Raw genomic sequence first — 102,175 nt, 5'->3', positions numbered from 1 at the left:
AAATAATTAGGTTTTGTTTTATCTTTCCCAGAGTTAAAGATTTTTTATATATCAAGCATTTTACAGGCAACTTATACAACGTATTTACAAATATTACTGAAAAACCCCTTGGTTTTTTAGTGTACAAAACGCTATTTTTACAGAAATTAAACGAATACAGAAACATAAAATATATAATTTTTATATATGGAGATATTAAAAGTTGGTAAGGTTAGCAGCATTGGTGTCATTCAAATTTATTTATTTTTTACAACCAATCGCCATCACCACTACCACCTACTTTAGGAACTGTGCTGTTGTCTTTTGTGCCTGTAGGTATGAAAATGAAATTAATTAACCTTAGTTATTATTAAACGGTATTAAAACGAATTAAACGAAAATTAAATGTTATTGTTATATGACGCGCTTTTCACTATCTGTATAACACTAGGTTGCAAGATATAATAATATGATATTTTTTGAAAATGGCAAGGACCCATTTTTTTTTAAAACTAAGCTGTAATTTTTTGACAAGTAACCTATTGAATCTATTAAAGACTGATTTTTTTTTATATTATAGCCAAGAAAATAAATAATTAATTAAGTGATAACGGGCTCGAAGTCAACTGCTACACATTAAATTTTTCACAGTTATCGTAAGTACATACTTTTTTATCTTCATGACTATAAAAGGCAATATATTTTATATTGACATCACCGCATAAGATTAATTTATTGTGATACATCAGATTGCAGTAGTCCTTTTACGAATTTGTTATTTTCCTTGCGAATTATCAAATAAATATAGTTTGCCGAGGGTAAAAGTGAGTTGGGTTTAATATCTAGGTTAAATTAATTAAAGCCAAATATTTCTGTTACAGTACCTCAGTAATTTAATAATAACAAATACAGTAACTGGTTTATTCGAACCAATATTAAGATACGGCAACTAACGGTAGTTAATGGTTAAGGAGTATCAAAACATTTTGTTTTGATAAAAATAAAGATAAATACGATTGTAATTCATTGTATTCTTTTTGTTGTATACTTACAGTAATAGAAGCTTTTTTGTTTTGTTCATTTGATGTTATTACGAAAAGAACATGTATTGTCTCAAATGTGTAATGAAATTGACCCTACCTACCTTTTAAAGAAAGCTATATTGATTATTTAATAAGAGCTAAAAATTTGTTAAAACTTCTAATATACATAGTTTATACATTCAAAAATATAATATTATGGAAACTTTAGCAGATATGCTTAGTAAATACCAAAATATTTTAAAATAGAAAAGCATGTGATTACTTAATTGTATGCACAAACAGGCTTAGTATGAGTTGTTGTTGAGTTCACACACAAACACATGAAATGTGGAAACAAGATACTGTGTGGTACATACAGGTGTGTATGATTGGAAAAATTAGCAACATGTATATTTGCAAAACATCATTCTTAAATATATAGTTTAACATTTCTTCTCAAATATTCAGTTACAACATACTGTATTACACATAATGTAAGGACACCTCTAGGGCAAGATTGGTAATTTTTTCTGTAAAGCTAAGCAAAATTGAAAGATTCATTGTGACTGGAAGCATTATTAATTAATTTAACTTTTTATGTATATCATAGTGGAAAAAACATTTTTTCACTTCGCTCACTTATTTCTTTTTTAACAATAATATGGGAAATTCTGATTAATTAATAGTCTATTTTTATTCATTTCCAATTAGTTATTATTATTTTTTTAATTGACGCTTCACTCTTTCTGTATGGCTACCATATTCTTATTTTTTTCATTTTTAGTAGCCCATTCTACTAAACCATATTTGCCGGCAAGAACATATTATTTACAATTACCAAGTATCCATATTAATAGTAACTAATTATGTATTTACAAAAAATACTTAATTATAAAAATTATAAAAAACCAAATATAATCTTTGACACAAAAATACTTATGTTTTTGTTTCACATTTAGTGCATTCTTGGAATTAATAGACATGAGGTGTTTGTCTCAATTTCAGAATAGTTAATTTGTTACCAAAAATTGAAATGATTCTTTATACAACCATACATATGTAGAGATTCCGAATGTAGAAAACCAGCCCTTTAGGTTATATGATTTAGTCCGATGAGTGAGGTGAGTAATTTCACTAGAATATTTTTAATAGTAGCAACAGTGTTTGTACTATTTACAGACAAGTATAAAGAATTGTGGAAATAAAACACATGTCAACTACATCAGAAATGTAATACATATTTCAGGAATGACAATAATTGAAGTATATATTTGTATTTGTAGCCTCGTACTTGTAGCCCTCAAATAATAATATTTTATATTAAAATATGCGATAAATGACGATGCTCTAATTTTATTCTATTTCTAATAATTCGCAATTAAAGTCTTATTACAGAGGTTTGTTTTGCGGCGGTAATGTGTACGTAATATTTTTCCCGTTAGATACGCAGGCGCGTTACTCTTGCATCCAGAGCCGTGTAATTATTTGCAGGCAGCCACAGTCGTTACGATATATTTGTGTATATCACCTAGCTTGTCACAAATTTGTTGACCAATCCACAGCTCTACGAAATATATTCTATAGTCTTTTGTTTTGGATATTGGTACAATTTGTATTCTTAGCAGTTTTGCACACCATATAATTTTAATTTCTATATGCACAAACATAATCTTAAATTAAGCGGTACGAGATATCAATTAGAATACAAAACTAAATATTACAAATAAGTAAAACGTCTGTTTCGGTACTAGATAAACAAATATCAGTGATTCAGACGACAGCGCTCATCCTAAAAATCTTACATTTTAAAATTTTACATTTTTTTAACTGACTATAAATGTAATATGAAATTAATTCAAGAACACTTGATTTACAAATGGTCTATATCAAGTAATTGCGAAATGCGGAATATAATATAACCTAGATACGAGTATATGCATGTTTAACAAATAATTTTACTTCACTTCTAATATATTTTAACAAACTACAAATGTACTGTTATCAATCTGACCTGACAACAATGAGTGTTTTTATTAATATGAAACTTTATTAAATTCTTCAAAAGCTAGTAATTAGTATAATGATTTCCCATTAACAAGACTATTTAGTTATTCTCGAAAAGCTTAAAACAATTATTTGGTAACCTTTATACGTATAGATTTAATGTATAACGTTTAATTGTGAATGTACGTGATAACAGAATAATTAAGTAGTAGGATTAGGATCTATCGTTCTCTTAAATTTATTTTTAACGAGCATTGACCTTGCTTATAGACATAATGAGATAGAAAATACAGCTTTTTACTCTTTGATGAGCAACAATTGTAGTCGTTACGTACACCTCTATTACACACTTATTTTCATTATAACATAATCAATGACTCCTTTAAGAATTACTTATTGTAAGCAACTTTTGAGAGTTCCAACCTATCATAAGCGTAGTGAGTGAATTAGTTTACACTTAGATGAATTATCCTATAACTAATGTTTAAATTTTATTACATTTCGAGATGACTTTCAATAAACAAATAGTTTCGGGTAATATTTGTTATTTGAATAGAGAAGCTTGTGTAAGCTTTGCGGGCTCTACACGAGCTGTACGAAATGGGCGCGGGTGGCAGGATGCGCCAGGCGGGCGGCGCATCCGCCCTGCGCCAGTGCCGCCAGTCGCCCGCCGCCGTGCGCTCGGCCGGCCGCCGACCTTACGAACTCTTACATCGAACAATACTTTGTTATGCTATACACGTTATTATCACACGGAAATAAAATATTAATGATACCGTTTTTATTTTTAAGAGTTATTATCAAATAAGGGGATGATTCTATCAGTTGTTTATTATTCATAGAGGTTTCTTATTTAATGTTATAGTGTATAAAAATTTTAACGTATGTTATATCGAGAAAATAAAAGATTATAAACTATCGTTGATTAAAAATTATGTTTAAAAGTTGTTGTGCGCGCCCAAGTAAAAAAGTTAATAAAAACAAACTTAAGTCCGAACATATGGATCCTCTCACTAACTCCTCACAAGGTAAAGAAGTTGTAGAAGTAAGTAACAGCAACAGTAACATAAATACTGATAAACAAGAAACTCCGACGATGACATCCCAAGATTGTGTAAACACTGAAGTTGACAAAGTTGAAGTTGATCCCGTTGTTTCGAATACTGTTTCGTCAGAGCAAAACTTAAAGAGCCCAAATAATGATTGTCTTAATGAAGAATCTGAAGAAGATACAGATGACGTGTTTGCGAAACCAGAATTTGTAAAAAAGAGATTTTCTGTTGACTTTAAAAAAAGTCGCATAGATTTCAAACGATATTCTATTGATTGTGGTAGAAATGCAGTTACATTGCAAGATCTAGCGCATCTTGAACAAGAATTAGCCCGCACAAACGTAGACGCACGTATTGGTAGGCGTAAATCCACTGGTATACTAAAATCGACATCGGACAGTGGCGAAATTGGTGAAAAATATCGTACGAAACCACCCAAAACAAGTCAAGAATCTTGTTCAGACGATGATGATGTTTTCGAGAAAGCCTCTGTACCGAGCGATGGCGATGGTACGAGGGAACCTCCAGCTACTCCTGTTGGCCGGGATGAGTTAGCTTTGCGAAGACACCGTTTCTTTTCAGACCTAGTATGCGCTGCTAGAGGTGCAGTCGAACATCGTGTACGATTTGACCCTCTAGGGCCACTGGTTGCGGAATCAGGTATGAATATGATCGTAGAATAAAAAAAATAAAAATTTAGATTTATTATCATATAACATTTTTAAATTGAGAATAGGAGCGATTATTTGGTCATAGTTGGTTAACTTTTTTCTTTTCTGTTGTGCAAAAATGTTTTCTAGATTTTATCTCGTTATAAAATTTATTCAAATTTGATCTTCTTCGAAATGAGAACTGTATCTTTTTAAAAAATCTTGTAATAGTATTTTAATTCTTAATGATTGATAGTCATGAAATAAGTATTTGAATTAGACTTTTAGGCTATGTTAAAGTACCATCCCATAGTTTTGCGGTCGGCAAAAATCAATGCGGTTGGCTGATGCCCAAGTAAGCCGCTTTGCTTTTATATCTCAGACATTCCAGCATCAGTAGCGTCTAAAATTCGGTACTTTTGCTGACTTTTGAAATTATTAAGTTATAATTTTTTAATAATAAATATACTTATACTCGTTTCGGTTACGTACAGGTAGAATAAATAGACATAAAACGTTTGTATTCAAAAAGTATCTTTTATACAAACATTATTATTGTTTTATTAATAAGAAGTATTAATACCATACCAAATAATTATTAACATGAAATGTAATAAACAAGTAATCATCTTAAAATTAATTAGTATATAATATATGTAGCATATTAATTATATTATCTAAAATATTAATAGCATTTTTAGCCTCAAAAATCTAAAGTAACAGTGTTGAGTTGATATTCTCATTTGCACGGTAATTTTTATGCGTTTTAAAATTCTCCCAGACGTCCAAACATCGACGAACTTGAATATATTTTTTGATAACTGCAATGATAAAGATAAAAGAGCATAAACCTAGATAAATCAAATAATCTCAACTGTTTAATGCAGCAAATAACATGAAGTCATCGACTAAAACAGGTCGGATCAATTCTGTTGTTTCTAAATATAATTTATCTGAATATATTTCAGTAAACGTATTATATTTTTTAAGAGCGCGGGTTCTGTTATTTCAAGATTAATATTGTTGAAAGCCATAGCGAAACATTCTTGTTTTAAAAGTTGGAAACTAACTGTATAGTGCATTCATTAACGAAAAAGCAACGTTACTTGGATAACGTTTCGTTCTACACCTGGTACTTGATTAGGCGGAACCGCTGTAGCGGGTTATCCTGTGTAATTAGTACAAGGTATTAGTGTTGATTCAGTATCCGGGCTTCGGATATTACCTGTTCCAGATCCACATGGAAATTGCAAACAAATTTATCCTTATTATCTCTTGAATAATAGCAACATATTAATATTTATGTCAGAAGAATATAAATCGATAAATACGTGGTTGTGTATATTCTTATTTTTTTTACTTGTACGTGTGATCCAACGTCACAGTAATATAATTATGACTCATTACTGTACTAAAGCGGGCGTGTTTAGATCATAATGTTGGCCTTTGCCAGTATAGTTTCTAGAGAACGAGTGGCCGGCAAAACAGCCGGTTGGTCTGAATCACAGTAACATCCGTTCGCGGGCTGGCTGGAGTCAGTGTTGGACGGCGTACGCGCACGCCTACACGTATATGTATAATTTTATCAGTGCGTGAAAAAAAACTGTTATGTGTTTACTGATTTTGTAGTTGTATATTATTGAAGCTCTACAAAACACCTTTTACCTCGGTAAGTGGCCATATATTTTCTCACATGATATCCTCGACAGTCTATATATAAAACCGTGTGTGAATGTGTCAAAAATATTTTTTTAAACACATTTATATAAATAGGTACTTATCTCAGGCACAAGAACTTTGGTTTGGCGCCGGTTTTGTATAATGTCACAACATTTCGATTTTTCTTTTTAACGAAACTGCTCCGTAGCATCTGTTTTATTTACAGCTATGGATCTTTATCTCGTTATAAAATTATTAGTCTCGAGAGTGCGAGATACGAATATCTAGTGAAATGATAAAATATATTAACATCTTTAGGAATGGGGTGCTCTGAATAATCTCGATGTTCAATGCTATTTTTGTTCTAACTGAACTCTTATCTTGGTCGGTTTGTTATCTATAGACATCATTTTTACTACATGCTTTTGTTTTTAAAATAAAAATGCTCGATCGAGTGATATGTTGTAAAATTTGTACCACACTTGACATTTAATTCAATTTGTGACTATATGTTTGAATAGTTCATTTCAGACTTTAGCTAGCAACGTGATACTACTTGGTAACTAAACTCGGTCTGTTTGGTGTGGGTATCAAATTAAATGGGTTTTCAAGCATCCTATTGAGGATCTTAACGAAGCTCCGAGGGTAGAGCTGTTGAAGACTTTAATTTTATTACTATTCGAGGGTTTAATAATATTATTATTATTAAAATTACATCGCATTGAAATATATCAAGTAGGTACCTACTCAGTATTTTTTGCTCACACTAAATATATAATACAATACAAAAAACATTTGTTTTGTCACACTGATAGTATTACAAAGAGTTAGGTATCTTCAACTTTGAATGGCTTGTAAAGTTTTTTTGTTTGTTGATTTTTTTAATTAAATAGGCCATTTTCTTACATGGATTGAAATGAAATAAGTATTTAGTTTTTGTTTTATGGTTAGGTGTTTAGTTTATGGTTTTTAGCTTAGGATATTGTGCTAATTATTTGATATCAACGGGAAAACTACAGCAGTTCCCAGATTTAAAATTATTGACTACCAATTAAGTAACTTTACACTTGAGATATTACATGAGCTCCAAATTGAATAAAATTTTAAATTGCGGTTGTAAAGCAATCATATTCTAAATGTCATTTGGGTCATACTAAGGCCAAGTCAGGTTCAAAAGATTTAGCAAATTAAAGTATACACCTTAAACTACCTGCATAATTTGAGTGCGGCTGCACTGTCGTTGTATAACGCCGTTGCACATAAAGTCGTCGTTAAAAATGTACGGGCCCGGGCGCTCAGTTGAAGGTTGGAAAGCAAGTGGAACAAATTGAATAGGTGCTTATATGTAAGGTATACATAAAATATTTTTATGAAAGTTATTTTACAACCGTGAAAAGGTAAATGTAAGGGAAAATAGGCTTTGCTCTGTTTAGTGTGTCTTTGTCGAGATGGCCTAGTGGTTAGTACGCGTGCATCTTAACCGATGATTGCGGGTTCAAACCCAGGCAAGTACTGCTGATTCATGTGCTTAATTTGTCTTTATAATTCATCTCGTGCTCAGCGGTGAAGGAAAACATCGTAAGGAAACCAATGTGACAAATTTCATAAAAAATCTGCCACATGTGTATTCCACCAACCCGCATTGGAACAGCGTTGTGAAATATATTCCAAACCTTCTCCCCAAAGGGAGAGGAGGCTTTTAGCCCAGCTGTGGGAATTTACGGGCTGTTGTTGTTTGTTGTTGTTGTTGTTTATTGTTGTAGTCTGTCTTTACGTACGTTATTATCTTCGTCTTAATGTATTTTTAAATCGTGTATCAATTCAATATCAATCATATCATAGTGTATAATGCTCATAAACATTATAAACAACATTAACAAAGTCTATTGGATACTTTCACGAAACATAAGATCACAAGACGCGCTAGTTCAATCTATCTTACCACTGCATAATCAATTTATATTTTCATTATACTAATCTTTACTAGTATTAAATTATAATATTCGAAAGAAATTCCTGTCTGTCTTATTGTTTCCTAATTATTACTAAACTTTCAAAACGAGCTGAGATGGCCCAGTGGTTAGAACGCGTGCATCTTCACCGATGATTGCGGGTCCAAACCCAGGCAAGCACCACTATATATATGTGCTTAATTTGTGTTTATAATTCATCTCGTGCTCGGAGGTGAAGGTAAACATTGTGAGGAAACCTGCATGTGTCACATGCAGGTTCAAAAGCGGAATATGTTCCAAACCCTCTCATTAATGGAAGAGGAGGCCTTATCTCAGCAGTGGGAAATGTACAGTTACTTTACTTTTTTCAAAACGATTGCATTGAATTTTACACTGAAGTAACCTGGGTTCTCTATAAGTAGGTGCATATGCGCATTTATGCATTAAAAAACTTACGCGAAGAATGATTTTAGCGCGGAAAGATTCTCAGGGAACATTTTACTTCTTATTAAATCTGTTACGATCGATTTGTGAACACGCAAAAAGTATGTAATCTCGATCGAATCGTGTAATTACTAGATTTAGTAATTTCCATGGGTGTGTGCGTAGGTCAAGCGTATCGTACTTGGCTTTACAGACTACAGTGGACCCAATAGCATTGTTGCGATACCTATTATGGTATGGATGGTATATAACACGTCACGCGAGCATGAGCAACAGATGTTACTTGGATTAAGTTAATAGTTAAATACGGTAATAAAAAATGTGCTAGCGCGGTCTAGATGCCGAGTTTTATAACACACGGAATGATACGCGTTATATTTTAATAATATTAGGATTATTTAATACACGTCATACACGCCCTTATTTTGGAGAGCTAACCAATTCGATTCCCCTTAGAATTATGTTACTTATGAAAGGAAAATGCGGTCTATTTTTTTCCTCTGAATAATTTTATTCTGATATGATTATGTTTTGGATTCTTATAATATGACTAATATTTTTTGCTTGTATGAATATTGTATTTGAAATATTTGTTAACATTTATGCTATTGGTGTAAAGATAAAATAAAGGAAAAATCCCTCTGTTGGTTGATCCCATTATGTTAAGGATATGTTTCAAATAATATTTCTACAATATTACAAGCTTTATTAATAATTGCTTGAGGTTATATACAATAGACACAATGAGGTATATATCAGGTAAAAAAACTGCTCTGCAGTTTGTTTATTATTTTACGTTTTGTATCGATACTTTTCCTGAATATATAAAAAAATTATTTATATTACATAGTCAACAATAACAACAGTCTGTAAATTTTCCACTCCTGGGCTAAGACCTCCTCTCCATTTGAGGAGAAGCCTTGGAACATATTCCAGCACGCAGTTCCAATATGGTCTGGACACATGAAAGTTTTCTCACGATATTTTTATTCACCGCATAGAAATATTTAATAATATCTGCAATAAAATATAATCTTAACTCAATACTCTGTTATTTTCGAATAATCTGATCAATTACTTACCTTTAAGGGAAAGATAAAAACATATGTTAATATACTATAAAATCACGATAGTTCGAGCATCATTAATTATAGTAAGTACTTATAGTTAGTACGAGTATGAATTTGATATCAAAAGTAATTTGAAATTTTATTATGTGCATCAAGTTTTTAACAAAGAATAAAGTTATCTAGTAGGTACAGTGGCAGTTAATTAGGTAACTCTCATTTAGTGTTTGTAAAAAATAGAGAATTTAAACAGCGCTATGTTCTATGCAGATTTCCACCTGAATTAACCCAATTAGCTTGATCTCATTTATTCACTCAGTTATGAATTGATTTTTCTATTTAATTATCACGTCGAGGTATTTGAATAGTTTTATCTCTTGTAAGAATATTTAAATAGGTTTACATATGTAATTACGATTAGCGAATAATATTTGTTAATAGTTAATTTTGACTTAATAATAAATGAACAGTATACGGTTCTCATATCATAACGGGTGGCTGGTTGAAACTGGAATATAATTACGCTTTCATAATACATTAGTGCTCACATCTACTATGATATTATTTGAGGACGGTAGGTAAATATGCACTGGCACTAGGACTAATTGTGACACTAATTAAACTTTGAGAGTCACTTTAATTGCTCGGTAGCATCTAAACGTAAAAATAGATGTAAAACTGTTGCGGCGGAAGATGTCATTAACTGACTGTTACTCTTCTTGGAATGTTTTCCTTTTAAAATTGTCCTCTGTTAACTTTTCATGAAATATAATTAGGTACTGAATAAATATTGTAAATGTTTCCATTTTCCGGTAGAGTAGAATGGAGCAATCCTATTTCAACAAGCGCGTGTCGTTAATCCCATCAGCACTTAACGGCAGTTTCTGCAATGTTGATCTAAGCTACATCAACTAATTTGTCTTTCATTTGAAAGCTTATTGGTCACTGACTATCACTGACCGGAATGTCAGTCCTTTTTGTAACTTATCTAACCTCAAATAAGTAGCATGAGGACAAGCTAACGATGATACCCACTACAATACAATAATTGAAGTAACAATTGTTTACAAATTAATGACATGTTTTCATTTTTGAAGTAGTATTTGGTATAATGAGATACTTGCATCATATTTTTTATTGATATTTTGTGTTCATATATTATATATATTATTCGATGCCCATTTAAATTATATTACTTACAATTTAGATAAATATTATTATAATATAACCTCATTATTAAGTCTATTTGTGTATATTCTATTACAGTTTCATTCGATCTATGTTTGATGTGTGGTTTGTAATTGTTTCACTGTGGTCAATATAAGATATTGTGCAAGCTTGACATGACTGCTTTATATTATTAATTAACGAAATTTACAAAAAATGTATACCTAAAAATTTAACACTATCTATTTTTTATTAGAAATATGTCCAAATGTTTTTAAAAGTATATACTGAGCTAGTTCTTATCTCGTTTATCTGGTTATAAATAATAGTTTTTTTATTTTATTCGTTGTTTATAACATTAAGTTAAAATTAATGAAGTGAAAAAATAAATTAAGTATTGATGACCCAACACCAACTTTTTCTGCCATAGGTTTTATAGATCAATATTTGATGAACTAATTACAGTAATCTATTAATTTCTGTAATATTATTTACTTACTAAGCAAACTTCAAACAGAATTGTAGTATGAATTTCGGATAGTCAAAGTATTTAATTATTTATAACCTAATATGTCTAATCAATGTTTAATTAAAATTTATTTAAGTTTCCTCAGAGCTATTCACACACCACCAAATGATGTATCGATGGTGGATCTCGTATACACAATTACGTAACGACGTTAGTCATTTTAAACTGGCCTTGGCCGTGCAATGGCACGAAAATAAACGTGAGTGAGTGAGTGTGTGACTGTGTTCAAACCTCATTCTCCCTTGTAGACGTCAAGAGTTCTCATTAAATTAAATACTTCACTATAATTAATAAGTACAATAATTCCATCGAGACACAAAATAGGTCAATTTTATTTTTATAAATATTTTATTCAAGTCTCTATAGATTTGTGTATAATATATAATTTAAAAGTCAACAATAAATCAATAAATGATTTTGCAACATAGTACAATACATACAAATTCAATAATTAATTGTTGCATTTTAAAGAATTTAATTAATTGTAATTAAATTACAGACAATACTTATTTATATTTCAGTAGCGTTTTCACTCGGATGAACTTATAAGGAAATCAAGGAAGTAATTATATTTAAAGCTTAATTCACACTAGCGGGAACTCAATTGCCGTCCGACATTTGTCGATGTATTTGTTTTTTAATGATACTTGTATATATATTTTATAAGATAAATAATGTGTAACTGGACAGTGAAAAGAATAACAATTTATACAAATTAATTGATTACCCATTGTTAATAAACACAATTTACTTCTCAAAATAATACCTGTCATACGAATATACAAAATACTATAGGTACTCGATAACTTAAAATATTCGAAGAAGTCTTTATACGGACAATATTATATTTTTATCGAGATCGATAAGGTTGCTGCAACGTAAGTAAAACGCAAATCAGACAGAAATATTAGAATTGTAAAACAGTCAACAGTTTGTTTTAAAAAAATCGATAAAAGATGAAATAATGGCGTTCGCTTACTTCTTTACTATTTTGATTATTTTTTATTTGACAATCTATATCAATAATTACTTCTAATTAAATATTTACAACCTAATCAGTTATTCTCGAGATCGGTGAAACGAGTGAAGGCAATGCTTATTATATATGTATACATCACGTATTTTATTTGTTATATATTATTTACTTTCTGGTAGATTTATCTCTATAAGCCCCTTTGCGTATGTCTCATCCACTCATTACATATTCCACCGCTTAAGAGCTTAACTTAGTATTGTTGGGTTCTAATTTGAAAGCTGAGTATGTTCTTGTAATGACGTGTTTATTAAAATTAATTAACATACGCAAGGGACATTAGTATTTAAGGTCGGTAGCTCATTGGCGATGTCAATGTCTAATATTACTATCATTCCAACGCCTATAGGGTAGTGATGACCACTTACCGTCATGTGCTCTATTGGCCTATTAACCTAAAAAATTAAAACATAAATTATAAAATGCGATCATAACTAATTAGCACAGCCATCATAAATTATGTTTTACAAGCTGAAAGGTCACATAACCCAATATATATTCGCCTTTACTGTACCTGCTGGATAGAAATTGTCCGGTGTAAATCCATAGATAGCTATAAGTAAAAGTTTATCTATGTCAGTCTCTTCAACCTCCAACAACCTTGAACTAAGTCCTCTGAGGTTTGTTTCATTAATTTAGGTAATAAACTTTGTTACGATCAAATAAAAAGTATATAACATAATTTGTATTTAATATTACCCAACTAATTAAGTTTTAAGATTGTTTTACTGTTATTTCAGTTGTAGGTAGTATTTTGGTAGGAAAAAGTCTAAACTTTTTTCTCATAAAAACAGGAAGGATTTGCCCAGCATTGAAAAGAAAGGAACTCAGAAATATAAGGTGTTTCTCTTTAGGGATAGTATTACTGGTATCTTTGACCGATAAATCGTAGTATATAAGAGCAAAATAACTTCCAAAGATTTGTAAGAAAACAAAAGGTGAAAAGAAACCTTACTTTGTCGCTGGTAAAGTAAAATTAAACCCTACGGGCAGTCTACCTTCGGAATACTAATTACTAACACAGACAAATAGTTTGCGTCCGTAGAATTTATACCTTTATTATTCGTAAATTGTACTATTGGACACATGAGCGCATACTAAGTGAGTGTAGCAGAATTATCTTTATCGACGTATCGCCGAATATACACAACATACTCATAGCGTACTTTTAACAAATATCATGATTAATTATTATTTTACGTGAAAATTTTCCACCATATTTTTATTATATTTTCGCAGTTTAGGGAATTATGTTTTAAATATGAAAATACACAGAACTGTTAAATTGTTAAATGAATTTGTATCCGATTGCTGAGTGCCTAGAATGATTTAGACTTAAAATGGAGAATCCATCAGGATGTTAAAAATTCAAATGTGATTAATTTGTGCGTTGATGTTTTTCTTTACTCTGTGGTAAAAGTAAATATCGTGAAGATTCAAGTGTGGGATGAAATTCTGCCACATGTGTATCTAGTATCTATGAACAAGTGTTGGAAAAAGCTCGAGCCTGGCCGTAATTGACTTTCCTTTACGGATTAATATGATAATGACTTTCTTGATGAAATTTTATAGCAGTTCTAAGTCATTTCTCCGTAAATGCTTCTGTTTAACGAAGTAAATAATAATTGTCGCGAGTAAATGTCTTTCGTCTTACTCGTTGACACGCCATGATAATATCTCATGACTCTTAAATACCGGTAACGAATAATTGCATACGAATTTTAGTTATTATTTTGTTTATTTGATTTTAGCAGTTATAATTCCATCAACAATATTTAGTATTTTTTAAAGTTCATTATAAAATCTGTATCGCAACGATATAATCGATTTTGATGACAATTATCATCAAACTAAAAGTAATTTTATATAAATATACACTAATCAATAATCTATGTATGTATATATGTTTGTATATTTGTGTAAGAAAAAAATTCGCCGTTTATTTTTATAGCTAGACAAATGTAGAATAATTTGCCCTAGGCTCGAGGATAAGAAATCAAGGATGAATCAGAAAAACACTTTTGGCAAATTGCCAATTTTAGTTCGAAGGTATTGTGTGGAAACTCAAAGAATTATAGATAATAAATATTATTTAACCATTATGACTTTCGCTATATTCTTGTAATTTAATCAGTGATATTAATCATATGACCAAGTAATTGTCATTTGTCTCTTTCGTTTCAAAGGAATTAGACTCGTCAACGTATCGGTTAGCATTGCTTTATCATCTTTTTGTGGAATACTCGGTATTATCGCACCGTATCTGCAACTTAGTCATTAGATAATGACAATTCGTTGACGATACATTCGTTTCGGAGTGACCGATATAGTAACTAATATTAATAAATATTCCTGTTTAAAGTTTGATTATACATATTTCTTTGTTCGTAATGGATGATGAAAGTGGCAATAAGAACATGAAACATCTCATACAAATGTTTGAGGCGCGTAAAAGATTGTCTGATGATGAGGAGGGCGCGGTCAATAGCGTTCTCGTTGAATCTAATCAAGAGGAAAATGAAGGTGAAGATATATCAAATGGTACGAATATTTGTGTATATGTTTTCGTTTCGAGTTTCACGTTGTCAACTTTCGTCGGGCGATCGAAAGTTGTTAAATGTTGGAAATATTAACATATGAATTATACACAAAGTAAAATTGTGCGTCGTTAATAATATTTTGATACTCCTTCTTAATTACGTTAAACAAACTTAGCAGTAATTGGTCTTTCCAAGTTTGTATTACCTAATTCGAAATGTAATTAATTTTCTCGTATGAAATACAATCTTCTCATAATTTAATTTTGTTTATATAAATACCCATCGTTTGAAATTGTTATCAACACTTCTGTTTAACAGAGATATCTAAAGTTTATTTTAAGACTACTTTACAGATTTATAATTAGACATACCGTTGATATTAATACCACTTTTAAAACCTAATGACTTATTGTGTATAAGGATGTTAGTATTGACATTAAAGACTAATTTGATAAGTAATTAGTTAATCATATTTAATGGATAGTATTACCATTTGTATTTCATAAAAGTTGTTAAAATGCATTTAAGACCACCATTTCTTATTAATGTAACGGTCAATTTGTATTGAGCATAGCTTCGTTTAATAAGTAATGAACCATCGCTGTTATTCCCATAATTAGCAATAAAGGTCACCCTGTAGAAACAGGTAATATTTTATTATGGAATATGTTCCTAAACTAGTAATGAAATGCAGCATTTAAATTGCAAGCAATTATTTAAATAAATAATGACGCTACAGGTGAACAGCATACATTTAAGAACAATGTTTTACCCACCAACAGGCATGCAAATCATTGAATAAAATTATGCAATAAATTGTATTCACAGTGTGTGTCGTATACCTCACATATCGTGTTGATTCACGTCGTTTGGCGTGAGTTCAAGACATTCAATTAATACTCAGCCTAGTTATCTTTACTAGATATTTCATCAACAACCCGTAATTGTCGCACTGCTCTACAAAAAAATCGTTTATGTTAAGAGAAGCTAATATTTATTACATTGCTTCGCCGCGAGTTTGAGGATTTTTATGTAACGGAATTACATCTCACAGATTTAGTCAAATTAAGATTTTGTCGCTAAATATAAATCATTAGAAAAGATAATCAGTGATCGTTAGTGAAGATCCATAGACGTATCTATCCATTGACCCCCCTCCCCCCCTCGTTTGTAAGACTATTGTTTACTAACTTGTTGACTAATAGATGTTTACGTTTGTTTAATAGGTAGTGAAGTCGATCATACAGCGGCAGTGCACAGTCCGGCTGCTGACCTCGAATCTCTGATAGAGCGCTTGGAGCGTGTGACTTCGCGCTTGGAGCGATTGCCTGTGCTACGCGCTCACACGCCAACACCGCCCTGCTCGCCAGCGCCATCTCCCGCAGGAGACGCGCCACCGATCTTTCAGACGACAGAAATTATCGAAACCGACAACATGAGCATCAACGGCTATCAGGACTTGATGCAGGTGAGATACGTAGATTTTTGTAAGATGAAACATGGAGAAGTATTTTATGTCGTAAAGTCCAATTATGACAAATCTTGGAAATATTTTGTTGTATATGTACACAAGTTATAAGAGCTTCTTATTATAATAGGACCAAGAATGACAATAAATCACTATAATAGTAAAACTTCAAACAATCTCAAGATTTTCAAGCTAGAACTTTTAATTTTTAACAACAAACAAAATCTTGAACTATGTATATTTTTACGACGATAGAATATGCACCTATTCTGAATCTCTGGCATATAGTAAATGTTTATGTATTTATAGCTGATAAATTAAATGCTAATTAATACAGAAAAAGCAACCAAGATCACACGGTAAATGTAGCTGCGGTTGTATCAATTTCTTTAAATTATAAGTCTGTATAATTAGATTAGAACGATTATGATTATAGTTAAATTAGTTAGTTTTTTTGTTATTTAGTTAAAAGTTTAAAATAGTGACGTAATACTCTACACTACTGTATTAGAATATTATATTTGATGCAAATTCTATGTAAGAAGATTGTGGAGATCTAACAGATGATTTATGCATGTAATACAGACGAAGACGTAAGTGATTTTAAGATGTTATGTCCCTTGCGCCTGTTAATCTAGCTTACTCGTTAATAAATCCGGAATACTGCTGCTACTAAGTATTGCTGTCTTGAGATGAATAAGTGAGAGCGTTTATTCCTTTCTAACCTTATATGAGAGAGAGAGAAACAGATTAAAAAAGAAAAAGAAATTTTTAAAATTTAGAACGAAATAAGTATACTTGCAAATTTTAACCAATGTGTACAGCAAAATTGTACAAAACATGTGTTGAATTGCCACCAATGACGTTGAACTTGTCAGGCCGTGAGACATATGTTTCTGCACGCGACGCTATCTGATTAATCAATTTCCATTAACAACGACCGCCCTTGTTCGAACCATTTGTTTCTTTTACGATGTAACCATAACACGATACGATGACCTGGGGCTTGAAACGTTTTTATTAAGTATCCTCGTTTTCATGTAGCATATTATTTATTCAGCTACTTTCGACGCATTAAATAAATACTGCTCTTTTTATGTGCCATACACAACACGTAAAATGTGTTTTATAACGTGATCATTAATGTCGGTGTTGCTAAAGGCGAGTAATGTTTTTGCTCCTTAATACAATATAAGTTCTTGTAACCTTCCCATTGAAATGTGTGCTAAATGTTTTTCTTTTATATTATACAGGAAGTTACTTTATGTTTAGAAATGTAATTGTTTTAATTTTTTTTTTGTGAAATAGTAACCCGAAAATGACCAGTAAAGGAAAATAACTAAAGCTGCGAATTTTGTATTGCTTGTGTTTCGGACTCGGTGGTAGAGAAGGCAGTAGAAATAAGAAATGCAAAGGCGTAGTGCCTTATTTTTAGTTTTTTTTTTTAACTTTGTGACACATCTTCGTCATCATCTGATTTTTAAATAATTGGACATCAGTAACTAATCGATTTTGAGTAATCATTTATGTTGTTTCTCTAAGTTCTACATTATATAATGCGACTTAGAAACTTATATGAAAGGTTAAGTTTTGTTTCGTAGTCATTACTTTTGAAAGTAATTCTCAAGGAAAAAGATTCGTAAGTTGAATATAGTTAACGGATATGTATATCGTTGTATATTTTATCGAAACTCAGTAAATGGGAAAAGCTATTTATAATGTTAGAAGAACGATGAAAATGTTGAGAGGAAAATTATACGCGCTGAAAGTAATTTTGACTCGCAAGGAGCTGCTTGAGAGAATTTATTCAAAATTCTCCGATAAACAATTGAAGATAAATTGTATTCATCATTATAATAATCATTCAATGCTATAAAATAAAGTCGTTTATTGCAGTCTGTCCTTACGTATGCTAAGGTCTTTATTAAAATTACGCAACGGATTTTGATGCGGTTGTTTTTAATAGAAAGAGTGATTCAAGAGGAAGGTCTTTGTATATAATACATGGACGAAATAGAAAAGAAACACTAATAATTTAGAAATTCTCTACTATATTTAGTATCAGCATTGTATCCATGCGAAGCCAGGTCGTATCGCTAGCAAATAATTAATGAAATTCTCAGAAGTAACAAGGTTCAGCGTTATGCATAATATTGTTATCATATAAACACGGACGTAGAATCGAGTTAAACAATAATTTAATAAGCTTAATTGAAATAGCCGAGGCATCTAGTAATACCTGAACTTGCCAACTCTTAATTCATAATTCATTTATTTATTTGCAAGAATATGGTACACAATACAGGTGTTCATTAATATAAATTCTCATATTCTACCGATTTATCGGTGTGCAAAATATTAAACATGCAATAAATAATAATTAATATAACATTAACAAAAGCAAGACTACCATAAATTCAATCACATTAAAATAAAATAATAGAATAAAATTAAGGAATAAATAATTTAGATTACAAAAAATAAGGATTACATAATAATACAAATAGTTTCAATATTTTCATCAATTTTTGCCACATAAATATTCATTAACGTTATAGTACAATTTATTTAAAAGCAAATTAAAACCTTATTAATAAAATCAACATTTTGTGGTTGAATAAGTGTAGATGACAATTCTATCGCTATGCTATCAAGATTTCTGTTTTAGTAATTTTATTCTGCGATATCGTTCAAAGAAAATTACTATGAATATATTCATTCATCTCATAGTTTGAAATAATATTAGTACGGTTTGAAAATGTTATTCCATTTGAAAACCATTTGTGATTGAATAGAGTAAGTCAGCTGTACTTTCTTCTTGGTTGGTTGTTTGTTTTATTGCGAACGGAATACTCGTTTTCTTAATAAATCCGTCTTATAATATTTGTGTAAAGGAAAGTGAACAACTGTTTATAAAATATGAACCTATTCATTGCCGTCCAGAGACATTGGTTCGCAAGAGATTAAAATTTTCTTTACATCATTAAGGCGCCTTTAAATAAGATGGTAATGTTTCTTTTTTTTATATTACCATCAAATGTAAACTGTATTAAAAGGTATTGCTTTGCAGCTCTTTTATTGGTAATAGCGCTGATTTGCATTGGCGATGTAAGTGGAGCGGTGGTGATGACCTACCATCAGATGGTCACTTGCCAGTCTTACTACCAAATATAATAAACCACCCGTTTCTTAAATATGATATGATAATAATGTTTCATTTGTTTTCTTAAGTTTATTGTTAATTTATGAGTTTATAATGTCTTTATTGTCTTAGGGTCCCCTGCTCACTTACTTAGAGTTATCGAAGCAGCTCGGCGGCGACATCGCTACGCACGCTAACCTCGTTAACGATGCCTTTCAGTGAGTATTTTACACTACTTTATTATTTTGTTTTTATAAAATCTCGCTAAGAAACGTCGGCGTATTAACAAAGACGCATGCATAAAATGTTATGTATGAATATATGAAGTTAAAGTAATTAGCTTGCTCATGTGAAAAATGATTAAACTTTTTTATTTCTACAGACAACAGTTTCGTTACATCCAGCTGGCGGCGGTTCGATCGAAGCCATTACAGGCCGAAGAGGTGCAACTTCTCGCTCCGACCAGCGAAAAGATCTCATCGATCCAACAATACCGCGAGAAGAATCGTGCGTCTCCGTTCTTCAACCACCTGTCCGCCATATCCGAGAGCATCCCGGCCCTCGGATGGGTGGCCGTGTCTCCTACTCCGGCACCGTACGTGAAAGAAATGAACGACGCCGGACAGTTTTACACGAACCGCGTCCTGAAGGAGTGGAAAGAGAAAGATAAGACCCATGTTGACTGGTGCCGCGCTTGGGTGCAGCTGCTTTCGGATTTGCAAGCGTACGTGAAGCAGTATCACACTACGGGACTCGTGTGGGCCGGTGAGTAATACAAAGTTCATTGACGTCGATAACGACGAGCCACACTATATGCATGATGTTGTCGAAAGAATAATACTTATGATATCATTTGTTTGTCGCATGCTTAGATATTAATTAATGTTGCATTTAACTTATCGTATTATATACGTCACTTTTATTTAAGTACGTTTGTTATAATTAACTATAACTCTTCGTATTATTATTGAATGATAAAATATTTAAGAAAATTGAGATCTTACGTTTCTTTCTGTTATATTTCATTAATGAACCAAATACAATTCGTCTATATAAATAGGTCGAGTAGAATAAAATAAATTACGAGCTCTCGTTATATGATTGCGAAAATGTCGACATATAAAAAATAGAGGAATAAGTTTTTTTTTATGGTATCCTTAAATTTATTATTGAACAACATTTGCCTTTAAAAGAGGAAAAATATATTTTTGGATATCCAATTTGGTAACGAGCCAAAACCTATGAAGACAATTAATAAAAAATAAAATTTCATCGTAAATAACGGAGATAACGATTATAGAGTTATTCCTCTGTGCCTCTAGGCTGACAAAAAATGTTAGCGGTAATTGTAATTCAGATTTATTATATATATCGAATATTGAATAATTCATTAACTCAAATTGTAGATATTTTTGGCTGTTAAGTTTAAAAGAAAATCTATTGATAATATGACTTCTTGGAATGGTGAAATTATATGCCGATTATTTTAAAATCATTTTAATTCTGTATTTAAAGGTGAACCAAGAGCAATATCAAATCCCTCGCGTCCAGCAAATTCTTTGACAAACTTAAATAGTCTTAGCTTTAGTAAAAGAGTTTTTTATTCGTTTATAATTAAATTTTCTATTGACATAAATGATGGATCTAATGAAATTCCTCTATATTCTATCTGTCAATTATAAAACTAGGTAAGTGGTGATAGGCACGATATAAGTAATTAACGTCCTACCTGTAAGCTTAGTTCGATTTCAAAGTTATTTAAAATATCTAACTCCACTTTCTCCCTCATAAAAAATGAACGTACAGCCTGCATATGACACGTTAATCCTCGTATATTAAAACTAAAGTAATATCTGCTAATACCTAGACCATATTTATAACGCTATGTATAGTGGAATCGAGGTTCATGTGGTATAAATGACTTCTCGAAAGCCTTTAGCCAAAAGCTGAAAAATTAATAAACACAGCGATCTACTGCGATGTTTTGGAATCATATTTACGATATTGAACAGAAGCTCTTCCCGCTAAAGGACATTCTAATTTCTTGCCCGTTTCCTCAGGCGTTTCCCAAGGGTCACATCTCGGGCCACTCCTGTTTAATATTCATATAAATGACGTTTCCTTATATTTCCGTTATTCGAATTTTCTAGCCGATGTCAAAAAAATCTTTAATTTTATTACAATTGAATATGATTGAGATTTACGCTAGGGAGATTTACATGAATTAACGAAGTAATGAAAGGTAATATTATTATAATTAATGTAAAATAATAATAATAACATCAATAAGAAAAAACAATAGATAACATTTAACATTAATTTAACAACACAATATTCAACAAGGTTTTCGAGTTGAGTGAGTTGGAAATTCAACTTGATAGTAAAATATATAGTAAAGATGAAATGTGAGCTGACCGGAAAAACTTACAAAAGTATTTGGTTTTATATTGCGTTGCATTGGTATAATATTAGTTGTATATACTTTTGTCCGGTATTTTTATGGTAACTGCTGAACCGTCTACAATCTACAATACAAAGTTGTAAGCGAAATTGATACAATACAATATAAATTCATAGAATACTTTAAAATACGACATCAATTTGCAACCCTAAACTTGCTTTTCAACCGACTCGTGTAAAGATATTTTCTTCACGCTATAGATTAAGTCAACCTTTACAAACTTGTATTAATAAAATCACCATTGCTTCTTAGTACTTCTAAATTTCAAACGGTATGTCCAAGAAGACTAACTACCCTATTAATCTAATCAATACAGAAATAAAAGTGCAAATATTTTTATTACACGTTCTTGTTATAACTATAATAGATTTTATTCCGACGAATATTTGTTTAAACTTAAAATATTCAAAATGAAAAATTGTTTTCAAATTTATTTTATATTAAATTGGTGTAGCTCGCTCTCTCTCTACTCTCTCTATTTTAAGTATTCAGTAAGTTTATGTTTATATAGTTTTTTAATATTTAATTACGTGTTGAGCTTTTTTAAGTTAAGTAAATAAATTGGTCAATGTTTCGATTGCGTAGTTAGTATGTATGATTAATAAACTGTTTGTTTCACTTTTAAATTAAGTAAATAAGTATAATTATGACGCTTGCTAGTACCAAAATTATTTTGTTAGTTAATTAAATAATTCAAGTGTTATCGGTGTATGAACTTACCTATTACTTATTTGGTGTATTGAATAAATAAAGCTTTTAATAATTAATTTATTGTTATTATCATCAATTCACTTCGTTTACGTAATAAAAAGTCAATTGAGCTAAGAAAGTCCCTTATAATTTATATGTCGGATAAAACTATTTGTTTTTAGCTCATTTTAAGTACTTACAATGTTACTTTTACGTTCGCTAAGTAATAGAGAATATAAGAGAAGCGTATTGTAATGGAGTTAGCTATTTGTTGAATTGACCTTGAAAAGTAATGGGCTCATTTTCATCAACGATCCATAGTCTTATAATACACTTAGAACCGACCGTATATAATTTTTGCATATTTTTTACAACGGTGGACAATGTGACCCCGAATAATTTATCGACTACGAGCTCGCTGTTTGTAGAAAATTACCATACATAAGCGCCGCGGTAAAAGCAATTGAATAATAAATGAGTTAGGCTCTTATGACAAGTTGCGGAATATAGCAAGGAAATTTTATTGCAGAAAACTTTTATTTTATAACCACAAATATTGTATGCGAGTTAAGCAGTAGTATCAGCTTCGTTTTAAATATGACAAGAGCTCGGGTGAAAGCAGGGACTTTGGAATCTCCTCTCCGTCCAAAAAGAATTTTAAAGAAACCTAGGCCACCTCACCGATGGTCCAAGATTTGACCATAAAGCCAAAGAAAATCCAACCGTGCGCGGTTTCTGCCATCTACAGGTTGTAATAAGAAGGATCATAACATCTCGTAGTCTATCCCAATGGCAGGAACAGTAGAAATTATTCACTAACAAAAACTATATGCGACTCAACAAAAAAATGTATTCGAAAAAGTCTTCAATTACTGCGAAAATAATTAATTAGTTAATTATAATTACCGTTACATTTCTCTTAGCAGTTGAACTGTATGTTACGCGTCTAATCACAGAAAGTTTCGACATACCTATTCTTGTACAACTTTGGAACAATTGGCAAATAATTATTATTAATTACTTACAGCTTATTTATGCAAGTCCTTATTAATTCTATTTGTGCATGGTGCTTTTTTGCCTTCGAGATTCGAGGTTAATCTTCGAACACAGTCAAGAGAACGAATGAGCGAATGAATTCTATAGATCTGATTTGAAATCAAAGATCAGAATTATTTAATAATTTTGGACTTGGTTTTGTGGGTTACCCCTGACTGTAAATCGTATAAGTACTAGTGACGTCGTTCTCAGGTAAGAGCGCTGGTGCCCCGCCCCCTCCCCCCGGCGGTCTGCCCCCACCGCCGCCCGCGCTGCCCGACGTGGACTTCGCGAACATGGCCGCCGACGACAGGAGTGCGCTCTTCGCTGAGATCAACAAGGGGGAGGCCATCACCAGTAGTATGTTACAGAGAATAATTATATCAATCTATTATTTTTTATATGCATTTAAAAAAATTAAGACTCCACAGATAAATAACACGAAGACTTTCGTTGGAAGACTAGGTTCAGTAAGGCTAATACTACTACTTATATACAAGGTTTAGTACCATAAAACCATGTAGGTTAACGTGATGGTACGAAGGACAATTATAAATAGATTTTCTAACAATTTAAAGACAGAAAAAATAATCTCATATTCATTAAATTATTATTAACATGTTCCTAAGCGATTTAAAATTATTGAGTTTCCAAGTATCATAGAAATAAAGATATAATATTCTTAATTTATCAGATGGTATAATTTCATTTTCTAATAATCACTATATAGTCCTTATGATAAATGATCGCGGTGTTTAGTATTAAAAAAAATAAAAAAAACATTTGACCTGATATAATTTCGATTAAATTAATCTAAAATCCTCTTTTGAAAAACGTCATTTTAGCTTTTGATCAATGTGAAAGGCTTTTTAATTATGCTTCCATATATGTTTTTAAAAAATATCGAATGCGGAAATAATGGAATCATTATTGATGGTTTCCTGGCTGAGTGCATTCAGAATCCATGTGTGTCATGCTGTGATTTTATTGTTCAGTCATGAATAAAGAAATAGTTTTCAATCAAATATCATAAAAATCTATATTAATGGTATAAATGCGAAAGTATATCGGTCTGTATGTCTATCGCTCTTTCACGACCAAACCGCAAAACCGTATTTGATGAAATTTGGTATGAAGCAAACTTGAACTCCAAGATAAGACACAGGCTACTTTTTTTGGCTAACACATGAAAACCGACACACTAATACTCAAGCGAAGCTGCGGGCGACTTCTTGTATTTTTATATATTGTTAGCGCTCTGTAATTATTTCCCAGCGTTCAATGATAACATTAACATTAATCGATATTTTAAACGACCTCTTACCTCAAGTGACTCACTTCGAGTCAGCGCCATACATTTTTTATACTTTTATTAGTCATTCATCCAAAAAATATATTAACTGTAATACATCAAAAATGGAGATGAGCTGACTCAGTGGTTAGAACGCGTGCATCTTAATCGATGATTGCGGGTTTAAACCCAGGCAAGCACCACTATACATATGTGCTTCATTTGTGTTTATAATTCATCTCGTGCTCAGCGGTGAAGGAAAACGTCGTGAGGAAAGCTGCATGTGTGTAATTTCAATGAAATTACACACATGCAGCTTTCCACCAACCCGCATTGGAACAGCGTGGTGGAATATGTTCCAAATCCTCTCCTTAATGGAAGAGGAGGCTTTAGCCCAGCGGTGGGAAATTTACAGGCTGTTTACTTTTACATCAAAAATGTGAATATATTAAAAAAATATATGAAGTGTATGAATTTACCTAATGATTGTAGAGTATTTATTTACTCCACCCTATAATGTAACAAGGTAAGACGGTAAAATATAATGCATACTTACCCTAATAGAATTATTTCGGAGAAGAGGTTACAACGCAAATATGTGGTTTACATACGCTCCCTCGAATATCGTTACGAAAATAACACCTGTGTTTTCTTTGTAACGGGGTAGCTGAGACGGTTTTTTTCCGATAGGCCTTCGTAAGGTGACATCTGACATGCAGACTCATAAGAACCCTCAGCTGCGGCAAGGGCCAGCTCCCTTCAAGGCGGCCGCCCCGAAGGTCCCCACCAAGGCGCTGCCGACGCCCGGCGCCGGAGTCTTACCGGACAAGCCTCCTGTCTTCTCGAGGGACGGCAAGAAGTGGATCATTGTAAGTCTTATATTACTATGAATCATTATTGATAAGAGAGATTTCGATATAAGAGACTTTTCGTTATGAAAGCGGTTATTGTTGCTTGGTTACAATAACGGTACCGATTTTCAATTTATAATTGTCAATATATTAAATCATACCCCTTTGTTTGTTACGTTGTTTGACAATCTCCGTGGTCGAGTGGTGTGTACACCGGTTTTCATGGGTACGCCACTCCGAGGTCCCGGGTTCGATTCCCGGCTGAGTCGATGTAGATTATCATTAGTTTTCTATGTTGTCTTGGGTCTGGGTGTTTGTGGTACCGTCGTTACTTCTAATGTTCCATAACGCAAGTGCTTTGGCTACTTATATATATATTGGGATCAGAGTAATGTATGTGATGTTGTCTCATATTTATTTATTTGTATATGATCATAGACAATATTTTTATCTGAAAAAAGCGTACGTGCAGTAATAAAGAATAATGCAAACGCAGACGTAATTGTTAACTATTTCAGTGGTAACGCACTATTATAAAGGCTATCTGAGATCAACGTGCGCATAACGGTGTATACGACACCGTATGTCTGTAAAAATATTTTTAAAAGATATATTTTTGTTGATATATAATAATATAAATTACGTCAATTGATGTCCTCTCAACTACGAATTAAGTAAATTTTATGTTAAGACAATTCTATCGTATTATATCATAAAGTGTCAAAATAAATATAGTACGACACAACTTAGATGTAGCATCGGCAAATTTTATAAAACCGATTACTGCTGATTTATACGGCCACTAGAAAAAGCTCCCTATCGCGCCTTTCGACGCTATTCTTCGCTATAGATTCTCGTGAAATTGACGAATATATTAATTCATATGATATAACAAGTTATTACGTTTGTGTAAAGATCATATTCACATATGAAATAAATATAGATAATTTGGAATAGCGTACCTAAGTCGGATGTGATCGATTTTACGAATTTTGCCGATGCTACTACATGTAAGTTGTGTCGTACTGTACTTTATTTAAGTTAGTTCCTGCGAGTTCTTTGAGTAGTAAAATTGAATAGAACTTCTAACGGTTCAGAGTCTAGATATAACGAGTAAAATAGCAAGTGCCTCATTATTTAATAATTTATTAAGATTATACAGGATTTCATTATAACAGTTAAATTTTATGTACGAAAGTTAACGATAGCTATTTTTGCGCCTTTTTATGAAGTACACATCTTTATAGTGTAATTTGCTTCGTATAATCCTTATTTAAGAATACAATTTAAAACTTATTGAATTTAAAAAATTGCCTAATTTGCTTAGTGGTAATATGTAAGGCGTCAGTACCAGAGGTTCTGGGTTCAAATTCCAAGCAGGACCAATAAAAAGTTATTAAAAATTTCTGTGGAAAATTATTATTATAATATAGTATTAGTATGAAGTCTGGAAGTCGGTAGTGTGAACTCCCGTGCCTCGGAAAGCACGGAAGGTCGTTGGTTCTGAGCGTGTCGAATTTTTTCCATCGGATTATGGAAATGTGTTTGCACACGCGCAATTTGTCTCTGTTAAAATTAAATCATCAGAAAAGGACGTAGGATAACTAATACCTCTCATACATGGGCGAAGAAGAAATATATTTTTATTAAACACCTGTTTAGCCGTCTCGGGTCCAGAACATGAAATATCTACAAAGAGCGGTTTCATGCATGAATGCTTTTATCTTTTTTACCTCGTCTCACAACAGCTTAGTGCTTAGGGGCATTGTAGGAAAACTATCTTCTTGTGCAAAGTCTACGTGAGTGAAGTGGCGAGCCATGCTCGTATACACATCGCACATCGATTTAGTGGCCGCACTTAGCCGCGTCTGCTGACGATATAAAATACGTTACATCGACGCAGCCATATTCTTTACAAGTTCTGGAAAAATCATTACAGATAAGAAAATATAATACAATTATAGCTTAATTTTTGCTTTTGTGGAATTTAATTTATCTTGAATGTAATTACATTTTTGACATTGCCTTTAATCTTTTTATGAGTGTTTGAACGAGACGTTATTGATATCCAAGCCCTCTCACAGGCGCCGCATTTCAACGATCCTATCAGCTTCTCTGAAATTTATTGTACTAGCATAAATAATGGTCTCTTGTTTATTCCGAACATTTTATAAATGGTACAAATGACATTAATGTATAACACTTTATTTACAATATCACTACTAGTAGTCACCTGCGACTTCGCTCGCCATTTAGGTTGTTGGTTGTTGTATGTCAGCCAAAAAAGTAGCATGTCCTTTCTTTGAGTTCAAGTCTTCTTCATACCAAATTTCATCAAATTGACAACAATTGATAGACAGACTATGAGAATAGAGAATATGTTCCAAGCCCTCTCCTTAATGGAAGAGGAGGCCTCATATCAGCAGTGGGAAATTTACAGGCTGTTACTTTACTTTACTTTGATAGACAGACAGACAGAGCTCAAACTCAAACTCAAACTCAAATATCTTTATTCAATATAGAAGCATTACACTTTCTTATTGATGGTCAATTGAAACACTACCACCGGTTCGGAAAGAAAATACCCTGACCTGAGAAGAACCGGCGAAAGAAACTCAGCGGGTTTTTTTTTTTTTTTGTTTGTCTTATGTATTATATAAATAAACAATTTAATATGAGATGAAATAGCCAGGAGGCGATCGTATCATTCCCAAGGTGTGCTATCGATCATAAACTCATTAATTGTATAATAACCTTTTGCACACAAGCGTTCCTTAATAATTTTTTTAAATTTGGCAACAGAGGCATTTTGAACGCTTTCTGGGATCCTGTTGTAAAACCGTATACATTGCCCCACAAAGGAGTTTATGACTCTATGTAGTCGAGTAACAGGAGTAACAAGTTTGTGTTTGTTCCTTGTACCAATGTTATGAGTATCACATTTTCTCATGAAATCATTAATATTTTTTCGTACATACATAACATTAGAGAATATATATTGAGAAGCAACAGTCAATATCTTGATTTCTTTAAATTTATTCCTTAACGATTCTTTAGCTCCTAGGTTGTAGATTGCGCGAATAGCCCTCTTCTGTAGCACAAATATGGTATGGATAGCGGCTGCATTGCCCCACAGCACAATACCGTATGACATTATACTATGAAAGTAGCTGAAATATACTAAGCGAGCCGTATCAACATCGGTACATAATCTAATTTTTTTGACCGCGAATGCCGCAGAACTCAGTCTACTCGCCAATCCGTCAATATGGGGGCCCCATTGCAACTTGGCATCAACAGTAAGGCCAAGAAACTCAGCAGAATCAATTGGATCCATCGATTCCCCATTGATGAGTACATCGGCTTTTACATTTTGTACATTTGGCGTACTAAATTTCACAATTTTAGTTTTATTATTATTTAGTTTAAGATTATTTACGCTAAACCAATGTACTATATCAGCTATAGCATTGTTTACGTCGTCGTACTGTACCTGTTTTCTATTAATTTTAAAAACTAAGGAGGTGTCATCAGCAAACAATACTATATCATGTTTGTTCCCAACAAGAAAGGGCAAGTCATTTATATATGTGAGAAACAGAAAAGGTCCAAGAATTGATCCCTGAGGGACCCCCATACCAACTGAGACCCCAGGAGACCTTTTTCCTTTAACGTCAACCCTCTGAATTCTATTGTTAAGATAGGAAGTCAGAAGGTCGAGCGCACATTCTCTAATTCCATAGTGATAAAGTTTCCTGACCAGAGTCTCATGTTGAACACAATCAAAGGCTTTGGATAAGTCACAGAAAATCCCTAAGGCATCCCGTGACTCTTCCCAGGCTTCATAGATATTCTTAATAAGCTCGATACCAGCGTCTGTAGTCGAGCGACCCCTCGTGAAGCCAAATTGTTTACTATGAAGCAGATTATGTTTGTTAAAGTGTTCTAATAATTGGTTTAGAATTATTTTCTCAAATATTTTGCTCAGGGTAGGTAGAATTGAAATTGGCCTATAGTTGTTGGGGTCTGAAGAACTACCAGATTTAAAGCTACTTTTACATTTATTATATCAATATATATTTGTGATCACGTTGAAGTAAATGATAATTTAATTTAATTTTATAGAATATTTTTTCTTATCTATATTATAGATCGCCAAGGAATATTGTGTAAACTTTTACGACGCTACAAGATACCTTTTACGCGTGACACTGACACAACCAAAAATGGACGAATTTTGTGAAACAGCAAAATACAACGGCCATATTGACTTTATTACTTTGAAGGTCACGACATAAATACTCATTATTGGAGCTCCGAGATTTGTTCGTATAAGTTTAATGTAACGAATTAACCGTGTCTAGAAAGTTTTATTATTTCTTTACTTACATTTGTAAGTTCCACGATTGATCTTTCATTCTTTTGAAATTCGATAAATAACCAACCCTCAGTTGTTTTTATATTGTTTACTCATACACTCAAACATAAATATTCGAATATAATCTTCAATAAAATAGAAGTCAAGTTTGTTTTGTAGACATACAACAACAACAACAGCCTGTAAATTCCCACTGCTGGGCTAAAGGCCTCCTCTCCCTTTGAGGAGAAGGTTTGGAACATATTCCACCGCGCTGTTCCAATGCGGGTTGTAGACATAACTTTTTTTTTAAATACCAGAATCGCTATGACGTATCTCGTACAGCCACAGTCATTTTAAATCTACATATTATAAAATTATTTAGGATCGCTAGTCCATATGTAATTAATTATAAAATGTTTCACGTAAATCTGAAATCAGGTGATAATATTGTCTACAATAAGTTTCTATATTTATTATTATATAAGGAAATACCATAAATCTTTTTGGAAATAGGTTCTCATATAATTTATTTCTTTAGAGTTTCAAATATAATCTATAATATTCAACATATGTTCAAAACATTTTTCCGTATTGAAATAAAGATACGGCGAAGTACCGAGCATCTTTTGGTCCTCTTAGCGTAGAAGAATCCCTGGAGCGGAAATTATATGAACACGTCACTCGCTTCACTGCTTGCCTACAATAGTCGCTGTTCGCGTAACTGAAGTCGTATAAGATTTTCCTAAACAAATTAATTATATTTATTTAGCGAGCCGAAAATAAATACAATAGCTATATTCTAGAACTAGCTGTGCCCGCGACTTTACGTATGCGTTTGAGTTTGACAAAAAATGTTATTGTAGTCTAAGTTACTCCTTAATATATCAGTTATCCGCCAGTGAAAGTTCCGACAAACAAAAATTGTAAAAAATGTTACATTGGTATATGTACCGTGTATACATATATATGCGTTGAGTAAAAAGAGGCTGTTATAATATTACAAACAGTCACTCCAATTTTATTATATGTATAGATAAGTATCCATTTTAATTGTACATTCACTAATTGTGTGAATATTATATCCTGTGTCATTTTTTACGGATAGGATTATACAAAAATGTCTGTGTTATAAAGAAACCTAGGAAGTCATTGCTCTATAATGTTTAAGATACATAAGTAGCTGTATATTGAAAAAAATATCTTTAGATATTTTTTTGACGAAAACAGGCTTGTGATTTATCTATCAACGCAATATATCATACATTCTATTTAAAGATAAATCACAGCTACCCTATCGAACACTTATCTGTATATTATATCATCTACAAAAATGTTGTTGACATCTATAAATCACGCAACTGTTAGTTTAATCTTTTCCAGTTTTATTATAAGAGAAGACTTAGATAGTACAGTTGCTGTAAATACACATTTTATAAATTCTATCTATAAAATGATTTTAACAAAACATTAGTTTATTATTATCATAAAATGAATGTTAAATTGCAATAATTCTCAGCGATTTATTCCATTTCTAAACTTATTATGCCTATCCTGGCTTTGAACGGGTAGAATAAATATCTACATAAAACATTTTTATTGAAACATGTTAGGAATTCATTTTTGTTCTTCGAAAGTTTTCTCAGACGGAAGCAGAATAACTCACCAAAGTTACGTTACAATCGGGTGAATCATTTAAAACTCGTAGAGGACGAAAATGCGAATATTCAATTTATTCACATAGATAGATAGATAGATAGATTAAGCGGTTGCCAAGTCATTTTTCATAAATCGTTCAGTCCACGGAATGCTTGATATAAATTCAACTTATAATACGGTGTCTGGCAATAGGTGGGCAACCCACCGCCTCCTGCCTCCATTAACCTGCTTTATGGTGCGTTTCGGGAAGCTTAGAGCAACATTTCCATACTAAAGTATCATAATTTAATATCATCAATACCGCCTGCGAAACTCTTTGAGTGTATTATATTTTTTTAATTGAATTCATAATTTTTAATACGAATGTAATTAATATTCAAAAGAGAAAACGTGATTGTTTCATAGTTGTTTAATCAAAAATACGTAGTTTTGTGTCTTACTATATTATAATTTATTGTACATGCAAAAGTTTTGTTCATATAGTTCACTAGATTTACATGAAAATTTTAATATGCTACTGGTAAAAGTTATGTTGCACACTATCGACTTATTGTCACTTAATATTAAATGAATCTAGCTTTGAACACGTTCTACTGTTTGTATAGAGCGTCTCAAACATGACATCTACAGAACCAGTATAATTAAATGCACAAAGGAGACAGCATCTTGGATTCTCAGTCAGCGCTTAGCGCTTAAACAAGAAATGCAATCGTGAACTTTCAGTTAGTTTGACACGGTTTGATAGTTGAATTTCTGTGTTAAATTAGATCATGGATGCACCTTGCACATACGAATCAACACTTATATTATAAATGTAGTATAAAGTGACTCTGTCTGTTACCTCTTTCCGCTTAAACCGCTGATTTGAGATAGTTTGAGTCTCAGAGAAGGATATAAGCTACTGTAATTTTAGTAGTTCAGGATGGCAAAATAAAAGCATGTTTTACAAGAATGTTCCAATCTCTTTATATTTTGTTACCTCAGCGATCATTCAATTGTTTTCTAATGACAGCTCAATGATTGTTAATATAAGTAATAGTGTTACATGCCTGTATTAAATATTATTGATCAATTATTTACAATGATAATTGTATATATAACAAAGTAAATTTAATAGTCTGTGTTATATTCATAATATGTAATAATAATGTGATATGATTAATGATGTAGAATCAAATGACATAACACCGGATTGGTGGCTAGGGTTACTCGCTGACACTACTTTTGTTAATTAACTCCTCAAGTGGATGAACTAGGGTGACGGTTTGTGTGCCCTAGAGTTTTATAGCACATAAACGCACAAAGCTGTAAATTCAGTTAGTCTGATATATATTCACAAATATTCATAAACATGTTTACAATGAAACTAATCTACTCTAATACATTTTGCGTTTGCTTTAGTTATAGTAAGTAAAATCAAATATTTGTTATTGTAGTCTCCTTTTAATACTGTTAACGTTGTTCCATCGCGAAAATAAACAGTACACAGGCATGCCAAGTGCGTGGGTTCCCTTTAGTTTATGATTTATAAAGGAAGTCTACATTGTGCTTCACTCCCGAGGCGATCTCCTACAATGTTCTTTATAAATAACAAAACTTGCATGGACAAATTATTTGTTGTAAATCTAAAATTGCAATTTAAATGCACATGATTCATGTGAATGTTTATAGTTAATTTATCTTTTAATTTTTGTTGATACATAAGTTGTCTAGATGACTGTTGATAGTTTTAAGTAACGTTCATAAAATTATTTAAAGAGTTTCCTTATTATTATTTTAATAATTAAGTAATTTCTAAATTATATTATTCAAATTTGAGATAATCTTCTACATATACTAAGGAGATTGTAATTTATTAAGAGAATTTTGGTACGCCAACTGAATTACGACTCTTAATTTTTTGATCGCAAAAACGCTCCTTTTATGTGCTATGGTTGGAATTTTTTAATAAATGAAAGATCGGGTGGTTTGTTCAATTTAATCATAAATACGAGTCTGTAAAGGATCATTTCCGAGCACGTTTTGGACGTGAGATTAGTGAGAATGGAAGCTTATCCCAAAGTGATCAGATTTGAAAGCAGTAATTTGTTTTCAGGAATACCAGAAGGGCAACTCTAATCTAGTCGTCGAGAACGCCGAAATGAACAACGTGGTGTACATGTTCCGATGCCGCGACTCGGCGCTCACCGTCCGCGGGAAGATCAACGGCGTCGTGCTCGACTCGTGCACCAAGTGCGCCGTCGTCTTCGACAACCTCGTGTCCAGCGTCGAGTTCGTCAACTGCCAGTCCGTGCAGATGCAGGTCAGTCTTCTTGCTTTGACGATAGCCTACACAACAACAACAACAACAACAACAACAGCCTGTAAATTCCCACTGCTGGGCGAAAGGCCTCCTCTCCCTTTGAGGAGAAGGTTTTGGAACATATTCCACCACGCTGTTCCAATGCAGGTTGGTGGTATACACATGTGGCAGAATTTCTATGAAATTTGTCACATCCAGGTTTCCTCACGATGTTGACAAATTAAGCACATGAATCAGCGGTGCTTGCCTGAGTTTGAACCCGCAATCATCGGTTAAGATGCACGCGTTCTAACCACTGGGCCATCTCGACTAATGAGTCGAGATGGTCCAGTGGTTAGAACGCAGGCAATGGCCTACACTACACTACGGTAGAAATTCGATCCGCGCAGAGACGGTCCTTCAAATGTGTTTTTTAGGTAACAATTATCACTACATTTCATCACTACATAGTATAAATCAAAGTCGCTTACGCTGACCCTATATCCCTATGAATGTAGCTATGTATGGCAGCTTCACTTAATTGTAAAATGACGTTTCAAAAGTTCTTGTAAAAGCCTACTGGAATAAAGTTTATTTTTATTTATTGATTGGTATGTTTAAATCTTTTAGAACTAAGCAACGGATTTTCATGCGTTTTTTCTTAATGGTTACAGTGATTCGAGAGGAAGGTTTTTGTATATAATAGATAGAAAATATAGTAAAGAAACACTGATAATTTTAGAAGTTTCTAATACGATGTCGTAAATAAGCAAATTCTGTAGTATATTTAGTATCAGCATTGCACCCGTGCGAAGCCGGGGCGGGTCGCTAGTATTAGATATATCAATCTTTAACTGTACTTTGAATAATAATATGAGAAAATAAGCTAGGGCTTGCTTGGTAATATATTTGCTCGCTGCAGGCAGGTAGTGAAGATACAACCTTAATTTATCAGTGCGAACTTGAAACGTACCCAGTTTAGTCGTAACTCCCTAAAGTTAGATTGTGTCATTTCGTCCCCTACCTACTCTGCCGTGACGTCAGTGCGACGAGATAACGGGGTCTAGTGATGACTAATTAAAAATATAAAGGTTTGTTTTATAATGATTCACCTCGGAGTATAATTACATCTGTCTATTTTTATTGCTCAATTTCACTATTTATTTGTTCTTGCTCTCGTAACAGATCATTAGATTTACTTACAATCAACGACTCTTAATTGTTTTGAGTATACCAACTTATAAATAATTTATGATTACGTTATTGAATGTACACTAATACAAGAACATTAATTTCACGCTTTTCAGTCAAAAGTCTAAATTGATAGCGGGTGAAACTGCGAAGCGTAGCTTATTGATACATATTATATGTAATAATATGTTTTTAAAACTTTTTTTAGTTTTATCAGCTACCATTGCAAAAAATAAAAGTTAATTTATTTGTATTAGTTTGTGTAACCCACCATTGTTTTATTTATATTGACTTTGTTTCCAGTCCATAAGACTGTCTGATGATTAAGTACGCCAAAAACAAATAAAACAAAGTCGTTTCCCGGTGTCTATAGACTTAGATCTTTAATCTCCATTACGGTTTTTAATGTGATTTTCATCAATAAATTCAAAAGGTTTATCTAAATATGAGGTGTATATTGTAGTAGAGAAAAACCGAGGTTTTTAAAATATTACAGACAGGAATATTTATTTTTATGTTTGTTCCTAAATCTAAGAGTCGTATAAAAACGCTTATTGTGTCCTCGTGTTTCCAGGATGAGTGCCTAGCAATAAAACTAGTGCCAAATAAATTGTGAAATTTCGAACCTTCATAGCGTACTTCACAACTCGTTTTCATTACAACTGTGGTACTTTTTTATGTTATAGGTTGGCGGACTAGCATATAGGCCACCTGATGGTAAGTGGTCACCATCACCCATAGACAATGAGGCTGTAAGAAATATTAACTATTCCTTACATCGTCAATGTGCCACCAACCTTGGGAACTAAGATGGCATGTCCCTTGTGCCTGTAGTTACACTGGCTCACTCACCCTTCAAACCGAAACGCAACAATACTGAGAACTGTTATTTGGCGGAAGAATAACTGATGAGTGGGTGGTACCTACCCAGACGGGCTAGCACAAAGCCCTACCACCAAGTAACACTCACAATATCCCCACAAGTACACATAGAATATCCATAGTAAATTGTAAAACCACAATTCGTTATGTAAGTTTGTTATAATGTAAATAAGTACTCGTCCCCTTATTTTCGAGTAGTGGAAATATTGCAAAGGAACGTCGCTGTAAGATAGAAATTGACCTATATTTCACACAGAACGGAAACAGTCTCTTACTGACTCGTCAAAGTTAATTAGCGGGTTGAGATGCCTCTACTGCGATACTTTATTTCAACGAAGTTATATTTTGTTGAGGGTTTTATTCTAATACTCTAATTGGGGTGTATGTAAATCGTGTATATCCTAATATGTATCTCTATTGGGTAGTATATTCTTTTTTCCATGTTGTATTGTATATTTATTGTCTCTGTGTGGTGTACGATAAAGTATAAAGTACGTACAGTCAACAATTTTATCATATCAAAGCCAATGTACACGTAATGAATTGTACACCTGGACCTTCATCGTGAATCACTTCGCCCATTAGTGAGCACCGTATGGAAATCCCTTTGGTAGATTGAGTTTATCGCGTACACAACGGGAGGGGGTGGGGTACTGGGTCAGTACTTCGCGCCTTAGCTCACGTTGTCAGGCAATAAGCCTATGTCTTTCCTTGGAGATAATCCAGCAAATGCCAGCAAATACCAAATTTCTTCAAACTCATTTCAGTGTTATTGGTCCTGGAAGAGCGATAACCAGGCAGCCAGAGTTACTTTTACATTTATAATATTAGTATTGATAGTAACACCTATGTACTAGTACCCACCAATCAACTGTATTAATAGCATAACTTATGTTCTATACACTAATTAATATTAAAATACCTTCGTCGGATTGTCTGTTACGCCTTCTTAACCAATCATCCATTATCTACCCAAAAATGCGAAAACTAATGAATAATAAATAAACACTTAAATCGATATGTAAAACTCATATTAGAAAACATCTTTATTTATCTGTGCAAACATTTTATACTATAATAAAATAAACTGAAGAATAAATTAACGTAGCCCTTCACGCGTCGCCACTTTTAATGTCATCGATTGCTACTTGACTGTTCGTTTCTTCGGGGACGACGAATAAGATACCGGCAGCGGTACAATCGCATATTTCCTCGTGAGACTTGTACTTGTCGCAACATCCATCCAAATCGTAACAGTCGCTCTTGTGTTCGAAATTCGTGTTGAAATCCTAAAACCACAGATGTATGTATCAAATATTAGTAACGAAGTAATTATAACAACCGACGATACGTCATTCCGTTCTCGGTTTAATTATTCGTGAGTGCCCTGAAGTTGGTTAGCGCGAAAGCCTCTCGTGATCGATATTAATAATTTACTGCCTTTGTTACCTGCTACAGGTACTTACATCGTAACCATACACGGGCCTGTATTGATTTTGTGACCAGCTAACGCAGTAATCGTCTTGACAACTGCCATTACTGTTCCTGTAATCGCTGTCCGAATCTGAAGAATTGTTGAATTTCGGTTTCGTGAAATCGCCCATCGCCTCCTGGGACGCCATTTCTATGTTGTTTTTCGAATCGAGATTTATGAGTTTGTTATTGATGACCATCTTTAGTGTTTTTTGCCAATCATCTAAAAGTTTCTTAATGCTGTCCATCTGAAATAAAATTTGTTTGTTACGTCAAATACATAATGAATATTTTCCTTTGTTGTGTTTATGATGTCGTTTATTACCTTCTTCCTCAGAATGGCTTGCTTGTTAGCGCGTCGAAGTCTCTTTTGTTTAATGAAATGACGGAGATATGCTACTTTGTAAACATTAGTTACTTTGACGATTTTAACGTGATAGTCTTGTTTGTTTACGTCGTTCGCTGAGGAGTAAACGCTGTCTTCCTCATCGACGGGCTCGGGAGAATGCTCGCCGCAGTTCATTTTCATTCGATCTCGTTCCGGTGCTATCATGTGATCCGCCTTCAGTTTGACTAGTAATTCCATTATAAACTTGCATTCTGAAAGAATACTTATTTAATGTTTTTATGTAATTAATTATCCGTCAATAAAATTATTGATAAAATGTTCATCTTGTATTTTTTCATTAAAACTAAAAAAAAATGCTGTCGAATGCTTTATAATTACGCTTACAAGCAAATAGTAATTAATATCGGCCAATACCTTCCTCAGGCGTGCTACTGACACTACAATCTTTTTCCTCTTCCCAGGCTGAATTTCCGTTTATCGTCTTCCGTAGATCGTCATCAGATACAATTATCTCTTGAACACGCTTTCTCACATTATGAAGTTGCTCGACCTTTCGTCTCAGCAGCTCTCCTCTCTCCGCGAACTCAGCATCGCGTAGTTTTATCTTAGTATTGATTATCTGAATCTGAGGAATATTATTAATTAATGTAATTTCTGTTTCACTGTTAAGTATCAAAATAGTTCAGAAATGAACCTGCAGTCGTATGTCTTCTAATTCAATTTCTTTCTGTTTTAACCTTTCACGGGAATCGACGTATATGTTTCTTATGAATTTATACATGTAGATGCCCGTCGGGACGCATTTTACGAGGAATATCATCTGCAAAGAGAAAATGCTACAACAGATCGATCGGCTGTCTCCCTCACGTCTCCTCTATAATGCCTAAATTATTCAAACGTCCCTTGCCCACAAACAGTAGCCACGAATACATATATAGTAAATTAAGATACGTTTTCCTACTGTACGTTCCGAACATAAAGTTACTATGATTTATTATTATTATTACTTACCAAATTATATAACGTGAAGTATGTATAAACTGTATAAAATATTTTAAAGCAATATTGACGGAAAGGAACTGCAAATGGATCGAGCAAACTCTCCCAATATTTTCCCAATGCCGAGGAGACGCCGTTCGCTGTTTCCTTATTAACCGTCAACTCTTGAATACTCAAGAACATTTTCAAGCTATTTATGCTACGAATATAAATGACATCGTTAATAATAATTATAGAATAAAAACTTATCGAATTGAATGAAAAAGTAAATCAATTTTATCATTAGCGGCGCGGAAATTCTGACAATGAGATATCAATCAAATCGTTATGACATTCCAAATATTGTTTCCTTTTTAAAATTAACAACGTTGTATTCTTAACGGCTTTGAATATTTTGAAGTTGAAAAAGTATTTATTATAAAATTCTAAATATATATCTATCTACAAAAATAAAATTAAGTCATTTAATATGTCTGTGTCAATGATGTTCTAGTAAACAGATATGTCATTAACGCGCAAAAAGTGAAGACTAGAAAACGTCCTAATTGGGACGTTTGCCTTAGTCGTTTTCATCATAATTATGCCAGTAATACGTTATAATACATCATAATTATGTAGTAATACGTTTTGCGTAATAAAAACATCTAGTTATCCCTTTTACTTATTGTTTTTATCAAGCTATCCCTTTTTCTTGTAACGAAATTTAAAATAAACGGTCCCCGGTGCGGCACACTTTTTTCTATTGCTTATTATGGGTATAACATATCTGTTTATTAGAATATCATTGGTTTGTGTTCATATACAACAACAACAACAGCCTGTAAATTCCCATTGTTGGGCTAAAGGCCTCCTCTCCCTTAGAGGAGAAGGTTTGGAACATATTCCACCACGCTGTTCCAATGCGGGTTGGTGGAATACACATGTGGCAGAATTTCTATAAAATTTGTCACATGCAGGTTTCCTCACGATGTTTTCCTTCACCGCCGAGTACGAGATGAATTATAAAGACAAATTAAGCACATGAATCAGCGGTGCTTGCCTGGGTTTGAACCCGCAGTCATCGGTTAAGATGCACGCGTTCTAACCACTGGGCCATCTCATGTGTTCATATATATTTTACAAATTATTTTTTATCGGTTTTTCTGTAATTTACCAGGTGCTGGGTAAGGTGCCAACGATCTCGATCGACAAGACGGACGGCTGCCAGATCTACCTTTCGGAGGAGTCGGCCGCTGTGGAGATCGTTTCCTCCAAGTCCTCAGAGATGAACGTTCTCGTGCCGAACGGCAACGGCGATTATGTACGTATATTTACGATTAGAAATACTGTTTTTATGTTAAAACATTTATATTATAATTAGATGTTTAATAAACTCAAATTTTGCTAGTGTATCCGATTTTATAAAGTGTAATCGATTTTAAAGTGTCATTCGTGTGGCTTTAAAATATAATACAAGATGTTTTCCCGCGCAAACGGATTATTAAAAAAAACAAAAGAGAGTCGCGCATGGAACGACAATTGGGGATTCTTGTTAATTTGATTTTTAACTTCAAGACAAATATTTTATAAAAAATAAATAGAATAATAAATAATGGTGTATTCGTTACAAATATACGTGAATTTGTTACAGACGGAGTATCCGATTCCGGAGCAATTCAAGACGGTGCTGAACAAGCCGCCCACCGGGCTCACTACGACGCCCGTCGAGAACAAAGGCTAAATCTCAAGGATCGCTGCAGAGCGCCGGGAGCTCGCTACACTTTATTTTATTCCTCAACGCCCACGCAGTCAGGCCTCATTCCAACAGGCGCCCTACACATATACGTGCGCGTATCAGGCCCCACTTCACCCGATAACACTCCGCCTTGAGTTGGAAGGAAATGCACAAAAATTCTCCCTGCGGATAAAGTAACGTTACGTTGAGACTTCCCGGTCAACCTGATCAGTCTAATTTTCGATTCGTAAATAATTTCTTGCTCATTTTTCTCGATCCTAGAAGTATAAGATATCAAATATGACGTAGAAATAACTATCATTCAAGTATTTACTGGCCTTTATGTGAATATTAAGATGTTCCTCGCTTGTTCGTGTTTTAATGTTTCTTTTTAGAGTTCGGACGGAGTTAGCTCGGAGTACCGCTCGGTACGGGACTAGTGTAAGGCTAATTAAGGAGTGTGAATGTCTCGAAAATTTTAATTAGGTATTTTGCATTTTCAATTTGACTATTTGTAACAGAATAGAGTGATTATAAAACCCCGAAATACGTCGTTCGTCGGAGCTTTCTCTAACATTACTTTCTAAGTAACTGTTTTAATTAATATTAATTTCATATGATCGTTCTCAGATAATGTTTTATAACAGGACATCTGCTACATTTTTTTTTTAATTTGATTAATGTAATAATTAATAATTGTATTAATGGAAGTATTATAATAAGAAGCGATTGTTAATCAGTCTGTGTTTCGTAATCATTATGACATCGATAATAAGAATTGTAATTATTTATTATGCCATTCTTATTTTGAAATATTTTAATTTATTTGTGGAAAGATTAAAATAATTTTTAAGTGTAAATGTTTTTTAATTTTCACCCTCCTTTTACATAATACCAATAGGAAATAAATGATAGACAAATAAATTTCAAATTTAATTTATTCATGGCCTACATCGTCCATTTGATCTGTGAACTCAAACGGAAAAGGTTGTCCATAATTTTTAAATAAATATATTAAGGTATCATAATCAATGCAACAGAGTGGGCGATACAATAATTAAAGCTATATATACAGGCCCGCTGTTCATGGCATACACGATCTTTTATATTGAAAAAAAAAAATTACAGATTATCAGCTCACTTGAGTTTACCGTGCGTCATAATTAGCATATATCTTACACTCTACTTATGTAGTATCAGTCGAAATTGAATATCTTTATTCTATTATTACTGGCTTATATTATATATGTACAGTCCTGACTCAATCTGGGTTAAATCTCGAATTTTCACTGCACTTCCATTCGTCACTGCCATCGGAACATTCTAGGAAACCGTTGCAAACGCTTGAAGCCGGTAAACATTCTCCAAGTGGACACCTGAAACCTTTACAAGAGTCGTATGCTTTGTGGATGACTCGTTTATTCTCTGCCGCTTCTAAATCCGAGTAGAAGTCTTCGCTGGAGTATTGCTCGTCGCTCGAAGCAAGCGTTTCGTTTTTCTCGGGCGTGAAAGTGGCCATGACACTGTCTATCCACTCGATGTAATTGGAAACCTTCGTGTAGACGCCGGGTCGGTTGGCACGCGCGCACCCGTAGCCGTTACTCGTCACCCCGTAAATGTACCACCGATCCGCCTCCTGTCGATATGTTACACAGAATTTATGTTAGTTATATTAAACTAGCAGTCGTCACCAGCTTCCCTTGCGTTTTAAGGTGTTTGTTGTCATGTTTTAGGCAAGAGAGTAGAGTAGAAGTAGAAGTAGAGTTTTAGCCTGTGTCCTTTTTTGGAGATCAAGTTTTCTTCATAGCAAGTTTCATCAAATTCGGTTCAACGGTTTGGTCGTGTAAGAACGACACACAAACAGACAGAATGAGTTACTCTCACATTTATAATATTAATATAGATTAAGTTATTGATTAATCATTCAAAACTAAATTATAAGTTCGTCACAAATAAAGGCCTACCTGACACATGAGCGGCCCGCCCGAGTCTCCAAGACACGCGTCACGTCCACCGCGCTCGTAGCCAGCGCAGAACATGTCGTCAGTGACGCGGTAGAGAGGTAGTAGGCGTGTTCGTCGTCGACACTCGGCTGTTGAAATAACTGGCAACTCGACCTCTTGTAGGGTATCCGCTAATATATAAAAAGAAACAGAAATTAATAAGGGTCAAATAATTTGAATTAATCATACACAACTCTTATGCTAAAGGTTCTTAAAGGAAAGATTCAGTAAAGGAAAATCTAACTTCTCTTCCATCTTATACATTGTTGTTATAATCAAATTTTTTCGTGATTGACATTATAAAATTTCAAAGATTTTATCATTGTTCATGATAGATTTTACCTGAGTTTGACAAAAAATAATACTAATGATTTCTGAATGTCGAAATATCGTCTAATAATAATTTTTCTTTTCAGTTTATTTTAAAAACTGTTTTATAGTATTAGTAGCAATAAGTTGCACTATCTAAAATGAAACTGTCACGAAGAACGTCGCAAAAGTTCAAAATTGAATTGGGGTTTATTTAATACGAGAGGACTTACGAAAGACACGTTCGTGTTCATACAGCTGACCCCATCCGACGACCGTGCAGTGGTGTCCAGCGGGCGGCTGGGCCCTCAGGGGGGGCAGGCAGGCGGGTCGCAAGCGGGCGTGCAGCGGCAGCGGGTCGACGCGTAACATTGCTATGTCGTTCCTAAAGCCTCGCGGCGCGTATCGCGGGTGCAAGACGATTTGACGCACTCTCGCCACTCGCTCCCAGGGCCCGCGAGGCCACGCACCGCGACGCAATGCGCCCAGCCGAGCCACCCAGTGCGCTTCTGTTGCTCTGAGATAGCATAATTGATATTACGCCGAGTCAAATATTATTTGCAACACACGATTTGCCTTAAAACAAGTTATATGAACATTTTATCACAGCAATGTTAAGCTGGTCACTTCATGCATTATTGTAATGTTATGATTCATAATATTCAATTTTAATTTCGGACATCGAAGTAGGGCAAAAATGAATCAAAAAATAAAATTAATTAAATACATCGTCAATCTGGTCAATGGAAGTTAAGTAAGCAATAAAGATAATAGGGATAATTTTATTTAAGTCATCATTTAAGAATTTAATTTTATATATTCATTTAAAACAATTACAACTGATACTTAAAAAACCAAGTATACATACTGATAGAAACAGTGACTGGCTGAGAGCAGCCATTGAGCAGAAACGAGGGTAGCACCACATTGGAAGTCTCCGTCGCGGTAGAGTGCCGCTTGCCAGGGCCAGGCGCCCGCAGCCGCGCCGCCGCCGCCCACCACCCTGCCCCACCGGACGCGCTCGTGAGTTACTGCCCTAACCAACACAACGCCACCGATGCCCATACAACGTACCTCGCCATATAACATAAAGCGAGGTACTGAACTTCATTTACTTCTATTTTGTTTTAAATGATTTATATATGATAATAAGGGTATGATGAATTTAGGCAACTCATTATGTATATACTTTTTGTTTGTTTTTCAGTAAATAGTTAGTATATACTTATAAGTATATACTAATTTCAAATTAACTAAAAAATGTTTGAAATTTTCGCGGCAGTAGACGTTGTGTATATTTTCGTGTTAAATAGCGTTAACATGAAAAGTTTTGAGATATTAAACGGTAATATATTGAGAGTATGTTTTCTAGTACGTTTGTGCATACCTGGGTTGCTGTGCATCTGCATGTGGACGGATGCCACATTCCAGGTCCTTGCAACGAACTCGCAAGGCGCGGTGCCGAGCGCATGACGAGCGTTTAAATGTGAGGCGCGTATCGGCTGCGCGCGCGTGTGCGTTGTGCCACACTTCCCAGTATCCTAAAGAACTGGCCTTCCGACCCTCTCGTGCTTCGCGTACCCAAGGTGAGTCACTGGAACATTTCATGAAATATAGGTTTAAAAATCGACATCCTCATAAAAAATATTTTTCACTTTATTTTTACTAATGATAAATGAACAAAAGTACAATTTTAAGAATTATTTTATTACTTACTGAAAAGTCATAGCTCGACAAACAGCTCTGCCTAGATCCGGTAATTTAAGAGTGCTATGAGCTTGCGTAACTACATCATTGAAGTTTTCAACACATAACCTGCCCCATACACCACGCTTACGTACCATAACAAACCCTGTAAATCAAAACTCGTAACTATCAATATAAGTTAATAAATTAAATTTCTAAAATATACTAGTTTTAATTATAAAATATTTTTACCTTCTTCGTTATAAGGAATAACCTCATTGTCTTCTATATTATCACCCAAAGCGACACAACTCTTTTCATCGTCACCGAGCGGACAATCTGGCGTTCCATCGCAAACCTTTGTCATTTCTACACATTGCCGCGCATTAGAACAAACAAATTGACCTTCTTCACACCACTCTGCAAAAACAATAAGGTCAGTTCTAAATCATTTAAATTTAACCTCAAAGTTACAATAATACCATACCACAGTTAATTTCGTCAGAATAGTCCCAGCAATCAACAAACCCGTCGCAAATTTTTGATTGTGAAAACTCAGCCCTCAAATAATCTGCACACGAACACGCCCGTTCATCCTCCCCGCCGGGGCAATCCAATAATCTGTTACATCGAGATGTGGCAGGAATACATGCACCGCTAGCACATAAAAAAGATGTTTCGTTGTTGCAACTGTGTTCTGAAAGTACATAATATGACATATTTATTTTTATTCAGTATAAGATTGTGATCATATAAATTAAAAAGTTTATTATAAGCCCAAATAATCTTTCTTACCTATTTCAATTTGTTCAAGTACTTCATCTTTAAATTTTTGAGGTTTATTATATGATTTTTCCGGCTTGTCAAAGATATTTTCATCTTGTTTCGATGAGTGCAATTTATTATACGTTTTAGTCAATATTTTAAATCCTGCTGAATTTAAGGTATAGCTTGATGGTATAGCTTTTGTTGAAATAATTCCTCCCGGCGCTCGAAATAAGCTGTTATTGTTAAAATTTGAAATAGTTGCTAAACTAGCAAGTTGTCGCAGTTTCTCGGCCGTTAAAGCAGTGCTTTGATTTACAGGTATTTCCAGTACGACGTCTGGTTCTAAAGCTAATTCGTAAGCTGGCAGCTGTTGTGTTTTGTTTGCCTGTTTCGTACTCACGCTTCCCGTCACGTGATATGAGACTCTGTAAGTTCCTTCTGGTATTTGTGAGTTGTTTGTTTTTTCCAACACGTCCTTTATAAAATTATCACTATTTGAATACATTAAATCTTCATTGGATTTAGGGAGCCTATTTCCACTCGCAGGATTACCGACTGTTTCTGGCATTCTGAAGGACGCACTCCTATTCGTTCGATGAATGTTATTTATATTGACATTATCCATGCTCGTGGATGTTGTTACGACTTCTGAAGCTTCTGGAATAGTTTCGGATAAGTTATGAATAACATCTTCAATATTTTCCTGATCAAATAATGACTCTGTTTCTGAATTTTCATTTATAAAACTCCGTTTGTCCTCTTTTGTTCCTTGCGGTTCAGGTTTCGGCCTAGGTCGTAGGGGCCGGTTGGAGCCTAAATTTGATTTAGCTGGCATTAGAGTTATTATTCTAGCGGTAGTAGTCTCAAGTTCTTCATCAGACACTACTTCTACGTATCCTGTCATTTCATTGTGAATATGACGGTTTTCGGTTTCTGTATTTACTGTCATTTCATTTTGGTTATGACGATTGTCGGCTTCTGTATTTACTGTCATTTCATTTTGGATATGACGATTCTCGGCTTCTGTAGTTACTGCCTCAGTACTCGTTTTTATTGTATGTTGTGTTGAATGTTCTTTTTGCTTGTCTGATGTATTTTGTGAAAATCTTTTTATGATATCCGTCAAGTTTCGTAGAATAGCAATCTTACTTGGAAATCTTGGAGTTGTATTTTGTACAACTGCTTCATTTTTTGTTATTATCGCTTGTAATGTATCATTATAGTATTTATGAGGTGAATGTTTCAGTGTAGTATCATTATTGTTTGTTGAAGTGTTTACCAGTTCCCAAGTATGATGTGGTAAACCAGTGGAAGGTATTATGGATACCTTATTATTTGGGCGTTTAGTAGTGTTTTCTTTTTCATGATCTTTTGTTTGATTATCGATAGGTTTATTTGTCGAAATGTCTACAATAGGTGTGGTATTTATTTCATCACTTTTCGTCGTAGTTTTTGTTGTTGTGTTTTTTATGAAACTTGTAGTTGTGTTTTGTTTTTTAACAATCGACATACCGTCTATAGAGACTTTTTCAGTACTGTTATCATATTGATCAAACTGTATAACATTAATAGTTACAGATGTAGTTTTGTCTTTAGGTGGCCTTTCGATAGGTTTACCCTCATTATCATCAACGTTACGGTTATCATCTGGTATTTCGACAACACTACTTATTTTGTCGACCGGCAAAGGATGAGGTTTCGGAAAACTTGAACCAAGAGTTTCCATATTCTTAAGTGGTGGTAGAAAAGCAGGAAGAGTGAAACTAGTGTAAACTGGACTAGGTACGTACACATCAGCACCTAAATGGGGATCTATATTATATAATCCGGAAGGTCTTTGTGTAGTTTTGTCTCTTTGTTTGGCGGGAGGTATTGGACTTAGCATACTTTCTAATAAAGAAGCATCTTCAACAACTTCTGCTACTCCGATTCTGTCATTAGCACCTCGTTCTGTTACCGGTTCTTCAGGTAGTGGTTCTTTGCTTGTTGTTTCAAAATATGGCCTTGTTATAGGTCTCCATGGCTCGTTATCGATTACATGAGGAACAGTAAATAATGTATCAATTTTTGGCAAATCTTTATCATGATTTTCATTCGTAAGAAGATCAAATAAAATTTGTGATACATTCTTTGTTGTTGTTGCTATTGTTGTTGTCGATGTTGTCGTAATTTTTGGTGATAAAGTTGATTTCATTGTTGTCGTTGTCGAAACCATCGATTTACGTGTGTTTACTTCTGCCTGTTTATTAGGATTTTCTTCAATCTTTGGTTTAATATTTAATGTTGATTTAATTGTAAGAGGTCGATTTCTCGTTGTAGTCGTCGAAAATTTGTTTGTGGGCCGGAATGGAGATTTCGTTGTTGAAGATCTAGTAGTGGTACTGGTTTTCGCTGTTGAAAATCCTTTACTGTTTGTTTTTTCTTCAACTCGGGACGGACTAATGCTGTGCTTATTTTCCGTTATGTCTGCTTCTGTTTTGGTTATTTGAAATGACCCTTGAACTACTGGTATATTCTCAGTGTCGATATCAGGTTCATCTGGATCACCATTTTTAGATGATTGATTTGGTTTTATCGTTGTTTTGCGGACGACACCTATTCTACTCTGCAAGGTTTTGTCTTTCATGTTTGGAGGTGTTTGACCCTTAACATTGTTCATTGCCATGCTTTCGTTCATTGCTTCTTTTACATATTGTTCAGAGTGATATGTATGTTCTAAATCCCTCTTAATGATAATACTTGAAGTGTCGACTTTGATTTGTCCAAAGGCTGAATGCTTTGAAAGTAAATCTTGAACTAATATGCTTTTTAATGTCTCTTCTATGTTCGTTACAGAACTATAATGAATACAAAAAGATTAAAGCTTACTAAATAATTAATACAGAAAATGGAAGAAAAGCAGTAATAGATATCAGTTCTCGTGGTAAAGGAAAATGGTAACCAATTTATCATGGAATTAGTAGTTTTATATCTCAGTGTAATAAAACGCAGAGCATTATCGTTCCCTATTATGTATAGAAATAGATACATTGTATCCTCTTACGTCTTATGACCGTTAGGGTCATTAAATGTGATTCGATAAGATTGAACGATTCAATCTCTACGCAAAACATTATAGTACTTTAGATGCTTACAAAGACCGACAAACAGACATACAATGTACACACATTTTTTTACCAAATCTGCATTGGTTTATTGCCAGTCTAATGAAATGGACAAAAATGATTTTCAAGAAACATTTAAATATTTATTGGTTTACAATTTAAAGGTACCTCGGTATTTTTCTTCGATCAAGATATAATCTAAAGTGTACATCGAGGCGCCGATCTCCGAAGCCAGTTACAAGTACTCCAGCAAAGGCCTGTCTCAGAGATGATGGTGCGGCAAACACCTGGCGTAAGCTAGCGCTGTATCGCCGCGCTCGTTCGCGCCACGCCGGGCTGCCGGGTACTCCTCCATACACGTCCCCTCGCGTGACACGTAACGTGCCTTCGAATGTCATTATTGCTGAAAATTATAGGTCGAACCTTACACAATGTTTAACACTAAATACTTATTATTCTGTAAGTTATATTAAACTTTTTAACATTTAATTAATGAACTGTGAAAGAAAACTTGATATTCACTGATTTCTACATAATGTAATATTATGAGAACATTATGATACGTTGGATTCAACCAACCCGCATTGGAACAATGTGGTGGAATATGTTCCAAAACCTTCTCCTTAAAGGGAGAGGAGGTCTTAGGCCAGCAGTCTGAAATTTACTGGCTGTTGTTCTATACAAATTGACATAAATAGATAGTTTATATCTTACGTTCCCCGTTATCAGGGCGTAGAGCGCCCATGTAGAAAGCCAGTGCAGCGACGGCCAACACAGCAACCGCAGCGAACAGCGCTCCGCCGACTAGCGCTGCCGAGCACAGCCCGCCGCTGCGGCCGCTGCTCGGGGCACGAGCGTATCCACTGCCCGCAAACCGATACTCGCTCTGGTGAAAACAAAATGGAATTGCAATTAATATTTAATAACAATCAATTTATGGAATATGTTCCAAACCTTCTCCTCAAAGGGAGAGGAGGTCTTAGTCCAGCAGTGGGAAATTTACAGGTTGTTGTTGTTGTAACAATCAGTTATATTCAAAACATTAGTTGAATAATTTTATATTAACAGAAAAATTTAAATGTGCAGAACAGTTAAAAAGCACGTCATAGATGATATTTAAGATATATTTATAATTAAATTTCATCTGGATATAAATGTTCTCAAAGCTTTAGGATGAAATTTCGTTTACAAAGGAAACATGAACGTAATAATCTATTTTGGGTTCACTGTAAAACAGGCTCCAATTAAAAGTTAAAGGAGTAACGTAACTTTGACTTAATTTACCAATTAGTCCTTAAATTTTATGGGTATTTTTTGTGATAATTCTAGATAAATAGTCCACTTGGAGAATGTTCAAAAAAATAAAAGTCGGGTAAAACACCTGATGGTAATCAGTCACATGTAAATCACCAATGATAAATTATTACTATTACGATCGTTTTGCTTATAATTAAACTACAAGAGATCTTTGCCATAGGATAAGTGGTGAGTGTTTCATAACTACACTGACAATTCTCTACCACTAATAAGGTAAGTAAGTTTGAGTTCCACCTGCTATTTCTTGTCATTTTAATAAATAAAAATCCTCAAGAAATAAGTTCGAAATATAATTCATAATATTGCTCTACGGTGAGGTGACATTGAAGAATATCTTGTGTCTTGTGCAAGCGTTTTTTTATTCCAGACACACATCGGTAATTGCCATGAAAAACCCAAGTACGTATTTATTTGAGCGTATAAAAGAATTAAAACTGACATATAATTTGATATATTATTAAAGTAATGTGTATTTATTTATCTAGTGTGAATTATTTAGTTTAGTAAGTATAATGGCTGACACGCTACCGCGTGTCTAGATTAAGTTTATAATTACGACTGTTACACGGAGACAACAATTCGTCAATGATATAATTTCATAAGCGATATACAAAAGATATATATAATATTATACGTATGTTGTTTTATTCTGAATTGAGTAAATGTTTCTATATTTATTTGGGTACAATTTCGCTGTGTTTAGTTGTAGTCAAGCAAATGCGTTAGAATTTTATTTCTTTTCGCATGTATTCATAGAGTTAAGATTCATATTTTAAAAAGTCATTTAACTGACGATATATCGATTGCTATTTACATATATACATATACACAGTAGCTAAAACATTTATCTTTGGTTTACAATACGATGAAATAATGGAGTATTGTAGGTCACGTATTTTTCAATAAAGTTTTGTCATCGTGTTTTATTATATACTGCTGTGCCCACAAATTTGCGCGTTTGAATTTAACCAAAACGTTATTGTTCAGTTTACAGATTTTACTACGATTTCTTCATTATGTGTTAAGCAGTTTTTGTGATATTAAGTCGTTGGTGGCAGGCACCCGATGTGATGGCGCAGTGGTAACAAGAGCGAGGGCTGTTCGCGGCACTAGACAGTATTCGGACATTGCAGCGCGATTTAGTAGTTATTTTCTATACAATTAAATAGCTTAAGTTATTTCTTACTACGTCACTTATCTGGTAGCAGAAGTCCCGCTAAAATCTATCCAGCTATTCCAGAGATTAGCCAGAACAAACAGATACACAGAAATAAATGTAAAAAAATTGTTTAATTTTTTTATTGGTTTTATTTGATGGTTAAATAAATTAAGGGACAGTAATTAAAATATGGGAGAAGAAATGAGGACTAACACAAATTAAACAAAAAATAACTTTATAATGCAAGTCATTCATTCACTGATAATGTAATTACTAATAACTTTTTATTTAGTGTGACACATTGTCAATAGTTAAGTATTTGCATCGGACACTTTGCAGCGGGCTTACGGGATTGTAGAGCTTGACGTTTTATGTGGATGTGCTTAACCCACTTTATGCCAAGCCGCCGAAACCGGATTTATAGAAGACATTTTACCGCCTGACAAAAATATTAATAGTAAAATTTTCTCTAAAAAATTATAATGTTTCTGTTATCTCATATTAAAAAAGGTTTATGACTTCTTTACTGTTAGGCTGTAATTTTTTTAGATGATTTATAATTAGCGCTGTTAATACTGGCTGTATTTACAGCGATTATTACTCGTTTAAGTCAGCGACGTATCTGCTGTGGTATAATTTAGTTGTCAAATCACTTGCTATCAACAAAATTGCTTGCAATGGAGAATAACAATAAGAAAAAGTAAATAAAGGGAAGAGCAAGTATTCAAGTCTCTTGATTTTTGTAAGTAGTATCCAATATTTTTCAGAGTTGTTTACTGACTCAAATAGAGCTTTCATGAATGAATTGTAAAATTTAATTGTAAATGGTTTTTTTAATTCTTTATTAAGTAGATAAATTTATTCTTAAGGGAGATAGTTTAAGAATTACATTTTTAGATTTTTTTATAACTGAAAACTATCAATGAAAAATAATCACAATTAATTAAATATTAATAACATTATTCGAGGAGCCCTTAAAACCATTTTAACTTTTTTTTACTTCCATTAATTTCATAACATTGTAATTTTAAATTGTGTGTTGTATTGGTGATAAAGATACCTCAGTCACATTTTTTTCATTAGAGTTAATTTTTATTCTCAACCAGGGACTAAAAGGTAAAGTGTCGATGTGTTCTACTTTAAAGTGCATCTAAGACAGCGGCAACAATTAGTTTCCATCGATATAAAATGAGCAAATCTATTATTATATTCTTGTATTAAATCTGTTGTATATACCTAAGCCATTAAAAAGATTATAATCCTATGTTAGTTCAATCTAACCGCTGAAGCGACCTTATAAGTTTTGCAAGCTGAAACATGAATTTGGTTTCTTCTTGAATTGTTATCCGACATATGCATCCGGCTTTGTGCAAGCCCGCCTGGGTAGGTACCACCCACCCATCAGATATTCTACCGCCAAATAACAGTACTCAGTATTGTTGTGTTCCGGTTTGAAGGGTGAGTGAGTCAGTGTAACTACAGGCGCAAGGAACATAACATCTTAGTTCCCAAGGTTGATGGCACATTGACGATGTAAGTAATAGCTAATGTTTGTTACAGCGTCATTGTCTATGGGTGATGGTGACCACTTACCATCAGGTGGCCCATATGCTCGTCCGCCAACCTATACCATAAAAAAATATATACATTTAAATTAGAATGCCAAATGAAAGTCGATACTATATACTATGACAGTATTATGAACGAATCTGCTTAAAGAACAAATCTGTTTAAATACATATATTGATTGTTAAAAAACACTCTAGTGGTATGAGACCACCAACAGTAAATAAACACACAAGTGAATAAAATAAACCAATGTTTTACCATTCCCTAATTGCTCGTGTTTTCGCAACAGCCTTAGGGCTATTGGGTTTTCACGAAAATTGGATTTATCAAATTTAACCTTCCCACGACATTTATAGATATATGACTGTGTTAGTTATACATAGGTGAAGATTAAATTTGAAAAAAATTATATTCCCAATATGCGTTTTAATTACTTCCTAATATTCCTTCTCCAAAAAAGGGTTTTTAAAAGTCTCGTATCACTTTCAATGTTTATAAACACGCACTAAGCTTGTGTTGTGACCTTTAAAATTATATACAATTGATGTATATAAATAACTAACAATTATTAATTTTGGAACAGAAAATTAGTCATTTATGCTAATTTAAACGTAAAGGTTCCGCTAAGGAGTCAAATGACTAATACAGCAAAAAAATGGTAAATAAAGATTTTTGTATAAAAAATCATTTTCTTTATAGTTTTGATGTTGAAATTGAAATTTGCAGTTATTATACCAATCATATCCCTAATCGCCGTGAAAATACTTCTATACAAACATTTAGATGATATAGAGTTATGGGCTTTTTCAACTACACCTTACATAAAGACGCATACATAAACGCATTAAAGAATTCTTATAAATAATTTTAGGCGTTTCTCAATATTCCTTTTATTTTAGTAATTTTTGTATGAGCAGACTTACAAAAATTTTTGTTACACAATATATACGTAATTATAACTGCTACTTATGAAAGCTCGCCGTGTAAGATTTAATTACAAAATATGTTCGTTTAAACACAATGCGGGTTCCTGAAAAACTTCAAAGTATGCGTTTATACATTGTATAATGTCACAATCGTAATATTTTAGTAGAAATTTATGAGATTCGCAGTAAATCTCAAATCACTTAAATTTAACCTCGTTTTTGAATGCCGACGATGAAAATTGACGGAGTTTAACTCAGGCCTCGGTCATTACCGTGCCATGCCGATGGGAACAAGCATAGCGTACCTATGTCATCGTCGACTCTGGGAATCGCCGGCGGTAGGCCGTCCATTGTGTAATTTACCTAACAAGCCGTGCTTAGAGTTTGATGATATTAATCGTCGAACCAAACGGACAGTTCAGTGAAAAAGTGTTTAACAATATGATCGAATCAAAGTGTTATAGAAATATATTCAAAAAAGTCATAACTACTTTATAAAGAAAAACGAAAGGATTTCCCACTAAGGTCCCACCGAGATTTGAACTCGGATCGTTGGATTCAAAGTCCAAAGTGCTAACCATTACACCATGGGACCGCGACACTAGCGCCATGAAAGTCAGGATTAAGTTCTTCACGTGAACACAATATAATTACCAAAAACAATGAAATTATTACACTAATCGTTTGTTTTTATCAATATTCATTATTAATTGATAAAACTTAAGACAGAATTAATAATTTGAATTTAATATGCAATTAATAACAATAGTTTCACATGTAATATATATAGATTGCATTATCTTCGTAATTATATTAATTGTTTGCGAATTTACAAGATAATTTTCATATAGTTCCCTTAATTGATTACATAAAGGGCAGCCGACTGGGATGCTTGCAATACTTGTGCATTCCTTCGGTGTTTTTATTAAAGCACCGTAATATTTGGAGAACAAGGCCCGAAATACGATGAGACAAATATTTGAACTGTTTAGTTTTTAGTCGGAATAATTACGCGTTGGAAACGTGAGCTATTATGAAAGGGTTAGCATTTCTATACGAACAAAACATGCAAAGAAGATAATTCCACGTCTGATAGGAAAGGACGCAAGCGAGATCTATCAACATTTGTTTAATACAAACGAATCATTTTTTCTTATTAAAATAAAAAAATAGGTTGTATAATTATCTATAAACATATTATAACTATGTAGTAAATAATAATGTATACAATTTAAATAAACGCTTATAAATATATGGTTTTGTTTATAGTGACAAACAAGTACAAATAAATATACCTATACAATTTATTATTCAATAATAAAACGAATGTAATATTTCCTATGGACTTTCTTAAATTAAAAAAAAAAAAACCAATAATGTACCAATAGGATATTTCTTCACTTTTATAATAGCATAAAACCAGTGCACGTATTTCCTTGTAACAAGTATCGTGTAAAGCAACTTTAATAATTTCTATAAAGAATTTTCAATTTACGTATTACTGCACGAAAGCTCCCTTAGAGATAATACTGGGAAAATGACCAAATTATGCTAATGGAGCAATATCAATTAGGTTGGATATAATACTAAACATCCTCCTGTAATACAATTCATCCAAGATATGTTCCTACTTTTTCGTAATATGTCATTTTGTGACGAAGGTGTATAATACTAGGGATATCACCTTTGTCAATCTGTCTTTAATATTAAATAATAAACACAATACAAAACTAGCTGTTTATCCTGTCTTTACATATTTGAAAATGAATGTATTTTATTACTTAATATATTTTTGATAATGTTAATTTATAAATATGTTGTAATACAGCAAGCAAAGAGCGTATTATTCCGACCGTATATACCCTTAACAAGATTTATTGATTGTATATACCGCACTCGTCACTTATTTTCTCATAGTGTAAACTGTTACGATAACTAAATATTATAGATAAATAGATTGCACACATCTACAAATGTGTGATGCAAAGGGTTCGTGTAACTTGTAGTCTTTGGGGTATTGTAGTTTAATGCTCGCTTTATAGCGGTACACTTACATAATAAACTAAAAACAACATAAAAATGCTTTTAAGCTAATTTACAATTTAAAAATATAAAAAAATATAAGAATATAAAAACTAAAATGGAATGAAACTTTTATATGAATCTGATTATGATTCGTAGTTCTTGCGTTAATCCGAAATAAGGATACTTGTCCCTCTTGTGTCTTGTGCCTTTAAAGTTCCCACTGCTGGGCTAAAGCCTCCTCTCCCTTTGAGGAGAGGTTGTAGAACATATTCCAACACGCTGTTAAATTGCGAGTTGGTGGAATTTAATAGAAAAGAAAGAAGAATTAAATAAAGATGGGAAATAATTTTAATAAAACAATAATTTATAATGTACAAAAATGATGTTGTTACGAGAAAGTAACTAAAACTAACATAAAATTAGCACTAATAATAATAATATCTTGACTTTCTCACATGGAAATATTTAAATATGGTATGTAATATAAATTTCTTAATACTTTTCTGATCAGATTGAAAACAAAACGAAACTAACAGGTTCAAGTGGAGTGAAAATTACGTATTCCAAAAAGGAATAAACGTTGTACGTACATGTTCGGCCGCAGTGGGAGTGTGAAATATTATACTAGTTAAATATTCAACTTATATTTTTCCAGAGAAATAATGATGTAAAAAAAGTTTCAATAAGATTTATTGTGCGGAGGAACTTATTTATATATTTTTAGTAAGTATTTCGTAGTATTATTGCAAATTATTTACACATGATTACACGTCAGTAACAGCTTTTAAATGAGGGCCTTCTCTCGTCTTGAGAAGAATTTTGTAGTATGTTTCACGATGCTGCTGCAATGGAGGTTGGAGGATACAAATGACGCAGATTTATGTTTTCTCACAGCAGGTCTACGCTTAGCTTGATGAATTATAAACATAAATTAAGCACGTGAAAATTCAGTGGCGCTCACCTGGTCTTAAATCTACAAGCTTCAGATAAGGTTTACGATTTCTATTCAGCTCGCTTGCCTATTCAGCTCAATACATGTTATTAAATCGATCTACTTAATAATAACATTACTTTTTTAGGTATGTAAAAAATGTATCGAAAAACTATAAATAAGTTATTTTACCCTTGCAAAGTCACACGCCCACACACTGCCTCAGTCCTACATCCCTCGTGGGCACTACATTGGGTCTATTAAGTTCTTGTGTGTATTACCTTTATCATTACATAGTATAAAACAAAGTCACTTACCGCTGTCTACCCCTATGTATGCTTAGATCTTTAAAATCACGAAACGGATTTGAGAGAGAAAGGTTTTTGTATATAACACATGGACAATATACTATAGTAAAGATACACACTGATAATTTTAGAAGTTTCTGATGTGATATCATAAATAAACAAGTATCTGTAATATATTCTGGTATCTGTTATTGCACCCGTGCGAAGCAGGGACGAGTTACTAGTATACAATTTAACATATATCAATGAAATTTTATATAAATTTTTAACTTTTAATTTTTTTTAAATTGCCAACAGGAACCATTTGTTTGATGGTAAAAATACATTTTCAACGATCGGTTTGTTCCTGTTTAAAACATCTAGTCACGTTTATAAAGTCGATAGCTAAATAACATCACTGACATCATCTCTGTAAAAACGGTGTATGTGATTTAGCAATAACTAGAAACCTATACCTATTTCTGATACGATTAAGGTTCAATATTGAAGAATAATAAATTAACGTAAACCTCTTTGCTACTTTAGGATGTATACCCGTAAGCTTTTGCCTTCATAAAAACACATAATATATATCTATGTCTAGGCCATTGATCCTAGTCAAATATTATTTAGTGTTTCGTGCGTTAGTTGATTGATTGTTTTTTATTACAAGAGTGGAAAACCTCTTACAAAAATGTAATCATTTACGAAAAAGTAGAATAATAAGAAACTGAAATGTGGATAGCAATTGCCAAATAATCCAGGTCCCACCGAGATTTGAACTCGGATCGCTGGATTCAGAGTCCAGAGTGCTAACCATTACACCATGGGACCGGTGACATCACAACCGAAATAGGGCTAATATTAAAGTTGAGCTTTCAAGTACTTTATATTTTTATAACCTTAAGATCAATATTCGGTTGGAATAATCATATTATGCGAACAGATTCAATTCGCATTGCTTATACGGTATCTTAATGATAGAATGATTGAATAGTGTTCATATAATTGTTTGTAAATTATTTGTATGCATTCGTAACGTTACAATTGTACACATTTGTCTTTATTTCATCCATTACTCGGTCCGCAGGCATGTGCTAATTTTACGCTCACTTACACCGATTCTACAAGCTACATACACGCTGACACCATTATAATTCCGCTATTCCGATAAACGATTTAACAATGTAATGAGGCATTGAACAAAATCTGTGACAATTGTAACTGCGCGACCAATGTTTACCAATATTGAATTTTAATTGGAAATTTATGATTATTATAATTGTCATATAACAACAACAACAACAGCCTGTAAATTCCCACTGCTGGGCTAAAGGCCTCCTCTCCCTTTGAGGAGAAGGTTTGGAACATATTCCACCACGCTGTTCCAATGCGGGTTGGTGGAATACACACGTGGCAGAATTTCTATGAAATTTGTCACATGCAGGTTTCCTCACGATGTTTTCCTTCACCGCTGAGCACGAGATGAATTATAAAGACAAATTAAGCCCATGAATCAGCGGCGCTTGCCTGGATTTGAACCCGCAATCATCGGTTAAGATGCACTCGTTCTAACCACTGGGCCATCTCGAGTCTTTTAAATTGTCATATGTTTTCTGTAAATGTTTTTTAAAACTCATCTATTTACGTATAATGCAAAAATTATACCGTCTATAACCATTTTACAAACTTGAACCGATGAATCGGTTTAGAAAACATGTGCTGAGTGATTTTGAGTCCCGGGGTAAATTGGCTTTTTAATTCACCCCTGGAAGGGATACAAACATACACATACAATGGGGATGACGACTTTTCTTCCATAGATACAATTTTATGAATTACGCACGGTTAAAGCCGTAGGTTCAACTAATTAACAAGAAATGAACATTGATATTACAAATGCAATAAATATAAGCTTGTAGATATTAATTTCGTTTCCTAAAAATGAAAAGACTGTAATAAAGTCGGACCTGTATCTGATCATGTGTCAGATAGACGGGTAAGGCTGGGCAGTCTGCCAAGTGAGCACACAGCTCGACGCACTAGAGTAGGCTCGAGCCAGAAGTGGGCAAACGGATAAGTTGTTCAACACCGACGTTATCGTGATTTCTGATTTTACTGTGGCATGTCCATCATTCAATATTAATTTAAAATACTTATAATATATAAATTGATATGTGTAGTATGTCTTGACTAATATTATAAATGCGAAAATTTGTTTGTTTATTTGTTAAGCTTTCACGTCATAACAACTCAAGCGATTCTTATTAAATTTATATATTATTTATTTTGAGTAGGTACGTAAAAGGCCATAGGGTAACTTACATCTGCCCCCCTCCGCACGCGCGGCCCGATACTAGCATTTACCAAATTAACTCTGAGTGAGTATCTCCATACAAAGTATATATGTATTATTAGCAATTAATTATGGTAATCAATATTGACATTTGATCATTGCGTTCCACCTCTCGCCTCTATTTAACATTTCCCTTTGAGATTCAATAGTCGATTATTATTGAATAATTAAAAAACATAATGGATATCAATTAAGTTAATTATTATCATCGAAATGAAAAGACTATTACAATATTATACGATACTAGATTTTTCCTGTAAAATTAATTGTAATTATGTGTGAAGTTTTCGTCTAAATTATAATGTAATTAGTCAGTGAAGTCTTACATTAAATATTATACAGTTTTAAAGCGTTTGTTTTTGTAATATAACAATAACACATAAGATGTAAAATAAAAACAACGATGGCGAGGACGCAGTTTAATTGCTCCAAGACTAGATAAAACCCAATAGATGATCATAAGGTTATATAGTCGCTATTTCAAGATGCACATAATATTTGCCCTTGTGTGTTACAGGTGGACCGGGCGACCTTGCGGTGCATGACCTCACAGGATCTAGTTGCAGGATGCTTGATGTTTAATGACCGAATCAACCCTTTTATTTATTAAAAAAACGTCAACAATGTCGTAGGAATTATTTATTTGTAGCACGGATTAAATCTGTATGGATTACTAGCATTATTTTGTTATTTCGAATCGGTACGGATTTCCGAAATCTCTTTTGAGTTATATATATATGTATATTCCGTATAGATAGACTTATATTTGCAAAACAAACTAAAGTAGATTTGTAATAATGAATTATCGAGTAACGATTGTTAAGCGATCCTTTTTTTTAATATTGAAAACAGATAAGGTTTCAAAAATTCGGACATGGATTGTTTGAAAATGCAAATTATTAATGAGTTTTGAGCAATTAAAAGATGTGTTTACATATGCAATTACTGGGCAAGGTCCGTTCGTAACGGCTTCAGGTCATGGATGAGCACGTAATAATTTTGACTTAACAACTAACACGTTAGTCATGGTAGCATTGAAGATTATTTCATCGATGTGAGATATCATGCAAGCACATCATGGAATCATAATTAGATTTAATTTATTACATGCCAGTCTCAAAATACAATGAGCGCTAATTATGGACCAAATTCTGTATAGATATTTAATAATGGTTGTAATAGCTGGCGTGACATCCGACGTATTTTAAAGGCTGCTATTTTTTAGGTCCGTCCGTGTATTGTGATCTCTTGTATCTGTTGCATGTGGCCGCTAAGTTATTTATCTCAGTTGAGTGTGACGCGCTCTCAGCAGCCTCCGTTCGCGAACCTTCGTGATTACACGTAATCAATCTTATTATCTGTAACTATAATACGCCAGGAAGTCTTTTTGTTACAAAACCTTCAAGTTTATGTAGTTTTATGTAATTGTAAGTAAACTTGTTTTGATAAAGATGAATATATTTAATATAATGTTTTGATAATATTAATAAAATACGTTTGAAGGTTTACAAAAACATTTACGTATTTAAAAAAATAAAAAATCTCATCAATTTTTTTGGACGTAATTCCACTTTATGAAAGAACAATACAGATATTTCCGATACTGTCTGTTTTTTTTTTCGTCGAACAAAAACAACTACCGATTACCGATGGCTATGGGAAAAATATGAATCAGCATACCTGCTACGTTCCACAATGAGCTTTATCTTATCTGTTGGAATAGGAAAAAGCGTTGGCGAGTCTGCCAAATATTTTTAAACTTCAAAATATGACCAGCCGCTTATTTTCCTTTGTGAATCTATTGTATTTACGATTTTTTATGTTAATCATATTTGATAGCAGAATGTATGACGTCGCACGGCCTTAACGATATTTCAAGCCATCGAATACGTTTAAAGATTTTTTTATGTGACATAGGTATTCCTCCGGTCTTTTATAATAGTATAAAGCTAGGTACACATGTACAAAATTTGTTTAATTTTTAAAACTATTTACTTAAAAAAGTAAAGTAACAGCCTGTAAATTTCCCACTGCTGGGATAAGGCCTCCTCTTCCATTAAGGAGGGGGTTGGAAAATATTCCACCAAGCTGTTCCAATTCGGGTGGTGAAATGCACATGTGGCAGAATGTCGATGAAATTAAACACATGCAGGTTTCCTCACGATGTTTTCGTGATGAACGATGTACGAGGGATAATCTTGTAAGGAGAGTTTTATAAGGAAACCTTAGATCTCTTTTAATTTTATATCTCAACAATATACCGAATACTATATATTCTACTGCCAATCATCAATATTTAGCTAATGTTATTGTAGAGCTAGTGAGCCACTGTAACAACAGATACAAGGGACTTAACGTCTAACATCTCAAAGTTGGTCATAGTGGTAAGTAACAGATGATATATATTTCTTACAATGCTGATATCTATGGGTGACTATCTACCATCTAATTCTTTCGTTAGTATTTAAAAATAGTGGTATAAACGACTTAGAATCAAACCTGCTATTATGGTATATGCTTTATACTTTGAATAATAATTGGCTACGGTTTTTGCTGTATCGATATGTGGATATGTACATGTCACTACTGCTAGATACAAATGTTGAGCCATCGTATATGTTTATGTAAAAAGTTATCGCAAAAAATATAATGGTCTTAACTGCCTGTGGCTTTGAACTATATCAAGGTTAATGGTGATTTTTAAGGTAACGAATTGGGATATTATCCTTGTGCAGAACTATTTCATACGTTTTGTTCATAAACTAGAAAACACTTTGAAAAAATTAAGATGTTTATAATAAATATCAAGAAATCGTTTTTATTAAACTGTGTAATTTATATCTGACCATACCAACGTTTCGGATAGGCTATCATTATTTACTTGGAACAAAGCTTTAGTTTTTTTACTTCTGTTACAACAGTCATGCTTAGTCGACAGCAAATTTATAAGACGAGCAGATTGACATTTCAATCACAAAACTGTCATGATGACTTTATTACAGAATAACGGTCTTTATCAAGCACATGGCGTGTGTAATCATGGCGTTTATAAATGTACGATATTATTACATAGTTGTTCAAGATTACTTCTTCCGACGCTGATATTTTATATAGGAGAGTCTACTTTTAGTATTCTTTTCTTTTATTTTATTCAATGATTTGATTATTATTACAGCAATTATTGTTTTTTATTTTTCATCTGTAATAAATAAAAGTAGCAAGTCGGGTCGGGTCACTCATACTTTTGCAAGTTTGTAAATTAATAATTTTTGTTTAAAGTCCAGTGGGTAGAATAAGTTAAACCTAACCAAACATAGTTTAAATTGGGCTAACAGTTGAGTTGTTTGTTTTGTTCTTAATTAACGTTTATTTATCGTTAAACGGCAAAGTTAAATCTAGAGAACATCATCATCAGGGTGGATATTTACGGGTTGTTGCTTACTTCTCTTGAGTTGATAAAGAGATGTTTTTTACAAAATTCCGTCACATTTCTTACTATTTCATAACGCAGATTTCAACAAAAAACCTTTAAACTTATATATATCCTATATTATTATATGAGACTATCCTACCATTTACTTAATTGTGCAAATCAAACCTTAATAAACTATATTCCTTATTGATATTAAATATTAATTTACATTATATTATACATTTATTCACATTTTATTTATTTGAAATTATATTTTAGTAAATATTTAGACTGGATATTTAAATGAGCAAGACCGTTAACAGAACTATTTCTATTTATCATTTTAGTGTTACACATTACTTGCAGTAAGCAATGTTATCATAAGAAAAAAAAAACTATTTAATCATCTATGGATAAGAAGACAGGTGGTATATAATTATATGATATAGAAATCGTATAACACCAAGTAAATGTAAAGTATGGCGGTCGACACCATTAGGTCCATCTGTATACAACGGTTGTCACGCGCAAAGAATGTAGGTGCATAAAAATGAGGAATGCAGCGCGAACAACAGCTCCATCAGGCTCTATTGAAGATAACGCATTGATTGACTATAATGACGCGTCTATTTCTTCGCATTCCTGCAGAAAGACGGATCGCTTATATGCTTTATATTCATTGACAATGCCGTAACTGTACTAAAAATTCTAATACGGTGCTATGATCACTTCAACGCTCCATTTAGCATCATGGTTACCGATCATTATTTATTATAATAGGCAATAAGTACATGACCGATGAAATGACTTGATTTTATATACCTGTCAGTAATAATACGATTGTCTGGATAATTTAAACATTAAGATTTGTAAAATTTCATCATTATTACCAAAAGTAATCTTAAGTAGTGCTATTTAATTGGGATGAAGTTGTATAAAGTAATACGTGATAATAAAGAGTGTGGTGCTTTAAATTATAAAAACAATGAAATCAAGGAGTGTCTCAAGCGGTGTTACGAGTTTACGAAAAGTGCCTCGAGTCGGAGGCTACGAGCCAGTGTGTCGAGTAACGGGACTGCGAGCGTCACGGCGCGCGCTGCCGCGTGCGATACGCTCTAGCGCGGCCGCCGCCACGCTACGACTCATTGTAATAAATATAACCTGAACCTTACACTAATCCAAGGTGACTCATAGTAAAAACACCGAAATCTGATAAAATAACATAACTACTATCATTGAACTAAGCTTTGATATGTTAACGCGTTTTGTTTGAGACAGGTGCCCACAGATGTTTTTTTTTATATTATGTAATTAAACTCCTTGAGTTATGTTCGTATTAAAAATATTACTGAAGTATATTTTTATTTGTGTTATAATTTATTTTATATTTCTATTATAACGCCAGGAGTAAAACTATTATCCTAATACAGACTACTCGAAATTTTATTTTACTAACGAGTCTTAAAAATTAATAATAGGAAAAGTACAATTCACACAGGGTAGAAAAGGTTATTTTTATCTTTTTGCCATGGCACATTTTCATAGATTTTCAAGAAAAGAGAAAGAGAAAAGAGAAGAAACAATTGTAATGAAGTTTCACTTAAAAAATAATACAGATTTAATACGCATGATTCCTAGAGTAAAGATAAACAATGAATTGTCGATAATAATAACAACTGAATCAAAATCAAAATGAAAGTATTCTTCTTTCAAGTAGGCTTATAAGAGCACTTTTAAAATCGTCATGTTACTGTGTTGAATTAAAATTAAAACTATGGTACTCTAGCTAGATATATCGATTATCTGATGAATTTCTTTTTATAGGTTGAAAACATAGTATTTTAATTATTCAGACCAACATTCTGTACATTTAAATTTAAATATTTTAATTAAAAAAAATACGATATTGGTAAAAGTGCCGTAAAAATATGGCAGAACTAATAAAAACGGATAAAACGCATCGTAACAATTATGCGTTATCATAAAGTGCAGCAAACTGTTAATACTGCGGCTTTATATAATCTCATATCTATTAAATATCTTTAGGGCTTTATGGGGTAGTATATTAACACATACTGTTTAAAAACCAGTTATTAACCTACAGGACTTAAATAAGAATATAAATCCACATAAGAATATCTATTTGTACACTGCAAAACGTGAATCTTGGAAATAACGCTTTGTGCATTTTCTTTTGGATTTACGATAACGTATCTCTAACAAAAAAGCTCTCCTGTCACCAGTAGAGACAATACCACAGAGATTTCTATGTTTTAGAAATGTAGTGAGGTCATTTTAGATTCACAACAAAAATCAACACAAAAAGGCCAGCTGAATCAATAATACTGTTAAAGAATTTCAAATAACCAGTATTAAATAATAAATAATGAGGTCTTGTGATTAATTATTGTTTCGAGATTGTAGAGTCTCCATCATAAAAGCCCTGCGTATTCAACGCATACCCAGCTAGCCAGTACGTAGGTATTTAAAGTGGTCTTCGTTCTAAACGTAGACAAATTTAGACTTTCATTCATCTGACCACTTTCTCCGACAAATGCCAAGTCACCCATAAACAATTTACAGAATGTGGGTCACCTTGATACATATAAGGCTTTGTGAATAATGACGGAAGATGGAATACCTCCAATTCTGTGACCGCAAGTGGGCTGTGTCGAGACGTATTATCAATACAACTTTGGCTTTCAATTTTCTTGTATGGTAATATCGATTGTAACGTAGCCTTATATTATTCGGGTTTATAGTAATAAATTTGTATAACATTTGATTCAAATAAAAATTAGGTCTAACACTATGAAATTACGTCTAATCTCTCACTCAATACACTTTGTTAAATATAACATACTACTTGCACCTGTTTTATTTAATTTTATTATAACTTTTACTCACAGAATCATACATGCTAATTTGCTGCTGATTAGAGACGCACACACTAGCTAATATTGTAAATGCAAAAGTAACTGTGTGTGTCTGTTGCACGGCTTGACATCGCCAAAGTACTGAACCAAATTGCATTATATTTGCTAAGAAGCAAGTTCAAGAACAGACATACTGTATACTTTTTACCTAACACCTGACAACCAAAGGGAAACCGTGGACGTGTACAAGTTTTTTTTATAAAAGTACGCCGCTGAGGTTGAAACTTAAACGTCCAATAAAAAACCCAAAATGTTTTATTATGTCGATGTTCAAAAGAGAAATGAATGAATGAGAAATGGACCCTCTGTCTGTGTGTAGGTCAAGGACTCGGTCACTCACCCTGCGTCCTCCCACGGAGAAGGTTTCGTTTTGGATCTTTTTTGAGAGCTCGTTAAGTACCCATAACGCAGGAAGTAATAAAAAAAAGTCAGTGGGATCGGCAATATTGATCATTACAAATGTTATTTAGATTTTTTTTTTTGAGAAAGTTATAAAATGTTACAATTAGCAGCGAATAATGTGATATTTTTTTTTAGTTATTAAGAAAAAAAGTTTATAATGTTTATATATTTTTTACATGGTAACAATTATTATAAATTCTTGAAATTTAAAATATAATACTTAAACCTAAACTACTTAAGAAAGAAACATTTATATGACATTTTAGGCTTTACAATACCTAACTTTTGTATACTTATATGTATTAAAGGTTTGTTTTTTTATTTTAACAAAACCAATCTATAATAAAAAAAATATTTTATTATTCCACACAGTATTTTATATCACAATGTAAGAAATGCACATGTCCAATGTAATGAAAACTTACGAGCCATTGTGAGGAGTTTCATTTCGTACGCTTGACAACGGAAGGTGTTAAAAAACAACAAAAAAGGATTTCCTTTACGATCGCGAATATTTAGTAATTTATTACTCGTATGATGAATGGTAAATCAAAGTTGGCATATTATTAAGAACTTCCATCAGAATTCGATGTAATTATGAAAATTAAAAAAAGACAGTTCTGCTAATAACCAGTACTGTGTTTAATTTATGGAAAATATTTACATTTATAATTTACTAGCGACCCACCCCAATTTCGCACGGGTAAAATACTGATACTAAATATACTACAGAATTAATTTATTAACGACATCATATTACAAATTTCTAAAATGATCAGTGTTTATTTACTATATTGCCCATGTATTATATACAAAAACTGTCTTATCGAATCATGCTATCTATTAAAAAAACCGCATCATAATCCGTTGCGTAGTTTTGAAGATTTAAGCATACAAAGGGACATAGGAACAGAGAAAGCGACTTTGTTTTATACTATGTAATGATAATGACACAGCGAGACATTATTAAACCTACTGAGATGTAGCGTTCTTTGACATCGGCAATGGGATGAAAATTACGTCAATGTACCGCTAGTCAGGGCAAAAAGAAAAAAGTTGTCACTAAAGTTCATTACGCTTCAACCCGAAATTGACGAACAAAAACAATTGTTTGAGTTTTCTACGCTGGCATCCAGTGTATAATTAGAATTATATTAAGTTAGATATACTTCAATACAGGGTTGATTTAATGCTGTATTGAGATTAATCATCAATAAGGAAAAAAATCGACCCTCATTGGAAGTACGTGTTAGAATATGTTTCAAACTTCGAAATTGAGAGGCCTTAGCCCAGAAGTGGAATATTTACAGGCGGTTGTTGTTGTTGTTGTAAGGAAAAATCATTTTTATTCTTCAAAATAAAACTTTTATCGACATATCTTTTGCCTCGTCCATAAAACTACGATTCGATAAAGTTCCTTAAATCTGGATTTTTAGACCCACATTTATTCTCGAGCCCATCGTCAGCTTTCCAATTTCGGTTTGACCGCCTCGATAACACGAAATTACCTCTTCAAATTCGATATCTATCGACCACTCGTCTAACTGCGTCAAATATATTGAATTATTCTGGAGATCTGATATAATACTGTTATGAAAAGAGTAAAGCTGAAATTTTACTCAAACATATATTTAAGTAGCTTAACCCTTACTAAGTGTTAATATGTAAATGAATTAGAAAATGTAAATAAATAATAAAGATTATACCCTGAAATAAAACAGAAGACAGACATACCAACTAATAACAAGAAATCTAATCTTTATTTATGTTAAAAAATATCTTTAAACAAAAACAAAGCCATTATTGAGATATAAATGTTAAACATAATTTATATCATGAAAAGAATAGGGCAGTAAGTCTTTTGTATGAGACTTGCAGGTGCTTATTCGAAGGATAAGCTTAGCTTATCTATAAAGAACGTGTAATTTATTCTTAAATAATCTAGCTCGCGATTGCATTGTTTGTGCACTATTTATATGAATTTCGAAAACTTCTGTCCGTCTAATTGGAAGTATAAATCATATATTTATTCTTTAATACGAGTATATAATATTAAAAAAGACTATCGCTAATTTACCATTACTATTAATAATATACATCATATACGAGTATATTATAAGATGAATAATAATAATAATAGATCGGTCAGAGCGCCGCACGATAATTGTTGACATCACCATCCCTCATGACGAGAATCTCGTGAAGGCTGAGAAAGATAAACAAATAAAATATCTTGACTTAGCTCACGAGGTTGTCGACATGTGGGATGTGGATACAGCAGTTATTGTACCGATAGTTGTTTCAACGAATGGCCTAATGGCCAAGAGCCTCGACCAACACCTTAAGAGGCTCTCGTTAGGTAGCTGGGTCAAGACCCTGATGCAGAAGGCAGTACTCCTCGGCACGGCGCGTATTGTGAGGAAGTCCCTCTCTTTGGAGCCCTGACCACCGGTGGCTTGGACCCTGTTCCCGCCACTGGTTGGCCTCTGTATCTTATATTTTATATGATTGTATTTTATATTTAAAAATGTAATATTATATGAGTGTAAATAAATAAAAAGAATAATAATATACGGGCCCCTTGTAAAAAGATTGTTAAATGGATTAAAAATCAATAAAATTTTCCCTATTATGTACTCGTAATAATGAATCCATTATTTTGCAGTTACTAAATATGAGTAAAATATTGTTAATAAAAAAAACATAAAACAATTTCTAGTGTTGAATATTTAACTAATATTTTTATTCAATTAAAACACAATAACAGTTCGTTAAAAATCACACCACATTTTATAAATATGAACTTTAATTATACACAATTCAATTTATTCGCTGAGTATATAAACTAAACTATATAATATAAAAATATAGAATTATTATGTAAAATAAATTAATTAATATAAACGAATCCTCAAATATCCATGTCCATAACGTTTTCATTTTTTTTTCATTGGTAGGCTCTTTATGCTTATGAACGGGAAGATGAATTTGACACTTAACGTTGAGTTGCCACCTCTGTCCATAGATATTATAGCATATAATCCGTAGTGCAAATAATTCCATACAACATAAAAGCGTCGCTAGGTAATTTATAAGCCGCAATAAATATTACCTTTTCGACGACGTTAAAATTAGTTTCTGTTCTAGTGTTCCTGTATTATTTTCTGTAACCTTTTTTCCTGATATCTTTATATAACGAACAAACTCACTAACACATTTGTATTAATATTTAGTATAAAAGATAATACAAGTAGAAAATCGTTCAGTTAGAAATAATTAATAAAACTAAACATCTTTATAATACATCAAGTACTTGTCAAGATCAATAAAATCTGTTTGCTTGTGCTCAGATTTACATTTTCCTTCAGCGTTAGTAACTTAAGCCAGATTAAGATATAATCTTTGTTTTCATAAATAACATCCGTGGTGTCTATGCATAATCTATAATCATATTATATTAAAAAAAGTTACGTATTTATTCTTAAAGCTACTATTTTTCCTTGAAGTGAATATATATTAGGTATTGTATTGTATGAAAGGAACATGATTTTCTAATTCGTGTTTATTAGCATTAATAAACTTTATTTAATGTATTATTGCAACACAAAGTGCTATCTACATTCTTTGTACAATAGGTGCGCCTAATGCATTTTACTAGAAAATTTTGAAAAAGTGGAAGATATTTTCTTGATGTCATCATACCTAATATTCTGTTTTAGTACCTTTAATATATTGCATTGGGAAATTTACCTTGGTTTAGATATGTTTTTTGTATCTGGCAACTTTTTATATAAATAGCACTTAAGAAAATGTCTAGAAGAACAGTTAATTAAGACATTCGTTCTATCGGCGCTGGACCAATGAACTCGGATCGGTCAAAAGCCTCGGTGCGGCCAGTACGCTCATTCTTATTTGCTTCTTATTCATTTTATTATTGAAGTTTACGACTGTCTCGGATCCTAACTCGCTTTCTTGAAGTTTTCTTTTATTCTCGTCTCGTATGTCTTTACTTGTGGCTCGTTTTATGTTTTAATGAGAATTTTATTGTTGGTTAATGTAACAGTATACAATGATTACAATTTGAATATACCTACTAATAATTATATTGATGTTAATACCAGTTAACAAGAAATCAACCACTATATAACGACGACAGTTTTGTTTGTCCATTTTATTTTGACAGAAATATATATTACATTCTAATTTTACAAACATGATCTCCAAATCATTGAACCTTTCTTAAATTTTTTTCTTAAACTTATGAAATTTTCAGCTAATTTGACCTATATAGTTGCAATAATGGTCACAATAATAGTAAACGAGGGAGTTCAAAAATGCAAGTATTGCAAGAGTATCACTTTCTTTACTATTTACAAACTCAATTATTTGTACCGGCAAATCATGTGGAAACATTTTTTTTAAATCCAAAACCGAGAAGAGAAAGGTAGAGGACCCACTGACACACTTCGTGATCACTTTCCTTATGACAATTGTTGTTAGCAAATACTTCCTAATAAAAATCATTATTTCGCTAACAACAAAGTTTATTATCAAGTTTATTATCAAGCAAAATAATAAGTAGTCACACCGAATTCATGACCTTACCGCTAACAATTTGGTATATCATAATCTGTAGTGTCGCCACATTACTTCAGTGGCGTGAGACAAACAGTTTCTTTAAATTTGAAAATTACACATTTTTTTCCTCAGATTAAACTGTTGAGCATTTACATACATATATAAATAAAATAAATATAAATATGAGACAACATCACATATATTACTCTGATCCCAATATAAGTAGATAAATCACTTGTGTTATGGAAAATCAGAAGTAACGACGGCACCACAAAGACCCAGACCCAAGACAACATAGAAAAATAATGATAATCTACATCAACTCGGCCGGGAATCGAACCCGGGATCATCATCGGAGTGGCGTACCCATGAAAACCGTTGTACACACAACTCGACCACGGAGGTCATTAAAACACCTGTAAAGTGGGCTAAGTTTAATTTAAAATAATCCAATGTATGTGTACACAATACTTAATAGAGAGAGAGAGAGAGCAATAGTTTAAAAAAAAACAACATATTTAACAATGAAATCTAAAAAATACACTTTATGATTAATTGAAAAATCATTGAATGTTCATTGAATTAAAATGTTATAACATTTAAGCTATAAAAATATAGGTTTTATTAATTGATTCGTAATCATCGCAATAAATACAAATCAAAGGTTTATTAATTACAATACAATAATTATGATTGTATTTTAATTAATAAATCGAGTGAACGCTTTGAATATAACGAGGGATCCAATGTTTCATGTAATTAAGCGGAACGGATTAGCAAAATTACTTTACAACTCCTCAAAAATATAATCTTTCAAAGGGAAGTTTTAAAGTTTAGAGGATCTCATTTTATTTATTATCCAACTGACGTTGAAGCCTAATTAGTTCAAAGGCTGGAGGCCATTTTTAAATATGATATTGCATATTATATGTATTTAATTTATCCACGTTAATAATCCGATATCTTAATTAAACTTACATAAATGAAATCAAGCTTTCTTAATCATTCCATAGTATAAAACAAAGTCCCTTACCGCTGTTTGTCTGTGTAGATATAATAGAGTGATTCGAGAGATAGGTTTTTATATATAATACGTGGACAATACAGTAATGAAACAAGAAAAATTCTGTAATATATTTTAGTTACCAATGCTGGTACATTACACACATTCGAATCTCGCTAGTAATAACATTTATGCAGAAACAAATTTGTACTTTTTGAAAATAATAAGTACTATTATAAAGTAAAGAATACAAGCTATTTAAAAGTTAAAAAGGGATATGAAAGCTTGACGCGGGAATACATAATTGTGCTTAACACGAGTTACAACTCGCTGTGTTTTTATAAAAAAAAAAACTACAACATATCGCATTCGCGTATAAGCTCTTTAATAAAAACTCGTTTTGAAAAATGTATTTTTACTATTAATTTATTATAATTTGTATACGTATGACTATTATACATAAGTATATTATATGTACATACGTGTATAATAAACATAAGTTCACTAAATTGCATATGTATTTACGCCCTTTCATTTCATTTATTACAATAAATTTAGAGTAAGTTTATGAGAATTTCTACTGCAGCCTACATAAGCTGCAGGAACAAGTTAGTAAATTAAACTGTAAATAAATGGGATGCTCATTATAAAATCAGTAATTGCCTTAGAATGCCTGTTTTGGGAGGAACTTTTGTGTCTAATTATACTCCACGTGCCATCGTTCTTCGTCATATAAAATTAAACCTATTTTTTTTATTAAGGTTCATAATTCCACAGTCACGAAAATTACATATAAAGGTGTAAAGGATAATCAACATAAACATTATTTCAATTTATTATTTGACTTTTGATTGATAGTTCACGTTGACATGCTCGTATATTTTTTTACATTTTAATTGATAATACTTTTATGTTTTGTATATGATTCAACATGTGTATGTGTTTATGTTTATGGATATGTGTGCATTAAGTGTATGCTTTATTGTTAAACGTATAAGTGTTAATTAATTTAAAAAATAAATTGCTCTTCAGTACGTTTCTCGGAATGATTCTTTACATAACTTAAAGTTGTTGAATCATTGCAAATAAAAGCTTGGTAAAAATGTTTCTTAATTTAAAATCTAGAATTATTATATAGATATATGTTTTTTAAACTGAATGACGTTTCAATAATTATATTCTATTGTGAAAACATTCTCAATTCTTAGAATAAAGTCCTATAATTATGAAACCCCTTCAGTTCAGGTAACAAGTAATATGTAAACACAGTGGTCAAGTTATCGGGCGAGTCTACGTTAGCCTAGCAGCTTGACTGACCCGTTTACAGATCGAACCGGCTCCGCCATGGCCGGCTATTGCACTGAGGAATCTCGAAGCGCAAACTCAATAACACGTAACACTGCAATTTGATTCCAAAAAAAACAATGATCTAAAAATGTATCGACGCGTTAAAAAAACGATTGATACGTTGAAGATGTCAGAGACATACTAGTCTCTAGGAATTCTCACTGGTAGGTGAATAGCGTGCAACCAAACCGGCTCCTCCATGGCCGGCTGTTGCACTGAAGATGCAGCAAGTGCAAGGTAAGCTACTACGACACGTAACATTACAATACAATTACAACAAAACCGCATTAAACTAGTTTGTGAGCTTACATGCGATAAATAAGATTATTATATTGGTTCGCGTTCGCTGCAAGGCATATAATTTTATACGATCGTTTATTTATTTATTATTACATTTTATAAATTACTTTATTTCAAAATAATACTATTAGATTAACGATAACTTTTTAAAAGAAAAAAATGATATATCAAACCGATGTGGAATGTCTACTCAGAGTTCGCTTATGGATTTTTTTAAACCTCCCTTATAGTCGTGCAATAGCAACCCTGGGGTTGGCGGCCGCCGGTCGTAAATATCCGCCAATTGCTTTTTCGTTTTACGTCATAACACTAAATAATTGTGGTGATAATGGTATTATACTTTTAAGGATTACATTTTCTTTGTTTAACTTTTATTTGATCTCGTTAAAATGTATTTCTTAAAGTACCCTAATTTATTGCTAAAAATAATAAAATTTACTTCAACAAATAATACAAATCTTACCACAACCATAAGGGGCGCGATGGTGATCTCTTATATAAATAAAGAAATATTCGTAACTCGATAAGTTGATCGAGTTCCGAACGATACGATCACTCAGTTAAGTTTCTAAGTCCTTCATACTTTTAAGGACTTATAGAAATATCGATAAATCGAACGAATGGCGAGCGAACCCTTAAATTATATAGGTAAATATAATAACGTACGTGTACACTATAAGTACATCTATAATATATATTGCGATCAAAGTCAAACATATTAAATTTATTTTATTGGCTTTTAAAGAAAATTTAAGTTTCATCGTCCGCACTTCAACTTCAACACAAAATGTATAGGAATGATGCATCGCGTTTTCGCGGACAACGCGCTTACATTATACGAGTAAATTCCTGATTCATACACACGATGAATGCATAAACAAGCGCAAAGAGCATCTCATTAGATAATGATGAGTACCAGTATGTTTAGAACCTTTCTAAACAATTGCTATCTAACGAATAGTTTTTTTTTCAAATTTCGGGATGGAATGTAAAAGTTAAACTCAAATCTCAATCTTTATTATCTATTATACATATAATGTATTTTTTTCTTTGTGGGTCAAATACGTGAAAACTAGTGAACGTAACGTATACTGTTACGTAAACTACACGACCCAGAATCGTCCCGAAACTATTATTTTTTTGAGATATGCCCATTCATCTCCATTTTAATAGTTTATTGAATTCCCAACGAAACGGGTAGGTAACAGGATGTATTATTATGTATGCAAAATTTTGGATGGATTGATGTTTGTTATTTAATCACCGTACAGATGAAAGTTATATGGTTGAAATACGGCACAGAGATAAATTATTCTCTGGAATAACTGAAAAGTTACATTTAATTCCAGAAAAATATGCGGCTTCCATGGAATACCTTTTTGTAATAAATTTCGTGAATAAATATTTAAATTTTGAAACAGACTCAAAGAAAAAGATTTATGTCAATCAATCACTGATAATCAATTCGGACTCAAATTCTTAAAGAAGTGTGTGCCTCGGGATCGAACTTTTGCGTTACAGACCAATATAAGATTATTGTTAATTAAGTAAGCTGTTCCTTAATTATGTGAATATTTTGTAACTATAGTTCAAATTTGTTTTATTTGAATTATAGTTTTCAAAAAATTTAATTTTTATTATTATATTGTTTTAGGTGCGAGATAGTAGATCTAGGAAGATTTATGCTACAAACTGATTGTTATGCGAGCGAAGCCGCGTTCCAAATAGTACAAGTACAAAAACCTGCTGAGACTGGAACATCAGAATTAAGGTAAAAAAAAATTGTTACGAATACATTTATTGTAAACTAAATAAATTAATCCGTTGCAAATATACGAATACTGTAGTTGTGTGTGTTCTACAACACAGACAAACAAACAGACAGAGTTACTTTCGCATTTATAATAATAGACTAATATAAATAATCCCACTGCGTATTCTTTGCTTGTTTTTCATATTAGTTATAAGGCTTTTTTCGGTGGTTGATTTTTTACCTTCAAAATTAATTTTTATTTATATTCGAATGAATAGTTGCGAGCTGCGAGACTAGTTCGGTGAAACTATTCGAGAAGAAATAATTAAGTAGCGTCATTTGTTTAGCGTAACCGTTAGGTGGCGTTTGACCTCCGGTTATAATTACCATCGGACAAAGCTATTGCTACTTTTCTCAGACATTTGACCAACTTTATATAAAATACGTTAACGCTACGACTTTTCCTCTTTTTGACATTTTTACTTTCTAACGTAAATATCATTAAATTATAAATATATTATTGTTACGTTTTAAGCCACTGTTGCTAGTTACTAGTATTTTTGACGGGATTCTGTTTTGTGTGCATAAAAACGTGAGAATAAAATTCACTTAAAAATAAGCTGGAAACAAAGCAAATATATTATTATGGTATTAATTTATAAAATATGACGTTTGTTTAAATTACTGCAAGATAATATTTATCTATTATTATATAATAATAATCCTTAAACAATTTCTTTACTTCTTTGTAATTGTCACATTTTTTTCTCTCGAATAATAATGTATTAAAATAATAATAGTTTTATGTTCATTGATCATGATTTATAAATGTCATAATTACGAATTGCCTTTAGAAGATATATGCCTTAATGGTCAGCCGCGTGCCGTGAATTACACAGCGAGTTTGTTTACACCATAATACGCACTATCAATTGTTAATTAGAAAAACACGCGGAAGAATAATAAATATTTATTAATTAGCCGCATCACGGGCACGGAACTGGCTTCCTGGGTTTTTAGGAACGACACAAGTACATACATATCACATATACGCGTTACATTACTGATCTGTTTACTGATCTTGCGGTATTCATATATAACACGCTTCGCTTAATGATTTTATAATTTATTATTATTATTTTAAAGCATGCTCTTAACTGTTGTTCAGTCTCTTCCCGCGCAGTATCATTATCAAGCATCTATGTAAATTGTTGTACGGAACAATGACCGACTACCGGCAACTATTTTGTATTAATTCACGAATTCGTAATAAACATCAAAGCTAAGTAGTAATAAGGAAATATTTTAGCTGCGTTCTTCTTTTTAAACGATAACATTTTATCGGAGGCTTCTTGTTAACATTTAATTATTATAATTATTGCTAAGAGCTCTTATAAAAAATGCGTTTGGATAATGAAATTACGTCATACTATTCACAGGTAACGAAATATAATGAAAAAAAAATACGTTTCAGAATTTCAATGAATTTGTTTCGAATATTAAAATCTGTATAATGACTGAAATTGAGTAATGTTGCAATACTATACTAAAAACCAGTTGATAAAAAAGTACTGGCGTCTGCCGTTACGTTTCATAACATAAGGCCAGTTGTAGCGGTAATGATCTTTACATTAAGAAGCGATATAGACCAGTGGAGCATAAATATCTATCGTTTTTTCTTAATTTCATAGCGTGCAATCAACATGTACATTCAAAGGTTTAAGGAAATATGTTTTCTGTTGGTGTTGAATCTAGTTTTTCATTCATATATATTTATACGTAAAATATATATTGATTTCAACAATACGGATCCGTTTGCAATACAATGTGAAATTTGAAGTGTCAAAAATTGTTTAGTAATATAGAGTGCGATAGTAAAAGTCTTTTATATTTTTCTTGTAGAATAATACAAGGAATTTACGACAGTTAAAATGCCGTAACAGGTTATAACGGTGGAATGACATCGACGGTGATCAAATGTCAATGTGGTTTAATGTTGGATACCATCAGTAACCTCGATCGGACGTAATTAACAGCTTACTCGCTAACCATTCATTACTGTTTAATCCAAAACCAGATTCTATAAAAGTACCTAATTAAATTTAGGATGTCGTGAATTTGACTTATTTTTTTTTAAATCTTAGATAGCATTAATGGTACATAACTGTATGTATATCATAAATATTTTAATTGAAATGATAAAATCAAATTCAAGTCGAAATATTTAATTACAAAAAAAAAATGTGCGTATAAAAATATTTGATTGGTAAAACGCAATTTCATTTAAAGTATATTATTGAATGGAATAAATAATGTCACCTCAACATCGTACTTATATCGAAAACACAAATCTATTATCAAGATCCTGGGCTACGGTCCTGGGTTAGGCACATATAGAGTTATTAGGTTAAAACCGTCATTCATGTGCCTGCAATATTTCCGGTCAAACTTCCGTCAATTCGGATTATGTCACTGAGGGAATAAAGAACGCACCTGTGTTTGTGAACTATGATACTTCGAAACGATACTAGTTGATACTATCAATACAAATAAAAAAATATATAAATCAGTCTTATATACCTATGCAATACCATAATACTCTATAATACTAATATATATAATAACAAATATTTTATAGTAACAGTTGCTATAGCCGTAATAGCATTACTGAATTCGAACCGGCGGATTCGTCTCATAAAACTTATAACTTATCATAAGTGCTTAAACATGGAACAAACCGACCGAAAAGCCTGAGAACCCGATTTACATTTCACATAACTGCGGTAAAAGAAACGGTATCTCTATCTCGAATGCGACATTAATAATGTAATATTTCGTCGTAAGATAAATGACAAAATGGTTCAGCGCATCGACGCGCCGTTTGAATAGTATTATTCAATGACACAGATATTCGAAGTTGTTAAATGACAAAAGACGCAACGATATAAGCTCCATAAAAGCTGGTGTCATACCTATACCACCATATAATTTATTTTATTTCGTAGTAACGGTATTGTGAATAAATTAATTTTATGTTGAATCAATTTAGAATAAATATAATAAATATTCTTCGCGTCAAACCTATCGTATAGACAATGACGAAAAAAAATATATTCGACTGTATTCCTGTCTCGCTTTATTTAAAAATGTTACTTTCTTTTTTCGTAACAGAATCATAGTCGGCTGCTTTTATTCACATTAACGATCATTGTTGGTTACCGTTCTATGTAACGGGATCGTCCCAATGGCCCTTAGCCTCACTTCAAATCTATTTGTACCATCTTTTTATGAAAAAAAAACATGAACTCTACCACTTAAAGAAGTAACGTTATATCTTTCCAAATATCTTGTTTCAGTAGTTCCATCACTATAATTAAGGCATGCTTCTAAACGCTTACTGATTTTTAGATTTGACGATATAAAAATATTTACAAAGTTTTGTAAAAAGTTCGCAACTTCTTCCAGTAAAAGTTGATTATATCTCAGGCATGTTTTAATGTTGCCCTTCCAGTTAAGTTAGCAATTTATCAGACTTTATTGGTCGAAGATTTAAAAAAATATTGCGATAGAAATCAAAGATAATATGAAGTTATTTTATTAATTTATTTGTTCAAAATGTTTACGCGCCGTAAATTTCTCCTTTGACTTTTTATACATTATTTTAAAAATATATTTAAATATATTGATTTATCAAGTCAAGATTGAAAAACTAACTGTTATTTTTTATGAACACATAAAAAATAACATTTATGTAAACTTATAAAAATTATACTCTATTAATCTATTATAATTAACGTGAAAATATTTATCTTATTAACATTATACAAGTATATTTTGCATATATAAAGATACTTCAAATATGTACACATTAATAAAATTGATTGCCGTACTAATCGCTATATCTACTGGCGATAAAGATGTTAGTAATATTATGATTAAAAGTATAGTTATATTTATTACCTGAGGTCGCAGCGTTGTGTGCCTGGAGTAGTAATCATGGTGGTAGAAGTTGCTTGGGGAGAGCGGCGGCCGGTACTTCTTGTGGCCGTAGCCCAAGGTATCCATAGTGTGCATCTCTAGCTAGTCCAAACTCCACTTCAGACCCTAACACGCACTCGACGTGACACAGATTTGACGTCACATATTATTTTCAACTGAAACAAAGAAAATTATAAGTTAATATTTGAAATTAAACTAAAGCGTTTCGTTGAAAGTCGCCATTTTGTTTTTCAGAAATTTAAACGATTCTAATTAGTTACTGTCATTTGCTGTCTCTTTTCATAAATATTAAAAATACAAATACTGTTTGAGTCAAAAGTCAGATAAAAATTCATAAAGTGGCAGATGTTACGTAAATTATTTCTATTTATTTTAGAGTATATAAGACATAAGAGTAAAATAAATTGCCCGGCTGTCAGGTGGTAGTAAGTTAAACCAACCCGCAGTGGGGCCGCGCTACTTTAAATATATCGCATATTTTACTATGAATATAGAATTTATATAGGATATCCTATGTATGTTGATCAAACAGAACAATATTGTGTTTACTAGGTACTCAATTTGATTGATATTTCTATAAAAGTATTTATTTGTGCTAAAACTCATGTGTAATTAATTTATTTGTCAAATTAAATTGAATATAGAAAAAATTCAAAGATATAATCTTCATTTCGTAAATCGTACCCACCCCACTTATCACCGGCTTTCCTTTAGTTGCTATGCATTTATTTTCAAAGGCTTCTCGATGCATACCGCTATAAATATATTTAATAGGTACTATTTCATTTCACCCGTACCGAGTGTTTAAGCGATGTATAAATCCCGTTGCACTTAATTGAACCGGCCGGCCGCGGGGTGAAAATATGAAAACGATCTTAATACATTTTAAAATTGAAAAATACTTTCCGATTATGTTCCAGATTTTTTAAATGGTTACCATTAAAAAAATCTGGTTTCATGTCAGGCACACGATAATAAATATTATTACTTAATAAATGTTCGAAATAATTGTCAGTTCATCCCTGCCAGTTGTTCCCGGCGATGGCTCATGTCTTGCATCTTTAATATCAAGTTAAGACGTGTTGTGCATTTATAACATTGAAAATATAATGCTTTATCTTCGTCAATAAAAGGATGTATCGTAAAAGCTTTCGTATAATAAAGATTAAACCAAGAATTTAAATTTAAGGAATATATATTATTAGAGGAATACGTCATAAATAAGCTTGTACGAATTTTGAGTACGAAAAGAAGCGATGACTACGCTGTTCTCAGTATAATTAACTAGCGGACGTACAAATATGTATATTGTATAAAATAATGTTTACTGTTCTTGTGTGTATAACTTGATTACTCGTCGTGTAATCTGTGTGTATAAAGTTAGACATACTCGTAATTAATGTAATTAGAAATGATGAGGTTCTTCCTACACGAATATAAACGAAATAATCTGCGTCCATTTGGCACACCTAAACGCCATGGAAACATATTATAAGGTTCAATTTAAAGACTTAAACCAAAGAGGTATTATACATAAAAACTCTTTTTTATTTTAATATTTGATTGATAGCATACTTCAATACCCTCATTACGTGTTCAATTTAAAATCAAAATTAAACTTGACAGTAATGTTATCAAAGTAATAATAGTTATGCTAACAATTAATTTACCCACAAACAAATGTGTTATAACGAAACCACCTGATTTCGTCTGACCCGTTTTTAAAATCTGTTTTGATTCGTCAAAGCAGACTGTATACAATTCCAACTTCAACTCGTAACGGTCCGAGTCTACGATGATACACCCGGTATATCCGGTTGTATTTGTTTCATTTACATAAATAACGAAGCCCGATTAACCGGCTCTAAATTTGATCGGTCAAATACCTCGAGTCAATAAAAAATAAACACGGGCTCCCTGCTCAAAGTAACTGTTCTTAACAAGCAATGCAATTCAATAGTTACGTATTCATTCTTTTTAATTTGAAATGAGTATAAAATAACTAGCAATTCGTTAAAAAATAATTAAACCTACAAAAAGTTTAAAGTGAAAAATATATATTAATAGGGTTTATTATTAAATAATTGTAATTGTACCACAAAGCTTTCTGACGTCGGTTGCGAGGTTTGAGCGGTTGTCTTTCACTAACCAATAAAAAAAAAACAAATATGTACATAAATAGTTTTATATTAATCAATTACTTGGCACCGACGTTAATTAATTTTGCTATCATATTATAATTTTTGTAAGGATTAATACTCTGTACCAAATGATTTGAATTAAAGTAGGTACTGAGAAATGAGCGAACGTCGCTGTAAACTTTCCTGTAACTAATAAATTACGGATTTTCTTTTGGTATGAGAAAATTGATTTTGAAACGAAACAGAGCAAAGTTTTATGTTTAGCAGCAATGCCCTATTATAAAGAATTACTAATACTACCATTTATGAATACATTTAAGTTTAAAGTTTGTGTTGTTTGGGGACGACAATGGCTCAAGGGCTCAGAATCGATCGGGTGACACTTTACATCGTAACGCGGCCCTTAAACCTTTGCACAATTAACGTTAAATTAATATAAAAACTCATGAAACCATCGTCATAAAAAAACATGATCATTTATAAGCGGCAATTTAATATGCAAGAAAAAATTAATTAAAATATACACAAGAAGTAACTGTGGACACGGCAACCTACAGTAAAGTTGAAATCACTCAAATCAGTATTGTTTGTTTTTTTTTGAGAAATCTTCGAACATACTTCTTATTCGAAGGGAATGAGGTGAGTTAGTGGTCGGTTTTATGTAAATCCATTACATTATTTTCGACTGGAATTATCTAAAATAAAAAACTTTCTGCTTGTAATAAGGTCACGTGTGCATGTTAAGCATCGTATAACTGTTTCTTACTATAAAAAGAGTATTAATGTAACATTATTAATTCATATGTAGTCGACAAACCAGAAATAAGCGGCACGTGAATGATATTAGCTTTTTAATATGATAATTATGTTTTATTGTACATATAAACATTCAGAATGTCACTTATAATAATATGACTCAAAAATTTGGATATTTGTAACTGAAAAACGCAAAACCCCAACGCTGAGATAAAAGTATGACGTCCATAAGATATAAATACAATATATTAAATAGTTATCTCATATTTAACTAGCCACCCGTCCCGGCTTCGCGCGGGTGCAATGCTGACAGTAAATATACTACAGAAAGTCTAACAACGTTTATAGTTTTTAAGTCGTTATCAGTGTTTCTTTACTATATTGTCCATGTATACAAAAACCTTTCCCTGGAATCACTCTATATAATAAAAAAAAAATCGCATCAAAATCCGTTGTGTAATTTTAAAGATCTAAGAATAAATAGAGACAGACAGCGTCCAGCGAATTTGTTTTATACAATGTAATGATGATGATTACAACCTACGTTATTTACTAGTTCACAAATTAAATATTATTTTTTATTTACCATCAGCAATTAAAATAGAACGTACTCTTAGTCTGTTAATAAAGGAATTCATCAATAGATTTTTTTAACAATTAGCTGGATGATGTATCTAGCCGATTATAATAAAGTTTAATAAAAACTGGCCGATGTAAAACTTAATTGTTGATTGGTATCGGTTATTCTCAGCAACGTTTACTGCTCGCGAATTGTAATAATTTACTTCGCGTTATTTTTGTTAAATAATAAATTGATAGAATGAAATATTGTTCGTGTTTAATAGAGTATTCATAATACAATATTTTAGTATATCGTTTTATTTCATTCCAAAAAGTTTGAACTCCTTTATTTTTTTTTTTCTTAATATTCATATTCGATATTTAAATTTGATATCGATACGTAATCGTAACGATCATAAAAGTATGTCTAATGATCAGCTACTAGTGATTGATTAGATGTATTGTATCATATAAATATATTGCCTGGCAAATATGTGTAAGATATACTTTATTACTTAGGAGTTACAGTACCATCACCACAGCTTTTAGATTGATTGTGGAGGGTATTTTATATTCAAATACAAAGGCGTTTTACATATTTTGAACAAGATTACAAAGAGTTTGCAGTGGTGTCGGGTCTAAACAAGAAACCCTTATGTCGTCGCTATTAGTTGCGGGTAGTTTGCATCGTTAGCACGTATCATTGCTTAAACAGAGTAAACCTTGCTCTGAAGATCGTTGACTCACGCACCGTGGGAAATAATCGCTGATTGTATATCAGACCTTCGCGCGCGGGCAGGTAAATTAAGGATGTATAACAACCGAGTTGTATTAATTGATATGTAAATATTGATAGCTAAATATATGCAAATAGTCATTCTCTTGATCGAATTAGTTTGTTTTACAAATTTGTTTAACTAATGCACAATTGATTGACCCTTTTTGTTTGTGCGTTTTCCTCGATTTTGGGTCAAAATTGTCACAAATATAACCACAGGGCTGTGGTCAGTCCACCTAAGACGTCGGTCCTCAAACTCGATGTCAATGTCACCTTGACACCCGACGAGTTCACACCACTTTTGTCCTTCGTGAAGCCCAACCCTCTCAGAATTTAAATGTCTGATAACGATTCTCATAATATTCAAACTATATTGCGTTATCTATATTGCAAACATTCCAACGAAGGATAAACTCCGCCTAACATAAGTAATATATAATTTCATTTCTGTAATTTATATATTTTTGACTTCTTAATAATATTGGAAAACTAAGCGCAAACAAGTGTTCAAAAGCTATGATATATTTTGTATTTCACAAATAACAAGACACAATGCCATTATAACTAATAATTATCTTTAATATAATATGTTTTAACGAAAATTGAGTGACGTGTTCAAGAAACTGGCGTCACCTTTCAGATGTAGTAAAAGATAAGGGCATCTATCTATCTTGAGTTGTCACAGTAGGAAAAAATTGAACTGTCCTTTGCGTTGTTGATGAATTTATTAATATTTTTTGGCATTTAAGTAAAGCTTAGTTTTTAAGTTTTCAAAAATATTTGTTTATTACAATGAATGCACGAAGCACATTAACACTTTAACGATATTTTTTAAAGTGTATTTCAAAATGTTTGAACAATGCATTTGTATAAATAAACAGCTTATTAAATTATACGTATATTGCTTCTCGTCTCCTTTACAGATCAATGAACTCGATTCATTCATCGCGTTTATCATTATATTCAAACTATTTGCATATATTTGCTTAGTGGGTCAGGTTTAAGTGTTGATCCAAGGCGTATATTTAAATAAAAGTATGTGGGTGAAGTAACGCGATTGTCGCGGAATTCGGACGACTACGGTACTCGAAGCATGTGTAATTCACTTGTAAATAAATGTTAGTCGTTACGAGGATAAGCATAAAATGAATCGTGTATGACAACCTTGTTTCTAAGCTAGTTTCGTAACCTTTCACCTTGCGTTTCTAGATATTTGGGTTTATAGGTATTTATATCTATTGTATTTCCTTTAAGCTTTTCTAACTTATTGTAATATTTATTACTTTTTTGTTATATAGACCGTTTGTTGATATAAAAAAGCTGTATAAATTCTATGGCAGTCTAATATATGTAAGAATATGGTTGGTATAATCATATTTTTGATCATGAGCTAGTAATTTATCAATAAGTCTTACAAAATTTAAAAAAAAAAACCCTAATAATTACTCACAACAAAAAAACAACAACAGCCTGTAAATTTCCCACTGCTGGGCTAAAACCTCCTCTCCCTTTGAGGAGAAGGTTCGGAACATATTCCACGACACTGTTCCAAAGCGGGTTGGTGGCACATGTGTCAGAGTTTCTGTGAAATTAGACACATGAAGGTTTCCTCAGGATGTTTTCCTTCACCGCCGAGCACGAGATGAGTTATAAATATAAATTAAGCACAGGAATATTCAGTGGTGCTTGTCTGGGCTTGAACCCGCAATCATCGGTTAAGAAGTATGCGTCCTAGCCCCTGAGCCATCTCGGCTCATTGAAATTACTCAAAAAGACAAATTTGCGTTAACGAACGTTAGGTTCGGCAATAGATACCTAAACATATGAGTAATAATATATTGGTACGAGAAAAAAAAATGAGCAACGATCAAAGTTTTTTTATCATTTTGATTCCAAGAACAAAAAATATAATTATAAATACCTACGTAACGTTAATTGCAAGAACGTACGACGCAAAAAAAAATCCAACAACCGTCAAACAGATTCATACCATAAGTCATGAAGTATTACAAAGAACAGCACGGTCAAGCACCGTGGAACAGCAAAACAATCATTATCTCAACGCCGACGGATTATAATATTATGAGCGGAACGTGGCGCATCCTGCACTCAGGCTTTGCAGTACACTACGAAATAACTAATTGTATGTGTCGCAGCAATCGAATTCAATAATTCATTGACATCTGGAAATTAAACTATTGTCTCCTAAGTTAGAAAATCCATACTGTGTCTTTATTTGATAATCCTACCGAACAGCAATCCGACACGACCGGACGAGGGTCAAGCGCAGATCTAACGTCTTTATGCGCTTTCCGAGGTACGAATGTAAACACAGCTTGAAAACTTCAGTCTCCTAAGGTAGAAAATCCATACCTCTATACTAATATTCTAAATGTGAAAGTAACTTTGTCTGTCTGTCTGTCGCTCTTTTACGACCAAACCAAACTGGGTGTGAAGGAAACTTGAACTCCAAGGACAAGGACATAGGCTACTTTTTTGGGTAACATATGAGAACCGACCCCTAAAACGCAAGCGAAGACGCGGGCGACAACTAGTTATAAATATATGATTTGATTTTGTTAAAGTTATGCTATAATTTGTCAACACAATAAGCTATTTGACTGGTTTTTAAAATCCATTTTATATTATTTAGTAGAGGTTAAGGAACCCTTTAAAAGTTGATTTTTTTATTTCTAGTACATATTTGCCGAAAAATATCATATTAAAAATTCCATATATAAATAACGCGCGAAAACGCAACTTGGACAATATGGCGCTGCAATGGGGTCGGTGACGTCACTTTGCTGTATTTTAATCTGTGGTACATATAGTATAAAAGCAATGTTTACAAGAAAGTGACTTCATTATGAGCGTTTTGTGTCACGTGACAAACGTTTGAAAAAAAGCATTCTTATTTATTGATTTTTAAATAAATTAAGTATTATTTTCAAGTTTCGTTAGTAAATAACCATTTTTAAACTCATAATATACACTGATTACTATAATTCACAATTTATTTTTCGCATTATCAAATAGCCTATTATAAGATTTTCACATAGTTGCATATTTGATTGATTTTAAAATTACAATTTGAAACCGTTTTTGTTCTTTTAAAATCGTGTTTTGTCGATCTATGAACATTTGAAAATTTGAAAAACAAATTTAATTATTTCTCTTTATGAAGACTGTCGGGACGGTTATGTTAAACGTTTCCTATTGGCAAGATCACGACTTAATAGTCTTGATACTGGCATCACGACTGCTCGCGTCCTCACAGAGGTGGCTTAAGATCCATTGACCTTGGGAATGACGTCAGACAATTAATTGTAATTTGTTGCCTATTATGACAATTACCTTACGTAAGTATTATTATTACTTCACATGTATATAGATATATAAACTTTTATGCATATTTTTTATCACAAGAGGATGTGCTATAATACGATTATAGCAACAGATAATTAAATTTTTACCAATTTAATTGGAATTAAAAAAATAACAAGCTATAATTATCTCGGCGGTTATGTAGTAGGAATAGAATTATGCTTTTTATTTCATTGTTTTTGTAATTGTGCCATGGAACAACACAGCAAAATGTAAATAGAAATTAATTAACCTCGTATTGAGAAAAATGTAGGTATAGTCTCCTCCTGACCGAATTTGACCACGGCAGTTGTTCTGGATAGAGTCTAAGCTTCTGCACAGGTGATATTACAGAGCATTAAGAGCATTAGTGTGTGTGCACACCCATATTCTCTCTGTGCCTTTATTATATAATCCTACAGAACGGAAATCCGACACGACCGAACAGGGGTCAAGCGCAGGTCTAACGTCTTTATGTGCTTTCCGAGGTACGAATGTAAACACAGCTTGAAAACTTCAGCCTATTACTGAGAATTTCCAAGCAGAAAAACACAACAGCTTTTTATTGTGCTGACCCTGGATTGAACCTTGGACCTGTAGCGTTAAGTAAGAAATAAAGCGAAGAGGTAATAATAAAAAGAAATAGTACCACCTTCATACCTTGGTGGATAGTCAATAAAAGGATTGAATTGTTTTCGTCTATTTCATAAACAAATTCAAAATGAATTTTAAAATATTTTAAATAATAGCTCCTAAATGGTACATTGATTTATTAAAAAGGTTATTTTTAAATAATAAACATATCAAGCGAAATGTCAAGATTTTGCACGCTAATTAAATATATCATAATTAGGAAACTTAATCCAATTGAATTTATTAATTAAAATTGAAATCTAATTACATGAGATTATATGAAGTAATAATAACACATATCTCATATTAATTAAAATAAAATATTATTCGCATAAATATAACATCATTAAATTTTATGGCGAATCTTATTTAAAATGGATGTTTTAATTGAAAAAAGTAATCTATAAAAAGCGTTTAAAACATTTGATTTAGCTAGTTATAGGGTTTTTGTAAACATCAATATTCTCTATGAATATGTTAATATATTTCGTTCGTATCATTCAAATGGTATCCTTATTATTATTACATTTATTTTCTTCCTATGACTTTAAAATCTGGAAAAACCAATAAGATCTACCATTGTACATCTTCCACATATTTATTTTATATTTGTAAATGTCCCAGGGCTAAGCTCTCGTCTCCTTTTTGAGGAGGTTTTGTAGCTTATTCCACCAAGGAGTTCCTTTACGAGTCCATTAGAAGATATACATGTAAAAGCATTTCCATAAAATTAGACACATGCATGATTTCAAACACATAAAAAATCGCAATTATCAGACAAGATTCACGTATTTAATCACTGAGCAATGCCGGCATTCAAAGAAAACATCGTGAGGAAACGAGTATGAGTCTAAAGTCATTTCTACTTTACTTCAAATAGTAATTGTATTGTTGTATATTTCCAACCCTGAAGAAAAAAATCACATATTTTATATATATATTATAATATTGTAAAGTGTAAATGAGGTACCAAAACATCATCTCACATTACCATCAAACTACTCTTAATAAACTATTATTAATTAATTAAGTTAATGAAACGCTTCCGATTCAAATCGCATTTAATTAAATTAATAAAAAACAAAAACTTATCCAATTAAATACGTGATTCTAAAGTTCAGCAAATGAAACCAGCAATGTATTGTAAATAAGTAATAGCTTAGAAACGAGCGCTTACAAAATTTTGCTGACAAAGCAGCCCAAGTTCAACGGGCATTACGTGGCATAACAGTTCCCATTCAATGTTAATGCCAACCGCTTCATAAAATACCTTCTCCGTAGTTCAATACCATCTCCCTATTTCATAATATCGACAGAACTTTTTCTCTTACGTCATGGGTAACTTATTGTGTCTAGAATTCATTTACAGTTAATGATGCATGAATGCATCTGTCATTGTAGCAATAATACGATCATGAACAACATATTGATCTATATAATATATAATCTATTTACATTTTATTAGTATAACGTAAATTGTATTTTGTTGCCTTAAACTTTTTAGTGGCGGTTTACAAATAGTTAAATACCAAATGTTCAAAATATTACGTGTTGTGATTTTGTAATTTTTTTTAAATGCAGTAAACTCCGACTACTGACCAAATACCTGATGTTCTCTTAAGAAAATTGTTTTCACCTTATTCCACCACGCGAATAACGATTCAATGGATAAGGTAAAATATCAAGCAGGTTTTCTCACAATGGTTTCCGTTACGGCAAACCAAGAGCCGAATTATGAAGAACTATCATACGATGCATGCAGGTTTTCCCTCAATGTTTCCTGTTTCCACGGATAAAAGCCGCGTTATGAGCTGTTCATGAAAAAATGAAGCACATGAAATTTTGTGGCATTTGGACCGAATGAAGATACTGACGGTTAGGAACACAGGGGGTGTTCTGTTTATTAAGGCACCTCGACTCAATAATGATCAATGAAATATCAATGTTCGGCGTCCATGTATCAAATAATATCTGAGTTATTAAAACAAACTCTTAAGATAAAAAATAATAACAAACATTTTTACTTCGAGATTATTCCGTCCCTTTTACGTACATTTAAAAACGAATAAAAAAAACTTAAGAATTTCTCTCGCAAAGGTCGGTGATAACAAGAGACGGCCACAGGCTTGGGACTTATTTTCTTTCAATATTGAATTGGACATTTGAATGGCACCGCGTGATTAAACATTAAATTAACCCTTTTGATAAAATTGTACTTTTAAGATTGAATAAAAGACACATTGCATGAGATACAACACTAATGGGATTTTAGTATTTGTATCAGAATTTAAATGGATTAAAAAGTGTACTATGTTTCTGAAATATCTAATGTCTCGTGAAGGTTATTTCTTTACACAAATCACCTAAAACAATAAATTAAAACGTAGACAAATTATGATGGTTAAATAAAATCTGAACCATCACATACTACGCTTAGTTTTACGTGTACCGAGTCTATTAATTAAATGATTATTACTTTATAATTTGCAGTGTTAATATTAGATGCATACTGTGTTACTAATTCTATTGAGGTGTTCCGAAATTCGAACACAGGATATCCTTACGAGGAATATAATTATTCATTATAATAAATGTAAGAAAACGTTTGTGACATTAAAATCTAGTTCAGAGAACTAGAACGAAATGCAAGATAAGTGAATTTAAATTATTGAACGTACAGATGTTTTATCGGGACAGTTAATTAGATCAGAGAAAGACCATTGAGTGTCGTGCTGATTCTTCCGAGTAGAATCTACATCGGAACAGGTGGCTTTATATTTACAATAATATTGTTAATAATAAATTAATTTAATCAACGTTTTGTTACTAATCGTTGCATTAAATTCATTCCTTGTTCTATTAAAACGATCTTGTTATGTCTATTTTTAAATCAAATATATAGTCCAACCAACGTCTGGTTTATTTTGATACGTCACATGTATTATAGTATTTGTTATAACTTTTTTTACTGCAATGTCAAACAATTCAGAGGCATCACCAACAAGATCAGACCTTAAAAATCTTAAGTAACTATTTTATTATTAGGTTGGGGAAAAAGTCTTTTCGCATATAGTATGTATGAACTTGTAATAAAATCTCTTTGGCTATACCATTTGTATCTGGCTGGTTTTGGTATTATTAAAAAGTTTTAATTTTAAAGAAGGTACTTCCAAATTCAAATTAGGAATTTGTGTGATTTTCATTTGTTTTTGTTGTTGTTAAAATGAGTGAATCTAAAGAAGAAATTCGATACATTTTAAAATTTTACTATAAAAAAGGTAAAAATGCAACTCAAGCCGCGAAAAAAATTTGAGATGTTTATGGACCTAATGCAGTATCTGTGAGAGTAGCGCAAGTTTGGTTTAAGCGTTTTTAAGCCGGAAATTTTGATATCAAAGATGCATCTCGCTCGCCCTGTTACGGACAAAATTGATGCCATTTTTGAAAAAGTGGCACAATATCGACATATTAGTAGTTACGATGTAGCTGAAGAACTGGCAATTGACCACAAAACGGTTTTGACTCATTTGAATAAAGCTGGGTACACAAAAAAGCTCGATATATGGGTGCCTCATGAACTCACTGAAAGAAACCTAATGAACCGTGTACTCATTTGTAATTCTTTATTACGACGTAATGAAACCGAACCATTTTTGAAGAAGCTGATAACTGGTGATGAAAAGTGGATCACATACGACAAGAACGTGCGAAAAAGATCGTGGTCAAAGGCCGGTCAAGCTTCACGGACTGTGGCAAAACCCGGATTAACTCGCAACAAGGTAATGCTGTGTGTATGGTGGGATTGGAAGGGCATCATTCATTATGAGCTGTTACCGCCCGGCAGGACCATCGATTCAGAACTGTATTGCGAACAATTGATGAGATTGAAGCAAGAAATTGAGAGAAAGCGGCCAGAATTGATCAACAGAAGGGGTGTGGTTTTTCACTATGACAACGCTAGACCTCACACATCTTTAGCCACTCAACAAAAATTACGAGAGTTTGGCTGGGAGGTATTAATGCATCCGCCGTATAGTCCTGACCTTGCACCTTCAGATTTTCATCTGTTTCGGTCTCTGCAGAATTCCTTAGGCAGTGTCAGGTTAACATCACGAGAGGACTGCCAAAACCACTTGTCGCAGTTTTTCGATCAGAAGCCCCAAATTTTTTACAGCAATGGGATCATGTCACTACCAACAAGATGGCCAAAAGTTATGGAACAAAATGGCACCTACATACTTTAGTCAAATGTAAATAAACTATAAAAAAAACTTTTTGAATTTTCATATTAAATACGAAGAAACTTTTTCCCCAACCTATTATTAAGATACATTCATAGTTAATACAAGTAGCTATTAATAGTAAGAGATACTAAGAAATGTATAATAGTCAGTAGTGTAATAATAATTAGTAGTGTAGTAATAGCCTATTCCAACGGAGCTAGGAAAAAATATAAACAAACCATCGAATTATAGATTTCATGGGAGCTACATACTAATAACTATTTCCTACATAATATCACTATTAAGAGTTTATGGTTGGAATTAAGTAAATCAAGATTCACTCAAGTAGATTATCTAAAGCATAATAAAGGTATAAATAAATTTAGATTCAATATGTTTAAAGGCGCGTTAGATATCAATCGTTAATATTTAATAATAAACGCATTAAAATAAAAACAAGTATTTATTTATTTACATCATTAGTCTAAGCGCTTAAATTGCATCTGAACCGGACAAAATAAGCTCGTGTATGACTCACCGGATGAAATAAAATTAACCGGTTTATTAATTGTTATAACTTATATCGTATGCCATAACGGTATTATATTGTTCTACTAAAGAACATAGTACGTCTTACTTATGTTATTTTAACTGTTTCAATGCATATTTAAATTATGGTTTAACATTTTTGGCGGGATTTTCAAGAACAATACAAAAAGAGATTGCGTCAGCTTATTTAAAAAATAAATAAATATTTAAACGTGGCTGTTTATTAAAAATTCTCTATACAGATTCAAAATACTTAAATTATTAAGTTTTTTTGTTCAAATTATCTCAGACATGAATGTAATTTAAAATTCTCACGCTAAAAAAAAAATAACCAATATCAATTTTATTTAAACACTTCGCTCGAACCATGAACTGTTAATTTTACTAACTATTCTTTTTTATTTCATAATAAGTTTTAAAACCTGTTATATAACATGCACATGTGTGATTATCGCGTGGATTAATTATACGCATAGAAACAGGTTCGATATCGTGTATCGATTCCAGCCTGTAACGACTCAGGATAAACGGCGTTGATGTCTTTTCAATAGAAATAAATAACATCACTATAACTATGTCAGCATATAAAATAAAAAATACTATATTGTAACAGAATTGTATTTTACGATTACAGAGATTTATTTATATAACTAATTCCTGAAATTTTTGACATTCAGTTAGATATGAAAGGCCTAACTTTGCGGTCATGCATAAAATGTGGAAATTATTTTTAAGCTTTATTCAATATCAACTGAATTTATAACCACAATAACAACATTGCTTAAATGATAATTATCGCTATAGAATGAGACTTACTACTTTTTAAACTCTACATTATTTTTAAATTTATTTTTTTATTTTAAAATAACACTCACCTCAATAATGGAAGAGTTCACCAAACTCCTAAACAAACAGTTTAATATAGGTTTAAACAAACACAGTTCACTAACTAGTTCGTTTGTTTGTTCATACAAAATGTTTGTGTGCCAGTTAGATCGTATACTAGTGTCGTGTTTGAAACGCGTCAGACTACCGCGCGTTGTTACTGCCTCGTGGGGTGTGCGCCTGCGCAGAGTTTGAACATTGAACTGGTGCGCCAACCCGGCCGCGGGGAGATGCACACCACATAAGTGTGGCTCGATGAGTAAAACCTCTCGAACATAACGGAGTCGCCTTAATACTAAGTTATAGAAAACCGCAAAAATACGGAAATTTGCGGCTAAACCGAAGCGTGATAGCCTAATTGATCGTTCATCGATTAACGATATCTGTGAAACGTTAAATATTAATTGCGATCTATAAATATTAAATTAATTGAATTCTATCGTGTAACTTTTGCCTTTACCAAAAACAAAAAAAATAATGTCTGGGAATTAATAAAACGTCTAAATTACATATTCCACAGAAATAAGTATTTAAAATTTCTAGTATAAGTTGTAATAGTCAAGTATTACGGTTCGAAGGCATTGCTAGCGACATCCTGTGAGTATCCTAGACGTCCGTCCGGCCGTCGAACCCTGGACGCGGCCCCTTACCACTGCCCACAAGTCATGACAAAACAACTCGACGCGCACATTATGAATTACTTTACAAAGATTATCAACAATAAATACATCGATAAATGAAATCACGATGACAACACTGTCATTTTTATTATTAATGATAGGCATTGCGCTTAAATGAGAAAAAGCGTAACTCAAAAATTAATAAAAAACCGATTTTTTTAACAAACTTAATATGTTAAACACTTACGGCTAATTTTAAAGACCTTTTTACAATGTTAACATATTTATATCGTTGCTTGCATTATCCTAAATTAAACTTATATTGGTTACATGAGATTTCTTTCGATTACGGCATTCTCAACGAGGATATGATATTTACAACTTGCCAGTTGTAAATATCATATACCACAAATCATTGACAGTACCGACAAACTATAGACGCAGCAACAAAAGAGTGCTGCTGAATATTTCTTTGCAGAAAAATGCATTAACTTTATTCCCAGATTGAACCTAGAACCTTAGGTTTCGCAACCGTATAAACTAGTCACCAGAACAACGAGACAGAAAAAGGTTAGGTTAGGTTGTTAATTGACAATAGGAATATGTAGTAGATAAAAAGTTTCAAAATAAATGCATACAAATTAAACTAAAAATTGTCTACTCACATTTACCAATTTAAATACATATATTATTGAATACTCAATGGAAATAAAAACATAATTTGATTATATAATTAGTTTTATTATTGATTTTATTAAAATCGATAATTATTTTTTATAAATTACAACCAAAATAAAAATAACTAGAAATTAAAATTGAGCAAAACATTATAAGACTACATTATTATAATATTGGGAAATAAAGAAGCCTTTCGATTAATCTTTAAATTCAATTGTGCAAGTAAAATTGAAAGAAAGAATAAATTAAAAGGCGTTATAGAGATAATTTTACAACAGCTCCGTTTCGAAGCATTGGAGCATTTCTGTAAGAAACAAACTTGGAAAACGACGATTTTGAAACGATTCACAAAATATACTCGTAATATTTACACGACACACGAATCAAAATAGCGTAACGTAAGGTTTTAAACACTTCACCTTGACATCGGGCGTCGAATCATCATTCTACGCCCGACGCCATTCATCAAATGTATTTCTTACAGAATAGTATGTAGTTCAATACAGGGTAACAAGATCAATATGTAAAAACACGTATTCTATTTATTAGTCGTTTCCCCGTATAGAACTTAAACGCTTACAGTAAGTGTGTTATCAGTCTTGATAATGTGTTGATATCGCGTCTAATATAAATTGAAACGTTGTTGGATTCATCCAACTCAGACCTGATGGCAATTCTGAGCTGTCAACGCTTCTCGCTTTCCTGCCTACTGTGCGTTCTAAGAAATAGTCGTCATATTCTAAGCTGTAATCCGGAATTATGGGATTGAACTTCGCGTAGTAGATGGCTGACAAACACGCGTAGAGAAGCAGTGCAGCGGTGAAAAGCTAAAAAAAAAAAACAAAATTGTTTAGTCAAACGTGTCTAAAAATTCGCAGTTTTATGTTTGTATTTTATATTATTGAATGAAGTAACTCTAAGAGCCATTCATAATCAATTAATACTGCGCGTAAATAATAGTAAACAACATGCAATTATTACAAAATTATACCGTAAAGGTATTTGTCCTAGACACGTGAACTTGATACATCCAACGATTCTATTCATGTAAATATAAGACAAAGAAAATCTTATTTATTTTATTCTAGATACGTATTAAAGAATAAGTTTAATCTAATTATTTAAGTATGTAGTTATTAAAAAAATACATCCATAAACTGATCATGCTCCAGAAAATGAAAATCAAAACAGAATGTGTTTCCCTGGTTTATAAATTTCCTGTATTATTTATTTTAAAAAAATGTCGAAGCTATTTTTTTGTGTTACTTCAAATGGTAATTTGTATCATTTTTTTTACTAGCGACCCGCCCCGTTTTCGCACGGGTACAAGACTTTAAAGAGAATTTAATTATTTACAACATTAGAAACATCTAACATTATCAGTGTTTCTTTACTACATTGTCCATATTATATTACATTACATATATATATATATATATTATATTACATACAAAAACCTATAAATACTAAAAAATCTAAGTATTTGCAACGTGATTTAATATTGAATAATAAGAAAAATGGTACAACTGAAATAATACGAACATGATGTAAAAAGTAGTTTCGAGTACCAAATTACCGAACTCTAAAATAAAATTGCTATCTATGCTTTTTTATATATAGAAGAGGAAAACTTCGCCCGAGTTCAATACCACGACCCGCACGTGCCGAGCTCACTGCTGAGTGCTAGTACTCTCTCAAAGAATCCAAGTTTGGACGATCTTAAATATATTGAAGATCTTAGTCTTTAAAAAAATAAAATATTTTAACTTCGCTGACAAAACGAAAAATTCTACTAATATGGTTCATCTTATAATGAAATGTCAATACAGGAATACCTTGTAAAAATTTAAATGAAATGCGTCTTACTAAATAACTGCTAACTAGTAAGATTGGAATAAGCTCCTAATCTTATTGTAAGCTCTAAACCACGCTGCTTATATGTGGTTTATCGAATACACGTGTGGTAGAATCTCATTCGATACATGAAGGTTCCGTGATAATCCTCGCTTACTTCACAATCATAAATGCAAAATAAACTCATGGAAACTCAATGATTCGTTATTAATTTTTATTGCTTGTTTTACTGCGATTTATTTTATCTAAGGTTATTTCTTTTACTCAACACTATGTTCCCTTATCTCAATTTCGGCCTCGGCGGTAAATCTCAAAAGAGGTTTGTATAGTTATCTCAAAACGGAGTGCTGAACACAAGTCTGTCAACTTCATCAACATCACATGTAAACGAACCATTACATGCTTGTCAATTTTTGCAATGTTGTGTACATTGCAAAAATGCAAACTTTTTATTTAGAATAAATTGAGAGAAAAAACAGTAACTTATATTAAACCCTCCCGGTAATTAATCCTCCCAAGGAACTTAGTATACATATAAGTACGACGATATAAAGAGACAACCAGATCAATAAAGTTATTAATATATAAATTAACTAATACAGGAAAAAAACAATATATACTGCGTGATGTAAGGATTTATACTTAATGATAAAAATCATAATCCATTCTTTGTAATAGAAACACGATTGTACATCAATATTAAGCCGTGAAATAATGTTAAAGGGTGATTATAATAATCACGTAAAATAAGAATTAGCAATTAAATGCCAATTCACCATGTGTCTAGTGCGATAAAAAAATCAGGAAACTCTTAAAGACAAGAAGAAGAAGCACTTAAAATATGACCGTGAAAAATATATCACGTTCCCTGACAACGGTTACATTAACTGCTTGTTTCCGATATCCGAATCTCGACTTGAGCATATTTTAAATCAGATGATATCGTAAACCGAAGTAAATGCCTTACAATTTCGTCAAAACGCATAAATGTTGTACGTGCTGAAGGTTACTTGAATTAAACACTTCCTTAGAGACCATACAATTATAATCGTCATCAAAACTATGTCAATGTTAAAGTCATAGACTTCAACTATCCAAACTTTGGCCGTAAAACAAGCGAATTACTTGTTTTTTTTAGCTAAATCATAAATTACTCTAATAATTGTTTCGGTACGATGCGCTACAATGCTTTTAAGGTCGAATTTATCTTGAATGATCTTATAATTGTCAAGAGACGACATTTAAATAAATAAATAACAGAGAATAATAAATTATTCCGTTATTGTTGGAGAATATTACAACTAAGTTAAAGGAAACGTTCTGCGTAACTTAAACGTAAATTGTTTTGTCGATATGTCGGCTTGTAAGGCTGTGGTTCTATAAATACTTTCGAGTGACGGATTTCTGCTTAGGATTCCTAATACAAGTCGATGTTAGGTAGTTAACAACTCCCGTGCATCGAACAGCACTTAAGCACGATGTATCTGTTTATTACTATTCCATAGGATTATATGAGCGAGCGAATAAGATTGCACCTGTGTTTGGGTAGGCTTTCGTTATGGATGCCGTGACCGAATTTGTCCAAGTCTTTATTATTAGAAACAGTACTTTTCATTTTTGCGGAATATTTGTAATTATTAAATAAAAAAAAGCCTTATTAACTTTCTTGGCCTTTTATATACTATGTACTTTCATATAAAAAGTGTTTATCGTAGAATTTATATCAAAATACATAAAAGTAATTTAATCGACAGAAAACTTTTTTTCGAATAATTCTAATTCAATTATGAATATTGGGCATTAATTAGTTGAAGTGAAAAAATAACCGGGTTATAGATTTGTTCATAGTTAATCTATAAACCTGTTTTAAACACTTAGAAGTCGAGATGACTAAGTAGATAGAACACGAGGATGTACAATCACGATTTTATTTGTTTGCAAATGCATCTTCTTTGTTTTTAATGTGTTTGTATTTATAATTTATTAATTAAGAGTTAATTTATATGAAATGAGATAACGTTGGAAATATACCCAATGATTCAGACGAAATTTTGAAACTTTTGACTAAGGTCCTTCTACTCTTTAATAAGAGAGGCCTTTCTCTGTTAGTAAGACATTCACAGGCTGCTCTCACAGTTCTTATACTAAAAGTATGTTCTAAAAAGTTGTAATTCCATAACCTTGTATAGTATGATGCAACTTAGATGTAGCATCGGCAAATTCAATAAAAACGATTACTGCCGATTTATACAAACAATAGAAATAGCTCCCTATCGCGCCATTCGAGCCTACTGGTCGCTATAGATTCTCGCGTCACGTTAGTTCAACCCAAGAAAGCAAGTGCATGAAAATCGACGTGTCAAATTGACAAATATATTAAAACATATGAGTCATAATATATTGCAAGATATTACGTTTGTATCATATTAACATAAGAAATATATATTGATAATTTGGGATAGCGTACTTAATTCGGATGTGATCGGTTTTAGGAATTTTGCCCGTTGCTACATCTAGGTAAGTTGTGTCGTACTATGCTATATTTTATTAAATTTAGAACGTAACAGAATTATAATCTATATTATTATTGAATATATTATTACACTTACTTGAAATACACTCCAGAATTTGAAGGAACCTTCATTAATGATCCAGTCGTAGTATCCAGCCCAGGGGTCAGTGTACCTTCCCTGCTTCATAGGCTTAGCAGTGGTAGTTGTCTCATGGTAGTGGTGCTCGTCGTAATATTCCTCGAAACCTCGACCGCTGTCTGATGTAAGATTTTTACCGTCACTGCGACTCAACTGAAATATCACAAATTAAGCTTATGTTCAAATATTTAAAACATTTACATAAAATTGAAAACGATTTTTACTTATAACTTTAAATCAGACTTTTTGCGTAGTTTCTAGTTTCTAGTCTTACATATTATTTTAAATTTTGACCTTCAAAACTACACAAACTAGTAAGGTCATAAGTCTCAAGTCAATAAATGATAAGGCACAGAAACGGATACAGAACAGCTACGAAAAACTTATTTTTACTTTTTTTTTTAAATTCCGTAATCAAAAGCCATTAAAAATAAGACGATAACATAACGTTTCACGTCGCAATATTAAAATAATGTTAATTAAGGACATAAAACCAGAAAACTTCAAAAACAATTAACTTCATTTCGCATTTCTCCTAAAAACTGTTTTATGAAATAATCTATTGAAACAAAATCGGCATCAACCGTTGTAAAAGGGCTAACAATTACACGCTCATTGCTCTGTAATAGTAATGTCTTTTGATATTCAAAAGACGAAGACAATCTCTGTGAAAATATGCAACCACCTTTACACTTTACCTTTTACATTGATTAAGACGGTCCGCAATAAAATTAGTAGTAGATAAAGGAATTTTGTGACAATTTATCTTGCGAACTACAATTTAAAACTTACGTCAAACACTTATTTAAAAAAAAAAGATAAAAAGAAGTAATTCAGAAATTCTAAATAGTATACAGTTCATAGTAAATTTAAGGAAATTTTCCTCAAACTTAAAGACCGCGTAACACAGATACTTCTAAACTAACTACAAATTAGATGATAATCTTAATAGAAAAAGCGCAAAATTGTCACAATTGCATATCTAAACAAGGGTGTCGCTTGAACCGCGCCACGGACAATTAGCGTCCCGCCGGTCACCTAGTTCAGCGATTACCGTTACCGTGGCCCTGTTCCATAAATTTACGACTAAAAGAATGTTTCTAATATTTTATCGCCTTCACCATAAATACTTTTGAATTATATTTTATAAAAAAATAGATCACATGTTGACAATGTCGGAAAAATTGGTTAAGAAAATGCTAACAAGTTTAAGCATCGAATAATATTTTAATATAATTATATTCTAAATATTTAATTAATACCAAAATGAAAAAGAATATATGAAACTTATAAAAATACGTATATTTTTTTCTTTAACTTGATATTTAATTGTACCTACAATTAAATATCAAGTTTAAGAAAAAAATTTTCATCAATCATAATGGACGAAACAACTTTACCATTTATGAAACAATTTGAATATAAAAATTGTTTTAGATGTTTGTAAAGATATCGAATATTACAGTTTAATATCAAAGATAACATTTCATTATGAGACATCCCGAGAATAGCCTTTCAATATTCCATGTCAAACTTAAAGAGAAAAGTAAAGCTTAAAGCTTAAAAGATGCGAAGTCTCGATAGATAAGAGCTCGACGTCATAGTAAAATGGGAATAGTTTGAGAAAGCTTTCAGAATATTCTGAGACTTGGGTGGTATCAATTTTGCATAGACATGCATGTTTTAAGATAGTGGATATGAATTACACAAACACTCACACATATACTCTTAGCGGTAGGGCTTTGTGTAAGTCGGTCTAAGAACTAAGACTTACACATCTCCATTATTCTAACACAAAACAGCAAACATTCGTATTTCTATATTTTAATTTATAAATTGTAAGCTGCACTTAGATTATAAATTCATTGTAAGTCACTACAACACAAGTTATGATGACAAATAAATCCCATAATACGGCGCCTTGGCGGTATGTGGAATGACCAATGCTATTTCTACGTTTGATTTTAAAAACATTATTTGAGCACCTAATTTTGAAAATCGAATTTATGGTCTAACCTGGACTGCTGTATTATTGGCGCCTGGAGCGAGCAGCCGCGTACCAGCTCGCTTTTTGTTGACTCTCCTTACAACATCGAGTGCGGTGCGTAGAACTGTAAGGACAACTTCCGATATCGGTCTCTGTGAACTCCCGTTTTCATCTTCAGGCTCGTCGGTCGAAGGAGCCGATTCTTCGATTTGGCTGGAACTTTAATAATTAAAACATTATTGCAGTGCGAAATAATTCCCGTAACTTAAGAATGTATTGAAACTTTTTAGATACAATCATTAATAGACGTATTAAGAACGCTGTCTTTGTAACGGTCAATTTTATCATTTCACAAGACTTCAAAAACTTTGATTTTCTTTAGATTACAATGGTTGTGTACTAATAATACAATTTAACACACAACTACAACAGGAATTCAGGGGTGAATTATATATTATGGTCTCGACTATAAACGATTGCTCCTGAAATTATAAATTAGTAATTTCTCTAATACAATGTTTTGCGAAATATTTTGGAGACATATTTGAGTTTTGTAAATGTTAAACGAAAGAACTACAAAAAAACTATAAGTTTTGCTGATCTAGGCCTATAGGGATATTCACCCTGTAGGAAATAACTCAAATGTCGTAAAATAAATACTCAATATATCACTACGATTCCCTTGACTACATTCAATTAATACACAATCAAGTAAACAAAAAAGCTGAAATTGCAATTAAAATTACACTACATTAAATACGTTTAAACAAAATGATACTTACTGTAGCGGTATGTATTTGTACTTTGCAGAGGGTGGAGTGTAAGGCGTCGCGGTATCGTATCGCGCTGCGCCGGCGCTGACGCCCGCCGCCCAAAGCGCGAGCGCAATCGCGCCCACCAATACAAGCCCGTGGAAAGACATTGCAACTATACCCTTCGTCATTTATATCTCTCTATTTCAATTCTGACAGAGTATTTTTATCACACAAACTAAGCTTAAATTTTTTTTATCGATAATAATTTAAATATATCACGTTTGTATCTTCATATCGATGTGTTACAGAATATATTTGATGGGTGATGTGCACCGATGAATGATACCAAATAGACTAGTCGTTTCAAAACGATACGTCTCAGTTAACCGCGCCTGGGAGGACTGAATTATTAGTTCTGTAAACAGGTCGTGCGCATGTTACTCGTATGTGAAGTGTGAATTCAATTTGCGGAATTGTAACGACAGTGATAAATGATTCCTAAAAAGAAAGTTTTATTATAATATGAAGAAATACTTTTTTTTATTATGTTAACAATCAGTTTAGCTTAGTTCACAAATTTTCACAATTGAAAAGATTATAGGCTATGTTCGTCGTTCATTGTAGAGGAAT

The 102,175-nt window shown here is 32.4% G+C and overlaps 4 protein-coding genes and 2 non-coding genes across 10 annotated transcripts; 1 reads left to right on the top strand and 5 right to left on the bottom strand.

The window, feature by feature from the left end:
- Positions 1-481: 481 nt before the first annotated feature.
- Positions 482-41,801, top strand: LOC124534289 (adenylyl cyclase-associated protein 1). Of its 3 annotated transcripts, none has more exons than XM_047110261.1 (9): positions 482-635; positions 16,325-16,566; positions 19,841-19,926; positions 20,091-20,473; positions 24,108-24,254; positions 25,876-26,054; positions 34,148-34,354; positions 40,384-40,527; positions 40,858-41,801. In XM_047110261.1, the coding sequence occupies exons 2-9, from the start codon at positions 16,534-16,536 to the stop codon at positions 40,945-40,947; spliced, it is 1,269 nt and encodes a 422-aa protein (XP_046966217.1). In that variant the 5' UTR covers positions 482-635; positions 16,325-16,533; the 3' UTR covers positions 40,948-41,801. The 3 variants fall into 3 exon arrangements, with proteins under 3 accessions (XP_046966217.1, XP_046966123.1, XP_046966041.1); XM_047110167.1 differs by lacking the exon at positions 482-635 and adding an exon at positions 6,111-6,376; XM_047110085.1 differs by lacking the exon at positions 482-635 and adding an exon at positions 14,823-15,099.
- LOC124534453 lies at positions 37,427-39,536 on the bottom strand. The gene is made up of 6 exons (XM_047110384.1): positions 39,240-39,536; positions 38,923-39,048; positions 38,643-38,853; positions 38,205-38,479; positions 37,873-38,127; positions 37,427-37,695 (listed from the first exon to the last, which is right to left on the bottom strand). Exons 1-6 carry the CDS (start codon positions 39,408-39,410, stop codon positions 37,519-37,521), a joined length of 1,215 nt encoding a protein of 404 aa, XP_046966340.1. The 5' UTR covers positions 39,411-39,536; the 3' UTR covers positions 37,427-37,518.
- Positions 41,802-41,861: 60 nt separating the features above from the next.
- LOC124532069 lies at positions 41,862-93,226 on the bottom strand. Of its 3 annotated transcripts, XR_006966621.1 has the most exons (14): positions 92,991-93,226; positions 79,073-79,266; positions 49,526-49,697; positions 48,980-49,214; positions 45,735-48,544; positions 45,427-45,636; positions 45,192-45,359; positions 44,970-45,105; positions 44,641-44,847; positions 44,122-44,289; positions 43,487-43,770; positions 42,906-43,075; positions 42,114-42,577; positions 41,862-42,048 (listed from the first exon to the last, which is right to left on the bottom strand). XR_006966621.1 is itself a non-coding variant. In XM_047106710.1 (13 exons), the coding sequence occupies exons 2-13, from the start codon at positions 79,184-79,186 to the stop codon at positions 42,203-42,205; spliced, it is 5,049 nt and encodes a 1,682-aa protein (XP_046962666.1). In that variant the 5' UTR covers positions 79,187-79,266; positions 92,991-93,226; the 3' UTR covers positions 41,862-42,202. The 3 variants fall into 3 exon arrangements, 2 of the variants coding, with proteins under 2 accessions (XP_046962666.1, XP_046962677.1); XM_047106710.1 differs by having other exon boundaries at positions 41,862-42,577; XM_047106721.1 differs by having other exon boundaries at positions 41,862-42,577; positions 44,122-44,256.
- Positions 54,306-54,377, bottom strand: Trnaq-uug. The gene has a single exon. It is a non-coding gene; the product is annotated as a tRNA-Gln (tRNA).
- Positions 57,788-57,859, bottom strand: Trnaq-cug. The gene has a single exon. It is a non-coding gene; the product is annotated as a tRNA-Gln (tRNA).
- A 1,665-nt stretch (positions 93,227-94,891) lies between the features above and the next one.
- Positions 94,892-101,738, bottom strand: LOC124542235. Its single transcript, XM_047120222.1, has 4 exons — positions 101,573-101,738; positions 100,820-101,003; positions 98,762-98,956; positions 94,892-95,125 (listed from the first exon to the last, which is right to left on the bottom strand). Exons 1-4 carry the CDS (start codon positions 101,731-101,733, stop codon positions 94,892-94,894), a joined length of 774 nt encoding a protein of 257 aa, XP_046976178.1. The 5' UTR covers positions 101,734-101,738.
- Between the last annotated feature and the right edge of the window lie 437 nt (positions 101,739-102,175).

Source organism: Vanessa cardui, chromosome 1, assembly GCF_905220365.1.
Source record: "Vanessa cardui chromosome 1, ilVanCard2.1, whole genome shotgun sequence".
Taxonomy (NCBI): Eukaryota; Metazoa; Arthropoda; class Insecta; order Lepidoptera; family Nymphalidae; genus Vanessa; species Vanessa cardui.
The sequence above is the reverse complement of the archived record's forward strand: the minus strand, read 5'-3'. Positions and strand labels throughout refer to the sequence as shown.

Excerpts from the sequence above, each read along its gene's own strand:
- LOC124534453 (XM_047110384.1), bottom strand. The coding sequence starts at position 39,410 with ATGTTCTTGAGTATTCAAGAGTTGACGGTTAATAAGGAAACAGCGAAC. Across the intron at positions 38,480-38,642 it reads CAGTAGCACGCCTGAGGAAG|AATGCAAGTTTATAATGGAA; the intron begins GTATTGGCCGAT and ends GTATTCTTTCAG. Across the intron at positions 38,128-38,204 it reads AAGCCATTCTGAGGAAGAAG|ATGGACAGCATTAAGAAACT; the intron begins GTAATAAACGAC and ends ATTTTATTTCAG.
- LOC124542235 (XM_047120222.1), bottom strand. The coding sequence starts at position 101,733 with ATGACGAAGGGTATAGTTGCAATGTCTTTCCACGGGCTTGTATTGGTG. Across the intron at positions 101,004-101,572 it reads TACAAATACATACCGCTACA|CCAAATCGAAGAATCGGCTC; the intron begins GTAAGTATCATT and ends TTAAAGTTCCAG. Across the intron at positions 95,126-98,761 it reads AATTCTGGAGTGTATTTCAA|CTTTTCACCGCTGCACTGCT; the intron begins GTAAGTGTAATA and ends TTTTTTTTTTAG.
- LOC124532069 (XM_047106710.1), bottom strand. The coding sequence starts at position 79,186 with ATGCACACTATGGATACCTTGGGCTACGGCCACAAGAAGTACCGGCCG. Across the intron at positions 44,290-44,640 it reads GCAGATGCACAGCAACCCAG|GGCAGTAACTCACGAGCGCG; the intron begins GTATGCACAAAC and ends TGTGTTGGTTAG. Across the intron at positions 42,578-42,905 it reads GCGGGCCGCTCATGTGTCAG|GAGGCGGATCGGTGGTACAT; the intron begins GTAGGCCTTTAT and ends ACATATCGACAG.
- LOC124534289 (XM_047110085.1), top strand. The coding sequence starts at position 14,949 with ATGGATGATGAAAGTGGCAATAAGAACATGAAACATCTCATACAAATG. Across the intron at positions 15,100-16,324 it reads AGGTGAAGATATATCAAATG|GTAGTGAAGTCGATCATACA; the intron begins GTACGAATATTT and ends TTTGTTTAATAG. Across the intron at positions 40,528-40,857 it reads CGAACGGCAACGGCGATTAT|ACGGAGTATCCGATTCCGGA; the intron begins GTACGTATATTT and ends AATTTGTTACAG.